The 144,179-nt window shown below is 34.5% G+C and overlaps 9 protein-coding genes and 1 long non-coding RNA gene across 16 annotated transcripts in view; 7 read left to right on the forward strand and 3 right to left on the reverse strand.

Moving 5' to 3' along the window:
• Positions 1-3,041, forward strand: part of LOC126768404 (odorant receptor 46a-like) — a 4,179-nt gene extending 1,138 nt beyond the window's left edge. Inside the window, exons 3-8 of the mRNA XM_050486433.1 lie at positions 39-243; positions 554-817; positions 1,376-1,475; positions 1,556-1,660; positions 2,746-2,901; positions 2,994-3,041. Of these exons, the coding sequence (XP_050342390.1) occupies positions 39-243; positions 554-817; positions 1,376-1,475; positions 1,556-1,660; positions 2,746-2,901; positions 2,994-3,041 (878 nt within the window). The remainder of the gene's footprint in view (positions 1-38; positions 244-553; positions 818-1,375; positions 1,476-1,555; positions 1,661-2,745; positions 2,902-2,993) is intronic.
• Positions 3,042-3,875: 834 nt separating this feature from the next.
• Positions 3,876-39,540, forward strand: LOC126768396 (putative protein kinase C delta type homolog). Of its 5 annotated transcripts, none has more exons than XM_050486423.1 (13): positions 3,876-4,160; positions 10,090-10,205; positions 11,921-12,122; positions 12,752-12,881; positions 27,132-27,242; positions 28,250-28,327; positions 31,254-31,390; positions 36,078-36,251; positions 36,546-36,700; positions 36,880-37,018; positions 37,163-37,351; positions 38,264-38,404; positions 38,958-39,540. In XM_050486423.1, exons 1-13 carry the CDS (start codon positions 4,068-4,070, stop codon positions 39,105-39,107), a joined length of 1,815 nt encoding a protein of 604 aa, XP_050342380.1. In that variant the 5' UTR covers positions 3,876-4,067; the 3' UTR covers positions 39,108-39,540. The 5 variants fall into 5 exon arrangements, with proteins under 5 accessions (XP_050342380.1, XP_050342381.1, XP_050342377.1 ...); XM_050486424.1 differs by lacking the exon at positions 3,876-4,160 and adding an exon at positions 6,676-6,862; XM_050486420.1 differs by lacking the exons at positions 3,876-4,160; positions 10,090-10,205; positions 11,921-12,122; positions 12,752-12,881 and adding an exon at positions 23,697-26,905.
• Positions 39,541-39,935: 395 nt separating this feature from the next.
• On the reverse strand, positions 39,936-44,758 carry LOC126768401 (uncharacterized). The gene is made up of 7 exons (XM_050486428.1): positions 44,432-44,758; positions 44,158-44,350; positions 43,966-44,049; positions 43,373-43,535; positions 41,590-41,882; positions 40,951-41,078; positions 39,936-40,184 (listed from the first exon to the last, which is right to left on the reverse strand). The coding sequence occupies exons 1-7, from the start codon at positions 44,585-44,587 to the stop codon at positions 39,993-39,995; spliced, it is 1,209 nt and encodes a 402-aa protein (XP_050342385.1). The 5' UTR covers positions 44,588-44,758; the 3' UTR covers positions 39,936-39,992.
• A 297-nt stretch (positions 44,759-45,055) lies between these two features.
• On the forward strand, positions 45,056-51,876 carry LOC126768403 (pre-mRNA-splicing factor ISY1 homolog). Its single transcript, XM_050486432.1, has 7 exons — positions 45,056-45,165; positions 45,352-45,374; positions 45,752-45,915; positions 49,266-49,469; positions 50,322-50,471; positions 51,511-51,602; positions 51,677-51,876. Exons 1-7 carry the CDS (start codon positions 45,163-45,165, stop codon positions 51,839-51,841), a joined length of 801 nt encoding a protein of 266 aa, XP_050342389.1. The 5' UTR covers positions 45,056-45,162; the 3' UTR covers positions 51,842-51,876.
• LOC126768398 (uncharacterized) lies at positions 45,987-48,567 on the forward strand. The gene is made up of 2 exons (XM_050486426.1): positions 45,987-47,479; positions 47,922-48,567. Exons 1-2 carry the CDS (start codon positions 46,111-46,113, stop codon positions 48,521-48,523), a joined length of 1,971 nt encoding a protein of 656 aa, XP_050342383.1. The 5' UTR covers positions 45,987-46,110; the 3' UTR covers positions 48,524-48,567.
• Positions 51,877-51,961: 85 nt separating the features above from the next.
• On the reverse strand, positions 51,962-74,005 carry LOC126768397 (cyclin-G-associated kinase). Its single transcript, XM_050486425.1, has 19 exons — positions 73,722-74,005; positions 72,815-73,219; positions 72,108-72,205; positions 71,498-71,723; positions 70,192-70,347; positions 61,519-61,747; positions 61,154-61,271; positions 60,782-61,000; positions 60,032-60,195; positions 59,590-59,673; positions 58,981-59,086; positions 58,415-58,572; positions 57,694-57,902; positions 56,344-56,654; positions 55,985-56,147; positions 55,551-55,782; positions 55,014-55,209; positions 54,421-54,582; positions 51,962-54,048 (listed from the first exon to the last, which is right to left on the reverse strand). The coding sequence occupies exons 1-19, from the start codon at positions 73,852-73,854 to the stop codon at positions 53,938-53,940; spliced, it is 3,480 nt and encodes a 1,159-aa protein (XP_050342382.1). The 5' UTR covers positions 73,855-74,005; the 3' UTR covers positions 51,962-53,937.
• A 1,207-nt stretch (positions 74,006-75,212) lies between these two features.
• LOC126768402 (E3 ubiquitin-protein ligase NRDP1) lies at positions 75,213-79,706 on the forward strand. Of its 2 annotated transcripts, none has more exons than XM_050486429.1 (7): positions 75,213-75,504; positions 75,578-75,720; positions 76,094-76,176; positions 77,721-77,926; positions 78,120-78,278; positions 78,703-78,833; positions 78,966-79,706. In XM_050486429.1, the coding sequence occupies exons 1-7, from the start codon at positions 75,415-75,417 to the stop codon at positions 79,102-79,104; spliced, it is 951 nt and encodes a 316-aa protein (XP_050342386.1). In that variant the 5' UTR covers positions 75,213-75,414; the 3' UTR covers positions 79,105-79,706. The 2 variants fall into 2 exon arrangements, with proteins under 2 accessions (XP_050342386.1, XP_050342387.1); XM_050486430.1 differs by having other exon boundaries at positions 75,214-75,504; positions 78,120-78,275.
• Positions 79,707-80,077: 371 nt separating this feature from the next.
• On the forward strand, positions 80,078-103,391 carry LOC126768465 (proteasome-associated protein ECM29 homolog). The gene is made up of 37 exons (XM_050486588.1): positions 80,078-80,198; positions 80,275-80,393; positions 80,545-80,673; positions 81,386-81,504; positions 81,577-81,702; positions 81,895-82,006; positions 82,704-82,843; positions 83,365-83,461; positions 83,957-84,046; positions 84,780-84,865; positions 85,116-85,228; positions 85,630-85,785; positions 86,363-86,510; positions 87,064-87,180; positions 87,782-88,079; positions 88,688-88,862; positions 89,166-89,543; positions 89,829-90,175; positions 90,435-90,542; positions 90,618-90,731; positions 91,205-91,319; positions 91,430-91,613; positions 94,492-94,610; positions 94,855-95,024; positions 95,596-95,702; positions 95,809-95,938; positions 96,197-96,318; positions 97,446-97,665; positions 97,914-98,168; positions 98,340-98,529; positions 98,742-98,884; positions 101,151-101,302; positions 101,516-101,705; positions 102,005-102,143; positions 102,235-102,462; positions 102,757-102,828; positions 103,187-103,391. Exons 1-37 carry the CDS (start codon positions 80,147-80,149, stop codon positions 103,312-103,314), a joined length of 5,688 nt encoding a protein of 1,895 aa, XP_050342545.1. The 5' UTR covers positions 80,078-80,146; the 3' UTR covers positions 103,315-103,391.
• Positions 103,392-104,101: 710 nt separating this feature from the next.
• LOC126768591 (uncharacterized) lies at positions 104,102-104,738 on the forward strand. Its single transcript, XR_007669245.1, has 2 exons — positions 104,102-104,345; positions 104,630-104,738. It is a non-coding gene; the product is annotated as an uncharacterized LOC126768591 (long non-coding RNA).
• Positions 104,739-104,953: 215 nt separating this feature from the next.
• Positions 104,954-115,201, reverse strand: LOC126768480 (LMBR1 domain-containing protein 2 homolog). 2 transcript variants are annotated; one of them, XM_050486621.1, is made up of 10 exons: positions 114,790-115,201; positions 114,242-114,423; positions 113,286-113,664; positions 112,571-112,741; positions 111,822-111,999; positions 110,068-110,249; positions 109,334-109,573; positions 108,910-109,111; positions 107,887-107,988; positions 104,954-107,391 (listed from the first exon to the last, which is right to left on the reverse strand). In XM_050486621.1, exons 1-10 carry the CDS (start codon positions 114,961-114,963, stop codon positions 107,165-107,167), a joined length of 2,037 nt encoding a protein of 678 aa, XP_050342578.1. In that variant the 5' UTR covers positions 114,964-115,201; the 3' UTR covers positions 104,954-107,164. The 2 variants fall into 2 exon arrangements, with proteins under 2 accessions (XP_050342578.1, XP_050342576.1); XM_050486619.1 differs by having other exon boundaries at positions 104,954-107,424.
• Positions 115,202-144,179: the final 28,978 nt, after the last annotated feature.

The following is a 144,179-nucleotide window of genomic DNA, read 5'->3' on the forward strand; positions in this document are numbered from 1 at the left end:
CAATACTCACTCTTCTACTGTATCACTGTTTGTTACAGACTCGCTGTTTGCGCCAAAAAACGCTTACCACGAAGATATAATGCGATCAAATGCATCATCAATGTCTCGCCTTTTAATGACCTATCATACTGCAATTTTCATATGTAGCGCTCTCTTTATAGGCTATCCAATCATAGATAAAGCTTTAGGTAATGAAGTTTACCTTACTGGATATTTTCCGTTCGATACAAACGTCTCACCAAGGTAAGTATATATATCTTTGTTGAAGTTATTTTCATTTAAAATACGAAGGTTTGGAAGACGTGCCAATAAGAAGTTACCTAATGATTCACCGACAACCATTGGAATATTAGATTTATGTCTGTAATTATACCCACCCTTAAACCCTATAAACAAGAACCCATTTTGATGTTTTTTAGAACGGTACAGTAGTAGTATTAGTAGTAGTTTTAAATCTCAACAGTTTTCGAAGTCATTATGAACACAAAAATTAAAGATTAAATTTTATGAACAGGTACTTTCCAAGAAAATAATAGTTACATTTAATTTTCAGGTTTGAGATAGCTGTTACATATTTGGGCATACTCATATCATTACAAGCTTACGGACATGTAACGATGGACTGTACAATTGTTGCATTTTATGCTTTTGCTAAAATTCAGCTACAAATCTTAAGATATAATTTAAAACATCTTGCCGACGAATTTCAACACAAAGGAGCTATCTTTAAAAGTTTTGCCGATGACGATTCTGAATTCAGACAAATTTTCCACAATAAATTTGTCCACTGTATAAAACATTATGAACGTATCGTATGGTAATCCTATTTATCTATTATATTTTATGAAAACTATATACGATTTGACATCACACTACATTTATATAGATTGAGAATTGCGACTAGTGATGGCCCAATAAGTAATTATGATAGGAAATTGGCACCTAAAGTCTCGGGCAAATCGGACTGTTAGTGTGAGGTATCCTTGCCACTATACCAAACTTTGATATTGGTTGCATGTTGTCGATTTGGTCATGATTATATCATTATTATCATGTTTGTTATAAATAAATTATGACAAGCTTTTACGTACAAAAAACCCTATTTATGCTGTAGATATTGAGGTTTTCCTGTACTGTAAAAATTCATACTAACCGTAAAAATGCATTGTCATCGAAAGTTTCATCTTTCACGATTAAAGCTAAACAAACATTTAGCTTTAATCTTGCAAGCAAACTTTACATAAAAGCTTGTAAACATCTGATTATACCATAAGGCATTCTAATATTCCATATAGTAAATATGTTTTAAAAGTGCTAATGCGTTCGATATTGAGGGTATGTGAATTTCGTTTTTTATTGTTTAGTTTTTTTGTAGGTATGTTAATGAAATCGAATTTATATTCAGTGAAGCAATGATCGTCCAGTTTTTCATAGTAGCCTGGGTCATTTGCATGACTCTTTATAAGATAGTTGGAGTAAGTATAAAGAATCTAATTGTATATTTTTGAAAATAAACGCCAAAAGCATTAATTATTCTATGTTAATTTTCTTTTAGCTTCCATTATTTTCGGCAGAATTCGTTTCAATGGCTATGTACCTTGGTTGCATGCTGGCGCAGCTTTTTATTTACTGTTATTATGGAACACATCTTAGAGTTGAAGTAGGTACATTATTATTCCTAATGATAAGTTGAAAAAGTTATAGGCTTTCACAGGCTTCCTTACGAAAACGAAGTCACGTTGCTACATCGTGAGCTCGTGATACACATGCGCCGGAATTTCATCTAACACTTACCATTTTTTTCAAGTTGTTTTTTTTTAGCATTGAGGGCGATCTTTTTATTATATCCACGGATTAAAGTCAGTTTTCATGTTTTTAAATTAAGATTAATTATCATTTAGGTGAAACACCTCGAAGTGTTCTTAATATGCCTCCACCGTCTCTATAGAATTGATACCGTTTGAATGTACCCGTTATTGTGTAAAATTGAAGTTAAAATATTATCTTTAATAAATAATAATATTTAATATCTACAACATTTTTCTTAAGCAAGTTTTAGACGATTCGCTTATATTTCAATATTTGGAATCAACATAAAAATACATAAGAGAATAGGAAACGGTGAGTTCAACTTATCCCTAGTAGGCTAAATCCATACGTCGTCTCTATGAGGGGTAGAATCTCTATGTGTTTAATAGAAGAAAATGGGAATAAAAAACAACGACGCATATTACAATATAGAATATTTATTATACAGATGAGATCAATAAAGGAAAAAAAAGAAAAACCACACAAGATTTTTTTTTCTTTTATGCTCCTCTCTTTTCAAAGCTGAGGTTAGAGGGCACCCTGAGCTCCGGGCCCTGGTGCACTGCACCACTTGGCCCTACGATAACTACGCCACTGTTTGGAATAAATGTCCCTAACACGATCATCAACGTAATGAAGAAACAGATTTGACGGTAATATAAGTGTGTTGATTTTTACGGTAATATAAGTGTGTTGATTTTGACGGTAATATAAGTGTGTTGATTTTGACGGTAATGTAAGTGTGTTGATTTTGACGGTAATGTAAGTGTCGCTTAATATCATTACTATTTTATAAATAATACTTATAAGCGGATAGATAACACTAAAACACCTTATTTATATGTATATACCTTTATTTATATGTAAGCAATAATTTTCTTTTCATAATTAACATATTGTTAGTAGTACTAGCTATAATTTATTTTATTATTTTAGAGTGAATTGGTGAACGAGTCAATCTATCAATCGGATTGGTTGGCCTTCTCTCCTGGTTTCCGTCGTCGCCTGCTTGTGATGATGGAAAGTTGCAAACGTATGATTGAGCCTCGAATAGCCCGCGTGATTCCTTTATCTGTGGATACTTATATTTCTGTAAGAAAAAAATATTTTCATGTAAATACTCGTAGTTATTTATATCAACGAAATTTATAAATCTATTTATTGAAGGTATATTTTCTTTACAGGTCTTAAGGTCCTCCTACGCACTCTTTACGATTCTTAATCGTAAATAATAGTCTAATATTAATTGTTTTAAAATATAAAATAAAGTAGAAAGGTCTATATTATATTTGTTTTTTTTTTCTCTTCAATATTTCTTTAGCTTTTTTGTACATCATTGTAATCAATGTTAGTAGGTTCGTATATTTTAAATGTTTTATAAAAAATGTTTAAATAAAAAATGCCTCTTTTTTATTTTACGTGTCTACTAGTTAGCTTGATGTTAGAATTTCTTCCCATTTAAATACATCATTTATTTTAATTCGTTCCTTGATAGTAATAATATTATTAAAATAAGTATATGAAATGTTTAATAAGAAAATGTTTTATATACTTATTTTATATTTTTCTTGTCTCCGTAAAATCTAGATCAACATAAATTAGCATTTAAAAACAAGAAATTCACAGCTAATTAGGTATAAATTACTTTGTATAGTTATGTTTTTAATAATTATACTTCTCGTACTGTGTAAAGCTTGTTATGAATAGGCAGATGTTAGATACCTATATTATATTTTTTATTTTGTTTCAATTCTTGTTTATCGAAATAACTTTCGATAAGCTTAAAATGTATGTATATATTGTTTTTCCTCGATTATTCTGTTGTTAAGAAATTCCGACAACAGTTGTCTATTGCCGGAATCCGAAAATAATAAAGATATTCAACGCGCTATAAATAGCTTCTCTATCATTTATTTGCCGCAACATTCTCATATAGTTGTAATTATTTTAAGAGTGGCATTTTTGTGTATCGCTTAAATCGCGTTGGACGAAGGCGGGCGGAGGCGGTTGACTCACGGACTCCGGTAGACAATCCAGGAACCCGCCTCTTCAGTGCTCCGTACGTCGTAAGTGCCGAAAGTCGTGTAAAAAGTTGTATCCGGCCGCGAATAGCGCGCGTGGAATTTCGTTTATAAATACGCGATTGCGGGTGGTACGGTCAGGCGAAGCAGCGTGTTTTTCGCTTGTCGCCTGTTGGAGGCGGCGCGGCGTGCGTCGGGTGCGCGTGCAGAGTCCACGACGACGATGCGCTCACGGCGATGATATTCACCGGCGGGGGGGCGCGTCGACGCACCTCGCCCGCGCCGCCGCGCACGCGCCCTCCCGCTTACCAGCGTCTATATGCTGAAAACGTAAGTATTATTAAATCTTTAACATTAGGTAACAAAACTGACAGTTTATCGTAGAAAAAATCCGTTTCAAAGTTTCGAACTAGAGTTATGTTTGATCTTCCTTCACGAACCGATTAATTTCGTGGCAAAACAAACGAAGGAGCGTATTGTACCGTTGAGTAATGTCATGCGTCTGCGTTGTAACTACAAGTGTGAGCTTAAAAGCTTTTGCCCTGGTTTACTTTTATTGCTCTTTATAAAAACAATTGGTTTTCCGTGGTTATATTTGTTTATTATTTGTAACAAAATTTTATAATACTGTATTCAACTTTGTGATAGTAAATTGGTATTAATATATGTTTCTTCTCAATTAATCATTCTTCAAAAATGAGTTATTTGTGATGAATGAAATGAAGATGACGAATAAGTACACGCGCTCACACACGTACAATCTTATATTTTTCTTTAATATATTTAATTAGTCATAACATGATTTATATTGTGTAATTTTATATCTATTATCTTGTATTTACAAAAAATAAATGTAACGCTGTTGATTACGAAATAAATAACCACAGTTGTAAAATGAAAGGTTTTTATAGAGACAATGACAAACGTTAGGTAAAACGTATATAAATAAATTTAAACTTGTAACATCGTTGATTTTAGCTACTTATTTATAGGTTTATAAGGCTGTAGGTCACTGGGCCACGGTTCCAAATGCCTCAGATTGCACGTAACGTTGCCGTTGATTCTGCACGTAAGCTGTTGATCGGCTATAAGAGTGTACCTGGGTACACTTTAGTATTTTCTACGCAGAAGACTAGTCGTCTTTGATATTTAATCGCCGTGGCCGAAATTCGACGTAACAAAGGGTTAATTACTTTTTCAAACGGAATAAACGGTACCTAGCAGACAAGTACCCACACAAGTGCCTATATACAGGACGAAATATATGTATTGCTTTAATGAAAACACAAATTGCAAAGAAAAAAAAGAACTTCCAAGTTGTATACCTATTTGATTTTTTTAAGATATGGGTTCGTTTTTTACGTTATTTGTGAACGAGTGAATGAACCGAATGTACCCACTGCCCAAAACTTCCTTGTAACCAAGTAAAAGATTATCAATTTTGTTTTGAACTCGCTCTTAAACAAAAACATTATCTTGAGCAAGAAAATGGCCGAGCTCACATTGCACTACAACCACAGTTATTTAAGTATGTTCATGAATTTGGCGTACAAATGTAAACCTGAATGAATAAGAATTAATCTGCTTATTTCCAATTTACATGACAATTATTAACGATATAAATCAATGGAAATCGATTACAGATATCATGTCATCTGGTAAACTGGAATGGTTCAGGAGAATTGGGTAAGAATCAAGGTTGAATGGCGTAGTATCGAAGAGTAAATGCACGGTTATAAATAGAGAGAACTAATGCGTTAAACGTTTGATGGAATCGTTGAATGTATTGTAAATTCTCGTAGTAGAACCGTCCGCACAATAAAATATAACGTATAGTTGGATTTTCATTATTAAAATCCTTATAAAGCAAATAAGAAGTTGATCATATAGCAGCATCTAAGTAATTTTATTACAAATCTAGAAATGCCCATAATAATTGGTATTTGTTTTCTTAAATTAAAATTAACTGATATATGCACTTCATTTGTGTTTTATATAAAATGATACCAAAATGCTATTAAAATAGTTGTATATTCATTAAAGCATATACCGAATTTCGAAATAGCCCTCATACCTTGTTCTGATTTTGATCCTTAGTTACAAATAGAAAATAGATTAAATTTCGAAGTAGGTATATTTTGATTTATTTTATATACATCATCCATCTTTACCTTTTTTCTTACTACGAAATAACATTGAACTTAGTAATATTTATTAATTAAAATTTAAGCGCTTTTACAATGTTTACAAATTATAAAATTGTGTACTAGTTTCGCGACTTTGACCATATTTGTATGGCAGTTGTTTATTACCTTATGTTTCTTTCTTTACCTTGGAAATATATAGGAATGAAAAAATTGTCGATGTAGGGGAGAGGGGGGCAAGATGGGGTACTTAACGTTTGAACCTCAGCGAAACTAATATTTTGGTGTTTATATTATCATTTTAATTTTAATAATCATCTTTTGTATTCTGTCTTCCTTGATTCAATGTAAACAGATGATTCACTGTTTACAGTTGAGTAAATAGGATGTGAAAGCCTAACAAACATCAAAATTAACACAATATTAGTTACGATGCTAAGGGTATAATATATACTATATATCAATATATGTTTATGGAACATATCAAATTTATCAATAGACGTTATAATAATCACTAAAGAAATACTTTACGTGAATGAATAGTTTTTGATTGATTCACGTATCGCAATGACGCGGCCTCGTCAGATACGAGTATGTCAAACAAATTCACAATATTAGCCATTCGTTCACACCATTTCAGCAGCAATCGGATTCATGCCAGAGAATTCATATGAGACCTTGAGGATGCGACGTTTTCTTAGCGAATACCGACGTATCTAGTAGCGTGATAGCGTCCCTTCAATTGTAAGGGCGCCATATTGGTGTAAACAAAATGTAAATAAACAAATAAGATCATTAAGTAGGTAGTTGGGGTACGCTTCTGGCGTTCGAGTTGGCGATGTACCGACAATTAACTTCAACGGAAGTGGGATGTCTCGTTTGTTTCGGGTATGTTGTCTATTTTTGTTTGTTTGATTGCTAATTTTTATTAATTTTAGTTTGTTGTACGGGGAAGATCTTCAAGAATCGAGTTATTATAGTTATTATTTTTATATAAATATATGTTTTATTTATATATAAAGAAAATATATTCGATTAAAAATAAGCAGACAACCAGAATAAAACATATTTAACAGGATTCGAAATCACAATTTTTTTGTGTTAGAAATTGGGAAGAACGGACAAATACGAGACTTGTGCCTATAATTGAGCTGGCTCATGTATCCTTTAAAGCAGAACCGAGCAATACAACAACTGCTATGTAGCGTTAGAATAATTTATGAATGACGGCGGCTTAGATAAGTCTGCCTAATATTTTGTAACCTAAAAAAGACTGGTCTACTGGTAAAGTTTATTTATATTTTATTCTACCGCTTCATTAAAGCCGAACCACAGATCATATATAGTATACCGTACCATAACAGCCTATGAATGTCCCACTGCTAGGCTAAAGGCCTCCTCTCCCTTTTTGAGGAGAAGGTTTGGAGCTTATTCCACCACGCTGCTCCAATGCGGGTTGGTGGAATATACATGTGGCAGAATTTCAGTAAATTAGACACATGCAGGTTTCCTCGCGATGTTTTCCTTTACCGTAAAGCACGAGATGAATTATAATCACAAATTAAGCACATGAAAAGTTAGTTGTACTTGCCCGGGTTTGAACCCACGATTATCGGTTAAGATTTACGCGTTCTTACCACTGGGACATCTCGGTTATATAGTATACTGGTATATATTTTAATCATCACCATTCCATCATATGTAAAACAGATCTTTCGGTATATAAAGAAACACCACCATTTGTCAGAAATAAAAACAATGTAAGAATCTTTCTAAATTCATATACATGGATGTAGTTTGAGAAATGGGTATACCCCATTTCTCTATAATACAGCCCAAGAGGCTGTTAATGTACAAGATCAATTTACAAAACAAATTACAAAATTATTTTAAGCTTCAGCTGTTTCAGTAGTAGTAGGTTTATCAACAAACGTAATACATGTAAAAAGTAGTCGCCAAAGTATTTTCAGGCCGCTCAAAAATATTCCCAATGTTTGTTTAAAAACTTTGTAAATATTGTAATACAATAATAATAGCTGCTTATGCTATTATGGCTGACTAAGTGCTTACTGAAAAATTTTAAGCAGCTTAAAATTGTTTTTTGGAATAATTCATTTAATATATATTTATATTATAATTTTGTATGTTATAAAAATGTCTGTACATTAATATATTATTACACAAATCAAGGGAGGGTGTTTAGTTCTCTTATGAGTTATATTTTAAAGCCACTTTATTTTAATTATACTATACATTATAATTAAAATAAAGTGGCATAAAATCAGCATCTAAAATGGAACTGTCTCCCTAACTTTATTAAAAAGCACTCTAATTCAATATACAATAAAACTATTAGTTAACAATAATTTATAAGGTGGTAGAGCTTTTGAGCCTGGCGAGTTGAATAGGTACCACTTTTCGTCAGATATTCTACAGCTAAACAGCAATATTTAGTGTAACTACAGGCACAGTAACAGACTGTTAATATCCCACTGCTAGGCTAAGGCCTCCTCTCCCTTTTGAGGAGAAGGTTTGGATCTTATTCCACAATGCTGCTCTAATGCGGCTTGGTAGTATACACATGTAGCAGAATTTCAATGAAATTAGACACATGCAGGTTTCCTCACGATGTTTTCCTTCACCGTCAACCAAGAGATACATTATAAACAAAAATTAAGCACATGAAAATTCAGTGGTGCTTGCCCGGGTTTGAGCCCACGATCATCGGTTAAGATTCACGCGTTCTAACCACAAGACCATCTCGGCTTTTTTCAGGCACAAGGGACATTTAAATGTATTAACAATTTGTAATCCGCACTTGTAACGAGAAATACGCATTGTTATCGCTATTGATTTAATTTCGGATTTAGCGTATACTTCAATTACAATAAAATATGGTTACTGTGTCTTATCTATGAGTTATGCTTGCACAAACTGTCGTGAGTCTTATTGTCTTGGCAACGTTCACTTGGAAAGCGCCCAGACCGACAATTTCCTCTACGCCGTTAACGTGTATGTTAAAAAAATGTGTAACGTATTATATATCCTATGTCAATAATAAAACTTAACATTATTAATATAATATGAACTATTGAAAGCCATAAAAGAATACATAGAATTTCCGTAACAACCTGTGAATGTCCCACTGCTGGGCTAAAGGCCTTCTCTTCCCTTTTGAGGAGAAGGTTTGGATCTTATTCCACCAAGCTGCTCCAGTGCGGGTTGGTGAAATAAGCATGTGGCAGAATTTCAGCGAAATTATACACATGCAGGTTTCCTCACGATGTTTCCCTTCATCGTAAAGCACGAGATGAATTATAATGACAAATTAAGCACATAAAAATTCAGTGGTGCTTGCCCGGGTTTGAACCCACGATCATCGGTTAAGATTTACGCGTTCTTACCACTGGGCCATCTCGGCTCTTAGCTTACGAGTTTTATAATGAAGGATGACATAATTGTGTAATGTTACTATAATCTATTCAATTATATTCCCATTCAAAAAAGTACGCTCCATGGCCACGTCTTGTTAGGAATATGTCAAATCAGTAAAAAGTAATAAATTGTTTTTGGTTTCATCTTGATATCTTTGATTAGTTTTTTAATCAGTTAGTACTTAGACTATTGACCTATTTTTGTACTAACAACATTTATCATCTTTTGAAAAAGTTTAATCAAATTAAATGTTAGTTTATTTTGAAACACTAAAGTTGCTGCATATTATAAACACTTAGACAACGGATTTGAGCAATCCAAAGGGAATGTTCATTTAATATACTTTTGAAGCGTAGGATCAGAAAATAATAATAAAAAAGCTAATTTTTTTGATTAATTAGTAATTTTTTTTTTCGGGACTCCGATTTTATTAATATATCCCACAAAATACATTCTTAGTCCTCCTTATTTACATAAAATTTCGTCTTATATGTGAGGTAACAAACACGAGGTCGTGTTGTTGCAGACGACAATATGTTCTGGCGATAAGAACATCTCTCTGAAATAGTACATCGATTAAGTGTTATTAAAATCAGTCGATAATAGTATTTTATCTTGCAAGATTTTTTTTTATTTCTATACATATTAATATAATGAGTTTAGTTATCTTACGGTTTCAGTGGTTGCCAGGCGGAGGCGGCGGGCGCGGTTGCGAGCGAGGTGTCGGCGAACCAGAGGTGCGCCGCTCCCGCGCTAAGCGCATCACGCAGCGGCGCGGAGCCATCAAACACCATAAGTAAGCCTATTAATTTCACTCATTATTTATTATATTAATTTGATAGTCGAAAACATTATTTTACGCACATACGATTCAACTTCTCATATATAAGAACAATGTTATTTGGTCCTTACACGTAAATCGCTTTATTTATAGCGTATGTATCGGTATGGTATGCAAATTATATATAATAATAAACTAAAATTGTATTGTCTAATGCCTTAAATTCTTAGCCATAGCAAAACATCTGTTAGTCGGCTCATAACCATTTCACTGTCCCGTGAGTCATTATGGCGTCTTTTGTAAGGACAGAGAAGTTGTTAAGATATGGTTGCCTAGAGCCAGAATGGCAAATTAGCTGGCAGAGTAGACCTAATTATGCTCTGCTGGAATTACGCTGGAGATTTACCATCTGCGCAGGACTCATCACCCTTTTTTCCCCCTCATATAATTCGATGGGATGGGATATACGACCGGAAAGAGTCCAGGCGCATAACCGGCTTTATATTAGCAATGCCGATTTTCAGATTCCGGTTTGCTACTGAGAATTTATAGACAGAAAATCTCAATACCAATTGGTCTGACCGGAAGCTTGTACTCCGGACCTCAAGATCTTGTCGCTTATAAGCCCGCTATTACACCCACAAGGCTGTCTTATTCATATTGTTTTAGTAGGTAGTTGCGAAGTGATAAAACAGTGTGTAGTCGAACTTCAATGAAAATGTTATCATAACAACACCATTCATAATTGTTCTCTTGGTACTTAGAACTAGGAAAATGATCGGTTTAAGAATAGCCATGTTGATTTTGGCAATCTCATCCGTCAATTAGCGTGTCACGTCTGGTATGCACGCCAATCATTTGTCTCGTAAATTAACTCATTGTATGAATTAAAAGCAAATAAATCGGTGTCGATTGTAACAAGTGATTACCAATGTTAATTATCGTTTTCAAAAAAAATTTTTTTTTTCAATTTTTCAGAAACCTGACTCAAATTCTACCGTTTTATATATTTAACTCATAACGGACAATGTTATTTTTTAAATAAAATATTTTTCGATAAAACTCGCGCGTAACTATTATTATCATTCATGATATTATGCCAGAAACCAACATGCAACTTTCAAAACAACTGTACAAAGTTTCAATGATGAACGATACTTGAACGCATAAAAAATGAACGAAAAAAATAAATGTAAATAAGATTAACGCCGAAAGCTCTGCACAACACGAGTATTATATTATATTATTAAAGTGACCCGTATGTGAATTGCCGAATAAATGAATACAGAGCAAACCAAATCAACGTATCAGTAAAACACAGTAACTTTTACTTTTACAAGAATCATTTTCATAACGCGGTTAGATCGCGGCAAATAGCTTCAAACATAAATTACGCTGTATTTATTTTTTTACCAGTGTGGGTGTCTAATTTTATAGAATTTCAATTGAAATGTTTTCTTATTCGTAGAAGCTTAACGCAAAGTTGGAATAACAATTTTATATAAATATTATTTTTGAAGTAGAACTTCTCCGACACGATGAGAATATAATTTTAAATCGAATTTGATTGCAACGTTTTCATAAGTAGCTTTGAGTGATAATTTTCTGACGCGAATGTTTGTCGGTACTTCTGTCACGTTACTCGCACTTCATTTTTCCCCAAGAGATTTAAAAGTTAAAACACATGATGTAGTTGAAAATATTAACCTGTTTTTAAAATTACTTTTCAGAATCCACGAAGTTAACGGACATCGCTTCGTGGCAAAATTTTTCCGGCAGCCAACATTTTGTGCGTTCTGCAAAGAATTTCTTTGGGGATTCGGCAAGCAGGGTTACCGTTGCATTGTATGCCAGACTGCTGTCCACAAACGCTGTCATAACAAGCTGTTGGGAAAATGTCCTGGGTCAACTGCCTATTCAGATGCCACAGTGGTAAGAATAATGCAATAGCCTGACCACATTGAAATATTAGATCACATAGTTTTTACTGACAAAATGTAAAATTTATTACACCTTTTGTAAAAAACATTATTATGATACAATTTTGATAACCAAGCATGTGTCGAGTTTTACTTGAAAATCCCGATATATAGTTTCGTACTATTAAATGTAGCATAAGTCTCAGCACTTGCTAATACATAATACTAACTATTTGTTTATTTATTTATTTATTTAAAAACTTTTTTGCCTACCATATTGTGTAGTATGACAAAAGGCGGACTTAATGCCTAAAGGCATTCTCTACCAGTCAACCTTTAGGCTAAGCAGATATTCGTGAAGGCGGTAATTAATAATCAAAATACTAACTTTTATAAGGTGTGAGAAGAAAATTATGATAACTGTGTAATTTATAGTATTAAAAAAGATAATGTTTTGCTTATTATTCATAATTCATTTCATTTTTCATAATATCTTGAGTGGACTATATATATATATATATATATATATATATCGCCTTACCTCGATAAAGGATATTGACAAGCGGTTATTTTACATCTTTATCTCTTGGCTTTGGTGGCTATAATTTGTCTTTATAAATTCTCATAATATCTTTGTTACAGTACTTGAGAGAGCGATTCAAAGTGGACGTGCCTCATCGATTTCGTCCGCATCAATTTATGTCGCCGACTTTTTGCGATCACTGCGGTGCACTCCTTTACGGATTTTTCAAACAAGGACTGAAGTGTGAAGGTAAATTATATTTTTATTGTCTCGTTTAAAAAAAAATCATATATTTCGTAAGATAACACAGTAGTCACAAGACCCGACAGCACCTCTATTTAATATTTAGGCGTAGAACGTACACAATTGATCGATCTAATCTTTAGTAAAATTATTATAGTATTTAGCATTTCTAGTTATATTTAACCATTTGATTGATTAAAATTTGTTAGCGTTTAAAAACTCAAATAATAGCGTCCCTTTTAATTTGTTTTGTCATAAAGATAGTATGTTAATGTATTTGTGCGTATTTGTATATAAAATATATTGTAAGTATATGTATATATATTAAATTATTAAATCATATTTAACAGCGTAACTTCTTATTTTTTCGATATAATGTTTATAACAATAATAACATTCATTATTTCTTTAACCATGCAAATGCGGCAAGTAACACATTATTTATGAGCCTATTTGTGTTTATTGACTAACATATATTAAACTACTTACTTAAATTTGTTTCTTGCAAAGGAATGTTACATATTTCCTTTGCTAAAAGTGATATCAATATACAAGAGCGCCTTGAAAAAGTTTTCAAGATAATTTTTTGGAGCACCATAACTAAATAGCGATAATTTGGTTATCAATGACTATATGTATGAAATTAAACGACTTACTTTAAGAAACGCTTACAAGTAATAATTATGTACATATAGTGTAGAAAAAATACTAGTAATAATTACAACACTACTGCCGATAAAAAACCGAAAGAATATGTACCTTATTTAAAAACATAATATAACATATAATAATAATAACATTAGTGTAATATTTTTTAAATACAAAAAATATATACAAATATGACTATAATTTAATTTAATTAATAATGATGTTATATAAAACTTCTACGTATAATTATTTATTCCGTAGCTCTAAGCTACGAAGGCTACGAGATATGAATATCAAAATGAAAATATTTTTTTAACTTTCTCGTAATTATAGTAGTACTTAAGCAAGACTTAAGCGCAATACACACCAAAGCCGCCGACCCGTCGATACCACCCGGCGGTCTATATGAAAACAATCATGTGGCAACAATAGCTTAGCTGCTTACTGCCCGCCGTCATGTTGGCGGCATGTCGGCGGTTTGCGTACGCAAGCATTTAGTTGCTCGGCGGCTCTCAAGCTGAAGTGAAGTGCAATTTTTTTTTGCGGCATGGAGTGAGACGACGGTGAAACGTTAACCAATCTTTATCATATGGATGATTTATTGTGGAATCCTAAACAGTAATCATAAAGTCTGCCTAAACGTTTTGACACATTGAATGAAATGGAAAACCAGTTTAAGATAAATGTTACAGAAATAGAAAGACTATTTTTTAAACAATTCTGGGTTATCAATCAAATCAATCAACAGCCAATCGTTGTCCACTGCTGAACATAGGCCTCTCCCAAGGTGCGCCAAAGCTCCCTGTCCTCCGCCTTCCGCATCCAGTTGGTGCCCGCCACCTTCTTAAGGTCGTCGGTCCACCTGGCTGGAGGGCGCCCTACGCTGCGCTTGCCGATTCGCGGTCTCCACTCTAGGACTCGTCTGCTCCAACGGCCATCGGTCCTACGACATACGTGACCAGCCCACTGCCACTTCAGCCTGCTGATTTTGCAAGCTATGTCGGTGACTCCGGTTCTTTTCCGGATAATCTCATTTCTGATCTTATCCTTCAAAGATACTCCGAGCATAGCTCGCTCCATAGCACGCTGAGCGACTTTGAATTTGTGGACTAGTCCCGCAGTTAGTGTCCACGTTTCGGCACCGTATGTCATGGCAGGTAAGACGCATTGGTTGAAGACTTTCGTCTTCAAACATTGCGGTATAGACGACTTGAGGACTTGACGAAGGTTGCCAAATGCTGCCCATCCCAAGCGAATTCTTCGATCGGCTTCCTTCTCGAAGTTGTTCCTACCGACTTGTATTATCTGTCCTAGGTAGGTATATTCACTAACAACTTCGAGAGGTTTCCCCTCGACGTATATCGGTCCCGGCACGACATGCCTATTGAACATGACCTTGGTCTTGTCCAAGTTCATACCGAGACCGACACGCCGGGAAGACTCGCCTAGGCTACGCAGCATTTCGGTGAGTTGTTCCAGCGACTCTGCTATGATGACGATATCGTCGGCAAATCGAAGGTGTGAGATGTACTCGCCGTTTACATTGACTCCATACCTAGTCCAATCCAGCGTTTTGAAAACGTCTTCCAACGCGTTGGTGAACAGTTTCGGGGATATTACATCCCCCTGTCTCACCCCTCTGCGCAGTTGGATCGCCTTCGTCTTACAGTCCTGGATGTGGACAGTCATTGTAGCGGCGTTGTACAGACATCTCAGTACCTCGATATATCTCCAATCGATATGACATCTCTGCAATGAGTCGAGCACTGCCCAGGTTTCGATGGAGTCGAAGGCTTTCTCGTAGTCCACATACGCCATACACAGCGGCTGATTGTACTCTTCGGTCTTCTGCACAATCTGCCGAACAGTATGGATGTGGTCCACGGTGCTGTAGCCTGATCGAAAGCCGGCTTGCTCTGGGGGCTGGAACTCGTCAAGTCGTCTGGTGAGACGGTTCGTGACGACTCTTGAGAACAGCTTATACACGTGACTCAGGAGGGAGATTGGTCTGTAGTTTTTCAAGAGGGTTTTATCACCTTTCTTGAAAAACAGTACCACCTCACTCCCGCTCCAAGTTTCCGGGGTCTTGCCATGTTGGATGACGGAATTAAAGAGGCTTGCTAGCTCTTTCAGGACCGGGGTCCCGCCTGCCTTAAGCAACTCTGTTGTGATTCCGTCATCTCCCGGAGCTTTGTTGTTTTTAAGCTGTTCTAGAGCCGCCCTAATCTCTCCTTGGTCAACGACCGGGAGCTCCTCGGAGTAATGGCGCATAAGAGGGGCGCGCTGGTCATCAATACTGATTCCCACGGGTTTATCCGATCTTGAAGAGAACAACTGCCCATAAAACCTCTCTACTTCTCCGACAATCTCAGGCCTAGAGGTAACGACCCCACCATTTTCAGTTTTAAGTTTTGTCAGACGCGGCCTCCCAAACTTGCGAGCGAACACTTTCGATCCCCGATTTTGCTCAATCGCAGCCTTGATGGCACGGGTATTGGAGCGTCGGAGATCGCGTCGCGTCAGCGTTTTTATTGTTCGGTTTAAGGCCTTATCTGACAAAAACGATGGTAGTTCTCGTCGTTTTCTCATGAGCTCGAGTGTCTCAGCAGAGAGTTTTGGTGCGTTGTCTCTTCTCTGTGGCGGAAAACACTTGCGGGATGTGTTTTGCAGTATTTTGACCAGCGTGTCGGTTCTCTCATCAATGTTGCTTATGGTTTCCAACGCGGTGAATTGATTTTGAAGTTCCATTTGGAACTTTTCGGAGCCTTGAGCAGCTTGGAGCATGGTTGGTCGGAGAGTAGACCTCATCATTCTCGATCTTTCGGCTTTTAAGTTGATATTTAGAGTGCCTCGAACCAAGCGGTGATCACTTCCGGTATTAAACCTGTTGATCACTGAAACATCTCTAAATATGTGCCTTTTATTCGAAATGATAAAGTCTATCTCGTTCCTTGTCACGTTATCGGGGCTTCGCCAAGTCCACCTCCTCTGAGGCTTCTTTTGAAAGAAAGAATTCATCAAAAAAAGCCCCTGCGCTTCGAGAAAGTTTACCAGCATTTGCCCCCTGTGATTTCTGCAGCCCAAGCCGTAAGGTCCGACTTTCGATTCACCGCTATCTTGTACTCCCACTTTAGCATTAAAGTCTCCCATAACAACATTGTAGTGGGCCTTCGAGGTGTCGTTGAGGGCCTTTGCGATGTCCTCGTACATCGCTTCGACCACATCATCAGAGTATGTCGAAGTTGGCGCATATACCTGTACGACCTTCAGGGAGTACCTGTCGGAAAGTTTTAGGACAAGGTACGCTACCCGGTTCGACACACTACTGATTTCCACAATGCTGCTAATGAGATCCTTTTTGACTAGAAAACCGACACCACCCTGGGAGAGGTTATCACCTTCGCGGAAGTAGAGTAAGTTACCGGACTCTAGAGTTATCGTGTCCTCCCCCTGTCTTCGGACTTCAGATAACCCCAGTATATGCCAGTTTATATGACTTAACTCTACTTCTAATTCGGCGAGGTGATGGTCCAGCCTCATCGAGCGTCCATTATACGTTGCCATGTTCAGTCGTTTTATACGGTAGCCTGCCGTGAACCGGTGATTCTTAGCACCCCCTGCCCTGCCGATACCGCGACCGCTACCTTGGTCGGGCCTAGCGGGCTTGCCGGTAACTGGGGGCCTTTTTTTGGGCGCATCTGCCATTAATGGAGGGGTTTGCCCATACTCGCCGCGCTGGGCAGACGTGTTGGCGAGCGCAGTAGGGGGGGTAAGATGTTTATGGGAGGGGGGACGCTGCTGCCCATCCCCCCTTTTCCCCGTCCCTCAGTCGCCTCTTACGACACCCACGGGATGAGATTGGGGGAGTACTATTCTAAGCCGGTACTCCACGGCACTCTAAGCCGGTACTCCACGGCACGACATTCTGGGTTATGTTCATAAATAATAATAATATAAATTTCCTGGGACATTTTTCACACACAGCCATCTGATCCCAAATTAAGCTTGCACAGAGCTTGTACTATGGAAACCAGACAACTGATATACTACATATACTATTTTTCTTTTGTAAATACATACCTATATAGATAATTACACCCAGGCTCAGGACAAACAGACATGTTCATGCAAACAAATATCTGTCCTGGGTGGGAATCGAACCCACAACCTTCGGCTTGAAAGGCAAGTATCCACCAACCACGCCATCCGGCACGTCAAATGTTTTAGAATGTACGGATTCTGTACCACTAAGTCATCTGCCTTCAAATCTCTTGAATTTTTACTATTACCGGAGTATCAAATGCGACTCAATAAACTAGGTCTTATCCAACAGGTTCATTCCTTTTGGATTCAGCGATAATAATTCCACAAGCTGCCGCATATTGTTTGTATTCTACCGCAAAACAGCAGTAATTGTTATTCTTGTGTTCCGGTTTGAAAGGTGAGTGAAGCAGTGTAATTACAGGCACAAGGGACATAACATCTTAGTTCCCGAGGTTGGTGGCGCATTGGTGACGTAAGCGATGGTTAACATTTGTTACAATGCCAATGTCAATGGGTGTTGGTGACCATTTACTATCAGGTGGCCCATATGCTCGTCTGCCAACCTATACTATAAAAAAAAACTATTTACTGGATGTAAAGTAATATAAGTTTAATACTTTGATAAATATTGGAGTACGAAATAATCTATTAAGATTAAGGGCCTTTCTGTTTTAACTTACGTCTTTCGCTGAGTACAATTAAGACATGGATTTAATATAATATCAAGCAATTTTAAATATTTATTTATAAAAACTTTACATATATCCTTACAGGACAAGATTCGATAATGCAGCACGTTTAATAATATGAATTGTTTATATATACAAGATATAATTCTCCAATCGTTTACGGTAATTTATTTAGAGTTAATAGTAAAATCATTTATTGATAATTTAACAAATTCAAACACATTATTGGTTTCAGTAATTAAAAACATAAATGGAGGAAGTTGTCATGAAACAATTAGATGATAGGCAGATAAAGATTAGGCTCTCATAATTGAACAGACAGATAAGGGTTAAAAGTATGAAATAAAACATAATGAAGTAGAAAAACCTTAGTAGTAGTTTATGTAAAGACCAACTGCTCCAGTTAGTAGAAATCCGAATTAAACGGTTCGCCCCGTATGTCGTAGCGTGATTTTATAGTCTTTTTTTTATTGGACTGCTAGATTCTGAGATTAGCTAGAACAAAAATGCAAATAAACTTTTTATCTGTATACAAATTTGTGAACTGGTTTCGATTGTTATTTATTATTCATTTATATTACTTTCAAATACGCACACTAGTAAGCTAGTTAATAACTTTTTGTCACGTTAAAATACAAACACTTCGTTATATTTAGTTTAAAAAAGAATACAGGACTATAGTAATTACAATATTTTTATTTTATATTTATAACCCATGTCGTACTCGACTATGAATGATAAAATCGTCAATAAAATTACACGTGTCGGATAATTTTCCGCCTAATGTGAATCCATTAACCAACACTGGAGAAGCGAGGTGGAATAAACTTAATCTATACTAAACCTTTTCCTAAAGAGGAGAGGAATTTGTTGTCAGTGGGACATTTACTGGCTGGTATTTTACTTTTATAATTTTGATTGAAAGATAAGATATAAATCTTAGACTTTATTCAGGTGATCAATCCTGGAAAAGAGGTCAAGGCGGATTGAGTATATTAAAGTACTTGAATATATATATTTTTATATACAATACATACAAATATTATTTATTAAAGTATTCTTACATTCTATAATTATATTTATATTTTTTTATGTTACGGTGGAACTTTGGTTGATATTGTATTATTTAATATTTTTTTATTTAATAATACATTAGCTACAAGAAAAGTGTAGGGCGGAACATACCCCCCTAGTCATTGCATTTGTAGACCTAAACTAGGCTTTTGTCTCCGTGAGCAGAGAGGGGTTGTACTCGGTTCTTGTCAGAATTGGATGCCCCCCAAAACTCCTAAGGATAGTGCAATCGTTCCACGAAGGTATGGAAGTCACCGTCCTGCACAATGGCAACACATCCACGCCATTCGACGTACGCCGTGGTGTTCGTCAAGGTTGTGCACTGGCCCCCACCTTGTTCGGAATATTCTTCTCGGTGCTTCTGAAGGTTGCTTTTGGAGATGAACAGTGAGGCGACCACTTACACACACGAACCGATCATCTCAATGCTCAAGTCCAAACACCACAGGGAGGACCTATTTGTAGATAGTCTCCTCTTCGCTGACGACGCTGCCTTCGTTGCTCATGACCAAGCTCAACTCCAGAGTCTAATGGACAAATTTGCAGAAGCGTGCGACCTCTTTTCAATGTCCATAAACTGCAAGAAGACCGTTATTTTAGCGCAAGGATGTTTAGAGCAACCAGTCATCTTGCTTAACGGCGCATCTTTACAGGTGGTTAACAAATTTTGCTACCTTGGGTCGCATTTGTCGAGCAATCTCTCACTTGATGCAGAGATCGACTTCCACATCGGCAAAGCAGCCTCTACGTTCGGGAGGCTCTGTACAAGGGCTTGGGATAACAGACGCCTTACGTTAAAAACGAAAATGCTTGTTTACCAATCATGTGTCCTAAGCACACTCTTGTATGGAGCAGAAACGTAGACAACGTACGCAAAACAAGAACGCCGACTAAACACATTTCACTCGCGCTGTCTTCGGAACATTCTGAGCATCGCATGGCAGGATCGCGTGACAAACGAGTCTGTTCTAGGTGAGGCACAGCTGCCTAGCAATGATGCTAGGCATGGATGGCCATGAGGCCATTCTTAAAAAAAAAAACAGTTACGGTGACTGGGACACGTGCATCGAATGGAGCAGACTCGTCTTCCAAGGCAAATACTACTGGGAGAGGTTGCGGATGCAAAAAGGCCTGTTGGGCGGCCTATGCTCCGTTACAAAGATTGCGTTGATATGGTTGCGTTTAACATCCTTAGCAATCGATGGGAAGAACTGGCTGGGGACCGTGCCAAGTGGCGACGCCTTATTTACGAAGGCCAATCAAAGCATGACAATGACTGTTTTGAATTGCTAAAAGAAAAACGCACTAGGCGTCATGAGCGGGCTTCAAACCCCTGCCCATCTGGGGCGTGTACACTTGTCGGGATTGCGACCGAAGCATTGGTCTCGCATTGGTCTCTTCAGTCATGAACGCAAGTGCCTTCGCGATGCTGCTTAAATCATCTGTCAAAGATGCAGAGGCCTAATATTTTTTTATCTATTTAGCCATCCAACAATTAACAAAAGATAGTTTATTATCTACTTGAGTATTATATAATATGTAACTAAGACCAAGATAGGATTACACAATTAGATTAAATATATATTGAATTTCTAACTAGAAGAATATTTAATGAATGTAATATAAATAATTGTTACTGATCGTGTGATGTTTGAATATCCCTTAAAACCATGAAATTAAAAAATATTACGAGTCACATCTATATTATCAATAGTAAAAATATATTTTAATAAGTTTTTTTCCTGAATTAAAAAGTTTGTATTAATCCTTAGTCAAAGTTTGACATAAATAATATTTTCAAAATCAAAACGAAATATTTAAAACGAAATAAAAGATGGTTAAACTTGACAAAGGTATTTAAGGGATGGTTAATATTATTTTTTTACGGACTTGACTGCCTTGTTGGTCTAATGACTAGATGTAAGATCGCAGACTCCTTGGTTCAAATCCCAGGTTGGGCCAATAAAAATTTATTGTGTTGTATGATTAGTGGCGGTGGTGACCACTAAGGCCTCTGCCTCGAATTTTGCGGGCAGCGGGGCGGCGGTGGCGGCGGCGCGGCAGCGGGGCGGGCAACGCATACCTGTTCTCCAAACTAGCGGGCAGATCGCGCGGCACTATAGCGGTGTAGTGTTGTGTTCGTGGTTGTGTTGTCGAGATATTTGTTTTTATTCGCGAACGAAATGTCTGAAAAACGGCGATATCTTTTTGATTCAAATTTATTCCTAACGCTCGATTTATTGTGGGCAAAAGAAGAAGTGGATCCCTACTATAGGGCAAGGAAAATAAATGGCGAGTTTTATCGAAATTATGAAGAACAGAGACAAAATCCCGACAAATTCTACGACTAATAATTGGTTAATTATTCTTCTATTTTTATGGTTCACATCTTTGCTGTTCCATATACCCATATGGAACCTCCTAAAGTCCTCTCAAAGATTGCCGAAATAATTAGCTCTTGCACGTCCGAAGACATTTTGATACGTCACAAAAAAAATGTACAACACTATACCTACAATGCAGACGCGCAACGCGGGCGGCTCCGCTCGTTGCCCGCCCCCGCGCCGCTCTTGCACCGCTGTATTCGAGGGCCGGTCCATTTGATTATACGCGTAAGATCCTGCCGCTCCCGCGCCGCCGCCGCCGCCGCCCCGCTGCCCGCGAGATTCGAGGCAGAGGCCTAACTATCAGATAGATCGATTTGCACGTCCGCCTACCAATTTCATTAAAAAAAACAATAGTATGGGCAAATGACAAGGTTCAATATTAAATTCCTTTAACATCCGATTGAGTTGATACTTTGTACCAGCAAAGTACAATATGTGTCACGCTAGAGGTACAGTATTGTTGTTTCCAACAAAATAAAGAAGCATGCAGGGCATTATTATAAGATTTGTATCCAACCGACGCGTATCCGACTTTCGTGATGATTTTGTTCTTCCCTCCTCTCTTAGTTTCTAGATATTATTATTGTTGATGCTAGTCATAGATTACTATTTAAAAATATATTGTTCAGGATAGTCAATGTAAAAAAAGCGTCTGTTAATGTCCAACTGCTGGGTTAAGATTACTCTCGTTATGAGGAGTTTCCACTACGGTGCTCCAATGTGGTTTGGAGGATACACATGTGGCAAATGTTCGTCCGACACGTGCAGATGTCCTCACGAGGTTTTATTATTTCGCCGTCTTCGAACAACCGAGCTATTTCGAATCTCATTCAGGATAGTGAACGAGGCTATCAAACTTAAGTTTGCATGATTCAAGTTCTCTTGATAGCCTCGTTAGTCTTGTGGTTAGTTGGTACGTCTGTCCTTGTCATCGGTTGTGCTGTTCGAGTTAAAAAGAGATTGAGGGAATAGAAATTATTCGCAGTTGGCTAGTCTCCACTGAAAAGGTCATCAATCGAACCAGTCGAAATCGATTAAGAGGACGTTATATGACTTTATACATATATTGGGAATTTTATATAAAAAATATTTATATTATAAATTGTATAAAACAAGATACTTATTATAGTTTATATAAAGATCAATTTTAGATTTATAGAAACATTAATATTTTTTCGGCAAGTCTAATTTGACGAAGAATAATTTAATTAAGCATTTTATATGAGGATTGAAGGAGTTTTTATAATTAGCCGACATGATGGAATAAGACCAGTGGATGGAATACTCGTATCTCAACCGAAGGACAACGCTTCAAACGCGAGTTCAAGCCCGGGCAAATACCTCTGAGTATGTTCTTGCTTTGTGTTGATAATTCATCTCGTGCTCGGCGGTGAAGGAAAACTCCGTAAGAAAAACTGATGAAAAAAAGGTGGTGTGTGAAATTCTACCACATTTATCATATATAATCATTCAACTTTCTTGTTTTTTTACTTTTGTTTAATTTTAACAGTAGTGTCTGTGATTAAAATCTTGCTCCTAAATGTATAAGCAAATTCATCCAGTTGATAGGATTAAACGATACATAATTTTGGCGATGATGATAATACAGTTAGTATAAATTCTATTTGTTTTAGTATTTTGATTAAATAAAATCTTGCATTTAATTATTTTTTAATTAATATTTTTTTATTAAATTTAAAGTCCAACGTAGCATAGCTTTTAGAAAATAATATTCATAGACACAACATAAAACATTTTAAAACAGAACTAGGTACATCGTCTAAATATAATGATTTCGTATGATGATTTATTTTCGTCATTCAGTGCTAGAATCGAGCCAACAAGTGCATTAAGTTGTTTACGGATATATTATTTTAAAATTCTAATTTGACTATATTTATTTAAAATTTTATTAAAATTTCCTTGTGAAGGCTTCGTAAAAACTATTATTGTCAATGATACGTCACCAATCAATCAACCGGCTAGTTAGGCGGGCGGGATAGTGGGCGGAGCACACACCTGCGTTAGAGCGACCTTCCCAGTCAGTCTGCGTCGCGCGCTTGCCCGACATCGTTGTTGGGTAAATATCGCGCGCAAGAACACTATCGCGTTATTATGCCTCTGTTTTCGGACCATATTAGCAACATGTATTACAGTGGAACACCGTCGTATACTAGTTCGACATATAACTACAGTAGTTCAGTGTCACCATATGGATCGTCTTATAGTGCATCTTACTTAAATCCAGGGGGTAATTATAGTTCTCATTCATCTTTGGGAGGGTACTCTCGAACCCCTTTGACATCGCGATGGTTAACAAGTGGAGGTAGGGTCTATTCGCCAATATTAAGTACAATTTCTGAAAAAGGAACTTCAAGTCCAGTGAGAATAAACAGTCCCAGAAGGATACCTATTACTAGTCGAACCTATATACCATCAACATATACACCTCGACCTATTAATATAAATACAGCTGATATTGATGTTTCAAGAGATAAATATCGAAGTAAATTATCAGATTCGAATTCCACTCCACTTACCGGATTACCACCTAGGCGTAGTAGCCCAATCGTAGAAAGAGATAATGGGCATGATAAACCTGATACTGGCATTGACTCTTCACCTGGATCCCATCGTAGTACCATTAAAAGAGATCGAACGGTAGTTAGACTTCATACTATAAAACGAAAAGAAAGAGATTCGCCACGTAAGTCCTATGAAGATTCAAGGTGTATAAACGATGATTGTGAAAAGCAATCAGAACAAGTAAAATGGAGAGAAAAGTTAGCTAGTGACTTAGCATATAAATCACCGAAGGAAAAGAAATCTTTGGGAGCTAAATTAGTAGAAAAGTTTACGCTTAAAGATAAAGATGACAGTGAATTCATCAACATAACAAAAAGAACTCCTCCAAGACAAATAGATAAAGAAATATTATCTGAATCTCAAATACCGAACGAAACAATAGCTTCAAATAAATCTTTAGGTAGACGTTGTTCTATGGAACTTTTAGCCGAACAAGCTTCCTTACTAGATTCCCTAATAAGGAGAGAGAATTTAAGTACTGTGCCTTTAGATTTAAGTAAAATTGGCTCTGAAAGTTTGCTTAACTTTAAAGATACTGAACTAGAAAGTAACAAAAAAAGAAAATTATCAGATCAAGAAAATCCCTTAACAACTACAAAATCAGACCATTCTCTACATGCTCGTCTTTCAACTGTAGGTTTGAAAGACCCAAAACATGGAAAAAGACGAAGCTTAAGAAAGTCTTCATCGGGTGGCAGTATCTGCAAATTAGATCGTATAACAGAACTACCTCAAAATACAACCAGTATGGATACATCCATATCTTCTATACCAGAAACAAAAGAAACAAATAAAATTTGTAAAAAGGAAACAAATAAACATTCAAAACTTAAAATTAAAACAAAAATAACATCTACAGTAGAAGTAACAACACCACCGAGCCCATTAAAATTTATTGTAGAACAAGTAACCGTCGAAGAAAAACCTGTACCATATAAAAAGGGTATAATTTTCAGTAGCACAGTAGATGAGGAACCAACGGCCAACAAAGTAGTTAATTTAGAAGTACATAGAAAAAGCATAAAATTAAAGACAAAACAAAAACCAGAGGTAAACCAAAACAATAGTAAAGAAATAATTTCAAAGACTGAAAAAATTGGTCATAGGAAAAGCTTTAAGTCAAAAAAAATTGTTGAAAATTATGACATTAATTCTCCAGAGCCTGACGATGGGAACTTTTGGGATAAAATCGGTAAAAGGGAAACAATATACTTAATTAGTAGAAAACAAAACATTGACGAAGCCAAAGAAAAATCAAAACGTTTATATTGGTTTCCGGAAAATGAAGAATCTGATATAGATGGTATAAATTATAAAGAATCCATTAACTTGGAAAAAAATACTATTGAAAATAATGAAGATGTAAAAGAGACAATTATAAGCACCAACGAAGTTTTGAATTTAGTGCCAATATTGGAAGAAAAACAAGTTAAAACTTCTATCGATAATAAACAAAGTAATGAAACAAATACTGATAAAGAAATAAAAGCAAAAAAGTCTTTATGTAGTGAGGATAAAAATTGTAAAGTTAATGATAATTATAACAACAAAGTTTCAAACTTAACCGATTCAAATTATAAGACTCTTTCTTTAGAAAAAAATACGGAAATTTTACCAATTTCAGAAATAAAAGACTCTTCACCGGAATGTTTAATTTATTTACCGAAAGATAAATTAAATAAAAAAAGTAAAGAAGAAATTAAATTATTAACGAAAATTGATAAAAATAAAATGGAAGAGAGAAATACAGACATACAAAGTAAAAATGTGGCTTTAACAACAGATACAATTGCTAATGCAAGTAAAAATTTAATCGAGACTACTTCTTTATATGAACATAACGTCTCAAATGATATTGTTAATCCAATAAATACAGAGGTAGATCAAATGAGTCTATTAAACAAAAATTTAGTAAAAATATGCACAGAATCAAACGTAACTGAACATGAAAAGCTTATAACAGTTGATTGTGAGATAAAAGAAAATAAACCAGGAGAAACTAAATGCGAAGAAATAATAACAAAAGTTGACTCTGGAACTAAAGACGTAAATGAAATTATTTCGGAAGAGACGCGTATAAGTGAAAAATTAGCTAAAAGTATTGAAAACGATGGATTAAATTCCTTAGCAGTAAAGTCATCATCTTTAAGCAATGATAATAGTGCTGATAGTGTAAACATTCCAACGGATAATTGCAAATATAAATCTTCAATTTCGAAATCGATTGAAAAAAATACAAACGATGAAACAAAAAAAATGGATACAAAACCAGATAGAGAAGAACTTCCTTCTTCGAGTTCCGCTTTGTCTGTTGCGAGACCTGTAAAAAAAGAAAAAGCACCGATAGTTCTTATAGCTACGCCTAGACCGCTGCAAAAAAAGAAACCTCACGTTATTAATTCATCCTCATCTTCTGAATCGTCTGATGATGAAACATCTGATGATGAGAATGATGATGATGAATCTGAATCCAGTGAAGCGTCTGCTGAATTTTTCGAATGCGAAAACAATCCTGATGGAAGAACTTCAACTGGATCTAATGATTCCGGCTTTGATTCATCGGTTCCTACATCTCCTTCAGGATTTCTATGTACAAAAAAAGGTAAAACCACTGAGAAAAAATATGAACATATATTGTGTGTATATCTATCAAAATTACTAATTTGTAATATTATATAGTATTTGTATGTGTATAATACACAAATATTGTTATTTTTTTTTTGGGCATGAAGGCATTGCATGGCTTAAGCACACTAATGATAATAAAGAAAAAAAATGAGTCGAATCATTTATAAGGGCCAAGCAAAGGTATTATGAATTTGTTATAGACTGCGATGTTAATTGTCATCGAAAGTGTGAAAAATTGACGGCGAATTTATGTGGAGTTAACCAGCGGCTTTTAGTTGAAGCATTGGCATCACGTACTTCATCAAAAAGAGGTAGGTTTTCAAAATCATATGCTATAAATCATTTATCTTAATCGCAATATTTAATGACAGTAAAGTATTAATTGTAGATAAAAAGAAAATGTATTACGTTTCTGCAAAAAGTTTATTTGTTTATGTTATGGCGGCGTAGGTGCATCACGAAAGTATTATGAATCAGTCACGTTAGCAAAAAAATAAAACCATGTTCCAATAATATTTTCAAAATTTACATAAATAAAATAATAAATAATTTGCACAATAGTAACATGGAATACCTAATTATATAAGTTGGTATAAATATCGTCATGAAATATGTAGGGACTAAATATTATCGTTATTATTATTAAAATTATTATGTGTATAAAAAATCGCACACTTGGTTTACGAGAAGACGTAAAGTCAATAATACCTGAGTACTTGAGTTCCTGTGGTGCGAAAGATACGATGATCGGCGATTTATTTGGCGGGCCTTCAAAACGTCACGTATTTTTATCCGTCCAGACCGCCCGCTTGTTTGTTGGCGTAACTCGTTAGTTGTATTGTTTTAGGGTGTTTTAACGAATTTATAATTATTTGATGAATTACAAACTTAATTATTAAAAAAAATAAAGAAACTACCACATAAAACTTTCTTATTGTGCTTGAGATCGTATTTTGTAAAAAACATTTTCTTAAATAAACAAACATTCAAACATTGGCAATCTCATTTCAAGCTCACCTATTTGAAAAAAGATATCTTCTCCGTTTATTCCATGTAACTTTCCTGTTAAATATTTTAATATTTTCTTATTATTCTAACTTACCTAATGGGTTTTTAAGTAATTGTACTGGGCACTGTGGTCTAAAAGTTGTATAATCTGGTATTTTTCTTTATATTTATAGTTTAGTTAAATTATCAACACAACAAAAAGATTTTAGTAAAACGGGATGTAAATATTGTACCGAAGCTTTAATGAGTTTCATTACATTCAAACTTCTAGGAAAATTAGGGCGGAGTGTTTTATCATATTTATATGCAGGTGGAGACAACCCCAGCACCTCGACTGGATCTACAGCTTCTCAAACATATACCCACGATGTCTTAGAACAAGAGTTGGGTAAGAAAACATATATAAACTCGTTAAAACTAAATACAGTATTAAGCCTTTTATTTGTTTCTATATTTCTTCTATCAAATACTTTTCCTTTGCTTTGCCTGCCGTGTATTAACTTATTTGTATATAATTATCTTGTATGTACATTCTATTCATATTATTTTATTCATCCATTTATATTATAACCATATTTATAATATTTGATAATGGTGAGTATCTGTTTTATATATGATTCGTCAGATTTATTTTTGTTCTATTGAACAAACTCCTCAATGATCTCTATTTCGGAGTGAACTTTTGTTCGGGAACTGGAAGGTAATAAATAAAGGCTTCTTGACACAATTGGCAAAAAGCAAATTGAATTTCGAAACTTTCTAAATATATCCAAACTGAAAACGTCAGGACTTTCTCTCTTGCTCTTCAAATCGTATTAGAATCCGCATTCCAAAGAAGATAAAATCGGGTTTTAATTTAAAAATACACATACACGCACACAGGGTTATAAGACAAATACTATATTTCTTGAAAAACATTTTATTATTACGGGAACATTGAGATGCATAAAAAAATATCTGGCAGTCATAGGGATTACCGATAGAAGTGAAAACTTGAATATAGTTAAATATATTTGTCCAATTTCCACATCTATTGGCACTCCAAGTAATAATTCATTTATTAATTCAATTTATTTACTCATATTCAAATAATTGTTAATTGGAATTTGGAGTGTACTAAATAGGGTTTAAGAGCTTTTATTTCAATTGCCGCTTCTCAATTTGAAGTATTTATAACCATGTGTGCTTGCAATTTGTGTATATATAAATATATCCACAATCACTTTAATGAAGATCAACAATCGAAATAAGCCATTTTGATACTGTTCATATATTTATTATTTCGGGTATGATTTTTATTAGTTCAATAAGTTAAATTTTAATTTAGAGAAGTAATGCGTGTGGTCGTTTTATTCAAAGATTTTTGTCTTGTTCACTTCTATGGTATGTACAGAAGGTTTAAATGGTATATATGTATCTCTGCCCATTATAACAATTACTAAAAATTTGATCATTATTTTCGTTATTCTCGTATATATACATAAGTGATATCATACAAACAACAAGTGTTACATAGAATGTTTGTCAAAATAAGGCCAAACTTTAAATTCCTTGAAATGGAATAAAGGCTTATTGCGGGGCCAAATAACTGTCAGGCTTGTCAGTCATAGTTGAAAGACGTGACATTACCGTATAATTCGTGTCCAAAACAAAAACTGATAAACAAACCTGTTTTCCGTTTCATTTTGTTACTGAAAGCTTAATAGAGGATAAATAAAGCGAAATTTATTTATACTATCACTTAAAAAACAAACAAAGATCGGATATATTTATAGTGGCAAGTCGTGCATTCTATTACATAATAAATATATTATTTAATATGGTATTTAGTAAAAATATAATTTATAAATTATTTTCATCAGTTTCTAGTAATAAAAATGTGAAGATAGATTAAATACTGTTTCTTACTGAAGTAGAGTTCTGACTGACATAGTTAAAAAAACGTTATTGTAACGATATAACTAAAAGTAAATTATTGAAAAAAATCAATAACAATTATGATTATTTCTCGTGTATTTGCAAACAAGCTATGATTATAAAAATAAAACTATGTTGTCTTTATTCATTTAAATAAATAAATATTTAACAATGTAGAGTCGTTGCGTCTATCTAATGCAGTTGAATGCAGTAGAAATAAAACGGTGTAATGTTGTTTTATTTGCCATAATTATTCAATTGAGACATTGAGTTAATGCATTGCCAGAACAACTAATTGTATTAATTAATACGATTTGCTTCTGGCTAATATAGTCTGTATTATATTTAACATGTGTACCAACTATTAGTCCTTAATTCTATATTTAAAAGTTAGTTTAAGGTATGAATTGGAAAAAAAAAGAAAAAAAACAAGACAATATTTGAATTATCTGAAAAAAAAGGTATTACCTAAAACTAACGATAAGCTAGACTTACAATTAAATCATAGTGAGTTAAGTTAACCTAAGTAGATTAGGTTTAATATTAACTACACAGTAGAACCAAAATCCATGAATTTAAATGATAATAATCTTCGATTACATAGATTATATATATGTAAGTTTACATTTTCTGATGTAAATTATTATTGCACTTTCAAATTGTTTTATCGATTTTATATATAAAACGTGCAATAATTTTTCGGCGATTTTATAAAGTAAATTACCTATCGCTTATCATAAATTTTCAATATTTAGTATCGACCTTGATATTGCTGCGTGCAGAATATTTTTAGAGCGCACGTGATTTTTCTAACACTATGAAAGTATTTTGTCTTACTTATAAATATTGTGAAATTGTTGATACTACTATATTTTTATTAGAAACATACATTCATCTGCCTAATTAAAAAAAAAAACGGGCTATTTTATTTGCTTACTAGACATAACAATACCTAGTTCAATTAGATTTTTGAAAATATGATTTAAATGTAATTTAACGTGTTGAATTTCGACTTTGCATACGATTTGTTAAAATAAGGCAACTTGTGATAAGTACTTGTAAATTAAAAATATGCATATGACGTAAACAATCAAAACAAATTATTTTATAATCTTTATAAATCCGCAATACATGAAAATGCGCCAGAAGTATGTGTGTGTATGTATCTACATATATATACAATTTTTTTAATAACTAAGAGAATTCGGAAGTTCTCATACATCGTAACACCTCCTAAAACAGCATGTTTTAAAATTATATTGTATAGGAGATAATTTTAAAAATCACAATATATTTTTATCTGTTAACTAATTTTGTTATGAACTAGTTTTAGTTTAGTTTTTCTATATATTCAAATATAACGTTTAATACAATGAATTGTTTTTAACCTTTTCCAGAACATTCGAAGGCATACGAACTCTTCAGAAAAACTGGACGATTTACACCTCCCGCAAGATTCATTCCACGATTCAGAAAATATACGATTGAGGATTTTCAGTTTATAAAAGTCTTAGGCAAAGGAAGCTTTGGCAAGGTGAGTGTTATCTTTAGACAAATTAAACGTTAAGAATAGTAAAACTATATCATAATATAAATACTGTTTTGTTTCGAAACATAACTTAGATTTAAATTTTCAAAACATCTGTTAAATAAAATCCATATACAACAGAACAAAATCATTTCAAAATAGATTTTTTTTTTTCTTTTGCAAGCATATTTTTTATGTTTGAAATTAAATTTTGCTGGTCAAGTTACTTGAATTATGTGTGAATAATTTTCACTATGTATTTATACCGATATCGCTCTTATTTACCAGTGATGTCATTACTGTTTAATTTTTATTTAGAAGAAGGGTAATTATATACGCTGACAGTAAGCGGTCTGGGGTGGATGACTGACCATAGGGTTGCCTGTTTGCTAGTCTGCTTTCCTAAATTATTTATAAAAAATTAAATGAATTGTGAAACTAGCGTATCATCGTAAGTCGGTTTTTAACATTTTACGGTCGAGTCGAGCATCGATAGAATAGCTTTGATTGCCAATGTTGTTTCAAAATCAAATTTTATTAATACAGTATTGTATCTTACTATACAGATGAAATAGATTAAATTACAATAAAATAAGTAAAAAAACATTTTTAACGACACAATTTCAAAATTGCCATTTTAAGTTTTAATATATTTTATTATGTTTTTATAACATTCAAAAATTGTAACTGTAAGGCTTTCAACACTTGTCTTTTTATAATAAAAATATACTGTTACTATATAACATAAATGTGTAAAAAAGGGGCGGATGTATTTTACTATATCAATGTATTATTTTCTGCCGTTGACCCAATTGTCAATAGTGTGGAGTGCCAGAGAATCGACAAATGCTAGAGCTAAATTTGGCTTACTATGTTTACAAAGGTATTCATAAATATTAGGCCTTTGATTTGAAATTATCGTTTTATTTTTTCTTAATAATAATTTCAACGAAAACAACTTTTTATATAAATGAAGTCTTCACCGTCTAGCGCGTCTTTCATATGCGGATATTTATTTAGGGAACTTATATCGTGCGTAGAAATAATACTACTCAATATGATTATTTTTATTTAACTGCTCATGGTAATATGTGTGGGTCAAATCTTGTAACTTAATTTCATAAACCAGTTCCACCTAATCAGTAGATATAATCTTTAGTGTTGGTGACAATATATTCTAGTATAGGTATTAAGTAATATAGTCTGTACAAAATGGCCGTTATGGTCGATTCTTTATTAAAATGTATTTTTTTATAAAACACTGATCGATAAACTAAATTCTCACTTTTTATAAATATTAGAATATTCTTATTAAAGTATAACTCACTGACGCGTTAGAATTATATAATCAGGAGAAACTATAATTAAAGCTTACAATAACGGATTATACGCAGTTCGTACAATAAGTCAATGCGCAGTTTGTCACAATAGTTTATCAAATGTCTTTCAGAACGTAAACATGCCTCACACTTATCGGTCTCGCGTCTGTGCTGCCGGTTCTAAATCGTTTTGTTGTAGGCGAAAGCTACTTATTTCTTGGCAAATTCCCTAATCTTATTTTTTTAATATTATTTTTAGAATGACAAGTTCGCGTATATATTTTGCAATTTTATTGACCATATTCAAGGTTCATTGAAAAACGTATTTCAAAATCTTTGATGATCTATCAAGAAATTGGTTTATCTTTATACCTATATATAAGGTAGACGTTTGTCTTTTAAGCGTAAATCCATTTTGTAATTGAAATAGTAACATTTTTTTTTATTTTGGCGCACTGGTTGAATTCATCATGGCCAAGATTAAAATAGAACGTGTTTTTAATTTAGGTATAGGTAACAAAGAAGCGACACAAAGTTTTCAGTATTTTACATCATAAATACTTTACTGTTTTTTTTACATACAAAACAATGTATTTCTATGTACAGTAACAGCCTGTAAATGTCCCACTGCTGGGCTAAGGCCTCCTCTCCCTTTTTGAGGAGAAGGTTTGGAGCTTATTCCACCACGCTGCTCCAATGCGGGTTGGTGGAATACACATGTGGCAGAATTTCGATGAAATTAGACACATGCAGGTTTCCTCACGATGTTTTCCTTCACCGAAAAGCACGAGATGAATTATAACAGAAATTAAGCACATGAAAATTCAGAGGTGCTTGCCCGGGTTTGAACCCACGTTCATCGGTTAAGATTCACGCGTTCTTACCACTGGGCCATCTCGACTTTTTCTATGTAGACATATCATTATTTATAACAATAGTACAATATTTACCTGGTTATTATTACTAGATTATATTTTATTTCACCTATTTATATATTTAAATCTTGCATGCAAGCATTCGATGGAGCTGAAAATATATTATTATTTATCGCTTTAGTAGAGATTATACAAAAGTTTTTTTTTTTGAAAAGGGTTTTTATAGGAATCTGTTTTCAATTGGGCTTAATTAAACGATTTCAGAAATGTAAAATAAATAAAGAGTCGTGTTGCAAACATAATTATGATCACACTGACGTTTTTGTCAATAATTGTTTCAACGTTACGAAATTCAAAACGCATAAAAGTAAATATATCTGCCCCACAAACAAAAATATAAAAAAACGAAAGTGGGTTACTAGGAAATGTTTTGTTATGCAACTCTTAAAAACCGTATAATTTTATTTAAAATATATTTTCATCTATGTTCCGTTTTAGTCACAATTTTTTTTTTACCAACAAAAAACATAGTTTCAATTTTTTTACTCGTATAATATCACTGGATTAAAAAAAAAATACAAACTGATGACATTAAACAAGGTATCTCTTATGTAAACAATTTAACAACTACATCTCGCATTAATTCGTTTTATATTTATAACGTGACGAAAGCATAACTAATTTATGTCGAGAAACAATTTAAATTGCATGTAAACTATTTCATAATAGTGGCGACATTAGACGAGGTGTAGGTAGAAAAGTGTCAGTCATAGTAATTCTTCTTATTAAATGTGGTTTTTCCTCCTCTCGGTCGATTTATTTTACTATATTACAAATACGATACAGCTAATTTAATAATCTTGGATGAGTTCTGTTTTTAAAAAGACAAAATTATTTTCTTAATTGTGGTCGATTCAAAAGAGCGAATGACAAATATATCGTTAACATATGACGCTTATGTCTCGGCAGCATGGAAATGTCAAATTATATTTATATCAACATGTTGAGTACGATGAACCTTCCGAAGAACAGTTACAGTAGGCACTTTGGCACCGTAACGAAAATTTTCACTGGGTTTGATATTTATCAGAATATGCTATTTAGGATACGATACTTTTGTTTATTAAATACAACAATATTTAGATGACTAATCGTATACATTACTAGTGACATAATTCGATGGTTATTTATTTCAGTTTGTAATTTAATTAGTTAATTTTTAGTTACGGTAAAGAGTTGAGACTAAATAGCCGATTTAAAACTGTCAATTATTCAGTCATTTGTAAATAATAATAATATCCTGGGACATTTTTGACACACGGCCATCTGATCTCAAATTAAGCTTGTACAAAGCTTGTGCTATGGAAACCAGGCAGCTAATATACTACATATACTACTTTTCTTTTGTAAATACATACTTATATAGATAACTACACCCAGACTCGGGACAACCATACATGTTCATGCACACAAATGTCTGTCCAGGGTGGGAATCGAACCGACAACCTTCGGCGTGAAAGGCAAGTATCTTCCAACCACGCCAACCGGCTCGTCATAATAATGAACAGGATAAGCATGTATTATCAAAGTCAGCGTCATACTCGTGTGTCTTTGTGTTCTGTATCAATTATTATATGGAGCGAAATCTGGCAGAAAATAATGGCAGCTTGCCACCTGCATTTCTCCTTTACCTGCCCTGCAAGTATTACTACATACACGGTCTATTCTCGGTTTTGACATCACTGTCCACATTCGTATGAAACGTCAAAGACCACGTGTCAATGGCCTCGGCCTCGTGTCTATTTGTAATCGATAACATACCCTTAGAATTACTATATGGATTTATAATTATATTCGAATTACTCACACCTGCTGCAATAAGACAATACAAAAATCATTGTCATAATTCCTCTTACAGCGTAGGTACATATTGTATGTATTGTAAGTGACAGGGTATTTAAATATGAGTTTAAAAATGGAATAAAGACTATAATTCGTTCATAGCTCAATTAAAATATCAATTAAAACCAGAACCACTCTTTACATCTTATAAAAGTAAATAAAAAAATAACAATTTATTAGACAATTTTAACAGTTAAAATAATTAGAGTAATCCTAGGTGTTCATCTCGTTAGGCACATGCTTAGAGACGAGGTAGTCGTTTTCTAGATCGTCTTCCCGGTCTCTCGGCGCATGGCCCAATTGCCTTTGACGATGGGCCAAATTACGGAGAAAGCGCTAATTTATTAGGATTAAAATGAAAACCTCGTACACGTTGCACGCTTGTCAAATATTTCTTGCTCGATAAATCAAAAGTGTTATAATGTTTTATGGATAAACATCAAAACGTTCTCGTTAATTACGACATTAAATATCAATTTGAAGAGCTTTTATGAATTTTAATGATATATGTAATTAATAACTTGTAGCCTGTAACTATGTCTTGTAGTATTTTATTAATAAAATAGTATTTACATTGAGATCTTTAAAACATTCCAGGTTATGCTAGCGGAGTTGAGAGACACGGAGTACTATTACGCTGTTAAATGTTTAAAGAAAGATGTCGTTTTAGAGGATGATGACGTAGAATGCACGCTGATCGAAAGAAAAGTCCTCGCACTTGGTACAAACCATCCTTACCTCTGCCATTTGTTCGCGACTTTCCAAACAGACGTGAGTATTTATTACATACATGACGCGCATTTAATTAACCAGTTATTTATACTGCAGCATATAAGCAATAAACCTATTTATAAATCATGTCATTTTTTCAAAATCATTTAATGATCTCTAGTCTTTAATACAGATAAACGCAATTATGTATACGCTAATAGGTGTACATTTGTTTTGAGGTTTTTAGAAGCATTACTTTGCACTTGAAGTTTTAAAAATATTTCGAAGAAATAAAGTAGACTACATCGATTTCAATAAAACGATGCGTGGGTGAAATGGTTATTACTTTTCTAGTCTCATCTGTTCTTCGTAATGGAGTACTTGAACGGCGGTGACCTAATGTTTCACATTCAACAAAGCGGCCGCTTTCCGGAAGCGCGAGCGCGGTTTTATGCGGCCGAAATCGTGTCGGGACTTAAATTTCTTCATAAAAGAGGAATTGTTTACAGGTAGGAATTTTAAAATACGGTTTAATTCGGTCACTGGTTTCATTTGCCGCCATCGTTGAAATGTGTTGTAAAGTTTTATTGCGTTTTTAGGGCTCCTTGGATGTGCCCATAAGATGAATGATTTATAATTGGCTATGTTTAAATCATATGGTATATAATCGATACATATATTTGTGCAGAGATTTGAAATTGGATAACATTTTGCTGGACTTCGACGGTCACGTGCGGATAGCAGACTTCGGCATGTGCAAGTTACAGATATATCTGGACAAGACAGCGGACACGTTTTGCGGCACACCGGACTACATGGCACCTGAAGTATTTATACTTTATTTAAAACCTCATTTGTTTTACCTTATTTTATTTATTTGTGTTCGTAGTGTATTTTCCTCTTTCATTCGTCTTACTCTAGCATTCTTGATTCCCTTACACGATCTTTTCATGATTATATATTTTTTTCAGATTATTAAAGGTCTAAAATACAGTCAAACTGTTGATTGGTGGTCATTTGGCGTATTATTATATGAAATGTTGATCGGCCAGAGTCCATTCAGTGGTTGTGATGAAGACGAGCTCTTCTGGTCAATATGTAACGAAATGCCCTCGTACCCGCGATTCCTGTCGTCAGAGGCTCTTAGTATATTAACAAGGGTATGTAAACATTAAAAAATAAAACTGAAAAACTTTTCTTAAAATATATCTGCTATCCAAACTGCAATAAATTTTTATTCTGAAATATTTATTTTACGAGAATATGTTTCAAGCATTTACGACCATTTAGGTAAATTAGGATGCGTCTATAAAATGACATGGATTTCAATAAATCCATATCATATTGAATGATATTTTCTTGGTGGTATCAGTATGGTATCGCCAATGTCTATGGGCGGTGGTGAGTACTTATCATCATTTGCCCGTCCTACCTATTTCTTAATAAAAAATATATCGTGAGCATCTTTTCGATAAGTCTCATATTTTCATAGATTACGCGTACTAAACAACTGCACTTAAATTTAATTTTAAGTTTTTTATTCTTACCTCAAAAATAACAATTATAAATATTGTACGATAACTATACAACATTATATGGACAACAATACTGCTTCTATGCTCATAGTGTCAATCGTATCCGTACCTTAAGTTTTTTTATTTATTATTTATTTTATAAAGTTTTTACCGGGGTTGTCTGATATAAATAGACAGCTTCTACAGTAACAGTAACAGCCTGTAAATGTCCCACTGCTGGGATAAGGCCTCCTCACCCTTTTTGAGGAGAAGGTTTAGAGCTTATTCCACCAACCACCTTCATTCACACCTGCTCCAATGCGAGTTGGTGGAATACACATGTGGCAGAATTTCGATGAAATTAGACACATGCAGGTTTCCTCACGATGTTTTCCTTCACCGAAAAGCACGAGATGAATTATACACAGAAATTAAGCGCATGAAAATTCAGAGGTGTTTGCCCGGGTTTAAACCCACATTTATCGGTTAAGATTCATGCGTTCTTACCACTGGGCCATCTGGACTTATACAACTTCTACAAGTATTGTATTTTCGTAGCTTTTGGACAAAGACGCACGCACGCGGTTGGGGGGCGCGGAGTGTATGCACGGCGACATCAGGGACCAGGACTTCTTCCATCCCGTACAATGGGATCGGCTCGAGAGACGCGAACTAGACGCGCCCTTCAAACCACGAGTGGTGAGATTTCATCTGTTCTTATAGCAATTATTTTGGGATAAGTTTGTGTTGTTTACTTACAAATATTGCCGTAAAATCAAAAACAACTTTTTAGATTTAAGATTAAAAAAGTTAAAATGTATTAAAGAATAACAGACTCACTGACATATCAGCGCACAACCCAAAGCGCTCATCACTGATACACGTTTGGCTTACGAAAAATAATTTAGTTGTAAATGTTTCAATTAGAATGAATTGATTCGGCGAGCCGGATGGCGTGGTTGGTAGAACTTCTTAGATTCCCACCCAGAACAGACATTTGTGTGCATAAACATGTCCGTTTGTCCTGAGTCTGGGTGTAATTATCTATATAAGTATGTATTTACAAAAGAAAAGTAGTATATGTAGCATATCAGTGGTCTGGTTTCCATAGTACAAACTTTGCTAAATTTGGGATCACATCGATGTGAATAATGTCCCAGGATGTTATTTATATTATTATAATTTAAAGTAATTTTATATTCGTTTGAAAAACAGAAATATTGACATTAAAAATCAAAAACAATTGTTACAGAGACATCCAATGGATACCCAATACTTCGATCGGGCTTTCACGGGCGAGCGGCCGCGGCTCACTGCTGTCGAGCCTCAGGTCCTCAAATCGATGGACCAGGAACCGTTCAGAGGATTCTCGTACACAAATCCCAACGCTACAGACCGCTAAAATACACCTTCCAGTTAAGCAATAAGGTTTAAATTACAATTACACTATGCCATGTGATTATGGGGAAAGTGAATTAAGCAATTTAAAGGACAATCATCACAAGACAATGGTTAAAGTAAATTGCAGTTACTTGCCAACCATCCTTTGGTAATTTTTTTATCAAATCGAGTGAGATTAAAAAAAAAAAAATTTTTTAAGCATTGAAAAGTTTTATTTATAACAAAATGATTATGTAATATAAAAATTGTACATATCAATTAGGCGGAGTAGTATCGTGTCTGGTACACAAATTGTATTCGATGAATGTATCACGATGTTGTATTCATATTTTATATATAATAGTTTACACCGAAGTGGTTTTTATAATTTAAGTAGATTTTCATCATATTATAACGAATGTAACAATATTTAGATAATAAATGATATAAAGTTATATCTTTCTTTATTTGTTCTTATTTACAATTATTTTCATTGGATATTCTTATAAAAAATATAATATTATGCCATTTTATGTTTGTACGATGAAAAGAACATATTGAAGTGCATTCACCGGAAGTAGATTTGGACATTATAAAATACTTGCTTACTTAATATTCCGCTAAATAATAATTGCTCCAGAATTTCTATATGTAAGCAATTACAATATGAAAAAAATACAAAAAAAATATTTTACTTTAATAAAAAATTTGAACAATTAATGTTTAAATAATAATAACCACAATAAAAACAATATGATAAGAATAATAAAAAAAAAAACCTACTATTATTCGTTTTTATTATTGCTTTTTTTTCTTAAACATTACCACCTTTGCTTCAAAATTATTAAATATATATATATATATATATATATATATATATATATATTAGACAAAAAACAATAGTATGTCATTTGTCGTATATCAAAAGCTCGTAGATGTCACTCTCAGTGGTTACGAAGAGATGGTGGGCATTTTCGTCTTCATACACGTCCAATGCGGTGATTTTGTTTATCGAAGTTTCTGAGTAGTTTTGTAAGTAGAATCGTAGCTCTGGCGACGTTAATTTTTTGATCAAATTACTCGTAAGGAAAATTTCGATCTGAATAAATAATAATAAACGATTTAAGTTTTCGTAAAGTTATTTTATATGATAATAACCTATTTCTTTTTAAAATCCGTTGATTATCCTTATTTATTCTTGCTCGCTTGTATTATTTTTGTTCAATTTGTTTGATGTGAGTATTCAAAGAGAGTGTCGGATTCAAAGAGTGTCGGCAGATTGTGCAGAACCGAAACAAGCTGACAAGGTTTATTAAGAATAAAAATAAATTTGAATATTTTTGATGGAATGAATAACATAAAAAAAACTGTTAAATAAAATATTTAATCTGTTAGCAGTCCGTTATTAAGTTATAATTTAAAAGTTAAGGAGATCGCCACGTACTTCCTACTGATTTTATCAATATAGCCGTAGACGAAAAATGTTTATAGACCTAAATTATTAAGACAATACACAGTAAAAAATTTATTATTTAAAAAGAGATAAGAGCTTATTCCACCATGCCGCTCGAATGCGGATTGGAGGATATTCATGCGACAAAATTTTCAACGAGTACATGCACGTTTCCTCGCAATTCCTTCATCGCTGAGCATAAGATGAATTATAAACATGAATTGATCACATGATAATTCAGCGTTGCTTGCCCGGGTTTGAACCCACAATCTGCGATTAAGATTCAGGTGTTCTTGCCACTGGGCCGTCACGGCTCTTCATATACAGTAACAGCTCATCAATATGTCACAGCGGGACAAAAGCACTAAAGGTGAAACATTTTAGAGATCGATTATTAGATTGCCGTCCAAACCTTGCCATCTTCGTATCCCAGTACCAAGACGGGCCCATGTTCCATCACACACGTGAGCCCTGGACAAGCAGCTACTATTTGATCTCCACGGTTTTGCGAGTGGATTTGGAACTCTTTTTCAGCAGACACTTATTGAAGGAAATATTTTTATATATGTAATTGCAGTCATTTATATACATAATAACAAATATTTATTGCACATTTGTAAAAGTCGCGTATACTTGATCCTGTGCTTTCGCTTGTGCAGTAATGGCAATTATTGGATGGAGTAAAATAAAAACTATGCGTACGTCATTTTTATGTATACTAGGTGAGGTAGAGCTTTGTGCAATCTCATCTGGGTAGGTACTATCCACTCATCAGACTAACGCAAAACAGCAGTATTTAGTATTGCTGTGTTCCGATTTAAAAGGTGAGTGAGCTAGTGTAACTATGGGTACGAGAGACATAACATCTTAGTTCCAGAGTTTGGTGGCGTATTGGCGATGTAAGGGATGTTTAATATTTCTTACAACAATAATGTATATAGGCGGTGGTGACCACTAACCATTTTATCATGCTTCTAATATATAAATACATTCGACTGAATAGCAAAGCCCTTTCATCAAGTAAAAAATGCCAGAATGAAGACAAACTCACCCGCACAGAGCGCACTAAAGGTCCCAAACATGTATGGCTTCGTATCCAGGTAATACATGGGAATATCCAACTCAAAAACTTTCTCAATCTTTTTGCAAGCCATATCGACGTGAAGAACATCTCCTCTCTTTAGTAAAACATAAACTTCCTCCTGGTGTATGTGCAGACCACATATGGAATCTCTATTGCCATAATATTTTGCCATAACTTTAACATCCCATTCACATTTATCAGCTTTGTATACCCACAAAACATTTTTTATATCAATAACATAGCAACAATTTGAATACACCCTGAAAAGCAATTATTTATTATTCCAACCACAAGAGGAGTAAACCCAAATAAACAACTTTGACACCGAAATCATTGGTCACCGATATCAAAAGATATCGCATCACTGGTCGAGATATATATTAGTCTATGATATTCACTATGGATTCGCCAAAAAATGGCGTTTTAAATGTCCGCTAAGTTGTAAGCGGAACTTCGAAAGTTAAATTAATGTGGTTATAACTAGTTAAGTGGAATAGTGTTGTATTATAAATGAAAGTAAAATATTAAGAACCGTTAAAAGTGCATAATACAGCAGAACAATTAGAAAATCGCATGTTATTTTGGTAAATCGACGGTTTGTTTACCTTTACTCCTACTCCTATTGGAATAGGGTTGGTTGGAAACATAAGGTTGGTTTGTAACGGTTTTTTTCACGACTACGACGACAATAAGTACTTAATAGAGAGTAAACTGAACGTCGAATACTATAGTACTAATTAGATGATAACAGTTAGTTGAAGTCTTGAGGTTGCAAAAGAAAATACATAAAAAGCATGATGACGATGAAAGATGCAGTTCTAAAATCTACATGCTCTTGCATATATCGAAATATGACACGAAAATTAAGATTATAAATCTTTGGACGAAGGGCGTTAGAATTTATAAAGCGAAACTAATAATCTGTGGCACGTTCGGAGACCATTGGATGGATTATCCAATTTAGACCTGGCGACTACCTTATTTAGATATTTTATATATTGTCCAGATGATGCAATAACTAAAACGTTAATAAATTAGAAGAAAACGTGAATGAATAATATCACTTTTTGCGTCAAGTTATCCACATTTAAATAACTTCTATTCAATTACACGGCCTTCCTTTACAAATCTTATATGTATATTTCTAATGACTGCCTCGTTGGTCTAGTGGCTTGATGTAAGGCCGCAGACCCGGAGGTCCTGGGTTGATTTCCCGGTCGTCGGGCCAATAAAAAAGTTATTGGGTTTTCCTGTCAGAAAATTCTCAGTAGCATCCCGGAGTCTGTAATTTGGAAGTGTGTACACACCCGTGCCTCGGTAAGTATGTAAAGCCGTTGGTCCTGCGCCTGAACTCTTTCCGGTTGTGTCGGATTGCCGTCCCATTGGATTATAAGCGTTAGGGAATAGAGAGTGCACCTGTGTTTGCGCACACACTTGTGCACTATATCTCCTGCGTAGTTGGCTAATCTCTCTTGAAATTGGCCGCCGTGGCCGAAATCGGTCTGGAGGACATTATATTACTAATATTATAAAAGAGAAAGTGAGTTTGTTTGTTACGCTTACAAGTCTTAACTTCTCACCCTATCATTATAAAATTTTGCATACACTTTGTCAGGGGTACAGAAAGGAATACTTTTTTTTTCATGTAATGGAAACCTTTAAAAACATAGGGTAACCTAACACTGAAGCTGCGAACAGTAACTAATGATTAATATTTTTGAAAATGCATAAATGTTATCATACAACTTACTTGAATGAACTTATATCATAAAGAATTGCTTTTCTTACTTGAGTACAATCACAGTTTTTATGATGTAATTTATTTATAAGGGTGAGCACATTGTACCCAATCACACCATCCTTTGGTAGACTCAATTTAACACTTAATGAACTATTTTCATCATATTCAAGACCTTAAACATAAATTTATATTAAAATATAATGATTAATTATATAGAATATGAGATTGTGGAATAAAAGATTTAAAGGTTGCAAATTGTATATTTGAAAATGGTAAGAACAACTGAGTTTTCCATGTAATCAAATTAAAATACTTTTCAGGCATTAAGGAATAAGCTCCAAGCCGTCTCCTCCAAAAGGGAGACCTTAACTCAGCAGAGGGACATTCACAGGCTGTTAAATGAAACAGGCTTATTCTTTATCAAGACTTTGATTATTATTTATCTAGACTAAATAAAGATTGGGGACAAGTCATTTATCCAACAGCAGAAAATTATCAAGCTATTTCCTTACTCTATTATGAATGAAAATAAATACATTTTACATACATTTATTTATAGTTAAGTTATAGTTTTCTTAATTGGTTTTTATTCTTTAACTTACATGTTGTGTTTATATTTTTCATAAGTATAAAATTTTCTAGAGCAAAATACTTGACAGCCTCATTTGTCACAATTATAAGATTATCTAAAATGAATAAACACTTTACATCAATAAAATAAATATATTATATGAAGTATTATTTATGTAATGAATATATAAAGCTTGTTTATTGTTTAAATATTTTATTATTACCCTTATAAACACAAACACTTCTAATAAGTTCAAATGTATAATGATGGCGGCAACAGACAGCTGCATTTTTAACATTATACCATCGCTGAGCACTTTGAATTATATCTCTACAGCCTAATGTAGATTTTTCAAAAAAAGACAAGCCTTTATTATCAATTCCATATTCTATCAACTTGTCCCAGATATTAAAATGCTATAGAAAATAAATTTTGTCAATGACACATTTTAATTCGATAGTCTTGTTTTGTATTAATAACTAGTAATACAGCCTTACTTGACAATAATATTCAACAACGTCGAGCCAATATTTATTGACAAACATAGAGTTTAACAAAGATTTAAAATCCAATTTCCTGAATATTACTAGTAAAATATCGGCTGGACAGTTCGCCCAATAAGATATGTGTTTACTTGAATTCACTAAAGGCATGATTAATAAGCTAGAACAAATATTATATTCTCAAAAATTGTACTGTAATCAGGATAATTGTTTTTAATTTTGAGGACACAAATTATATTAGCTACACTATGCGAGTATGCATTTGTTTATTTTTAGAATAAGAAAAGAAAACAACAGAATAATAACAACACTGACAGCAGGTGCCGTCTGTCAAGTGTCACACACAGTCATAACTACAGTCATAACTCATATTTAACAGTATTTCAATGTTAAAAATATCGTCAGTGTAACATCATGATAATTGTATTGACTGCAAAACTATTCATCAAAATCCCTTACAACAACAAAGCATAAATATTACTCATGAATAAGATTAACCTGACAGTTGTCGTCAGTTTGATTGGATGAAAACAGCCGTATGACGAAATGCTTTTGCCTTTCTGAATTCCGAAAATCTTATGAAAACATTTGTCACATGTCAGCATTGACACTTTTAAAGTGTCATATTGTCAATGTCAAAGCAAGCCTTAGGAGAGCATTGTTTGGAAAATATAACTTTCTTGTAACTATAAATTGTAATTATTAGTTAAGAACAATAAGTTAACATGGTAAGTAAAAGAATTGTATTAACTCTAAATAATAGTATTGAAACAATAATATCTTCTTGAATTCAGTTTTATTTACACGCAATAATGTGTTTTTTAAAGAGTTTAACTATTTATAGTTGCGTTTTGTTGTTTTTGTATCTAATAAAAACGATAGTTATATATTATAATATTGTTATTTCATTACAGGCAAGGAATGCAGAAAAAGCTATGTAAGTTCATAAATTAATAGTTACCAAATGCAAATTATCCCAAATATTATCTAAAATTTTCTATTTGTGCCAAACATTTATTCAATGATTCAATGTAATCCTTTAATTGGATGGTGTTTAATGAAAGAAAATATTATTTATTTTTTCACCTCAAACAAGCATCAAGCTTCAACTTAGCAAAGTATTCAAAACTTCTGATTTATATTAAACTTTACAAAAAGCCACAAATAATTTTTAATGTATCATTTGTTCATAATTAATTTACTAGAACTAGTCAAATTAATTCTAAGTTTAAATTTACTCATCAATATATGCTAATAAGCTTAAGGCTTTTAAAAAGCGGAAACTATCGAAGCACAAGTTTTGTATTTTTAAAGGACGACATTGGCGCGTTGGCGCGCTGCACAAGTACAAGAAGCAGGCGGGCAAAGAGAGCGTCGCCCTTACCTTGCATCTGAGTGTAATGATCTACCACAAGCAGAGAAATGGAGACTTCAAATTGTCAGAGAAATTGCAAAAAAAGTTGCACAAATTCAAAATGGTAAGTTACATTATAAAGCCATAATGCAAATTAATTTAACAGGCATATTATATGAATTAAAAAAAAAAACATTATTCAAATGTATAAAAATCTATTAGGCTATGGTGGTAATAACACATCATAAAAACATTACAAAATTATGTAAAGTCGTAATATTTTCTACTATCAAGATCCAGATTATTCAAAAAAATCGGTATGGCTGAAGAACAAGTGAATGAAGCAAAGTCATCATATTCTCAGTCTCCAAGAGAACCGAGCATCAGATCAAGAAATGATTTTGAACCCCCTATTACACCTGTCATGCCTATAGAAAAGGTTCAGTCGCCTAAAGAACAATCATCTATTGCCAGTACTCTTCGTACATTACCAATCGCTACTATACCTGCGTCGTCCATTAAAGGTTCAGTTCAATTGTCACTAAAAAGTCAAAGAAGTAACAAAAATGAATCATTGGAACCGGTACAAGTGGAAAATAAAAGTTTAAGTCTAAGAGAAGATTTTAAAAACAAAAACGAAGAGAACTTGAGAGAGGATTCATTATCTAGTCCTAATGGTCGGAATAATAATAATAAAATAATAACAAAATCGCCTGAAGAACCTACGGAAAATACGGAAAGCTTACACGACACACCTGTTTACAGCAATATAAATAAAATATCAAACATGAGTAAAATACTAACAGATGAAGCCAATGCCTTGCGGGAATCGATAAAAAGCTTGTCTGAAGGTATCGTTCGCACAAAACAAGAATTAAAAAGTCAAAAAGAAGATGTTAATTTTCCGTATCACCTTTTTTTAATTGAAATCATAATTAACAAAATTAATATGAAATGTGAATGCTTTGAGTTAGATTACAATAACTTGATTATTGCAGCGACATTTTTAGGAAAACCACCGATAACCCTCTATGATTCTTCATATGGAAAAATTGATGATTTTTCCGATATTAATGTTGGGAAATCAGCCTTATTCGCCATGACATATGATAAGATATGTAGCATTCAAGATTTCGTCATTAATTTGACATTAACTAAACAACCACCTTGTTCAAATTGTGTTTCGAAAATTGCCGAAACGAAAATAGATTATACAAAAGAGTTCATAGAGCTACGAGAGGAACTCTGCAAGAAGTGGACCAAGGAGCAACCAAACGACAATATAATGTGTACAACGTCGACTCCACTAAACAGGAATATGTATTATCTGTCTTGTGGCGATAGCGGTCACAGCGATTCTATAGGTATTATTGAGTTAGCAACTCGGATGTCATTCCTTGGGAAAGAAATCACTACAGCGTTTTGCGCTTCCTCAAAACCCAAATGTACCTCAGTTTTGACGAAAGAAGACAATGGAATGTCAATGTACTCGTGTCAAAATGTTGAAATGGATGGACAGGGTAAAATCTTATTAGATGAAAATACTCTGACGAGAAAGGAAACACCGAAAAGTACTCACACGGCGTCAGCGAGAGGTTGTGAAAGTCCGCTATCTCAATTATCAAGCAGACAAGGATCCGCTAAACAATATTTAAACAAGAATGACTACATTCATAGATATCAACAAGGTATTGTATTTATAATTACCGTTCTTTTATTTACTTGTCGTATTATTTCTGCCAAGTAATACTGAAGTTAGGAAACTTGAAGTTAGGAAGTTGGCAGTGTTACACTCCCGTGCCTCGAAAAGTACATAAAGCACTTGATCTCTCTCCGGTTAAGTCGGATTGCCCGATAATCTGATGGGATTTATATGAGTATAGACAGTGCCAGGCCCGGAATTAGAGCTCCAGGCACTTTGAAGGCCCCCTCTATTCCGAAGCGGTTAGAGCAAAGTTATAATATTATTTTTGGCTGGATGCCTAGGCTTGTAGGTCTAGGCTGAATTCGGGGCTGTGTAGGGCATTTTGTGCGCACAAACTTACACACTGTAGTATCCATTGCGGCAGCCAAAAATCAATTAATTTATGGTACGAAAATTAATCAAAAAAATAAAATTATAATTTTCAGATGATTTGGCAAAATATGATGAAATATTTACAAAAATGAATACAAATGAGTTAAAAATTCGAGTCCCGAAAACGACTAAAATAGAGAGGATGGGTAAATATGATAGAATACAAGAGCTATGTTCATGCGAAGAGACACCTTATAATACCGGTGATCAAATACAATTTGGCTTACCCAGAGAGTTGAGCTATCCAGATAAGAGTCCAAATACGTATTCAACAAATTTGAAATACACGTATAAGGGTTATGACAACAGAGACAGAAAAATAATAAATGTCACTCCATCCAACTGCCCCGTCCCAATTAATATGGAAAAGAAAGTTCACCCACAACAAGATGTTTTTATATTAAAAATAGGCAAGAAACTAGAAACGCGCGATAAAAAAACTGATCTCGAAATAGAACTCGTAACTCCAAAGGCTCCAAGCGATAAACGGATAATTGATAACAATCACATTTCTCAGCAATGCAGTTCTAGTACATTAAAAGACAAATCTAAATCCGACACGAAGAAGGAAAAGAAAGCGAAGAAAAGCAAATCTAATTTAACAAATAAAAAAGGCAAAACCAAAAGTGGGACCAAGTCAAAAAAGAATAAATAATAGAAACAAGATACTCAATATAAAAAAACAAACTAATAAATATTCATTCATTTTCGTTCATGTTTTATTTGAACTTAAAATAATATGATGGAATTTGTTTAATGTAATTAGCTACCTAAGTTTAATTTATTTTAAGAAGACATAATATCATAGGATAAGAAATATATATATATATAAACTTTTTTTATTTATTAAGGTAGACGTGCAATGGTTCTTGATGGTGAGTGGAAATCGCCCATAGACTTTGCATTGAAAAAATATTAACATCTAAATGCTGCTTATTGCGTCCTGTAATGAAAGGTTATCTAATAATCCTTTAAACCCAAATCAGCATTACAACGTGCTGCAAAATGCTGTTCCGGTTTGGTGGTAAGGTAAATGGCGAGTGGTACTGGCTGACCAGTGGATTTGCAAAAATCAGTAAAAGTTTATTTTTATTCTACCGCTAAATAGCAATACTTAGTATTTTTGTATTCCGATTTGAAGAATCAGTGAGCCAGTGTAACTACAGGCACAAGGGACATAACATCTTAGTTCATAAGGGTCGTAGCGCATTGACGATGTATCACGTAAGGAATAATTAATATTTCTTATGGCGCCAAGGTCTATAGGGAGCGGTGAACACTTTTATCAGCCCGTACGCCTATAAATTAAAAAAACACATGTATATCCGTTGTTAGACTTATTAAAATACATCAATAAACGTCCTCTATATATTTCAAACGCTTGTTTGATGTTTTAGCTGGTCTTGGTGAGTTTCGTATTCGAGACTTAAACGATGAGATCAATAAACTGATGCGGGAGAAACGTCACTGGGAAGTACAAATAAAATCGCTCGGCGGGCCCGATCACGCTCGCGTCGGACCAAGGATGTTGGATCAAGACGGAAAAGAAGTGCCGGGAAACAGGGGATATAAATATTTCGGAGCCGCTAAAGACTTACCAGGTACATATTACATTTATTTACTAAGCTTTGTCAGTTATATATACTTATATCTTAAGCCTATTCCAATTGAAGGTGTAGAGATAAACAAACCTTAGATTTACATATTCCATGCGATTTGCTGCTAGCTCTCCTATATTGTACACCACAAACAGTTCTTGATTAATATATTTTTATTTATAATACAACAATAAATGTTAAGAAGCCGAGATGGCCCTGTGTTAAGAACGCGTGAATCTTAACCGATGATCGTGAGTTCAAACCCGGGCAAGCACCACTGAATTTTCATGTGCTTAATTTGTGTTTATAATTCTTCTCGTGCTTTACGGTGAAGGAAAACATCGTGAGGAAACCTGCATGTGTCTAATTTCACTGAAATTCTGCCACATGTGAATTCTACCAACCCGCATTGGAGCAGCGTGGTGGAATAAGCTCCAAACCTTCTCCTCAAAAAGAGGAGAGGAGGCCTTTAGCCCAGCAGTGGGACATTCACAGGCTGTTACGGACGGAAAATTATAATACAACACTATTCAATTTAAATACTTACATCTACATTAAAGTTACTATCAAAGTTTCGATAACAACTTCGCCGACGTTCGATATCCCAATTTTTTCATAAAGTTCTCAAGAAAATCATATTTTATTCAAGATCTCAACTAATGACATTGCGTCTATGTCGTTTATTTGTCTTTACTCCTATTCCAATAGTACGTCCAATAGGATACATATATATAGACAAAGACAAAATATTTTAGTACCGTTTTCTTCTGTTAGTTTTAGTGTTTTCAATTTAAAAAAAAATAGTTAATTATAATACATGTATTTTAGGCACTAATTTTGATGTTCTGTATATAGGTGTCCGTGAGCTGTTCGAGCAGGAGCCCCCCGCGGCGCCGCGACGGACTCGCGCCGACCTCATGCGTGACGTCGACGCGGATTACTACGGGTACAGAGACGACGACGACGGACTGCTGCTGCCGTTAGAACAGGAAGCAGAGAAAGAAGGTATGTTGTCTCTTTCAAGTAGACGCTGACACTAAGTGAATATGCATCTACTAAGCAAGCACTAGTCCCTGCCATCATGTATGATTATGCTATCGTAAACTTATAGTAACGTAACAGCCTGTTAATGTCCCACTGCTGGGCTAAGGCCTCCTCTACCTTTTGAGAAGGTTTGGATCTTATTCCACCAAGCTGCTCCAATGCGGTTTGGTAGAATACACATGTGCAGAATTTTAATGAAATTAGATATATGCAGGTTTCCTCACGATGTTTTCCTTTACTGTCAAGCACGAGATGAAATATAAACACAAATTAAGCACATGAAAATTCAGTGGATTTGAACCCACGATCATCGGTTAAGATTCACGCGTTCTAACCACTAGGCCATCTCGGCAACTTATAATGAATAAATATATATACATATAAACTACTCCTTACACCGACATTACGCAGATAATCGTGGATAGATGGATGGATCCTTGTGATTACACTGGAATACCGATTTTTGGTAGTTTTATGGATGAGTTAGGATAAATCATACTTTGGATTTACCTAAAACTTTAAAATAATGTCGTAATAAGTTATCACGTATAAACTGGCGATTTGGGAAGCTATATCATCGCTTATACATAAATAATTAACTTTGATTAATTGAAACCCACAACAAATATGGTGTAAAATTGCCCTAAAAATAAATTATGTAATAAAAAGTTTGAATGTTAAACTTCACAACCAACCATACTTAGGGAATAAAACTTTACACAACTATTATTATTAGTAGTACAGTTATAAAATATAGATAATAATGAAATAATCTAATTTCACTGAAATTCTGCCACAAGTGTACTCCATCAACCTGCATTGGAGCAGAGTGGTGGAATAAGCTCCAAACTGTCTCCTAAAAAAGGAAAGGAGGCCTTAGCTCAGCCGTGGGACATGCGTAGGCTGTTATTTTGTGAAGCATGTTAATAGAAGGACCATTGAAATGATTGAATGCAACTTGAGTAGTATAAAATAATCATTATAAATTTTGATCTTCTAGCAATAGAGAAAGCGGTTGATGAATGGAAAAGAAACAAAGAAGAAAATAGAGACCAGGAGACGACGGAAGAAGAAAATATTTACCCAGAAGACGTATGTACTAACTTATAATTTTGTAATAAATTAATATTAAATTTATAATTAATGTTTTTCATTAACTATTCTAGCCTGATGACAAGAGGATAGAAGACGAAGAAAATGAAAAACCAATGGAGACATCGCATGTGGCTGTCCCATCTCAGAAAGATGTAGAAGAAGCATTATTAAGAAGGAAAAAACAGGAACTTTTAGAAAAATATGGTTGTCTTGATGTAAAAATGGAAGAGAGCTAACGTAAGAATAAATTTATTTATAGGATATTTGTAACTAAAAATGCATTATTATTTTATATTTCCTATTCTCCTCTAGGATAAGTATAAACTTGGAATATTTAAAAAAAATATAGGTTTTATTTACGTATGCTATATTTATTATTCTTGAACAATTTTATTATTGACCAGACATTTTATTATATATTCAAAATTAAGCAAAATATACAAAGAATAAAAAAAAATGTAAACGGGCTTAATATTAGTTTATTTCTAGGCCCTAGCAAGCTTCTATAAAAATTATCTAGGAACAATCGCTAGCTAAACGAAATTAAGTCCATCAAGTATTAAATTAAATTAATTACATTTCCAGAAGGTTGTTAATAACATTTATTTAATTAGAACCCAGAATGTAAGGAATGTACAAACGCAAAACCTATTAAAACAATACATCAAACACCCATCTCTTGAAGCTTATATTATAAACTGAAAACGAATTTAACACTAGTATAGTGTAGCATGAAATAATTATTAATGATCATTGAGAATTTGATATACTCCATTTGTCTGCATTCAGTTTTAAATATACTTATAAAAAACTAACTGAATATTTAAATATTGAAGCCTAAAAACAAATTTAATTTTTATTAACTGGGTAAGTACTATCTCAGACTTTGTCTGTATACAAATTAATAAGTAAATATTCTTAAATATATGTATCATATTGACATTCATTACGAATATTTTTTTAATTGCCAAATAGCCAAATTAAACATTTATAATCATATATCTTACACTGAGTCATTATAATAATGTATAAAACAACTTTAATAAAAAAAAAAGGTAATGAAAGAAAAAAATAATAAGCTTTATAATACAACTCCACCAATTGAACTAATGGGATATAAATAAGATCTTTAATGAAGATGATTGTTTTGATATTTTATCAAGTCGAGTATTACCTTGTCAGAAAGAACACTAATTGAAAATCATGCTTGCAAATTAGTCCGGTGCTCATACAAGTTGTTTATATTCTCTCATTTATACATAATATAAAAATAAATAAATAATATTATTCAAGACAGACACCCGCTAACATGATATAATGACATCTACATATTATGTGCACCAATTGAATATGTTCATTCTTAAAATTAACATTATTATTTTGGGGCATGTGTTTTCAATTTATATAATACACACATTTCATACATATGAGTCTCTGTATGTATTCATATGAAGTAGTCTTATAACGTACATAATAAAGCTGCTCTTTGTATTTACTAATAAGAGAATAGGATTTGCATTAACACAAATTGTAATGTATATGGTAAAAACATTTGAGTAACAAGAAACACCCAATATTATTAGTTGAAACCGCGTTGTTATCTGCATATAATATATGGTATTTATAAAGTATTTTTTATAATTTTAGTTTGAATAAAACAAATACATTTAGAAAAATATTATATGGCACATAAAGTAAAATAATTATAATTTGTTGTTGCATTTACTTATATAAGGATTACGGTGTTTAACTATATGGACAGGACTACCACGAGACAATGCTATTCTCCACTAGGGCTCCATAGGGCTCCACTTCCACTAATCAGTATTGGTAACCTTAGGTAAACCGTTATTATTTTAATATCGCGGCAAATAACAAAAAATTATATAACACATTTTGTAAAAATTGATTTTTCTATAAAAAAAAAGTATAGTATCAGGAAATTAACAGCTTTTATATATTTTCCTATTCAGTTATTATTAGTCAGCCTATATATAATTCAGGGATATATATGAGACTATATTTCAATTAATAAATAGTAATTTGAATTGAATTTTTCACACTTATAAAAGATAAAGTGAAAATTTTCATCTACCAACTGTTTAATATTTAACTAGTTGAAGGATAAGCTAAACAAGCATGCTTATATTTAGACACTGTTTACCGCGTTTTTTTCCATCGAACTTTATTATTAAACACGCATTGATCTATTCTCCTATGTAAATATATTTGAACGAAGAAATAATATACGCAGCGGTTATGTTGAAGGCATTTGGACCTATCTATTTTGTCTAATACTAGAGGATCGGCTGCTGTTGGTTATCACGTTACATTAAGATTGGAATAAGTTTTGTTGCTTCGCGTCGCTTTCAAAATCGCTCCAGGCGTTGTTTAGCTCCATAAATATCATTTTCGCTAAATTCTCGTTCGCCGTACCCATTTGCTGAAAACATTAAGTTTTATGATTTTGTAATTATACTTTTATAAATCTTATTATGGCTGTCAATTGGCTCTATAGAAATAAGATTGTTTCTTAATTATAAAAATAAAGCCGTTTGAAACTCAAACTCTTGATATATAGAAATGGGGATTGTACAATAATATTCTATACAAATGCATAAACTTAGCAGAGACATTCTATCAGCTAACTGATTATTATGAAATTAAAGATGATAATTGGTACATGTTTCTATTAGCCATACAATTGTTATATATTTACAAAGCAGTCTGTGGCTCACTGCTGTTTAAAGTTACTTCTATTAAGGGCAAGTTTTGGAGGTTACACCTATTTTATATAATATGTTCCCAAAAGTACCTTATCGGGATGCACGGCGAGACAGGCCTTACGGTAGTGGCGCTTGACGTCCGCGGGCGACACGAGCTGCGCCATGTCCACGCGCGCCCAGCGACACTCCGCCCACACCACGCCGTGCAGCGAGCACAGCAGGGCGCGGATGTTGGCCTTCTTGCCCTCCGTCTGGCGACATACGGAGCGGTTACACTTGCGACCCGCGACAGATAAACTTTTATGTATAAGTTAAATGGATGAATGTCATTTCTTTTTGTATTATACGTAGGCGGACGGGCAAATGGACCACCTGATGTTAAGTTGTCACTACAGCCCATACACATTGGCGAGTTAAGAAGTATTACCCATTCCTTACATCGCCAATGGGCCACCAACCTTGGGAACGAAGATGTTATGTCACTTCTGCCAATAGTTACACTGGCCTACTCATACTTCAAACCGGAACGCAACGATACCTATGTATAGCTGTTTAGCGACATAATATCTGATGAGTGGGTTGTACCTACCCAGACGGGCTTGCACAAAGCCCTACAACCTAGAAACAATATTATGATTTATTTTTTATAAACTATTAATATTACATCTACATCAATACATACCCATTCGTGTATTTTTAATTTGTCAGGGTCCATCTCTTTAACCATTTCCTCTTTCCGCATGGCATTCATCGTCTTAGGGCCAGTCTCACGCTTGGCGAAGTCGTACCCTTGGCTTCCTAATAAATCGCCGAACACATCACCAGTCTTCTTAGTTTTTTCCTCGGTTGGAGGTTTTGTTGTCTCAAAGTGAGTACGACTGAAAGACAAAGCTAATTTAAAACGGGTCGGATTAAATCATATAGAACCTCTGTAGAATTAAATATTTGATTCATCGTCATCCCTTCGTCGTTCACTGTTGGACACAGGCCTCTCCAATAGCACGTCACTGAGCTCAATCTTCAGCTCTCAGTCTCGATTCGCTGTCAGCCACTTTGCGTATTTGATTACATTTAATAAATACATACTTGGCATAATTTTTAATTTTACCGCTTTATAAACAAGGTATTACATATGTAATGTTTTATATAAAATTGACATGATTAGTCTGAAATATCAGTTCTAGATGAGTTAAATCTATTTTTTATACTACACCTGTACCTGTAATCGGGTTGGTGCGCCGGCGACCTGGCGGGCGTGTGCGGCTGGTGCGCGGGCGTGTGCGCGGGGGACGCCCGGGGAGTCACCATGGGGGTGACCATGGGGGTCACGAGGGGCGTGGTCATGGGCGTGACGGTAGGAGCAGATCCTGGTAAACCCGCTCCTAGCATGCCAAGATCCGCAAACGGGTCGCGTTTCCCAGGGCCTTGTTCAGCGTTACTTTGTTGACGCGCTAAATAAGCATAATTATAAACAATGAATAATCTTGTATAATTGAAATGATTGATTACTCATATTTGAAAATATTTGAGATAAAAGTCAATCTTAAACCGTTGCTCTTTCATCTATTGAAATGAAACATAGCAATACAATAAATACATATTAGCGAATGAATAAATATACAAAGGCAGTATAGAAAATGTAAAAATAATGACCGTCATCTTTAACCGGCAGTGGCGTTAGCAGTGGCTCCTGCTTTGGCAGCGGGTCGTTGAGACCGAACGGGTCGAAATTGTCGGTCGCGTTCACGTTCACGCTGGCAGCGGTGGTCGTCGACGGTGGGGGGAGATCGCCGAATATTGATTCCGATACGAATGGCTGAAACGAACCTAGGTTAAGCGAAAACAGTCTGTACCTAATCTGAATGCGTTTTCTTGAACGAGCAATGTATGCCTAGCATCATTTTTACTGCATTTTTGCTATTTTTTAATTCTGTTTTTTTAAGTATTCGACCAAACAATAAAATATCTCCAATAATAGTAACAGAAATGATCTCTTAGACTGCAAAATTCACCTGCGGATTTTCGGTGACTTGACTGCTCAGGAAGTCCCCGAACGACTCATCGGCGGGCTTCTCCAACATGCCGAAGAAGTCGAACGAGTCCCCGCTCTTCAATTTCTCAGTCTTGGGTTCATCAACTTTTTGTTCCGGCGCGGCCTTGTTCGCAATGTTCAGGAAGTCCGCGGCGTGCGCGGGCGGCACGGGCGCGGGGGGCGGCGGGCGGTGCGGCGCGGGGGGCGGCGGGCGGTGCGGCGCGGGGGGCGGCGGGCGGTGCGGCGCGGGGGGGCGCCTCTCCGCCTCGCGGGCCGGGAACTCGGCCGTCACTAATGACCGATTTACTGGCTATTAAACCTTTAGTTGTCTAATTTAATAACGTAAATATATAAAAATATTATGCAATTTAATCAACGTAAAATAAAAAAAAATATATTTTTTTAAAACATGCACTACATTGAAATCATATAAAGGTGTGTTTTGAAGTTGATAAATATATTTTTTCAAAGGAAAATTGTGATATGACATGATGACAAAAGTGTGAAGCATTACATTATAAATTGTTAGTAAATAAATAAGTTTAAAAACAGCTACACAAATGCTAAACACGTCTACACCACATCAATAACATACTTGTCGGTATGGCCGATGGGTTTCTTCGGAGATTAGCTGCGTTAATGTACACATAATAAATTTAAAATACTTAAATACATATAATAGTTTCACGTCGTTTAAAATAATAAATGTGTTTCACATAAAAAAAGCCGAGATGGCCCAGTGGTAAGAACGCGTGAATCTTAACCGATGATTGTGGGTTCGAACCAGGTTTGAAGCAAACTGAATTTTGATGTTCTTAATTTGTTATTATAATTCATCTCGTGGTTGACGGTGAAGGAAAACATCGTGAGGAAACCTGCATGTGTCGAATTTCACTGAAAATCTGCCACATGTGTATTCCACCAAGCCGCATTGGAGCAGCGTGGTGGAATAAGCTCCAAACCTTCTCCTCAAAAAGGGAGAGGAGGCCTTAGCCCAGCAGTGGGACATTCACAGGCTGTTACTGTACTATACATTATTTCTACGTGTTGCCCGTTCACTTCGAGATGGCCGTTAACCTCCACCCGCGCTTCCCCGCACCGCGCTCGAGGCGCGTTTAGTACAGATAGCAACGCTTGCACGTAACGCGAGTATATAACTACTAATGCGCCACCAACCTTGGGAACTAAGATTTTATGTCCCTTGTACCTGTAATTACACTGGCTCACTCACCCTTCAAACCGGAACACAACAATATCAGGTACTGCTGATTTGCGGTATAATATCTGATAAGTGGGTGACATTAAGATAATAGTGTACTATCGGACTCACCGAAGTTGTCTATGGTCTCGTCTCTCTCCAGCGTGGTTGAGAATAGTACATCCGGTGTCCTGACGGGGTAGGAGTGGTCCTCCTCCCAGATGTCACTGCGAGGCTTGCGTCGCTCCCCGTTCTGCACCACGAGGCTGATGACCACCGACACGTTGGACGAGAAGTGCTCGTTCACTGGACCCGAATCGTCTATTCCGTCGATTTCTGATCTAGAAGTTTAAATGTTTATCATTAGTCCTTTGTATTAAATTTTTACAAATCGAAAACTAGATTTTTTTTACAATATTATAAATGTTCTCCAAGACATAATATTCTAATTAAACATCAGGCGAATATCTCAGGCGAAAATCTATGTAAAAGACTAAATATTGTTTTTCATGTCAGTTCTTGTAGACAGAATCTACAGTCCGACCCAGTGATACCTTTACAATTAATTTAATCTTGTTAAATATGTAATCAATATGTTTGTGACAGCCTATTTGAATAAATTATATTTGAAGTTTGATTTTTTAAAGCTCCAACTTCCCTTTTTAAGAGTAAGAGAGAGTAGTTTATGTTCTGATAATATCAACTCCTACAGAATCACGTAATTTAAAGTATATTCGGCAGTCACCGTTACGATTGCCGTCTAATCAATCACCCTCTCTATGTTGGCCCAGCAGATTAACTCTATATAATAATATCGAAAGTTTGTACAGTTTGAAAGGGTGGGTGACGGTACCTGGTGAACTTGATGACGTGCTGGTCGTAGTCGAGGAAGCCCGTGTGGAAGGCCACGGACAGCACGGGCACGCGCTGCAGGCGGCCGAGCTGCTGGCGCAGGTGGAACACGCTCACCGTCACGTCGCCCACCACCGTGCTGTCCAGCGGCAGCGTCACCTACATACCGGATACCTTGTACTACCTCCTCTATTATTTATTTTTACTTTAATTTCAACAAAAACGACCCATCCTAGATTTTTATCTTAGTATTATATATAACGAAATACAATATGAATATTGTTTTATACACTCTCCCGCTCTTATTAACGGTGATCACATAGGAATTCAGTTTGTTAAGTTAAAATATATTATTTTTCGTTATGTCTGTTGATGTCGTACTCGTGTGCGCATGACTCTGGACTCACACGCATAAGTATGATAATTAATAATAATAAAAAGACAGTGAACTCTTGAATTTAAAATTTTGTGTTAATACGTAACGAAAATATTTAAGCAATAATTTATTTTTATTTATTTATTTGTATTAACAATTCAGTATATACAATATAATTAAAAAAACCTTACCTTCCCTTCGGTCATCATAAATAGATGCATACTTTCATAATTTCTCAATGGAGGTGAGACCAATCTGTCTTCGTTGTATACTTCAAAAAATGGCCGACAACCGTCCCTGAAAAAAAAAAAGTGTGTTACATATATAATTTCTTTACTTTGATCGTTGAGTTTTAATGATTATGATGTCCTCTTGAGTAGTCTGGACTGGCTGACTGGGCGATAAGCCACGTCGGCCATTGTTAAGAGAAAGTAGTGAGCACGCAAACACAGGAACACATCTTATCCCCTAACTTTCACACTCCGATGGGACGGATTATTGAAACCGTATTTCCCCGACGAGACCGGAGAATAGTGCGAACTTACGTGTTTTCCGAGACACGGAAGTGTAAACAGCTATTGAGAATTTTTCCACAAAAACCCCATAAAAAAAAACACATTGAATGATCTGCGACCTATCTCATAATCATCAAGATCTAGAAAATTCATAATGTTTTTGGTTAATTTTTCTCAATCGAATTTTCATTATAAACCGGTGATAGCTCAGCTTAAAACCGATTTAGAAGATCTTGCATAAGCTTACTCTAAGTTTGTTTCATGTTATAATAAATCAGTAGTAACCTTGCTTTCGTGAACAGCGGAACAGGCTGTATCGTGAGCGACACCAGCGACACGGGCCTGAAATGCGGTAGTATTGGCTCAGGTCTGGAAAAAGAAAACATTTTTATTATATGTAAAATTAAAATAGTACCAGAAACATAATATTAACAACGCATAAATTATCACCCCCATATATACATCCCTTAAATTCTTTACATTAAATAATTATTTTAAAAGAAAATGGAAGTATTATTTGTTTATAAATACAATGAAATATTTTGAACGAATTAGTTGATCAATTATTAGTTAGACCCATATCACCTCAATACACGAACTTGTACAAATTACTGCTAATACATATTAAGTGGATATTTAAAATCTAAGTATATTCATACTATAATACAGTTACAAGTATTCCTTAATTAAGTAAGAGGCGTAATAGTAAATAAAAAATACTACGTACCTTATTATATTATTCAGGTAGTACAAATACCGCAGCTGGCTCGGGGGGAGGTTGATAGGCGTACGCTTCACTGCGAATATTTGCAGAGCGTCTTCCGGGACCGACACCAGCCTCGAGTACATCAAGAGCCCGCAGAGCAGCAAGCACGATCTAGATTTACCATCCTAGAATATAATTTGATTTTATTCAACATATCTCATCTCAAAAATCCAGACTATAAAAAAAGAATATTATAAAATAGTTCCGACTGGAGGACATAATTGGAGGGATATAATTGTAAGGAATGTTAGTATTTTTTTGTATGCTGAGCTATCAGCCAAGAATCCACACTTTTTTCATGTCTCAAAGATTGAAACGTGTGGATTGGGTGGAATTTGGCTGAGCGTGTGTATTGCGATGGTGCACAAACTGTGAGCTTGGGACAAGCGCTTGCGAGGCTTCGATACATATTATTAACACTTTCTATCTCTGGTATTAAGATTGTGTCCGCCTCATTGGTCTAGTGGCCGCAAACTCAAATCTCAGATCGGGCCGATAGTAAGCTAGTGGCATACTCTGTCGAAAATTCTCAGTAGCAGCCCGGAGTCCGGAAGTTGGAAGCGAGTACACTCCCGTACCTCGGAAAGCACGTGGAGCCGCCAATACGTCCTTGCGCATTCGGCTAATCTCTCTCGAGATCGGCCGCCGCGGCTGAAATCGGTCTGGAGGACATTACTACTAGAACATATGTAACGTGTGGCCGCCGCGCACCTGGCAGGCGATGACGAGCGCGGCGCGGTCGTCCTGCGCGAGGTAGCGGTACATGCGCTGCAGCAGCGCGTACGTGGGCGCCAGCAGCGGCGCGCGCAGCTCGTCCGCCGCCCACAGCGACGCGTCCGCCACCAGCTGGCGCCGCGGGAAGCGCGCGCGCGCCTCCTGCGGCGCGAACACGCAGTACTTGCCGCCCGGGTGGTGGCTCTCGAGGTACAGCTGCCGGCCAATGCGATATTTTGTATGAAAATTTCGCTAAAACGTATTATTAATGTGGAAGATTTTGTCTATATATAATGTGTCTATTTAAGTAGACACAACAGTGATAAAGACAGAGATATGAATATATATAATTGAAACTTTAATACATACCCTTACGTCTTCGATGTGATTAGTCTTATATGCACTCTCCAATAATTCTGACGGGTATGACATAACTATAACGCGGCTCGTTATATAGCTTATGTCGAGGTCCGCTCGCGCTATTGACCTAGGAAATCGTAGCACAGCTTTACATATATATTTATTGAAAGAATATTAACTTCAAAAATTAAAATACCTTCAACGTTTTTTACTACTGTTGTTATGATGTTACAAAACAAGTTTACCCTTTTAGTTTTTTTTAATGTAACTCAAATTAATAAAATAATAATTATATTAAACTTGATAATATAACGAGATCCAAAGAATTACTGCATACTACATATGATGATAAATATGAATTGTCTTAAACTTACTGCTGGACAGTCTGCATAACTTTGGACGAGGTATCCTTTAAATTTTTCAAAAAACTTCCAGCACCATCCTTAATAGATGAAAAGAGACCGCCAGAAGTGGGCGGTGCTTGAGGCAGCGGCGCGTGGTAGTGCGGAGCTGCGGGCGGGCGCGCGGGCGGCGGGGGGCGAGTGGGCTCTGGTGGGCGCGGATTTACTGGCTCTTGGCTCTTAGGCACCGGATCAGTGGTCGCTGCAAAATGAAAAAAAATCTTTTGGCGCGCTGTCATCCGAAAATGTAGTTATGTAATATTTTTCATTACCTTCTTTTTAATTTAGGTATTTTTTTTCTATATTGTGACATAAAACGATAAAATGATTTATTTATATTTTTCTTAAAATAAAAACAAAATCACAATTTGAAAATTAGAAGTGATAAATATTTGGTCTATTGAGTCCAATGTTTTAAAATGAGTCTGTTAACATAAAAACACATTTTCTTTTTTTAACTCTATATTTATTTCTAACTTTAAATAAATCTATACAATTTTACATTATTTTTTTTCACTTACGTTCTAATAGTAACAAAAATATTGTAGCGTTTTACTTAAATAATATATGTTGGGTAAATATTGCATTAAATTTATTTAATGTGATGAAATATTAAACATACAATATTTGTATATCAAACCGCAGTTTCAATTCAAAAAACAAAATTTATATTTTTTTAAAGATTTTTTAATCTATTTTAGATTCAGTTTTTTATATTTAGAAATACACGTAAACACTTTTCTCATTTTCCTCATACATCGTAGCTTTTTATAAAACTAAAATGTTTTTTCAATGCGTTTATTATGCGCAAAATATTCTGCCAATGTCACGTATGATGGATAACGTCATATTCCTTAAAACAGTATTGTATTATGTGGACCGTGATTTGCAGAAATATTCTAACACACAAAAAAAATACTTAAGAAACAAAGCTTATAGAAGCAAAGTTATTAAGACATAAAAGAAAAATCTATTTTTAAAATGACGATGATCCTGTTACATAATGTTTTTATTATTATAGATATTAATTATTTCAAATTATATTTTTATTAAATTATTTTAAAGACATTCGTTAACATTGTCACAAATATTAATACAAAACGGTTACCTCTTTTGAATCCAACTAAATATTATTACTATTTCTCTGGGTTGGAACATTTCTACATAACACGTTCCATTTAGCAATTATGATACAATTAATGTGATATCAAGAATAAAATTCTAAATTCAAAAAGCATATTACCGTAGTGTAATAATACTAGTAAATGTTCAACCCGGCCGGCGGCCGCTTGATAGAGAAGCGATAAGAAACAAACGAAAGAGATGGAAAGCGATACGAAGGAAAGGACTCCCTTCCCGTATCGTCCGCGGTACTTCCCCTACGCGCCTAGATATATACTGTCACATAGGGATGTCAGTGCGGTATGCACCAATAGCGTAATTGTAACTAACAACATATTCAATATATACAAATTAACTAACTTTGTTGTTTGCACATGTATATCGTTGAATGTTTATCCATGTTTATGTACTAAAGATAAAATAATAAGCAAGACTGTTTTTTTCTACAATAAATATTTTGCATTAATCGAATGGCAACATTTAGTGTAACGACCGTCGAGTTGATTCAATATTAGTATTATTACATTATGATATTACATAAGATTTTATAAAAGACAAGCTCAATATTAAACTATGAATATAAAAATACAAAAATATGTTTTAATTACAAATTGTTATATGTAATCATGCTTTGCAGTTACGAAGTTACATTGTTAATTTATTTTTGAGGAATACTTTCGAGCTCTAAAATATTCTTTAAAAAAAAAAAATTAAAATTTTTTTTATATGGTTTTATAAATTGATAGATGAAATAAGTATATTGTAATAAATGCTTACTTCCCTTAACTTAAACGTCTGCCAATCGGTTCGCATATTTAATAGAATATATAAATGTGTTCACGATTTTCCCCTTACAGAACCCTTTCAGATAGACACTACCATCTTTTTTCTTTTTCAAAAGAATTTCTTTAAAATTTACCGTAAATATTTTCTTTTTTCAAATTATAAACCAACTTTAGCGAATTTGCGAAAGGTTTTATTAATATTATTAATGGCTGTTCGAATACGGACAGATTAACAAATATGTAGTATAATTTGAGCAGAATTAAAAAAATAATGCTCTCATTGACTCTTGTATTATTAATTTGAATTAGTCTGTCTGCTCTCAATTCCTTCGATTCTTATAGAATTATTTTATGAATACTGCTAATTCACCTGTTATGACCATTTGTTATTTTAATTTATATAATACATTTAAAATAAATTGCTAGCAAAAAACGAAATTATTTCATTAAAATACGGTAACTAATAACTATCAAAACTCCTTAATGGACTTATGTAGAATATAGTACATTTGTCTAACAAAAACAAAAAAAAAATACTATTTTTATTACTGATTAATAGCTTATTTAGTAAAAATCTTTGGAAATACAAAAGAGGACAAAACGTATTCACAGATAAGGTCAAATACATCACAACGTTATGATAAATAAAAAAGTTTTTATATGTTGCACAGCAAAACCTTCTTTATCACAAATACTTATTATTATAGTGAAATATGTTTTCAACACAATTTCGAATTTACTTTTATAATAAAAATAAATAAATAAAAATACTTGTGATTTACAAAAATAATTAACACTTATTTGGAATTTATTAAAAAACTAATATTTTTCATTAAATTTCTCAACAATATATATATATATTTTTTTTGTCTTTTTATTGGAATGTTAAAAACATTCTTACGTTAATACTTTAATACTACATTTGCCTAGTTAATTATATATTTTATTATTGTCTAAGACCTAAGTCTATAGGATTTCCATAAAAGCATTCTGATCAAATAATATTAAAATTACCTTAAAATAAAAAAAATATATATTATTTATATATTTTTGAAAAGCTTTCAAAAAGGAAGTCATTTCATTAACAAATTAAAATTTAATCGAACTAATCAAAATTTTATAACAAAAAAAAACTTAAGCATTAAATAAAGTATCTCATAAAAGCGCCGCACCGCAAAAAATACATTTAGTATCGTGTTAAATTAAGATAAATTGCTATTCATTCCGAAAATAGGAACCGTTCAATTGTTAAACGTGAACTTTCACTAACGCCTATATCAATTGAAATTAATAACACAGATAAATATAACGACGACATGATCGTTTCTTTATTACCAAACTAGCTTAGAAAAGATCTTGATTCACATTAAAAATATGTTATGGGAGATAAGGGTTGTTATCAACTATTGAAAATCTTTTGTTTTTCACAAACAAATATTATAGTATAAGTGCTTTTATATAGTTTAATATAAAATTTGTGAATTTCATATGCTTGTTATAGCGTTCAGATTTGGGTATAATTGAAGTGTACTCATTCGAAATAGTTTTAAAAAGTTTCTGTTAAAGCGTAACGTCAAATGTTACATTACATGTTTGGCACGAGTTCAGGGTATAGGCAGCGCGGCGCAATATCGTAATTGAATACTAATAAAAAAAACAATACTCATCGTTGCGAGCATATCCATTATCTCTAGCAAGCTTTCAAGATGCGAGCGGAGTCCAAGTATTCATGCGCCACGTGTCATTTAAACGAGAAAACAATCGGGCATCCGAAAAAGTTGAAAACACCTAAAATGAAAAAGAAAACGTGATATGCATGGAGACAGAACGAGGCCTCGTCTAAGTCACATGCCTTTTAATCCAAGTTATTAAATCAAGTACCAAACTATAACTCGAAATATTGAAAAATAACAATTGATTATTAATTTCTGCAAGTTTTAATAATGTCATGAACAAAGGCATGAGACTCATTTTTGACTATAAAGAAAAACATGCAATGAATTAGCTCATACTAACAAAACAAATAAGCTTCGACTAATAAATAATTACATGCAAATCATATACAGTATAAATACGATAAGAGAATTTCTTTACTTTGGATAAATATTATAAAGATGGTACATACGATCTCTACTGTGTTTGTGATATTGAGCTTTTGTGAACCGTTCATTGATCTAATGCAGATAACTTTGAAATAAAGAGTTTTCCTGATAATGTTTATAAAATTATTTCATTTCTATGTCCTTTAATGTAATGCCCAATTTTGTAGAAGTATATATAGAAAAGAAATACAAGCAGGTTCATATCACCAACACCAATATTAATAATAATTGCTGGAATTGTACCCGTTTCGTTAGGCCTACGTTATCCTGAGCGTTTTATGTTATAAATGATTATCTATATCTTACGTTTTTCCTATTTAAATATAAATATAAACACGATTTGAGAAAAACAGAGACATAATTTCCGAGAACAATTAGTTTTCCATTTCTCCAAATTTTTACATAACACGTAAAAGAGATTTTATGAAAATGACCCTATAAAAATCTGTGTGCCGCTAAAATTCTTTTCTAAATTACGCGGAGTTAAATGTTCTTCACATTTAACTCTGCGTAATTTAGTATCTATCTATCTTATAAATAGAAAGTGTGTCTTACAATTTCGAAAACTTTACAATTCTCTTTAATACATATATATTTTTTCGTACTCACTTCATGTATTATCTTTTCTTCGTTTTAAGGTCTATTACTATTAGAAGTACGTTACCATGATGACCACGAGTCGCTTGTATTGCGTATAACCTTAGAGTTTGAGCTTTAGGAACCTACAGTTATTACCGTTACCAAGTAAGGCTATTTTGGATGGATATGAACTTGTGATGCCAATTGTCGAAATAGTTTCTAAAAATTGTCAATATGTAGGCATTCGAGTTCAGGTTCATATATATATAGAATTTTGAATGTAACCCTGTTGTAAGCTAAAAAAGTCTTTTGTTTTACACGACAAGTTAGTATTCTTAGAGAAAAGAATTATTAGAGTAGGAGGACCGTGAAAGCGTAGAGTCGGTTAACCGCAAAGTGAAAACACGCAAGTGAAAAGCGTTCTTCCTCGAAGTAGCACGCGAAAGCACAGTGGTAGAAAGAAGTCAGGTCAAGTCAAAAGTAGCCGAGTGAGATCAAATGCTGGGGGTAGAAATTACTTTCTCCCGTAATCGGAAAGTAGGAATGGTTTACTCGGTTAATCTAACGTTGAGGATGCACAAAAGTGTAGTGAAGCGACCCGATAGCGAAGGTATGTTTAAGTCCTGGTATTCGTTTGTTTTTCCAGAAGAGTACTGGTGAAAGACTCCACTTTGTGGTTTGAAACTCTCCTGGCTTTAGAGAAACAACTGGTAGTTAAAAGTGTACCCTTCCTCTCCTACAAGGAGATGCCTGAGGGTGACCCCGTGTTATTTTAAGTAACCTTATTGATAATGTACGTCGCGTTGGCGACACGATTGTAATACGCTAGCAATCTCATTCCGTCATAGCGTTTTAGGGTTCCGTTGTTTTTTTAGTAAAAACCAAGGTCTGGTGTGTCGTGGAAAATCATGCTTGAGCCAGAAGACGAATACGATGAAGAAGACATTCATCATTTTCCAATAACGTATTTTAAGAATGGTTTAGTGGAAGTAAGAGGTAAAAGAGGTGTCCTGAAGAGCAGATAACGTCTAAACTAGTCCTATCGTCTGATAAAACCAACACTCGACAATATTAATGTCTAATCATTAAGTAGATAATATTGAACTGATAAAACTGTGCATAATATTGAATCGAGTGTCAGTTATGCAGTAATCAGTGAATAAACCACTTTGTGAGCACCCGCTATATTCATCGGGGCACGGACATAAACCAATTAGAAACTATCAGAATATCTGAATTTTAATAACGAACCAAAGCTATATCAACCTGTTATTAATTAGCACTATTATTATTATCATTCTCGTGAAAAGTTTCTATTAACTTGGACATTTATTATAGTGTTACCAATGACAATATAAAAATAAAATGTGTCAACATTCATAATATCGAAAAAATAATTATTACCATTATTTATAGCATACCTTTAAGTATTACATATTTTGAAATCATCTAGAAACAGACAATTGTTTTAAAAAATTCAAATAAACAAATGCACAATACATGGCGAAGAAGCGTAAAGTCACAAGATAGATTTATTAAACATTAGGATATTTTTATAATAATTTCATAATCTTAATTGCTTATGAGACTTTGGTTGTTGAATATTTTCCGATAAAACGCAAATCCGGTAGAGGTCGACGAAACATTAAGGGTTGGTCCGCAATATACAACATCAAACCAAGCGCGTGAAAGCGCGTATCAAACCCGGAAGGAAAAATCTACGATCGATTTTTCATACCATTTTTCGTCGATCAATTCAATTCCATTGACATATATATGTTACTCATCTTATACTCAACGGTAAAAGACATCGCAAAGAAATCGGCACCAATTAGATCATAATGTCCCAAATGTCCACCAAACCAAAAGTTCCAAACGATTTTCACTCACTTACAATGTGACTTTATGAAACAAATGAAGCATTCACCAAACTTAAATCTGCAAAATCCATTTGTATTACATCACATTATAAATATAAGAAAGTTTTCAGGCATTTAAGCGGCTAGCGGCAGATATGAAACCGTCACACTTAGTGAGTTAAGGAATTGTCAGCCGTTCGTTCTCTAACTCGTCGTATATTACAAGTCGATTGAATCTGGCAACATTCTTCATAACAGATAATAAATGTTAACGTATTCGATATTAAATTCTCATATTAATACTATCTTTTTATTACTCTCTAAAAACATCTAAGTACGAGAGAGAACCAATTTTTTTTTTGAACAATATAACTTTAACCAGCATATGAATTTCATTGTAAATAATGTAAGTTATTAAATGATAGTTAAAACAATACAATTACGTACAAATAATCACCAATTAAAGTTATGTGCTATCTGATAAAGTATATAAAATTAGTAAGCGTTTATTACAAATAAATGTTAAATATGGTATGGTTAGTGTAGCGGCTGTTTTATAATTTTAAGTGAATTTACCCGTGTTATGTTATCCACGAAATCCCTTCGAAAGTATTCCTCCATTAAAGTAACTGCATCAACTGTTTATAAATAAATAAAAACAAACCAATAATGATGATAATATATCCATTTATTTCCCTTTAACTAACATAATCATATAAATAAACAGAAAAAATATCCTTGAATTATTTTGGCAATATTTTTTAATATGATGTCGCCATTAAATAAACGCTTGAGCGGTTTCAAAAGTATAACATGTACATTTATTACAAATTTATACTTTCCATTAACATATGATATATAATATTAATTTTATCACTGATTTTTATATTTCATATTGTCCTGGGAATTCATAAATCCATGATTTATGTCACCAATTTGTACAATTTTTTTTTTAAATATCTTAGAATTATATTTTAAGCCTTCGGCTAATTAAAATACACCAATGTAATGTGAATGGCCGTTACTAAAGATTTAAACAGTGCTGGAACCCAAGCCACCGAATATGTTAGTGCAGACTATAGTCTTCTTAATGGATTCCCAGATGTTAGTTGAAATTTATGAAAAAATTATAATGTATTATATTTATCCTAAATTCAATTATAATGAACTTTAGACACAAATATAAATCGATGATAGTAATTAATGCAAGTGTCATCACTATGTAGGAATGTCTCGTCTACCTTCAACCATATGCATGTTTATTACATAGTTAATGTACACCTAATTATATAAACAATACATTATGCGTGTAAAAATATATTATCGTGATTATTCTATGGGGTTTCATGATTTTTATGATATAATCATATATCTTAAGCCTAGAGGAATGTACATGACTTCGTTAAAATTTAATAAAACAGTGCATGTAAATATAGTGAACTAATCTTAAATTATTATAAAGTGCACACACTTCATAAATGTGTACCATATTTTTGGTAATAAAACTATATTATTTATAATATAATTTATAATGAATCATCGCTTTATATATGGAGGTAATTTTAAATACCTATAGAATCATATATTTAATTTTATTTATAGACCAGGCATACCTGGTACATAATATAAAGCTTAGGTTTTCTCTAATTAAACCATGACTATAATTTATAAATCGGGACTAGTAATATTGATTCGATTGAACCTAATTTAGACCATAAAGTATTTAGCGTCGCTCAAGCAATATAATCATTGAATATTTACTGAAAAACAGCATCCGCTTTAATATATTATAAATAAAGAAACATGAAAAGTCAAATAAATGCTATACTACCTTCGATAGGCCAATTATTCAATACATCTTACCTTTGACGATGTTCGTTTTGGCGGTAACCGACATTGGAATGTTTAATCACATTTGCCGTTAATTAACTAATAAAATCAGAAGGAAACAAATTTATGAAAAAAAAAAAAAAAAAAAATTTGAGTGTAAAAAGTCAAAGAATACTTGACCATTTTATAGCTCGAGTTGTAAAGGCAACAGAACACAATAATGGACCGGTAGGTATGGACAGCTGGTCGAGGGAATCGGTTACAATTTCGAACGGTTAAGGCGCTCCGGTTATCACAAGTATCGACGAGCCGCGACGCGTACGCGTGCTTACGATATGGTAGTGTAATATTTACTTGACTTCTTATTACCTGGCGAGCTAGTGGCCACAGATTGTTCAACTTTTTTACGCTCAAATTTGAGTGGTTGCTTCAGATTGACGTTGTTGGACTCAGCTATCGCCGCCAGCCGCTCCAGGACACTGCTTATTGACAAGCGCTCTTCGGGGTTCACCGCCAGGCAGCCATCTGTGGACGAGTACAATTATATAACGTGATACCTACGCCATCGCTTCAAAAACAAAACCTGTTCCATAACGTAGTCTACTAATGTCGAGTTTTTGTATACTAACTTATTATTTAGTTACATTTAAATTGTCCTATATTCAAATTAAAATCTTCAAGATTGTATACCTAGTTCTTAAATAAATTAATTCTATAAATTTAAATATAATCATAAAATCCTACGCTTTAAATTGATGACGATAATTTTGTTCATGTTCAATGACAGTTTATAAAATTAAAACGCGTGCAGTATTCAGCCTTGAATGTCATCCCTAATAAAACGAAATAAACTTTTCTTTAAAAAAATAACTAATTTCATATCTACTGTGTTAATATTTTATTTTTATTCTGTTATTATCTACTGCATATATTAATTTCACCCATAACATCACATTAATCAGTTGAACATGTGAACGCTGTGGAATAACATCAAGTACCAAACCATTATCTTATTAACTTCACCGAATAAATCGTTAAAACCAAATAATCAGTAGTGGTCAATTCGTCCTACCCTAGCACAAGGTTGGACCACTCACGGAGAATAATATATCAAAGTTTAACAACTAATTAAAAATGTAAAGAATTAAATTTGAATTTAAAAGCTACAAGCATTTTGAATCTAGTTGCAATATTTTTAATTTTTTTCTCTTTGTGGTATAATGCAAATAAATGATTATTATACAATAAAGTATAAAGTAAAGTAATTAAAACTAATGTTACTTTTTTTATGAATAGTAACAAATATTATATAAGAACCAATAACTAACCAATAACTAATAAAATCGACATTTTATCAAAAATATTATATTTATTATTATTATGTAATATTGCAGTGTATACATTTTGGCTCAGGAATGCTAGGGAGCAGAAGCAAACTGAAAGAGAATCGCATACATATGTACATACATATAATGGAAGCTATTTATAGATAAAGCATTGCATTTTGTTTAAAACATCTTAATGGTTAAAGTTCACAGAATGGTGGATTTTAATGCCCTACTCTGCCAGCATCGTTTATCAGAATAGAGTTGAATAAAGTAAAATCCTTTTTATTGCATTAGCTCGCAATGAATATTTAAGAGTAAAAAGCATCATTACATAATAAAATACTCACTTATTACTTCATGAAAGCATTTGTATCGTTGATCATTGGGGCTTATATTATAGTTTCCATTTAAGATGGCCAATTTAGCTGAATCTTCAAATGGATGCTGCATGTAGCATAATGTGTACAGGATACATCCTAGAGCCCATATATCCACAGCATGATCTATTTTACGATTATCCCATGTATCAAGCATTTCAGGGGCTCGGTACATTGGTGTAGTGAATTGGGCCAACTGAAAAATGTTTATGATTTATAATAGAATATAGATATAAGCAATATCTAATACATTATACTATATCCAGTGGGACAAACTTAAAAATTTTACATGTTTTATCCACAATACACAGAACAATAGTTTTAAAAATAATTAAATAAAAAAAAATGATTTCATACACACAATCACACATAAATAATTGACTTAATGTATGTAATTAGAAAAGTATTTTGACAATTGAGTATTTTTGAATACTAGGCTAGACAAAATATACATATATATATATATATATATATATATATATATATATATATATATATATATATATATATATATATATATATATATATATATATATATATATATATATACATATATATATATATATATAATAAAACTTACATTTTCTTCTAACATATTTCTCTGGTTTGCACTCCAAGAAGGATTTGGAGCAAAAATATCAGTAGTTGCAGAACCAAAGTCACATAGTTTAATTGTACCTGAAAAGTCATAAAGTTTAATAAGGAACCATATACAACTAATTATAAAACTTATATAACAAATTATGAAAAACAAGAAAAATGAAGTCTTCAAACCAACAATTTAACAAAAGTCAGATACAAATTCCAAAACCAAAAACAACACAACGGTGGGCTAAAACATGGTAATGGCAAACAATAATTTGCCTTAAATAAATATTTGCCATGAGCAATCAAACTCACTATCACTAGAACAGAACCAGCTGTAGCTATCAGTTATGTATTATTATATTACACGATAGGCGAGATGGCCCAGTGGTGAGAACATGTTAATCTTGACCAATGATTGTAGGTTCAAACCCGGGCAAGCACCACTGAATTTTCATGTGCTTAATTTGTGATTATAATTCATCTCGTGCTATACAGTGAAGATAAACATAGTGAGAAAACCGACACGTGTCTAGTTTCACTGAAATTCTACCACATGTTTATTCCACCAACCCTCATTGGACCAGCTTGGTGGGATAATCTCCATACTTTCTCCTCAAAAATGGAGAAGAGGCCTTAGCCCAGCAGTGGGACATTCACAGGCTATTACTGTACTATACTGTATATTACATGATATCATACCTTCATTAGAAATTAAGAAATTTTCTAGTTTTAGATCACGATGTGCAATAGGGGGCACTTGCGCATGCATGTGCTGCACAGCTTTACAAGTTTGATAAAATACCCTCAGAATTGTTGGTAGTGGAAAAGCTTGCCCTCTATTCTGTAAAGCCTCCATTAAACTTCCTCCACTACAGAGATCGGTTAATAACAAATATTCACCCATGCCATGGGTAGTCTTCGCCTTATCAATAAATGAAGCAGCTACATATTTAATTACATTGGGATGTCCGGATAGTTTCTTTAATATACTAATCTCTTGTATAATATTCTTATTGGCTTGTTCATCAGCAGCCATTAGCCTTTTTAAAGCATATTCCGTACCGGAAGATACATCTTGAGCAACAAATACAAATGCAAAACCACCTGTAAAAATTGATTTATTATGTGATTTTTAATGAAAATAATTATTAAAAAATATAATTTTATAGCATAATCTGTATTATTTTTGGATCCAAGCCAACTTATGTCATAAGTTACAAAAACTGCAAAAAAAAAAAACCAGATAACATTTATTACATTGTAAGTTTTAGGACATGCTGGTTACTCAAGAAATCATTATAATTTTTTTGCAAAATATTTGCTTATTTACGGCCTTAACTATTTTTTATCATTTTAATTTAATAAGAATAACACTTTTATTAAACAATAGACGTAAAAATTTAATATTAGTTTTTTTATTATTCTTTGTTCTAATTTGTAATAAGAACAAATAAATAAATTATGACGGGAAGTATTATAATTGTTGAACAATGAATTCTAACGCCCCCAATCCACTTTTATAGAATGCAGTGACCCAATGCTGCTTAATAAGAAATCTTTCTTGAGTTAAGCCTATTTTAAGTAAACTTCATATTATGGTATTTACCTTCTGCAATAACTTTTTTCACTCTTAATTTCATGTTACCTATCTCAACAAATTGCCCAACAAAATCATTATCACTGCCACAGTTGGCACCTGCAGAGCTGAAGTACCCCATTGCAGACTTGAAAACACTCATGTTGATTAATGTTTTATGTTAACTTATTTCAAAAATCACAAAATAAATAGACACATATTAATTGATTCTAAATCTTGGATACATTTTTAATCATAAACGGCCAGGCGAGAACAGAGAAAAAGGTAATTCGTAGAATGGCAGATTGGTTTCGTAAAGTGGCAGAATTAAATGTTACCATATATTAAACTATTAAAAATGAAATTATTTGTAAAATACATATGATCTAAGAGGTAACTAAAGTGAAAGAAAATGTAGGTACATAATTATTATTTATAAAATATGTATCAAGCAAAATAGTTTTATTTTAAAGTCATTTTTCTGTATTAGGTACCTACTTATAAATATTCTTATCTATGCTTATATAGTGATGTTCAGTTTCTATCGAAAAAAATCGATTCAGAAATCAGATGAAGCATAATCAATAGAAACTTAACAATAAATAAAGAAATATCACAAAAAGTTTATTTTTTATTATTACTGGTGTTAGGGCTTTGAGCAAGCTCGTCTGGGTAGGTATCACCCACTCATCAGATATTCTATCGCAAAACAGCAGTACTTGATATTGTTGTATTCCGGTTTGAAGGGTGAGTGAGCCAGTGTAATTACAGGCACAAGGGACATAACATCTTAGTTCCCAAGGTTGGTGACGCGTTGGCTATGTAAGCGATGGTTGACATTTTTTACAATGCCAATGTCTAAGGGCGTTGATGACCACTTACCATCAGGTGGCCCATATGCTTGTCCGCCATCCTATTCCATAAAAAAAAAAGTTTAAATATTGGTTAAAACTTTTATGAGTTTTTTTTGTAAGTTGTGCTTTACTTTTTAAATAGAGGTTTGTAAGGAATCAATAAAACGTAACTTTAAACTATATTGACAGATTTATACTAAGAATATTCTGTATTATTGATGGTATCCTTTAGAGAAGTATTATATATATACTATAGTGAATTAAGGAACCCGTTTAGAGTTGAGACCGACTTTGGCCACAGTAGCTACTTTTTACTGAGATTGAGAACTCTCCAACTACACAAAAAATATTATAATACACACGTGTATGGTCTCACATAAGCTGATAAGATAACAATTCGACCAGACCTTAGACGGACAACATTTCAGACGCAGATATGAAAAATTATATTAGTTAAGAATTAATTAAGAGTAATAGCATAAATAAAATAAATACACTGTACTGTGGTACATAGGAGAAATGGTACATCAGGGAAAATAGATTTAGTTGTTATATATAAATATATCTTAATATAATTATATTAAAATGTGAAAATAACGGTTTTTGTCAGTTAAATTATTGATATATAAGAAGTTGCTGTTCAACCCTAGTTGCACGATACTGTATTTCCGTACTCTGCTGCTTGTTGTTTAGTTAGATAGTTATTGTTATTGATATTCACTTGGATTTGGATGACACAAATCTGTTGACTGAGTGTTGTGTGACATATTAGAATAAAAAAAGTATTTGATATATTATATCAAGATTATTATTATTATTTTTATATACAAAGATAACTAGGCTAATGTTTATGAGCCCTAAAATTAAGAATGGGCTTTGATATCAAAAGATTTCAAGGTGACGTCGACGAAGAACTTATATGTCCCATTTGTTCTGGAGTTTTAGAAGACCCTTTACAGGTTTAACTACTTTTATAGAAACGGTGACGAAGGAATACGCGAATATTAACTTAAGATTTGTCTTATTTTGTAGGCACCAACTTGTGAACATGCATTTTGCCGTGCATGCATAACAGAATGGATCAATCGCCAGCCGACTTGTCCAGTGGACCGACAGGCGGTGACCGCATGCCAGCTGCGACCTGTTCCAAGAATACTACGCAACTTACTTTCGAGGTGAATTATTTTACAAATGTGATGCTATAACACGAAAGTACTCAATAACTTGTTTAAATTTCAGGTTATGTTTTGTTCTTTAAGACTTATGTATTTTATAGTTAGCATAAATTTACAAAGGTGATTATAAATCTTAGAAAAATGTCCAGTCTCAATTTTATTGATATCACATCAAAACAACCTTTTACTAGTATTTTATTAAGTAGTAAGTCCATCAACAAACATAGTTTTGCATATATTCAAATTAAAATAATGCATGTCATAAGATACTTTATTATGCACTATAGGTGGAACAAACAAAATTGTTCGAAATAATTATAGCCAGTGCCAGTTTTGTATTGATTGTGTTGTAATCATATAAATATGTTTTCAGACTTTGTACAGGCTGTGATAATGCACCTCATGGATGTAATGTGGTGCTTAAACTTGACTCTTTAGCTTCACATTTAGTTGAATGTAAGTATATTCATTATTAATACATTTAATATTCAGGCTATATATTTGTGCTTATTAATTATGGTATTAAAGTAAAAGTAAAATTTTATGTATTCTGTTTGTGAGCATCAGTCTTATTAGAGTATTCCTATTGAATTGTGCAAATCTTTCTACTGCCTGTCAAAATTTCAGTTGTTACTTCCATGTTACCAAGTTATAAGTAGTAAAAACATGTTGAAGTCCAGCCTTCACAGCCTTTGGTTTCATTTTTCTACCAATTGTCTGTTCATCTCAACTGTTCAACTCTGTTAATGGTATTTCATCTATTCAAAGATTTAGAAAACATGAATATTTTTTTAATCTGAGTGTTTACCTTTTTTAAATCTATTTAAATAGTTTAATAATCTTACTAGTTATGTAAATTTCTTTCATTGACACAACACTTATATAGTGCTATTTATATACTGTCACTATGTGTTACTTTATATTAGTAGTGAAAGGTTTAGTTACTCTTTAATGTTTCTCATTAATATATTCGATTTTGCAAGATTATTTTTAAAAGAATCTCAATATATCTACTTTTCCATCCCATTACTTAATTTTGTTAGTCTTTGTTAATACTTAAAGTGGGAATGACAACAGCATAGGGTGCAAAATCTAATATGAAACTTTCAATTTTAGCATGTGTATTTCTATTTCTACTACAGTGCAACCTTGATATAACAAAACTGAAACTTGTATGTTTACTTACTGATTTATTATTTCTCTCACCATTGTAACTCCAAAGTAACAACAGTGACAAACAGAAGTGTTTACATTATTTATGACAGCAATGATTGTTTTACGAAAAATTTAATGTGTCTACAACCTGTTGAGACATGAATTATTTAGGAATTGAGCGTAAATGCATGATTTGAAACATTATGTAAAAGTTATAAGTTGACAAAATTCATTAAATAGAGGTAACTAATACTTACTATTTATATTCTGTAATGGATGAAAATTCGTTATAAAGAGGTTTCTGACAAGTGTATTTGTAATGGACAGATATATATTTCGTATTGTTTCTTACTGGCAGTTCTAGGGGATTTCAAAGAATTTGTTAAATAGCGGAAACGGTTATATTGAGGCTCGTTATATTAAGGTTGCACTGTATAATGTTTCTAAACAAACCAATGGATTTAGCTGCATAACTCAAAGGCTTTGTCAAGAGAAAAAATTACTGCTTTTATTTAGTATGCAAAGCAATTGAAATTGACAAACATAAAATTTGTCGAATTGCAGTGTAGTTACAAAGACCGATTGAGTCAATTTAAATTACACCCAAGGGTGTAATGACCGGCACATGGGACATATCTTAAATCTCAAGGTTGCCTGTGAGAGACAGTAAATAATTATAGCTTTTTAGTGTGCCAAATGTGTATGGGCACAGCCTAGAGGTCACACCAGTGTAAATTATTTGCTAGATCGCTTTTCTCTTATGAATAAAAAACCCCTTAGTTTATTAAAATAAAGAAGGTTTCAATTAAATGCTTAACATACTTTAAAATGTCATGTTTTTGCAGGTGAATTCAATCCTAAAAGGCCAATGCCATGCGAGGCAGGATGTGGTCTGGTTATACCAAAAGATGAACTTGGAGAACATAATTGTGTTCGTGAATTGAGAGCACTTATAGCTACACAACAAGGAAAGCTTACTGATTTCCAGCAGGAACTCGCTGAACAACGACTTATTATTAATGAACACAAGCGTGAATTGGCTCTTCTTAAAGTTAGTTTTGGAATGACATTTTAAATTTTTTCTTACTATTGCTGCTTCAAGTAAAACGTATTATGAAAATATTAGATTTCTAAGTAAATCTAGGGAAAATTATAATCATTTTTATATTGCGTAATATCATATTGGATATATTTTAATTTATTTAAAAAATATATTTATACTGACTTTTTTAAAACCATTCTAGGAGTTCATGCGAGCCATGCGCGTATCAAATCCCACTATGCGAGCGTTGGCAGATCAGATGGAACGTGAAGAGGTGATACGTTGGGCCAACTCTTTGGCTCGCGCGCGTGTTACGCGTTGGGGTGGCATGATCTCTACACCGGATGACGTCCTGCAGGTGGTAATAATCACAACAGCGTAGCTGCGCACAAACCGCTTGCGTGGCATGTGTGAAGCTATGCTATGCAACATGGTTATATAATTTACATAATATTATAGAGCTTAAGGTCTTGGTGTGATGAATGTATGTGATGAATGAAAGTTGATGAAAATGTCTATAAAGCTTTGGAAATCATGAATAGAAAACAAAAGTGATTGATGTGCAAATTATTTCATATACTATATAGTAACATAGAATGAATTTGCATTTTTTATAAACATAGATTTATCCAATATCAATCATAACTTAATTTAGAATCTTAACCTTTGACAATATTCATCTCAATGAAATGAATAATTTATCCTTATATGGAAGAAATGCAATAGCATGTACACAAAATATCATTTACATATTTAATATGGCCTAAGTATAATTTATTTACTAGGTGATGATCAAGCGAAGTTTATCTGAGTCAGGCTGTCCTCCTCACATTATTGATGATCTTATGGAGAACTGCCATGAAAGACGGTGGCCACCTGGCCTATCTTCCTTAGAAACGAGGCAAAATAATAGAAGGTTAGTTGCACAATTTAACTCCGCATAATATGCGGATTAAATGTTAAATTGGGCACCCAAACACATTTTATTATAAGTTATTGAAATATTAATTTTATTCTTTGGTATTCACAGTAAAATTTCTTTTCACAGATTATATGAGAAATATGTATGTAAAAGAGTACCAGGAAAACAAGCTGTGCTGGTATTGCAATGTGACAACACTCATGTTGATGAACACATGATGGTGGAACCTGGGCTTGTCATGATATTTGCGCATGGTATAGAGTAAAGTGAAAATAAGACTCAAAATTCTCTAAAAGTTTAGGCAACTACATATATTTGATGATTAAAAGCAAACAACAGCTTTAAATTCATCATAATAATTATCAAATATTCGAAGTAACAGTGTTGATAGGTAAGAATATTATTTGATACCAATGTGCTAAAGTACAATAATTAGAACATTTGTTTGATATTCTACAAAATGAAGTGTGAAGGTATTTGTATGATATATTATTTTAAATTGGATAGCTAAACATTCCTAAAGTACTCTTAAATGTAATGTGACTTTGGAGCTATATCTTTATTGTTATAGAATATTAGAAAATATATTTTCAAGGACAGGTCTTAATACTGTTTTAGATTAGTGATCGAGTGCTGTGTTATGTTAGTACTATAAAATGTACTTGTGTCGCTCTTTGTATTGTAAAAGTAATTAGTTTTTACACCTTATGTTAATATTGATGTTTTTGTTTAAATTAAATTTAAAAAATCTGTATAATGTGATATTGTTAGGACCTAAAATTATTTTATCATCTTATTTCCCAGTTTTGTTAAGGCCAAATTTTTAATATATTTTAAGTCGATTCAGAATAAACTTGTAACAATTTTCGTTTTTTTTTATTTGTCTGTCATTTTAGACTTTATTTCGCAATAAGGCAAGTCGCTTTGTTTTTTTTTATACATATTTTTAAATAATAGAATAAATACATTTTACGTTGACAATAAATCTGTTTTAAATTGTTATAACGTGTCGTAATTTAATAGTATGATTCCTGTTTTATTTTCAAACGCAATATAAAATCTTATCCAATGACTTGGCTGTATGGCTAATGCCTTTGCTTATTCGAGGAGGAAATAATTGTGTAGTTAGACGATGCGTAGACAGAACAGAAACTGACAGACATATGTCTACGAGACGATGTCAGTGTCAACTGTCAGAGTTAAATGTCAAGCGATATTTTGTATGTCATTCTATTTCGTTTGTCGGCTAAGGCGCTTTGAACAAATACAAAATATTAAAGAATAAATTATATTGCTAATGTTCAATTATGTCTGAAATGGATATATCCGAGAGCAATAATGAATGCTCGAATGATTCTCGTAAATTAACATTTCTACTTAATAGTGAAATAAAAGTTTATAAAAAGATGAATTATATTTAAACTATTTATTCCAGTTCTCTTGGATCGAGTGTTTCTGCGACTTGGGAATGCTAATACTGACGAACAGCTGGAGAGTTGCTTAAACAGATTTCTTCCTCCTGTTATATTGAAACTTTCGTCTCCTCACGAGCAGGTTTGTTAGTCAAATATTTTCTATAACGGTCTAATTTATTTAATTTTTCTAAGGTCTTATAAAAAGTTTTAATACTATAACATTTTACATTTAGATATTTTTTTTTGTTTAATTATTAATTATAATTATATATTATTGGTTTTATTATCAGATACGTACTAAAGTGATGGAATTGTTGATTCATGTAAACAAGAGGGTTAAATGTCGAAATGAAGTGCAACTCCCGGTTGAGACTCTACTCCAGCTTTACAGGGACCCAACCGCCAATAGTTTTATTATTGTAAGTATATTTTCAATTTAAATGTAATCAATATTCTCAGGCTATATCTCCACTAAATGATAAAATATGCGCAGTCACTAATCATTGAGATGTAATTAATAAGAATTACCTGGAGTTCTTAAAGTAATATTTTTTTTTTTTTTTTATAGAATAGGAAGGTGGATAAGCATATGGGCCACCTGATGGTAAGTGGTCACCAAACGCCCTTAGACATTGGCATTCTAAGAAATGTCAACCATCGCTTATAGCCAATGCGCCACCAACCTTGGGAACTAAGATTTTATGTCCCTTGTGCCTGTAATTACACTGGCTCACTCACCCTTCAAACCGGAACACAACAATATCAAGTATTGCTGTTTTGCGGTAGAATATCTGATGAGTGGGTGGTACCTACCCAGACGAGCTTGCACAAAGCCCTACCACCAGTAAATATATTATATATATATTCCGTAAACGGTTACTTTTTAAACAATTTTAAATATTTTTTAAAGAATTGTTAAGAAAATAAGTTGAAATATATTAATGTTCATATATGGATATAGTTTTGGAACATTTAATTTGAATATAATGATATGCGTATTACATATACACAATTATTCATATTAAATCACTGAATTTAAAACATAAATGAATACAATTAAATAAAATATTTTTGTTGTCACTGTAAAAACATGTTTTGGCTAATTTGTATAATATAGACGATTTTTTTTAGAATTTTTCTATAATCTACATAACGATGGGTTTTCCACGACTACCTAAAGATAAACAACTGAGTTTAACACCGTCCTTACTCGAGGCAATTGAGAACAAACCAGCGGCTCACCAAGATAGGTTGGAATTGTGTATTTTTTTGTATTGTTTTTTTTTCTATATTTTTTAATGACTTACATTTTTTACTTACAGTATTTTAATGTTGGTGATGCCATTGTTAGGAAATATAAAGGAAACGGATCTTAATTTCAAAGAGAAGTCTAAATTGTCAATCTTGATCTTAAAATTTTCAACTGATATTCTTTTGTTGCCTTATAGGTAAGTACTGACATCAGAATTTATAATATATTACAAAATTGAGTTTTTTTTTTAAATATTATCATTGAGTATAAATTAAAATGTCTATGGGTTGTGTTGACCACTTACCATCAGGTGGCCCATTTACCTGTCCATCCCGTCTTATCTTTAGTTTACAAAAGTATATATATTCAAAAGCATTTTTATTTCTAGAGCATTGCCCAATCCTGGTGAGAGTGACTTTCAAGTGCCACCAGGAATGAGTCTCAAGTCATATAAGAGACTCGTTGAAAAGAATCAAATTAACCCCAATCAACTAGAAGAGGTATTTTTAATTAAATCTATCACATTAATAATAATACTTAATGGGTGCACAACAGTATCAGCCTGTTAATGTCCCACTGCTGAACTAAGACTTCCTCTCCCTTTTGAGGAGAAGATAGCTTATTTTAAGTGCTTGCCGGGGTTTGAACCCACAATCATCGGTTAAGATTCACGCGTTCTAACCACTAGGCCATCTCGACCTATTTTTAGGTGCACAACACTTTCATTAAAAGGTGGTGACTGATCTGTATTATTTCATTATGTAACGTTACCATTTGTAAAGTCGAAGGGAGGTGATTGCACTCGTACATTCACAAATTCACATGTGTTTTTTTTTTTAAATAAATATATACTCGTTGGTATAGTGGCTCTAGCTATAAGACTGCAGTTACCGAAGTCTTGAGTTCAAACTCCAAAACGGGCCATTAATAAGTTATTCGGTTTTCATGTAGATTATCGGAAAGCACGTAAAAGTTTTGCACCAGAACTCTTTCCGGTCGTGTCGATTTGCCGTCCTATCGGATTATGGGAGGGGCGGAATAGAGAGGCATCTGAGTTTGTGCACAAACTTGTGCACTATAATATGTTCTGCGCAAATGGTTAATCTCTCTTAAGATCGGTTGCCATGTCTGACATCGCCCATTACATCATAGTTTGTGGTAATTTTTAATATTAAGTACATATCTCATTTATTTCAGATGAAACTGTCAATTGTGAATTTCATAAGTAAAGACGTATTCAACATGAACGATATACTTGTACCGCTTATCGTCGCTGCAGCCGATTCTCGCTTCAGTGTCGCGAACCACGCCAATAGTCCTCTCATTCGTGTAAACAGGTATAAATTATTATTAAATCTCCAAGTAATTATCTTACCCTATTCCAATCGGGGTAAAGATAGACAAACCTTAGAATTTCATATTCCATAGCTCTGCTACATTATGCACCATAAACAGTTCATGATTAATATATCTTAATTAATATAATTCACTATTCCACTTAGCTACTACTATATCCAGTTTAATTTTACTTCCAAAGTTTCGATAACAACTTCGCCGATATTGAAAACGATATTTTTGCGCGAATCCATAATGTGTATCATAGACTATACAAGATCTCGACCAATGATATCGCGACAGTTCAATGTCAAGGTTATTTATTTGTGTGTGTGTGTGCGTGTGTGTGGTTGAAATAGGCTACAGTGTTTACGATGTTTGATTGCTTGTCAAGAGGATATTGATTTAGAAAAATCTTAAAAGAATAATAAGTAGCCGACTTGCTGATTGATATATTTATTTATTTAAAAAAGTAGAAGAAATGTTACATAGTGTTACTCAATATAATATTGTTAACTTGCAGTTCCGTCGACTGGTCGTTGCCTTCGGTGGTGGGACCGTTGTACTCCCTGTACTTGGGTACGTGGGGAGGAATGAAAGTACCCCCAGATGACCGCAAGGTATGTATTTATTTTTCTTTGTAACCGTAACAGTCTGTGAATGTCCCACTGCTGGGCTAAAGGCCTCCTCTCCTCTTTTTGAGGAGAAGGTTTGGAGCTTATCCCACCACGCTGCTCCAATGCGGGTTGGTGGAATACACATGTGGCAGAATTTCAGTGAAATTAGACACATGCAGGTTTCCTCACGATGTTTTCCTTCACCGTAAAGCACGAGATGAATTATAATCACAAATTAAGCACATGAAAATTCAGTGGTGCTTGCCCGGGTTTGAACCCACGATCATCGGATTAGATTCACATGTTCTTACCACTGGGCCATCTCGGCTTTGTTTCTTTGTAATTCAATTTTAATCTCTAATTTACTCTATCTATTGTAATACTTTTTACTTTGATGCCAATACTGATATTATTAGAAATGTTTTATTTAATAGGTTAATTAAAAATTGTTATTTATTGTGTAATATTGTAAGGTGTTGTTTTTGCTATTTTTTTTAGGTTCCAGCCTGCACGAGACTGCGTCTTAAATTGATTCAATATTTGAATAAGGCAACTGGCGCCGCTGTTATGTTTCCTCACTGTGTGCAAGTTAGTATAATTCAATATCGTGTATTGTCCCTTAGCTGAGATCGCACAGTACAATACATAAATTTTAACCGAAGATTGCGTATTCAAGCTCGAAGTACATTCCCTGGCAAATACTGCTGAATTTCCATGTTCTTTATTTATGTTTATAATTCATCTCGTGCTCGGCGGTGTAAGAAAACATCGTGAGGAAACCTGAAGGATCAGCTGCATGGGTATCGATCCATTCACATTGGTGCAGTGAGAAAAATAATACCTCCTCTTATCACTGTCTTGATATATTTTTTGACGAGCCGGTTGGCGTGGTTGGTAGATACTTTTCACGCCGAAGGTTGTGGGTTCGATTCCCACCCAGGACAGACATTTGTGTGCATGAACATGTCTGTTTGTCCTGAGTCTGGGTGTAATTATCTATATAAGTATGTATTTACAAAAGAAAAGTAGTATATGTAGTATATCATTTGTCTGGTTTCCATAGCACAAGCTCTGTACAAGCTTAATTTGGGATCAGATGGCCGTGTGTGAAAAATGTCCCAGGATATTATTATTATTATTTTTTTTTTTAATTAAAAAAAACACACTTCTACAAATACTGACACACTGTTACACGAATACTGACACGCCCCCGTATGTGCACACGTACACGCACATATAAACATAAAATATACACAGGCACACACAAAACAAGCGTTAAATTATAAAAATAAATTACTAATATATTGTTCTTTTTTTGCAGGTCGTATTCTCATCCTTATTTGACCCGAACACTAATACCCGTCTTCGCAATATGGCGCTGATGTTTCTGCTAAATGTGATCAATAAGTTAGTTTTTTTTAAGTCAAATTTATATTTATTTTAGTGCACTATTTTTATTTAATAACGAAAAATTTTCTTTATATATTATTATATAGTACAAGCTCTCTCTGCTTAATTTGGTATCAGATTGGATTGGTATTGGACGTGTGTGTGTTTTATAGCCTTATGGAAGTGCATATTTAGTGGAATACAAATTCACTCAAAGTTGCCTTTTATTATGTTAATGAATAAAATAAATATATTTGTTTTTAATTAGCGGTGACGAAGTTCAAATGAAAAAAGTATCCACGGTATTCCTTCAAGGGTTACTGAAGTTAATAAGATCCGACGAACACGTGGAACACCAGCCGAAAGCGTATATGTGCTTAGGTATGAATCATTTATTAAGTTATTAGTATGACTCATGTAACTTTTAATTTAAATAAAACTGCCTATTCATAACATTAAAAAAATAAGTAAATATTGTTACTTGGTTACTTAGTTTAACTTTATTTGAAAGATTAGTACGCTTTCATTAGCTACTTAACTTTTCATTTCAACGATTAGTTTTTGTATACGAAATTTTAATAGAAATGTACTGGGAATAAAAAATGGGACCTCAGACTAAAAACCTCTAATTATTGATGTAAAACTGAATTGATTGATCGCGATGAATTTAAAAATCGAATTTGTATATAACCGTTTATGTAAAAAGTTTCTGAAGCAAGAAGTTTTCGTATGTGAGATGCGTTCGCATTTGTTTTTTCTCATTTAACTCTTTCGTACCACAGGCAGATTGGCGATGAAATGTCCAAGCAGTTTTAACAATCAGTTCTCGTTATTCGAGGAGCTCGTTAAGAAGATTCCGGATGCTGTCCCGGAAATGAGAACCGCCCTTCGGGATGCCTTGTTAGAGATGGCCATTGCGTATAAGATTAACACTGAGGGTTTGTATTTATACGCTTCAAAATGTCACTGTGCTTTATTCACCAATAATTTATACTAGAAATTCATTAAAATTTGGTAGAGTTTTGAGAAATTTAAATATTCGCATATTATGTTATGATTTTGATAAATATTGAAAGAATTTATGATTAAAATATTACTCCATAAAATTATTTAAGAGAAATTTCCGTTATGAGCAAGATACCTGAACAGGAAGGGGATACTAAATGCTAATGGGACTGTGAACCGATGATTGCGCTTTTTAATGTCGTTGTTATCAATAATAAGTTTAGTTTGCGTCTAAAATATATTTAATTATAATTCATCTCGTGCTTGACGGTGAAGGAAAACATCGTAAGGAAACCTACATGTGTCTAATTTCATTGAAATTCTACCACATGTGTATTCTAGCAACCCGCATTGGAGCAGCGTGGTGGAATAAGCTCTAAACTTTCTCCCCAAAAAGGGAGAGGAGGCCTTGGCCCAGGGACATTAACAGGCTGTTACTGTACTGTACTGTGTCTAAAATATTTATGTTTTAATTGTTGTGAATAAATATTTTTTTAAAAACGTCAACAGATAAATCAGAACCGATGGATACTACGGAAATAGCGAGTACTTCCCAACGCGACAACGTGGACGTAGAGGAGAATTCGGAAAGCAAGAAATCCAAGCTCAGTCCGTTAGATGAGCCACAAGCCCTTGCTCTATTTGCACTTCTGGACCAGTGAGTAACATTACGATACACATGAGATAGACCCGCAAATTTTCTATAACACAAACACAGCCACACATACACACACACACATAGACACACAGGCACACACACGCATACACAATCATATATATATATCAGCGATTATATTTATAATTTTCTGATTACAATTCGTAATTTTAACACATATTACATGAAAATAAAAAACCGTATCGTCATGTGAGTTACATGACGATACGGTTTTCATATTTCCAATTTGATATTAGAAATAAAAAAAGTAAAAGGTATATTATGATCTGACTGATGCGTGCCTAAGATTATCATGTGTTCAGTGCTCTCTTTGTAAATTCAATTATTTCGTAAATGCGATGCCTAATAAGATGTCAAATATACCTTATGTTTACTATATTTAAAATTTTATTATTAATAGTTTTTTTGTTATGTCTTTAAATTTTTCTCGGTTTGATCAATTTCTAAATGCGTTTTCCTCTCCGTTATTTTTTGTTTTGATAACCTTTAAATTATACTTAAATTGTTGTTTACGATGTAATATTTTATATTTCAGCTACATGCACAGCGAGGATTCAATGATCCGGTACGTTGCTATGAGATATTCAGCGACTGTCTTTCCTCAAGATTATATTCCATCGAGATACCTTCTACTCCTGGCCAGCGGAGACAGGTATATCTAACATACTAATGTGTCTTTAAATTAATACAATCTTTCCGATTTATGGGTTAATTCTCTATTACCATATACTATGTACTAAAAATATAATATACCAATTTTTACTGTAGGCCATACATGTATGTTAATTTCAATTAATATCCATATAACGAATATAAAGATTTATTACTCAATTACGCTCAACAATTTTCATTTTTTTTTAAACAGCGAAGTCACTGTTTTCCATCTAGACTTCTATTTTGAATGAAGTTTTTATTCGCCATTTAAAACAGACTAAAATACATACGTGAATTGAAAGATTTACTTAAAAAAAATTTATATGACGAGTCGGTTGGCGTGGTTGGTAGATACTTTTCACGCCGAAGGTTGTGGGTTCGATTCCCACCCAGGACAGACATTTGTGTGCATGAAAATGTCTGTTTATCCTGAGTCTGGGTGTAATTTTCTATATAAGTATGTATTTACAAAAGAAAAGTAGTATATGTAGTATATCAGTTGTCTGGTTTCCATAGCACAAGCTCTGTACAAGCTTAATTTGGGATCAGATGGCCGTGTGTGAAAAATGTCCCAGGATATTATTATTATTATTTTCCAGTCAAGACGACGTGTCGACCGAGGCGTTGAAATATCTTTATGGTACATCACGACTGAACGAAATAGAGGACGTCGTTAACAACGTCTCAGTGAAAGAGACGAATGTAGCGAGTATAGACGAGGACGTCCCTAAGAAAGACAAGGATAGGAAAGAAGTTCAGTTCAAAGTACCGAATTTTAAGGATGTCGTAAATTACATATGGGATCAGATGCAGAAAAGAAAGAAAGGTTCAAATGCTAAACATAGATTCGTTATTAGCAATCAGGTGTTGCAATTTCATCCGCAAACATACCAAGAGGTTGGTACTTACAGTGCTATTCACATATATATATAAAATTGATATACTGTTAAATTATATCCGTAAGCTTCTACTCAAAGGTTATAAAGTAGTAGCCGGAAAATATCACGCTAGGACAAGGTCTTTTTTCCTGTTATAAAGTTATGTGGTGCAGCTTTACTTCGTTGCATGGTTTTTAAATTGTGTCATACATGTCGAATTAAAGCTGATTCATATGTAGCTTATCAAACCGAACTGGTGGTAGAGCTTTGTGCAAGCTCGTCTGGGTAGGTACCACACACTCATCAGATATTCTACCGCAAAACAGCAGTATTTGGCATTGTTGTGTTCCCGTTTGAAGGTTGAGTGAGCCAGTGTAATTACAGGCACAAGGGACATAACATCTTAGTTTCCAAGATTGGTGGCGCATTGGTGATGTAAGCGATGGTTAACATTTCTTACAATGCCAATGTCTATAGGCGTTGGTGACTACTTACCATCAGGTGGCCCATATGCTCGTCCGCCTTCTTATTCTGTATAAAAAAAGAACCAAATAGGAGATGAATTATATACATAATTAAAATGTAATGCCATTTCAGTACATTATATATGTTTTTTGTTTTTTAAAGATCTTAAGGTACCTGAAAATGTGTTTAAACCGCGACGCTAACCTAAAGGATTGCTCCAATCATCCCAACGCTACTTCGCCGATTCTCGCTAAATATTTCCAAGAGAACTTGCTTGAAACGGAATCACTTGACAGATACCTGACTATGATCACTTCCCTCTTAAATGCTAGTCCAGGTAATATAATTTTCTTTTTTGTTCATTCTAAGATATTTCATTTACTATTAAATGTATATATTTCTTATTGTAATATGTCATTTTTGAAATATTAAATTATTTTTATTTATAACAACAAAATATATTTAAACGTTACCTTCATTTGGTTGCCCTTATCCTTTTACTTGGAGAAGGGGCCGATAAGTGGTTGCTTACGTAGAACAGCCAAGCCTTGGTTTTTTTTTAAATTTTGAATTAATTTTTTTTAAATATTATAAAAATTATCAATGTCAGTATAATTTTAAACGAATGTAAAACTTGTAGGTGTCATGGCACTAACCTGCTTCTTGGATATTGTGGGATGTGTGCCAAAGAAGATGTCAGAGAAATATACGAATATTTTGCCCTTCCTGAAGAACCTCTTCACGACAAGCACTAAGGAGGACATTCGAGAAAACGCAGCAGCTATCTACGCCATAATCACAGTACATACGAATACAAAGGCAGCCATAGAAAGCGAGATCAAGGAGTTTGTAACGCAAAGTCAGAAAAATAAGAATTTGGAATCTCAATGTGGTTATTTAATCGCATTCACGTACTTGTGTGAGAGATGTATAGTGTTGTCAAAGAAGGGAAATTTCGGCGGCAAGGGATTCAATCCGAGTAACTGGGAACCATATAAGGAAGGCGCTAAATGCTTAGGTAAGAAGTACTCGTATAAAATATTGTCTATAAATGTATTACAGTAAATTTGTTTTAATGTAAGCCTATAAAATTGAGAGAAACTGCTCGTTCAGGATTACTGTTAGCTGGTATTTTGGTTATTATTTAGTTATAATTCCATTAGACTACCTCGTTGATCATTATAGCTAATTTGTATTGTATATCATGAGGTTTCGCTTTCGAATACTGGGTCGGACAAATAAAAGTTAATACTCATAAATAAAAAAATAAAATATGTCACAATAATTTAATTTTTTTTTTCAGTAAATTTCCTATCCAGTCCTCAAACACTTCTAGTAAGTACATCGTGCACTGCGATATCTATATTGGTCCGCTGCAGTGCTTTACCTCTCCCCAACATTTCGTCGAAGCAAGAATCTCTCCTACAATCGGATAATCCGTTTAAAATTGACCGAAGTAATACAACAATGCTCGACGATGAAGTAACAAAGTTCTCAGCGGCCGACAGACTGTTCAGGATCGTTGAGAACGCGAAATTACCTTCGAAAGTCAAAGAGAGATCACTCTCTTCACTTGGATTGATGTGCTGCGGCGAGAGGTTACCGTTCGCAAAACAAATTGTTCAAGGATTTTTGCAAATGGCCAAAGATGTGAGTATTATTTGACGTTCCTTATTGTGTATTGCCAGTGCTGAAGTGATATTGAAGATTTTACTTATTTTGATGATGTTTTTCAAATTCAGCCGCTTAGCGGTCAAATCAAATGTATTTTATTAAAGTGAGCTTTGCAACAAAGCGTTTTTGAGAAGAAACTCTCGTAGTTGCTTGTATAAAATAAATCAGTTTTACTATGTGGTTAGTAATAAAAAAAAATACAGATCAATCGTGAAAATTTTTAACCATATTTCAGAGTAAGGAATTCGAAATACATCTACAAATAGGCGAATCGTTAGTATTATGCGTCGAAGGCGTTAACTCAAACGAGAATAGAGATCTGTGGACCGAATTGCCAAAAGAGGTAATATATTATTCATTATGTTTTATAATTATTTAAGTATTTATGAAAGTGATCTTAATTTTTATTTTCGTATAGGGTGAAGCAAAAATTAAAGATTTTGATGCGTTGAAAGAGAATGATGAGCTTTTGAAGTGGTTGCTCCTCGAATTGTTCACTATTGGCAGGCAACCGCATCCGCATTCCAGACAGGTAAGTCGAACACAAAATATTTATTTAAATTAGAAGTATTACAATCGTAAATAGACTTGAGTAGGACCTGGTAGAAGATCAGTGTTTTTTTGGCAAGTTTAGTATGTCTGTGTTGTTTGCTTGTGGTGATTGCTTTTATCTAAAGTGAGTTAAGTAGAGTAAAGTAATAATAATCTTGGTTTTTGAACAAAACTACCAGTTTGGGCTACATATATTATTAGTAAAGATGGTATTTACCCAAAATGGAACTTTTCTCGTCGCTCAAATTGATTTAAATACATATATAAAGTCTGCCATTATCGCGGATGTTCATGATGTGATGTTGTTACTGAGCTTATAAAATTTGTATGCTGGATTTAAAAATGTTCATGGTGGGAGCTTTATGAACTAAAAGTAAATATTGAAAAGGTAATTTGACCCACCTTTTTTGTATGCCATCGAATTGCCATAAACCTGCTATTTAATTGTTGTAGGCAACCAGCATTTGGTTACTGGCTCTGTTGAAGAGTTGTCCCGAGCGAGAGCCCATAAAGAATTCTTTACAAAAAATGCAGGAGATTTTCATGGATTTCCTATCAGAGAACAGCGGTAAGGCGTTAGATTTAATAAAATATTGTGAACCGTTTTTTTTTATACAGAAAAAAGAAAGTTTGAATATGGAATATGTTTTAATTTTTTTAAATAATATAATGTTACAGATATAGTCCAAGATGTTGCGAGCAAAGGTCTGAGTCTCGTCTACCAGAATTCGGATGAAACTCAAAAGAAAGCGCTAGTTGCAGAAATCATAGACCAGCTCACCAGTGGTAAAAGAGCTGTCTCGCAGGTCACAGAGGACACAAAGTTATTTGAAGAAGGACAATTAGGGAAAGCTCCCACTGGGTATTGAATTCATTAATATAATATATATTATATAAAGCTATCTGTCCTTTATATTATATGCTAACTACGATGCTATCAATGACGCTTTGGCTCAAGTGGATTGGTATGATATACTTCATGAATGTGAAATTTCTCATGCAGTTGACACATTCTATAATGTTATCAATTCGATAATTTCTAATCATGTCGGCGTCAAAGTTATTAAGTATGTCGAAAACTACCCGTGTAGGTACTCGAGGGCCTTGATAAAAATCATTTCAGAAAAATTGAAATATCATCGAAAATGGAAGATATATAAAAGGTTAGCTGACTGCGACTCATTTAGTATATTAAGAGACCGCCAAAAATTAGAGCAAATCAGATGTTATGATTATTATATTTATAAAGCTGAGTTAAAAATACGCAGTAATAGTAATGTTTTTTTGGTCATTTGTAGAATCTAAGAAATCATCTTTTGGTCCACCCAATAATATATTTTTAATGAATCGTACTGCTTGCGAGGGGAGAGATGTATGCTCACTTTTTAATGATTATTTTCAATCCGTTTATGAAAAGCCAGCCGCCTCTCGAACACTTAAATGTTCTTCTGGTAGCAATAGTAATTTGGATATTGGAAATATAGAACTGTCTGTAGCCACTGTTGAAAAGTATCTGCAAAGGTTGGATCTTAATAAAGGATATATATGATGAAATCCCACCTATATTTCTGAAACTTTGTTACAGATCATTGCTTATCCAATTTTTATTCTGTTTAAAAAATCACTACGTAGCGGTGAAATTCCGGAAATATGGAAGAGATCATACGTTATTCCCATCTATAAATCTGGAGATAAACATAACGTTCAGAACTATAGGCCAATATCCAAATTGTGCACAATTGCAAAATTGTTTGAGAAAATTACCTATGACAGCATCTTTCCCTTCGTGAGGGGTACATTGATTGATGAACAACATGGTTTTGTGAATAGCAGATCTACTGAGACAAATGTATGTGAGTTGACACATCATGTTGCCATGGCTATGGATAGGGGCTATCAGGTTGACTTTGTGTATACTGACTACTCTAAGGCTTTTGACAAAATATCTCATACAATCTTATTGCATAAACTAGAGCAAGTTGGTATACATGGCGACCTGCTTCGTTGGTTGTCCTCATACCTTCGCAACAGAAGTCAAGCGGTGACGATCAAGGGCTTTTGTTCCTCTTTTGTTCCAGTTTCTTCTGGTGTACCTCAGGGCTCTCACCTCGGTCCGTTATTGTTTAATATTTTTGTAAATGATATTCATAAAATTTTTGATCATACATCTATACTGTTGTATGCCGATGATATGAAAATCTTTAAAGTTATTGCTAATCCTTCAGATTGCAGCCTTTTGCAAAATGATCTACATAAGTTGTGTAACTATTGTAACGAAAACTCACTGAACTTAAATATTAAGAAATGTTGCATTATTTCTTTTACACGTAAGTCAAATCCAATAACTTTTAATTATAAACTGAATAATGATAATATTACCCGAGTAACTGAGGTGAGAGACTTGGGGATATACCTAGACAGCAAATTAACATTTAAATTCCATATAGGTTATATAGTTGCCAAGGCATTTCGAATGCTTGGCTTTATACTCAGGGTTAGTAAAGATTTTAAAAATTACACAACCTTTGTCCTTTTATATAATTGCTTTGTCCGTTCATTGCTGGAATATGGTTCTGTAGTCTGGAATCCACAATATAAAACATATTGATACAATAGAAAAAATTCAACATAAATTTGTTAAATATCTTAATTCTAAATGTTTCACTCTGAATCGTAATCCACCTAAAATGATTTCCTTACTGGATCGTCGTACAATGCGAGATCAAAGTTTTTTATTTAAAATAATTCATAACTTGAATGATAGTCCATATCTTTTAAGCAAAATTTACTTTAGATGTAAAAAAGTGAACACACGCAATAGTGCTTTATTCCACTTACCCTCCACTCGAACCAATTATGCTCAAAATGAATTTATATATCGTTCTTGTAAGAGCTACAATAGGAAGTTTATTGACTTGGACATGTTTTCCTGTACGCTCAATATATTTAAAAAAAGAGTTTGTGTGCATTTATTAACTTAGTCAATGTTTTTATTTTATCTATTTAATTTTTATTATATATTATTGTTTTGCTGTTGTTAACTGTTTAAATCTTCATAATCATTATTTATAATTTACAAAATTGCTTGTTTACTGTCATACATGAATTAGTTTTAAGTGGAAACTTGATTGGTGTGTGAACGAGTTAATTTGTTGTGTGTAAATGTGGTGTATACTGTGTGTTTCCCAAATATAATAAAAAATAAAATAAAATATATAAAGGAGACAGTATTTTTTTAAACACACACTGTCGTCTGTTCTTAAGTTAGGAAAAATAATGATATAACGGTAACAACAGACTAAAATAAATGTAAAATATACGTAATACATACTTATATACGTAATACTCGGGGCTGGAATCGAAATCGCAACTCCGGAGTTTAAAGCAGGGTCAATGCTAACCGCGCCAACGGGCTAGTCAATTATTGAACCTTATTAAAATAAAAAAACCCACATTATATAATTAGTCTGTTTTAAAAAGTAGTATTAGTAGTTTGAACAATGTTATGCGACATTTGAAGAAATGCATACAAAAAAAGATTGTTCGTGCAGTATTCAGTACGAGCGAGTAATATATTTTAGCTCGATATATGTGATGACAACATCTTTGTTCATCACCTTATTGTTAAAAAGATTGACACAAAGTGAACTCCTTTTAAATAACGAAATCTAAAAGTTTCGTATGGCTAGTTCAGTAATATTATGACTATAAATTGATTTCTATTTTTTTGTATTTTTTAGTGGAAATCTGTCGACGTACAAAGAAATCTGTTCGCTCGCTTCGGATTTGAATCAGCCAGATCTTCTTTACAAATTCATGCATTTGGCTCATCACAATTCAGTATGGAACTCAAAAAGGGGTAACGTATAATATTACTTACATGATTTCTAAGGGAATAAGAAATCGGGGAACTAGATAGCAAGCTTAACTTTTGTTATAATGTTTTTTTTTTTAATATAAAAGGCTTCCTTCCTTTTGTACTTTGAATTAAAATCAGATACGATGGGAGATCAGGTGCAGAAATGCTTTCCTCGGTACGGGCGAATAAGTCCGCGCCGCCGCTGAGAGCGTCGGCCAGGGAGTGAGTGTGCGTGTGTGCGCAGGCGCGGCGTTCGGGTTCCAGTCGATCGCGGCGCAGGCGGGCGCGTCGCTGGGCGCGCACGCGGCGCGCATCGTGCCGCGCCTGTACCGGTACCGCTTCGACCCCACGCCGCGCATCCAGGCCTCCATGGCCGCCATCTGGCACGCGCTCGTGCCCGACACGCAGCGCACCGTGAGCTATACCCCTCCCCCGACACGCCGGCACGCAGCCATTCCGGTGACAAGAGACGAAGAAGATTAATAATAATAGTGCAAATAAAATATAATCTAGTATTCGTTACTTTACGAAAAAAAATCTTTCTTAAGAAACTCGGTTGTTAGTTTTTGGAAGTAATTCAAGTCGAAGTTCATTGATTACTTCTTGTCTTGCAATCGGATTGGACTTTAGATGATTGGATCGTTTTGCTAGTTTGATTTCGCATCATATAACTACGTTTTATTAATAATAGTTAGAAAGTTAACATTTAAGTGACTTTATAGTTAGAAATTGACTTCTTATGTAATGATTATTATTGATAAGAGACATTAACTGTGGTACAAGTATTACTTCCTAATTTCCTTCCTCCCACGGGATTTTAGTGGTCCGTACATGCTATTTGATATACCACTTAAATACAATCATATTATTGGCACAGCCCATAAATATTTAAAAACTCGACTCGGATGATTAAATATTTTGATTAAAAATATTATTTACGCGTTTTTCTTTTCAAAGTTCATTAATTAAACGAGATACTTTATAGGTACACAAGTATCACAAGGAGATCCTGAGCGACCTGGTGACCAACCTCACGTCGAACCAGTGGCGCGTGAGGATGTCGTGTTGCAACGCACTCTCTGATCTATTGAGGTCAGCGACTGAAAAATTATTTTAATCAAAATCAATTTTAACCGATTCAGTAATTGTAAAAGTGTATTTTGAGTGATGGTATATTTTAGTTTGAATGTGGTCACAGAGGCGCGCAGAGCCTGCAGGCGTCGCTGCCGCAGCTGGCGAGTGTGTGGACGCAGCTGTTCCGCGTGATGGACGACGTGCACGAGGGCACGCGCCTCGCCGCCGCCGCCGCCGCCAGCGTGCTGTCCAAGGTCGGGCCCGCACACTGAAGTAGAGAATGAATGGATGAATGAAGATTTTTATGTCAGCCTATAAGAGTGGCCCATATTGTTACATAAGTTATAATATATAGTATAAAAATACAGGTTACAAAGTTATAAAAATATATTATTTCTTTTAATAAATTAAACTAAAAAAGTAAGAGAAATAAAAAAATATATGGGACACAAAATTGACATGAAAGAAAGTGCGTGCGTTCAATTGAAAATAATAAATATGTTTGTCCGCAGTTATGTATTCAAGCGTCAGATGTGAACCAGGGTAAGGACGGCAAGGAGATAGTGTCGGTTATATTGCCCGTGCTACTGGACACAGGAATCACGAACCTCGTTCAAGAGGTCAGGAGTGTTAGGTGAGTACTACTTGTGGACTTGTAACTTGGATCTGCTATGTTCATTAATATAAAATAGCGCCCTTTAATCATGAAGATTACAGTATTTAACTTGTGTACGTATTTATTTCATTGCATTGCGTAATGTTTTGTAATAAATTGACTGTGTTCTTAAAACATTTTAACTTGTTTTTTATTAAAAAATTCACAGCAATAAAGTAATCTTCGTAATTTGTAATGAATTAATAAAAACTCTTTAAACATATTAAATGCATAAATAACCCGACCGGCGATCATTTCTTATCGATGTAATCTATTTATTCCCGTTTTTTAAAATCCGGCTCGAAGGACCATATGATGTATGCAATAAAGTTCACTTTGTTAACGATGTTTGAATTAAACGATGCGTGTGATTATTATTAATTTTATTTTGTAACTGTTTAAATGATTGATATTTCACGCTATTGTAGTGAGCGACGCGAAACCAGTCTTTAGTAACATTTTTAACTCGATAGTCTTTTTAATCATTAGTCCAATGCTCGCGTTCATGTTCGTTTTCATAATAAGTAAAGATTTTTTTTTTCATTTGGGCTCGCGATAAGACTACTTTTTTTTTTTTTTTATAGAATAGGAAGGTGGACGAGCATATGGGCCAGCTGATGGTAAGTGGTCACCAAACGCCCTTAGACATTGGCATTGTAAGAAATGTCAACCATCGCTTATAGCCAATGCGCCACCAACCTTGGGAACTAAGATTTTATGTCCCTTGTGCCTGTAATTACACTGGCTCACTCACCCTTCAAACCGGAACACAACAATATCAAGTATTGCTGTTTTGCGGTAGAATATCTGATGAGTGGGTGGTACCTACCCAGACGAGCTTGCACAAAGCCCTACCACCAGTAAAACTACTTACGACACTGAATTTTCCAAGGAAAAAGCTACTACGATGAAAAGCGATCTTGTCAAGATAATCTTAAGGCGAATGTTATTTTGGTGTTAATACCTTGCTAACAAGGTGAAATCAAACTGAAGTTCTGTATTATACATGCTTTAAATTACAGTTCTATTTACTCTTTATTAGTTTACTTTTGCAAACTATTCGCGTATGACCGCAAAGTCAAACATTAAAGTACAATATATCGCAGCTTACAAACGGTGTCGAAGCTGGTGACGGCGGCGGGCAGCAGCCTGGCGCCGTTTTTGCCGCGACTGGTACCGGCGCTGGCCGGCGCGGCGGGCGAGCTGGAGTCCGCCAAGCTGTCCTACCTCAGCACGGCGCTGGCCGACAGCGGCTCGCGCGAGATGCTGGACGACATGCGCGCCAACGCCGCCCGCCACCACTACACCACCGACACCATCGTTAAGGTCGGACACGAACTCTGTCCACATATATTTTCCATACACTAAGTATGGATAACAGTTAAGTTTTAGTAAGAATGATAAAAAAATGTAGACGTATAATTTCTTTATTTGTGATAAATGCTATCAGCGGAGACAGGCAAATTAAACTAAGAACAAATAACAATTATTAATAAAAACGATTATAGGATAACATAAAAACAAACGACCGTAAGAAAAAAAAACTATTTTTCTCTATTTCTTTATATTTACAGTGTATGCCGTATATAAACATAGAAATCTTGAAGGAGATGTTACCGAAAATACTAGAACTATTAAAGTCTCCTCAACTAGGCACGAGAGTGTCGTGCGCACATTTCCTGGTGCTGGCCGCGCACTACCTGAGGACGGACCTCGAGCCCGTGGCAGGGAAAATCATGACCAGTCTATTGAACGGAATCTTCGATAGAAACGCAACCATTAGAAAAAATTATGCCGAAGCTTTGGGACAAGTATCCGCTTATGCGAAGGTAAATAATTGTTGCTTGTTTTTAAACATGTCTTTTATCTTATGAAAACTAAAACTTTTGTGCACATTATTTGAAGATTGTTTTTTTGTCATGCTAATATAATTCATTAAGCATCTTGAGTAACATAACATAACCACTAATGTAGACTAAGATATGTTTCAAATGTTGCAGCCTCAATCCATAGAGAAATTAATGAAAAAATTGGTAAATCTATTCGAAACAAAGGAGGACGAAGCGTCGAGATCCGCCATCGCGCTCACTCTGAAGTCTGTGGCGAAAGCTAAGATAGAACACATAAAAGATAACGAGGAGATTTTGGCGCCCGTTGTCTTCTTAGCGATGCACGCTCCCAAAGACGGTGGTGAGTTTTAAAATACATTAAATAAAACAAATTGCGAATGAGTGAATGAAATATATCGTCACTGGAAAGGAAATAACTTTAAATCGCCATTCGGCCGAAATAAGTTACAAACATATCGATATTGTTTTTTTTTGCGGCGACCTATGTCTGATCTCAGGGCAACGTATCTTAAGAACTCAATAACGTCAGATAATGGGATACCACTGCCACAGAGTCGTCGTCGGCGGAGACGTTCGAGGAGCTGTGGTCCGACATGAGCCCGTCGCGCGCCGCGGGCGTGCGCCGACACCTGCCCGCGCTGCGCCGCGCCCTCGAGCGCGCGCTCGCCGCGCCCGCCTGGAGCGACAAGATACAGGTGAGCGCCCACGGCACGCGGCACGGAGCTGCCGGCGGGGAGTCTGGGCGGACATAGTCCGTCGTGCGCCGACACCTGCCCGCGCTGCGCCGCGCCCGCCTGGAGCGACAAGATACAGGTGAGCGCCCACGGCACGCGGCACGGAGCTGCCGGCGGGGAGTCTGGGCGGACATAGTCCGTCGTGCGCCGACACCTGCCCGCGCTGCGCCGCGCCCGCCTGGAGCGACAAGATACAGGTGAGCGCCCACGGCACGCGGCACGGAGCTGCCGGCGGGGAGTCTGGGCGGACATAGTCCGTCGTGCGCCGACACCTGCCCGCGCTCGCCGCGCCCGCCTGGAGCGACAAGATACAGGTGAGCGCCCACGGCACGCGGCACGGAGCTGCCGGCGGGGAGTCTGGGCGGACATAGTCCGTCGTGCGCCGACACCTGCCCGCGCTGCGCCGCGCCCGCCTGGAGCGACAAGATACAGGTGAGCGCCCACGGCACGCGGCACGGAGCTGCCGGCGGGGAGTCTGGGCGGACATAGTCCGTCGTGCGCCGACACCTGCCCGCGCTCGCCGCGCCCGCCTGGAGCGACAAGATACAGGTGAGCGCCCACGGCACGCGGCACGGAGCTGCCGGCGGGGAGTCTGGGCGGACATAGTCCGTCGTGCGCCGACACCTGCCCGCGCTGCGCCGCGCCCTCGAGCGCGCGCTCGCCGCGCCCGCCTGGAGCGACAAGATACAGGTGAGCGCCCACGGCACGCGGCACGGAGCTGCCGGCGGGGAGTCTGGGCGGACATAGTCCGTCGTGCGCCGACACCTGCCCGCGCTGCGCCGCGCCCGCCTGGAGCGACAAGATACAGGTGAGCGCCCACGGCACGCGGCACGGCGCTGCCGGCGGGGAGTCTGGGCGGACATAGTCCGTCGTGCGCCGACACCTGCCCGCGCTGCGCCGCGCCCGCCTGGAGCGACAAGATACAGGTGAGCGCCCACGGCACGCGGCACGGAGCTGCCGGCGGGGAGTCTGGGCGGACATAGTCCGTCGTGCGCCGACACCTGCCCGCGCTCGCCGCGCCCGCCTGGAGCGACAAGATACAGGTGAGCGCCCACGGCACGCGGCACGGAGCTGCCGGCGGGGAGTCTGGGCGGACATAGTCCGTCGTGCGCCGACACCTGCCCGCGCTGCGCCGCGCCCTCGAGCGCGCGCTCGCCGCGCCCGCCTGGAGCGACAAGATACAGGTGAGCGCCCACGGCACGCGGCACGGAGCTGCCGGCGGGGAGTCTGGGCGGACATAGTCCGTCGTGCGCCGACACCTGCCCGCGCTGCGCCGCGCCCGCCTGGAGCGACAAGATACAGGTGAGCGCCCACGGCACGCGGCACGGAGCTGCCGGCGGGGAGTCTGGGCGGACATAGTCCGTCGTGCGCCGACACCTGCCCGCGCTGCGCCGCGCCCTCGAGCGCGCGCTCGCCGCGCCCGCCTGGAGCGACAAGATACAGGTGAGCGCCCACGGCACGCGGCACGGAGCTGCCGGCGGGGAGTCTGGGCGGACATAGTCCGTCGTGCGCCGACACCTGCCCGCGCTGCGCCGCGCCCTCGAGCGCGCGCTCGCCGCGCCCGCCTGGAGCGACAAGATACAGGTGAGCGCCCACGGCACGCGGCACGGAGCTGCCGGCGGGGAGTCTGGGCGGACATGAGTCCGTCGTGCGTCAAGATATAAGGACGGGACTTAGACACAATAAAACATCTGTAATGATGATCGAATACTGAGTATATTTAGTCCATTACACATTATTGTAAGCACGCACCCAAGCATACATATCTACTACATCACAAAGATACAGGCGAGCTACGCTCACGACTCACAGCACGGAGGTGACGGCTCGGCGTTAGGGTCAGCCGAAATAACGATCAATACTACTACTACATGACATAGAGTCACGTCACAATGGGTCCGCAGCGCCTAACAAGAACAATACAATATTCTTCTAACCATTCAATACCGACGAAAAAAAAAACACGTTTGTTGTTTCACTGAATTCAATTATAACACAAACCGTTAATTAATTCCCCACTCTACAATTCTACTGATTGAAATTTATTAATTGACGTATTTTCGGTATTCATTATATCCGTAACAGCCTGTGAATGTCCCACTGCTGGGTTAAAGGTCTCCTCATCTTTTTTAAGGAGAAGGTTTGGAGCTTATTCCATTCTATCTTTTCATTATATCACTGGTGTCATATTAGTACGATTATATAAATCTGTATTTATATCTTTTAGGCGGCTAAAGCAATATCTACAATATGCAAGGAGCTGTCCGGCGACCTAGGGGAAGAGAGGGAGCCGTTTATTCGTTCCGTTCTCGCTGCAATCCAAGGAAAGACGTTCGACGGCAAATATCACCTTTTAGAAGCGTTAGCAGACCTTTGCGCGTGAGTTGTTTTCATTAGATCATTATAGATTTATTGTAAAATTATCCAGGTATTGTCGTTCTTGAGCCTCAATTACCTACGAATTAATTTATCAATTCAAGTTATTATTATTGTAAATTAAACTTAAAAGACAATCTCAATGTTTAGATTAAGATTTAGCATCTTTTTTAATTAAGTAAGAAAATGGTCAATCATCGTTTTAAACGTGTGCAGGGTGTCGGGCGGCGCGGCGCCGGCGGGCGCGCTGGGCACGGCGTGCGTGGAGGCGCTGGTGGCGGAGAGCCGCAAGCGCTCGGCCGCGCACCGCCGACACGCGCTGGCCGCGCTGGCGCGCACGCTGCCGCACGCGCCGCCGCACAGCTTCCACCAGCTCTACGACATCGTCAAGCTCATCCTCTCCAAGGTGCGAGCATTCATACCTGTGTGCTTCCCGGCCTCGTGCACGATCGTTATCTTTGACGTGTGCGTTATCGGTCTTGTGTAATCGATTAATGACTGTTTTATTTAATTTAAGTGTATTTGTATATATTTGTGTGTTTGGATGTGAATTTATTATACATACATTTAAAATAAATACATCAATCATTTATTTGTTACAAGTAGTGTAACGGCTTATGTCAACGGGATTTTTCTTTTTGTTACTTGGTCACTTTGGTAGTAGTCAAGTTTCATTATAAGTTAAATTTAGATGATTGTTTTTAGGATGAACACTCGTTGGATAAAGAGTCGGACGAAGAGGGTAATGAAGGACTGAAAAAGAGACGAGAAGAACTAACGGCTTTGAAGGAAGCCGCTTATGATTTATTAGGAAAGGCTTGGCCGAAAGATCCACAAACGCAAGGTGAATGAATTAATCAAAAATGATAATTACAATAAAAATCGTCGTATAAACTTTTATTACCAAAAATAAGCAAATTTTATATAAATTTCAGAAAAGTATCAAGATTTATTCTTTGAGCATTGTTCAAAATCTTACCCAACGAGCACTCGGTCCACGCAACTAGCGATGTTAGCGTCCATCGCGAGCGTGGTGGAGCGACTCGCGATATTGAGCGCTGCGGGCGAACCGATGGAGACGGACAACGTGTCCTTGTCCAACCGGGATAAAGCAATCAGCGCTGTTACCGATCATGTTGCTAACATTATAGAGTATACACTTAGTAAGTAATATTTTAATTATCAATTTTTATTATTTCATGTTTAAATAACGTGAATTATCAGTATTATATATATATATTTAAGTAATTTTATCTTGCTTTAAAATTTACTGTATGAATATTACCTTTTACTGCATCAAATCATATGTTTGTATAAGCAGCTTAGCTGAGGCTACGTTCTTTTCACAAAATTGTCAGAATAACATTGTTAAATCTTTTTCAATTGCTTTGTACCCTAATTTTGTCTTTTTTTTTGGTGAATAAAGTTCCTTATTATTATTATTTTTCATTTTTCAGAGAATAACAATCAAGTGCGACATAGAAGAGATGCACTTAATTTAATGGAAATATTAATAAAACAATTACAAGGTATTGTAAACTCCTCAAACGTTTGAATATTATTATTTGGATGTCCAGAATGTTCCTGCTAAATAACTTTTGGTTGGATGTATTTTCTAAATTAATTATTATATTTCATGATACTAAACATTTACTTTAAAATTGTACCAATTCCGTAATTTAATAACATTCATTTGAGTCTAAGCTTGTTGAATTCTCAAAATTACAAATAATTTTTTCGATACTAAAATTTTATATTTATATAAAAAATTAGTTGTATAGTGCTTAAAGCTTAATGAAAATTGGGACGAACTTTCCTGCTGTCTTATAATATACTTTATTGTATTGCCGACATCATATTGTTAATGTTTATTTTCTTTTCCTGCAGAACTTAAAAAGACAGACGAATTAAATCAGTTAAAGGCCATTTACCAAACCTACGCTCAAGATTTATCAAAGGAGTCTTCACACGAACTGCGAACCAAAGTAGATAATATAAAAGTTTACTTTAAATAGATAAATGATATCAGTCACTTGTGTTCTTTATACCAGACTGACATGAAGTGTAATAATCTATCTTATAATAAATGGTTTTCCCAGATAATGTTTTGTTTTAATTAATTTAACGTAATCATTATGATTCCGTAATTACTTTTTGTGTTATATCTACTTGCGACGATATATTTAAATAATTATGACATTAAATTGATAAAATTTCGTTGGTCGAGATCATTAGAGGTAAATAATCTATGATTTTCATTATATTGGCGAAGTGTTTAAAAAGTTCGAAATTTGAAGTGGATATAAGTAGTCAAGTGGAATAGTGTTGCATTATAAATTAAGATACATTAATCAGGAACTGTTTATGGTGCATAATATAACAGAACTATTAGAAAATCGCATGGAATATGTAAAATTTTATAGTTTTATCTATTACTCCATATTTGTTATTGTTTTTGACATCCCAAAACTTCATAAATGTCCAGAAAAAAAGGATAAACACTTTTACGTGCATAAAAAACCGTGAACGTGAATTTTGGCACGAAATATTGTGACGATATTTTTTTTGCCATTTAATAAACTAAACGTACATATATCTACTGCTCATGAGTCTCCGGTACACGCTAATTTTAATGAATAAGTACGATGTACAGGTATATCCAAGGTCAACGACCTATATTTTGTTATTTTTATGCATCAGTCGATAAGTGGACATCGCATAATGGCAAAAAAATATATAATTGCAAATGAGAAAATATGGAATTAAACTGAAGCATATTTAAAAAAAAAACAAACATTTCAGTTTATCACATATATTTAATGCATCGCATTTTATTAATGGAATGGAACAAACAATAAAATAATTCATTATAATATTAAATTGACAATTGCAAACATGACTACAGTGTATTTACAGAAACTTAAACTAGTAAACGGACACATTATTTATGTTTATGGTAAATAACTATTTATACACATTTGATCACTTCAATGTTGTTTTTGACTTACTATGAATATTATTCTGATAGCATCATATATGGTACCAAGTGTGCTACCAGCGTGTCCTTCGTTATTTTAGTCATTTAGCGCGAAGGCAGCCTGACAGCCTCGACAAGCTTATGGTACTTGGCAAAGTAGAGTGAAAACGACCAAGTGGTCGCTGCCCCACACGATGGTTGGACCAAGTTACCAACCTCACTGGTCTCCAAGTGACCACAGGCTTGAGGAAAGCTGAGGACAGGAAGGACTGGAGAAAATTCACAGAGATCGTGACCCAGACCCTAGATCAGAGTGGACACGACCTTCAGCAATGAAGTAAACGATCGAGAAGAAGTGTTGTATGGTACATTACACAGATATTTTATGTAATGCCAAACTATCCAACTAGACATCAATGCGAGATATAAATACTAAGAATTAGTGCTACCTATTGTTTGTTATTTGTCCAATAAAAAATATGAATGATCCAAGAACGCCAAAGGAAGATGGCGGTCAAGAGTTTTAGAAAATTAAAATTATTAACACCGATATAATATTATGACAAAGAAATGCAATACTGTAAGATTTTTCATGCAATAAAAATTATAATACAAATCGTTAAAATTTTTCATATAAATATCTTGGATATTCTTACCGTTTCAATCAAAACACAATATAACAAGTAAATATTGATTTAATATGTTAACTTATTTATTTAAAGAAAATAGTTTGCGGCTTATAACCTCGTCTATTCATTGATTCATGACCTGCATTGGAGGAGCATGGTGGAATATGCTCCAAACCTTCTCAAGAGGAGAATAGGCATTTCTCAGCTGTGCGGCATTTACATATTTATTATTTATTAAAAAGAAATGCTGCATGTAATATAGTTGTAGCTTTATTTACTTTGAAATTCATTTAATGTCTGCCGTTACTAATATATTTTATGTTATTATTAAAAATTATAATACGCGAATAATATATTATAAATCCCATTTATATCTGCGTATATAATTTGATAACATCTCATAAAAAAAAAAAAAACTAAAATCAACCAATTAATAAATTATTTGCAAGATGATTGTATGGCTATATAATATTAGTAACTTATGTAAATAAAGCTTAAATTATTCATTAAATAACAAAAAAAAAAATATAAATCAAAATTATTTTTGTACAAAAAAAAATCACTAGTCTTATAAATAAGCTCGCACGGAATATTACTACATTTTATGTGACAATACATTTAAACATTACATCTAGTATGTGAAGGGTTCGTGAAGATATACATACAAATTGTGACCTTTTAAAAATTGTAACAAGTATTTATTTATATACTAGAAGAAATATTTGAATTGCAAACATAGAAAACTGGTATATTGAACAAAACAAAAAAAAAATACGAATGATTAAAATATAATACTAATATTGTAAAAATATACGCCAATATGTCTAAATTAAAATTCAATTTCTCCGTAGTCAAAATTATATATAATAATAATAAAAAACAAAATTTTCATATGACACTAGCTGCTCGTCATAACTTTCTACGTTTGAAATAAGAAACCCAAACGCAGTGACATCTACCGGCTCCAATCTAAATCATCCAGGGACTGCACGCGAACACAATATTATTGTAAAATTCCTTTTAACTGAGGATGTTACCTAATCGGTTATAGTACTTCTCTATGTATTTCAATTATATATTTATTATTATTTACTATTTTCATATTGTTCAGCTGAAAATTTATATATTTGCTATTATTATTTTAGCTACAAATTATTTACAAACTTATACGATAACAATAAGCTATCAATTGACAGTTTCCCATAATTACAAAAATTTGGGTTTAGATATTCTAATATTTAAGAAAAGTGTCAATATACAATTAAAGTTGTACCCGTTTTTAGTAAAAATACACATCTATACTGATTTATACTTAACTACAAAAGAAATATACGTAAAAATTATACCAATAGATGCAGTATATGATATTATAGCTGTGCAGTTTTAACGTTTTTCAATTTAGACTATTGACGTGGCCAGTGTGAATTTCATGTTCTTGTATTAATTAAGATACATATCAAACGGTCACTGCATTACGACGTTATTTTTTTCATAAACTTTTGTCAATATATTTGAAACGTTTATAAAAATGTACAAATTTCGATCACCAGAGTCCAGATTTCGTATAATCGTTATAAATATCAACCTTTTTTAGCGTCACAATGTTGTAAATTAAAGAAATTACAATCTTAGTATTTTATAATATAAATTAATAATTCGAATATATATTTTTTCTTACTTACTCATTACGTATATCATGACATATATTAGGCCAGATAAATATTTGAAAACAAAATAATACATAAGCATCTCAACGCGTCTATATACATTTACTTCCGAGTAAGTATACCTTCACAAAACGACAGAGTACCGTTCGCTTTGCGTTCAGAGTATTAAAAGTATATCGTAAACAGCATTAACGTAACGTGCGAAGCGTGAGCAGTTTGCATTAAATAGATATATTCTAGTAACGTACGGTCATCAGAAAAAATATGTTTATAAGTTATCCGTAAAAATCTCAGTAAATGTATGGATAAAGAAACAATTTTTCATTTATTTATTTAGACGTTAAATGTATATTAAAAGGAGGCCGAGTCTTACTGTTCCTTTTCCAGAAATCGTTTTCAAATAAAGGATTACATTTATCTTTAGTAACAGATTACAACTACTTTACTTCTAGTAACGAGTGAGACCCTATACGCCGTTTTTATGTAGTTTTGATAAGGGGAAGTTGGACATTATCATACATTTTTGTGGTTAAACTGCCCCTTATTTTGTCACACTCGACTAGATCGGTTCGAGTCCAGCTGCACCCGTGGGCTACACGTCGTCGAACAGCCCGCGCGGCGGCATGGTCATCTTGTCGCGGCGCCGGTCCGGTCCGGTCCGCACGGCCGGCAGCGCGCTCTCGCCGAAGCGCTGCTCGAGCTCGTCCTCGATGGTGACGTCAGCGGGCTCGGTGCGCTGGTAGCCGGTGACGTCACTGCTGTAGGGCAGGTCGGCGCGCTGGTATCGCTGGCTCTCGGGACTCGGCGTGACGTAGTAATCTGAGTCGACGTCGTTGAGCAGCCCGGTGCGGGCTGGAACGTGACCGACGTGCACAATAACTGATTGCATTATCTGTGCTATTTAGTGACATGTGTTAGTTACGTGTAGTAATAACTGTTCAATTATTGGAATGTTAGTGTTTCTGCAATTTATGTAGGTGATATTGTATGTGTGTGGATATTTTAAATCATCTTAATTTGAATAAACCGAGACAGTATGGGGAATACTATTAAAAGATACAGAATGAATCTTCTGAAAAATACCTCATAATTTTCATACAAATTTAAGTTATTTTGTTTTTTTGGTAGTTGTGAACAAAAATTCATAAATTTAAGATATTTTTAATAACATTTTTGAAATTTAAATCAGTTTTTTTTTAACATCTCTAGTATTTGAAGAAAAAAATGTGAACGGCAGACATATGCTACTCCTGTCCCGAGTTTTGATTTTATCAATAAAATATCCCATATGTATAACAAACGTGGGCGTATTACCTCCATCTTGGTTGTCCCTGGTGGCTCTGTAGTTGGAGAAGCGGTCGTTGTACTCTCGGCGACGTGCTATCGATTCTTCAGCCCGTTGACGTTTGCGTTTTTCTGTAACAACATTTTACAGTAACAGCCTGTTAATTTCCCACTGCTGGGCTAAGGCCTCCTCTCCCTTTTGAGGAGAAGGTTTGGAGCTTATTCCACCACGCTGCTCCAATGCGGGTATACACATGTGGCAGAATTTCAATGAAATTAGACACATGCAGGTTTCCTCACGATGTTTTCCTTCACCGTCAAGCACGAGATGAATTATAAACACAAATTAAGCACATGAAAATTCAGTGGTGCTTGCCCGGGTTTGAACACTAGGCCATCTCGGCACAAATATCTGTCCTGGGTGGGAATCGAACCTTCGGCGTGAAAGGCAACCGGCTCGTCAAAAAATAATTACGTAAAAATAACAATATTCCCACAATTGGACCTAAAATTTAAGTATTCATAAAATAATGTTTTTTTTTTTTAAGAATGCAAACGTTCGCCATTCGCTAGATAAGCCACTGTAAGTAGTTTTAACAACTGATTTTTCGCTCAAAACATCACCACCCATGGGAACTAAGATTACTGGTGGTAGGGCTTTGTGCAAGCTCGTCTGGGTAGGTACCACCCACTCATCAGATATTCTACCGCAAAACAGCAATACTTGATATTGTTGTGTTCCGGTTTGAAGGGTGAGTGAGCCAGTGTAATTACAGGCACAAGGGACATAAAATCTTAGTTCCCAAGGTTGGTGGCGCATTGGATATGTAAGCGATGGTTGACATTTCTTACAATGCTAATGTCTAAGAGCGTTGGTGACCACTTACCATCAGGTGGCCCATATGCTCGTCCGCCTTCCTATTCTATAAAAAATCCTTAGTGCCTGTTATTGCACCGAATCACTCACCCTTCAAACGAACTACAGCTATATACAGTATTAAATTTAGCAGGACTATAATTGATGAAACGATAATAAAGTTGAAACAAAATAACCTCGCTTAACTATCTCCCTCCCTTCATCTACGAGGTCGCTAGTGAGCTCGTCGTCGCCCACGAACTGCTGGAAGCCGCACAGCGACAGCAGCCGACTGCCCAGCGAGAGGTAGGTGGCCAGGCACAGCAGAACCACTAGCATCGGGAAATATATGTTGAATCCTTCCGCGATGATACCTAACACGTCCATGTGACCCATTATCTGTAAATAATATGACATTAGCAGCTAAAAATAAAAATTGTATTGAAAGTTGGCAGGCTGGTAAAAAAGCCACCTGATGGTAAGTGGTCACATACAATAGAACATCAAAATCGGCGTAGCCGTTCAAGAGTTTAGTGACACACATAGTGACTGATACACACATATACAAAAATAATATACATATATATAAAAGTAAATAAATAATACTATAATTTTACACACCTGGGTGTAATACGTCTCCATGACCCTCTCTTTAATAACGTGTGAGTCCATGTGCACCAAGCTGAGGAAGTTGAGACACATGGCGGGCGTCAGCCGGCAGACCATCATGCCGGAGAAGATGAGGCTGTACTCGTTGGTCTGGTGGTGGGGGGCGAGGTAGTACAGGTTCAGCAGGCGGATCTTCAGCACCGTCGAGTAAGCGCAGTAGAACATGTACCCGATGGTCAGAGTCGATATAATCTAGAAAATATTATTATTATTAATATCCAATAAGCTCATTGTCTTATTGGTTTCCGTGCCTCAAAGACATTTGCCGTCCAATCAGATATCAGTGACGAAATAGACTTATGTTAAATTGTCCTTGCAAATACAGTTATGCAATATAAGATCTCTTGAGCCAACTATCCTATAAGGATTTTTTTTTTTATATAAAATAGGAAGGCGGACGAGCATATGGGCCACCTGATGATAAGTGGTCACCAACGCCCATAGACATTGGCATTGTAAGAAATGGTAACCATCGCTTACATCACCAATGCGCCACCAACCTTGGGAACTAAAATGTTATGTCCCTTGTGCCTGTAATTACACTGGCTCACTCACCCATCAAACCGGAACACAAAAATAACAAGTACTGCTGTTTTGAGGTAGAATATCTGATGAGTGGGTGATATCAAGTAAAAAAAACGTATATTCTGATTATTTTAATTAAATGAACTTAAAAATTAACTTACCACAATAGCAGCAAAATTGTAGTGTTTATTTGCAGTAATTACTATATTAGCAAATATGGACAGCACGGGCTTCTTGCTGAAGAACGTGACCTCGGACCACACGACGGCCACCGACATGATGCACGTTACAACTGCCATTGTTTTCAGAAAATATTGCTTGAAGAAACACTCCCAGTACCATTCTAGAACAATTATATGAAATAGATTATTTATAAATATATATGTTTTTTTGTAAAGCCGTGATGGCCCAGTGGTAAAAACGCGTGAATCTTAACCGATGATCCTGAGTTCAAACCTGGGCAAGCACCAAGTCACAATTTTGCCACATGTGTATTCTATCAACCCGAATTAGAGTAGCGTGGTGGAATAAGCTCCAAGCCTTCTCCTCAAAAAGGGAGAAGCGGCTTTCGCCCAGCAGAGGGGCATTCACAGGCTGTTACTGTACTGTATATTTTTTTATTTATGAAATAGGTAGGCGGACGGTCAGATGGGCCACCTGATGGGGACGTGGGGAACGGTTAATATTTCTTACAGCGCAAATATGGCCGGTGGTTACCACTTACCATCAGGTGGTCCATTTGCTCGTTTATAACATAAAAACTTTCAATTTAAAATGACTACATATTGGGGTACGATATTAAATACATGATAAATACGCTTGATCCGCAGCAGTGTGCGTGAGAAACAAACACAAACATATCACTGCATTGACTTATCACATGATTTGACCTTAGCTATAGAGAGTAAAATTTACAACTATTAAATATATAAAAGTTTAAATAAATATCTGTATATATTTATTTGGTTTTAAAATGCATGTAATAATTTCTTGGTAATCTTGATATATAAGTAAAAATATATTAATAGCCTATATTTAATTGGAAAAAAAGTATAGAATAAAATTAAACAATGAAGTTTCAGCTGAAGGATAAGACTAAGGTTTATTTTATGTATGTTATATTTTATATTTTTGATATATATGCTAAGATAAGAATGTAGCTGAGCCATAAAATATTAAAATATTATAAAAAAAGGCATCCAAATCTAATAAAAGACAATAAATATTATTTATACCACGTAATAAGTACTAATACTTTAAAATATTTATATACTTTATTCCAATTGAAGAAGATAGATAAACAAACCTTAGATCTACATACTCCATGCGATTTACTAAAAGCTCTGCTTTATTTTAGAGCAGGTTGGCGTGGTTGGTAGAACACTTGCCTTTCACGCCGAAGGTTGTGGGTTCGATTCCCACCCAGGACAGACATTTGTGTGCATGAACATGTCTGTTTGTCCTGAGTCTGGATGTAATTTTCTATATAAGTATGTATTTACAAAAGAAAAGTAGTATATGTAGTATATCAGTTGTCTGGTTTCCATAGCACAAGCTCTGTACAAGCTTAATTTGGGATCAGATGGCCGTGTGTGAAAAATGCCCCAGGATATTATTATTATATTATTATTATTATATTGAACACACTAAACTACTCATAAATTTTTTCGCGAATCCATAGTGAATATCATATGACTATATATATATATATATATATAAGTATGCAAGATTTCGACCAATGATATCGCGACAGTTCAACGTCAAAGGCATTTATTTATTTGTTTTTACTCCTCCTGTCGTTGCTTTATTGTATATCGAATAATAATTTAACTTCATGCTGCTTACTTCGAAATATTTTCGCTAAGAAGCGAATCTTATATGAAGCATTTTAAAAATATATAAAATCTAGAATCACCTATAATAGGCGGATAGAGCAGACGCTGTATCCTGGGTCTCGGCGTGTGGAAGGTGTGCTGGAAGCGCTGGTCGGGCGAGCGGCAGTTGGACGAAACGTCCTCCAGGTGAAATATCCGCTCCAGCATAATACCCCACTGCGTCTCCGTGCGTTGCAGAACGTGTAGAAACTTAATAGTCTACAAACAACGACAGTATGTTAAATTTTTTAATTGATTTTCATTTTCATTTCCATTAGTGATTTTTGTGTACTTTTGATAGTTCGTCATAATTATTTATAACCATAATGTTTTTTAATCATTTATTACTATGATAAGATATATTATAGAGACAAACAAACCAGGTAAACATATTTTTCATTGGATATATTATTTTAGCTTATTAGTAAAACCAATACTAAAAAAAATAATTTGATTTAGTTTTTTTTTACACAGGACTTTGTCTAAGGAATAAACAAATGTCATTTTAACTGAATTCGATCACGGCACCGTTCTCAGAGAAGCTCTTCAGCACAGGAAATATATAAAAAGTGCACAAGTGCACACAGGAGATTTAACACAACTGCAAACTAACAACATCATGCAATAACTTTTACTAGCCTAGGATTCGAATTCGGTAACAAGAGATCTATACCGTTACAAACTACTATGCCACTAGGTAAATAATATATACTAGGTAATAATTTTAGCCCGTCTAGGTAGGTACCAACCACAATATACATATATGAATGTTAAAGTCGATTTAACTTACTTTCTTATGCAAGTTGACAAGTGACTTGAGCGAAGGCGGCGTAGGTCTTTCAGGCGGCGCTCGAGAGTTAAGCTTGTCACGTAATTGGACGGGCAACTTCTGTACTATCGTCTCTACATGCCGGTGGAGGGGGTGTCCGGGCCCGACTGCTGCTGTGACGGAGCTTAGGCTCTATAAAATTCAAGTCAATTAGTCTACCGATGAATAGCAATACTTTTTTTTTTTTTTTATAGAATAGGAAGGCGGACGAGCATATGGGCCACCTGATGGTAAGTGGTCACCAACGCTCTTAGACATTGGCATTGTAAGAAATGTCAACCATCGCTTACATATCCAATGCGCCACCAACCTTGGGAACTAAGATTTTATGTCCCTTGTGCCTGTAATTACACTGGCTCACTCACCCTTCAAACCGGAACACAACAATATCAAGTACTGCTGTTTTGCGGTAGAATATCTGATGAGTGGGTGGTACCTACCCAGACGACTTGTGTTGTTTTCGGTTTGAAATTAATTTAAACGATTGACTGGCTGAAATATAGGTTTGTAACATAACCATTTTCCCAACTACTGGCTGCTTCTGAAACTACTATTTCATATAAAACTCAATAATGGATTTGAACCAATGGGACAAGACCTGCAGCGTTACAAGCTAATTACTAGACCAATAGGACAATATGATAGATTAACAGTAGTTTGAATTTATAATAATTACCTCTAAAATTGCATCAACAGTTTCTTCTGCTTCACATTTATCGGTACTCAACTTAGCTATCTTAAAGTATGTGTAATTTAAAGTATAATTCTTCTTCGAGTTATTCCATAAGTTTCTCGGCACTTCAACGAGGGAATAGCCAAGAAGTAGAATTAGGAGAAATAATCCCCAGGTATTGCTAGCTGAAGACGCTATAGCTTTGATCTTCGGTCCATCCAAATATACTCCTGGTTTCAAAGCTATATATATGAGCAGTATACCACATATGAATAAGTATGAACCGTAGTATATAGCATTGTCGACCAATGCGGATTTAAGTTTGCCCTTCACAGTAAAGTCACCGGCCTTACTGTACGACTGCATCATAGGCATGATAAGCCTGTAATAAAGTGATAAAATTAGTTATGAAGCCCAGATAAGACAAAATTCAATTCAGTTTGAATGGTAGGTAGAGTAAAAACAATGTGACTCAAAAATGCTCCCAATGCTGAAAAAAACGAGCTATGCTTTTGATAATTAATTAACCCTAACCCTGTTTCACTTCATGTTGATTGGATTATAAGTGCTAGACTATTTTTCTTTAACACAAGAAATAAATGAGTAGCATGGTCAGCACATAAAAAATACATTTGTGCTTGGATTGATGTTGTTTTCAATCAAAGGAGTAGAGATAAACAAACCTTAGGTTTACATATTCCATGCGATGTGCTAATAGCTATGCTATTAAGCACTACAAACTTAGAACTTAATTATTACAAATTAAGAACTTAATTATTATATTTTTATTCAAAATATGAAACCTGCATGAGTTAGATAAAAACATTCTACAACATTAAGCAGCGTGGAGTAAGTTCGAAATATTCTCTAGAAAGAAGAGCGGTGGTCATAGCCCAGAAGTGGGACATTTAGGCTGCTAATTTTACCTACTAAATACAAATGTTAAAAAAATATTTTACCATGTCAAACATTGCGAGGTCCAGTAAACTATTCGCCACAGATTGGGAAATACAGAATCTGGTACAAAGCTCCATGGTTCTTGACAATGTTTCTCTGGTGGTGCTGCTGTACTTGGGATACTAATTTCAGGTGTTGCAGTGGTTGTATGGGTCGAGTTATCTAGGCATTGCCGATAAAATGTCTGAAATATCATAGAAGCATATATTTTTAAATATATTAGTCAACAAATTTAGATTTGTTTAATTGTTTTTATAGGTTTAAGGGATATAGGACCATTGATACATAGGTGGTGTATACAAGCAGTGTTATTGTCTGTGGGAGAAGAGCTTTTTGAGGGTAGTACCACCTTTCCTAGCCTCTTCTGTTTTCATATAAATTTGCACCTCTGTTGTTTAAATTCATTTGAAATTGTTTGTTATTGTTTAGGATATCTCGTTATGTCAATGACATTACTATAAACTTTATACTACTATAAGCTTTATCTTTTTAGAGCTTTGAAATTAATTTAACAGTTATGTTTTGAATAAGCTATTATTTAAATACTCACCGATGATACATCCAGAGGTAAGATAAACATAATAACAAATGAGAAGTACCATGCTATTAAAACGGACACAGTTACTAATATGTGATTTCTATAGCAGTCACCATATCTGTATAAAAGTGTAGCAGCTAATATAAACGCCGATATAATTTCAATCACAAACAAAGTATAAGCCATTTTACTTAAATTGTTTAAATTTTATTAAAAAAAAATAAGACACATATGTTAGTTCTTCTTAGCTAGTTTTTGTTTTTCTTTCCACACTTGCACAGCTTCGTGTTGTAATTGTTCAAAACGAACTTGCGTTGGAGATTTTAATGGTAAAAGTATAGGCTTTTCAATCTCATAGTCGGAAGGGCATTCTTCATAAAATAAAATACCCTTGTCTGGTAATATCGGATCAAAGTCGATAATATTTTCTTCTTTCTCTACAACTTCAGACATTTTTGATAAAAAGTATCTGTTGTGACATTTTTGACAACACTCTCTAATAAACTTAGTGGTTAATGTTTTGTAGGTGCCAACAATTTTCAAGGGTATGTACTATTTTTAATTTTTTAATAATAATTAATTTCTTAGATTATCACGTTTCTAAACAAATCAATTTATACGTAAAGAGACAGATTATAAAGTATTGACATTTGACAGATGACACGAATGTATTGTAGTATTTTTAAGTAGCGTTCAAAAGTATCGTTAAAAAAGAGAGGATGTCAATATAATAAAATATTTATTTTTATAGTTATTATTAAAACTATTATTAATTATTATAGTGATTATGTACTCTTTTGTTATGAGTTTTATTTAGTTTTTGACAATAATATTTTTTTTTTACTTTCATATGAATAATTGTTTTTAAAAATGAGTTTCATTAGTTGTACCAACGCTTTATAGCACGGGGTAATTTGTGAAGGTATATTAAATTAAAATACTTATAATTAGACATAAAAATTTATATGTATTTACCCAATGGATAGAAACACGTTTTTGGCTCCTGTTGTAAAACCATAAACCATTGCTCCCCAAAATAGTTATTCAATCTATGCAAATGACTCACAGGAGTAATAAGATCGTAAAGTGTATTCAGCTTTCCAGTTTCCACTTATTCAGAATTCCACCGAATAATTGCTCTCATCCACTCATCCAGACCACTCAATCAATAATTATATTTAACCATTCAAGTATCCACCAAACTATCTAAAGGTGGATTTTATATAATATCAAATATATTTAATGAAAGGCAATATTAAAAAAATACAAAAACAATTACTTAACAACAATTCAATAATGAAATATTTATTACATATAATAAATCAATAGAAATCCTGTGTGTGTCTGTACATTAAATAAATTTGTCAAAAGACGAGAGTAAGCTAAAAAAAGAGTAGCAGAACACAAAAATGTTTTTTTTAATATATCGTATTAAAACCGAATTTTACGCGGATAAAGTTGAGGACACTAGCTAAATGCAGTAGTGACCACTTACTATCAGAATACCGATTTACCAGTCCACCTACCTACCTATTAAAAAAAAACACGTCATCTCATTCATCGCCTAAATATAGTAAGTAATTATTAAGTAATAGAACGTTCTACACCTCTTTTTTGTACAATATAATCATTTTCTTTTTTTTTTTTTTTTTTTTTTTTTTTCAGCCTTTTGCCGTCCACTGCTGGACGAAAGCCTCCCCCATAGAACGCCAACCATCCCGATCTTGGGCAGTCCGCATCCATCCCGAACCTGCCACCTTTTTTAAATCGTCGGCCCATCTTGTCACAGGGCGTCCTACACTACGTTTGCCTAAGCGTGGTCTCCACTCTAACACGTGTCGGCTCCATCGGCCATCAATGCGCCTGGAGACATGACCAGCCCACTTCCACTTCAGCGAGCTAATTCTAAGCGCGATGTCGGTGACTTTAGTTCTCTGGCGAATGTCCTCATTTCGGATTCTATCTGCCAGAGAAACCCCAAGCATCGCGCGTTCCATTGCTCGCTGAGCGACCCTAAATTAGTGGACCAGTCCTACGGTAAGTGTCCACGTTTCGGCACCGTAAGTCATTAGAGGTAGGACGCACTGATTAAAGACCCTGGTCTTAAGCGACTGTGGGATCGACGATTCAACAATATGACGTAACCTCCCGAATGCCGCCCAGCCCAAACGTATTCTTCTTTTAGCCTCCTTCTCAAAGTTGTGCCGGCCAAGTTGTATAGTTTGGCCCAGGTAGATATATTCCTGCACAACTTCAAGTGGAGAGCCATTTACGACCACTGGTCTCGGGGATACATGACGGTTTGCCATAATTTTGGTCTTTTCAATGTTCATCCCGAGACCTACTTGTCTTGAAGAATCGCTCAGGCTGTTTAGCATCTCTTCCAAATCCTGCAGAGTCTCCGCCATGATGACAATGTCGTCGGCAAATCGCAGATGTGTAATGTGTTGGCCATTTATATTAATGCCGCGTCCGTTCCAATCGAGCGTCTTGAAGACGTCCTCCAATGCATTGGTAAAGAGTTTCGGTGATATTACATCTCCCTGTCTTACCCCGCGATGCAATTGGATTGGTCTTGTGCTCTGATCTTGTACTTGGACGGTCATGGTTGCGGCTTCGTACAAACACTTTACCACCTGGACATACCGACAGTCAATTAGGCATCACTGCATGGATTCCAGAACAGCCCAGGTCTCGATGGTATCGAAGGCTTTTTCGTAGTCCACAAACGCTAGGCATAGAGGCTGATTATATTCCTCGGTCTTCTGTATTATTTGCCTTAGTGTGTGTATGTGGTCTACGGTACTGAAGCCTTTTCGAAACCCAGCCTGCTCCACGGGTTGGAAGTCATCGAATTTTCGGGTAAGACGATTCGTGATTACCCTCGAAAACAATTTGTAAACATGGCTTAAAAGTGAAATGGGGCGGTAGTTTTTCAGAAGAGCTTTATCACCCTTCTTGAAAAACAGCACCACCACACTTCTGCTCCATGTCTTCGGTGTTATACCATTGTGGAGGACGGAATTAAAGATGTTAGCCAGCTCTCTCAGAACTGGTGTGCCTCCTGCTTTGAGAAGCTCTGAGGTAATTCCGTCATCTCCTGGAGCCTTTTTGTTTCCAAGTTGCCCGAGAGCAATCCTAATCTCGCCCAAATCGATGTCGGGAAGATCGTCTGATAGATGGCGTGTTAGTCTGGCTCGTGGGTCATCCGCACTGTGGGACTCAGGTGGAGGTACTCGTGATGAGTATAAATCGCCATAGTACTTTTCGACTTCAGCTAGAATCTCTGGTTTTGAGGTGACGCTTGTATGGTTCTGAGTTTTGTCAGGTGACAACAGGAGGTATGTGACTTTGCAAAAACCTTTGAGCCCCTATTGAGTGCCATAGCATCTTCAATATTCCGGGTATTCGCTCGTCTTGTGTCACGCCTTATTAGTTTTTTAACCTTCCTGTTAAGTGCCTGACACTCAGATGGCGTCATGTTCTGCTGTTCTCGTCTCCTCGTCATCTCGTTCAGAGTTTCGCCTGAGAGCTTCGACTTACGTCCATTGCTCTTTTGTCGAAAGTAATTCTGGCCTACCTCGCGGATGACACGCACCAGACCATTGGTGGCGTCGTCAATGCCCTGCCTGGTTTCCAACATGGCAAATCGGTTCTGTAGTTCCAGCTGGAAGCTTTCGCAACCAGCTTCGACCTGAGGCAGAGTTGGTCTAAGAGTCGACTTCATTAACCGCGATCGTTCTATTTTAGTGTTAATATTCAGGGTGCCTCTTACCAGGCGGTGATCACTTCCAGTGTTTACCCTGTTGATCACGGAGACATCCCTAAATATTTGGCGCTTATTGGATAAAATGAAGTCGATCTCATTCATCGCTATGTTATCGGGGCTTCGCCAGGTCCACTTCCTTTGGGGCTTTTTCTGGAAAAATGAATTCATCAGAAATAATCGCTGAGCCTCGAGGAAGTTTACCAGCATTTGTCCCCGATGATTTCTGCACCCATAGCCGAATTTTCCTACCCTCGATTCACCATCTTCTTGTACTCCCACTTTGGCATTGAAGTCACCCATAACAATTGTGTAGAAGGTATTGGTACGAGACATAGCTTTCACTATGTTTTCGTACATGGCTTCGACCTCTTCGTCAGTGTATGTAGACGTTGGGGCATACACTTGTATAACCTTCAAGGCATACCTCTCGGTTATCTTTAAGACAAGGTATGCCACCCTCGCCGACACACTGCCAACCTCCACGACATTGCATCTGAGTGACTTGTGGATCAAAAAGCCGACGCCACCTTGGGATGGTTGGTGTCCTTCTCGGAAGTAGAGTAAGTGACCGGCATCTAGTGTCATCGTGTCCTCGCCCTGTCTTCGGACTTCTGATAGACCTACTATATCCCAGTTAATACGACTTAACTCTACTTCCAATTCTGTCAGATGTTCGTCCAGCCGCAGAGAGCGTCCATTATACGTGGCCAGAAACAGTCGCCGTTTGTGGTACCCTGCCGTAGCCCGGGGATTCTTAGCACCCCCCATCGCACCGTTACCATGGCCGGTACCGTGGCCAGGAATAGTGTGATTACCGGGAATTGGGGGCCGTGAATTTTTGTCGTCGCTCATAGGGGGGTTTTTGCCTTAGTCACCACGCTTGGCAGGCGGGTTGGTGACCGCAGTGGCTGGACATCTTTCACTAATAGCGCTGCTGCCCGCTATCAGGATTTGCATTTTCGGATTCCAGCATTTGTGTGGTTATACCGCCACGATTTCGGTCGCCAGAGCCTCGTTCGTTGATTAGCAGGATGTACCACGAGCAGGTGAGGTTGACGGTAGAGAGCCTAGGTTGTTATCAGCTCCCCTTAAATCCTAATATAATCATATACAATATAATCATATAGTAAGCTATTTACTTACTGGTGGTAGAGCTTTGTGCAATCTCGTCTGGGTAGGTATTACCCACTCATCAGATATTCTACCGCAAAACAGCAGTACTTGGTATTGTTGTGTTCCGGTTTGAAGGGTGAGTGAGCCAGTGTAATTACAGACACAAGGGACATAATATCTTAGTTCCCAAGGTTGATGGCGCATTGGTGATGTAAGCGATGGTTAACATTTCTTATAATGCCAATGTCTATGGGCGTTGGTGACCACTTACCATCAGGTGGCCCATATGCTCGTCCGCCTTCCTATTCTATAAAAAAAAAATTTAATAATTCAAATTTTAATATTTCTTCTTGCTTAGGCGTAATTTTAAAGTGTTATTAAGTCGCTACTTGCATTAAGTAGAAACATTAAAGCGACGTATAATCGCTTAATTACGTTCTCCAAAAGCCACCAGCTGCGTGCAAAATGGCGTTAAAGTTAGTTAGCTCAGAAATTGAACAGTAAAATAGTGTCTTTTCCGCTCTAATACTGGCTCAAAATATTATTTACTTTTAATTTTATATCTTTATGATTTTCACACTGCTTGTTAAAGAAAAATTAATCATTTAGAAATTTTGTCAAGTAAAAAATTCAACAACATCAAATTCTGTAAGTAACTTAAAGCATAGGTAAGTACATTTTCAATAGACATTTATAAATAAGTATATTTTAATTATCTTAGATGAATTAATTTAACTTAAACGAAAATTCCAAGCAATTATAAAATCAATAGTGACTATTATAAAATAATTACTTAGAAAATTTCTCTGCGACTTATATATATACCTAAATATAAAAACAGAAGGCTGTTTGCGGATTCCGTGATATAGAATAAATAGAAAATCTTTACATTTTTCGGGGAAAAATCGTATGAAAACGGTCAAAAGTTTAATTCCAAATATCGTATTTGGAATCGTTATTGTTTTCGAACAAATAGGTCGATTTTCATACGAACAAAACGGATGTCAGATATAAACATAAAGACATGTATATGTGTACTGAAAAAGGTTTTTTCGTTATTTTTTAGCATTATTGCTCTTGTTTGTAAGTCCTAAGGATTTAATAAACATACTGATTATTCGACAACATATTATAATCTTAAATTAGAATAGAATATGAAATGATAACATACTGAAGCGCACAAGTGTGTGCAAGTGCACTCTTTATTCCTCACTCTCATAATCAGATGGGAAGGCAATCCGACACGACTGAAAAGAGTTCAGGCACGGCTACTAGACCAACGATCCAATCACAGCCAAGTGATGATGGCATATGAGGTATGTGTGGTATATTTCGACATCCAGTCCAGACAAGCTGTATTTGTCTGTTCCCAAATTATTTATTTTGTTATTGGTTGTTTGACCCTGTTATGTCATCTAAACCTATACAATAGAAATGATATGATAATGATAACCGAAAAAGTATTTATGCCATATGATAAAAAATAGTTAGCTATATCTCTCGACAAATTAAGGTCACATCACTTACTGAATTTAGATTTGATTGCTCAAGCCGCCCGGTTATACTCAGCGGTATTCGAGGCAATCAAGATTTACGAACTATTCCAGTGACAAAATGTAACATTGAACGTTCGTTTAGTATGGAATCGGTCAGGTATCAACGTTGCGAGGCTCATCAGTCTATTCTGCTTATGTTTTCAGTGTAAGATTTTTAGTCACAGTGTTTTTAATGATACATTTACCTATTTCTTAGTGACTTGACCTAGTTTTCATAATCTTCATGTTGTACAAATAAGTATCATAATTCTTAACAATCAAAAAATTAACACCATATGTAATTCTTACATTATTTAAATTTTAAATAAATTATTTTCCCTAAGCTGTGTATTATTTCAATGTGCAATAACGTATACGCCCTATAATTTCGTTTCGCTCTCATTCGTTTCATTGATCACCTTGTTTAGCAATGTGGTGAATTTATTGCTATCGGCTGAATTAATATGGCAGTTTTATTGGCTCTGAGGGTTTGTTATGGATGAAAAGCGGTTAAATGTTGAAATTGTTCCTCACATAGTTTAGGATAAACAATATTTATGTTATTTTCAACCGACTGCATAAATATGAGGTGGTATATTTATATTTTTTATAACTCGGTTACAGTTGGATTTGGATGTTTATAACTTAATATTTTCGAGGCTGGCGGTCCCATTCATATTTCTTGGACGTACAAGGAAAAACTATTTGTTGATGAATAAACCCATCATTATTTCTCAATAGTCGATGCTAAAAACATTAATATTTTTACTCTACTAAGAGCACATAAACGTAACGAACATACTCACCCATTTCGCATTTATAATATTAGTAAGAATATCAGCATGATATCATACCTGTCACCCTTCACACTAAACACTGCAATACATTTAATCGGCGTTAAGCGATTGAATAATTAATTAATGGATATAGCGCACTCAGGCAGGCTTACCGTCGGTTTTACTCGAAGTTTGTTCAATCAGTATGAGTATATCAATATTTTATATAATATAAATGCGTTTAAGTACATTAATTAAAATAGTAAATTACTATGTTGTAGATGTCGTGTCGTAAAACTTATGTAATATATGCTTTGTTTGTTCAATTTTAATACAAGTACAATCTATTCCTATAATAAAACAAATAATATTACATTAGGTATAAATTCACAACTTTAGTTATCTTTTTATTGGAAAAACTCAATATACTTAGTAAAGAACAATGGTACCTTCGTCAAACATTCCATTCTATACGCGTCAAATATTGTTATTTTTGTCTTTCAAGGGAAGACTGAAATAATAACTGAGGCAAATTGTATAAAAAAACTGGTCAAGTGCGTGTCGAACTCGTTGAAAGTGTTTCGTACTGGTTATTACGAGAGAAAAATACATTACATTTCAAATATAGATAAAATAACCACGTACCACAAATAATACTAACATAAAGATGTAAATTTTTTTTTTATTTTTTTAAAGGAATTCCATTTAGTGGCCTTGTTCAAGCCTGTCTGGGTATGTACCACCCAGATATATTACCGCGAAACAGATATACTTAGTATTATTGCAAACACAAAGCAGCGTTTATATGTTGATGTTGGTAGCGCTTTAATTTTAGTCTTTTGAAATATGTATTTTTTTGTAAGATCGTATTTCTGAATAAAGTTTTGATAGCAAAGAGGAAAGATCTTCGATTTATATTTTATTAATTTTAAATTTAATTTGTTCGTAGTTTTCACATGGTATTGTGTTTCTCTTTTAGTTTAAATCCCATATTTACCCTTAAAAATATAATAAGTCTGCTTATGCCATACACTTAGATTAGATTAGAGTAGGTAACTCTTTATGAGGTCCATATATGTTCAGACAAAATAGGCTGTGGCGCAGACACGAGAATGATCATAAGTGATAAGGCGAGGAAGTGTTTTTCCATCAAATGTATGAAACTCTAAAAAGCTACCACTTTCCTGTCACTTTTGCTGATACACGTAATCAATATATTAATAAGTAAACATTGTATCTTCTATTATTTTTGAACAAAATAGAAGTTGGGTTATCTAATATTGTTTTCGTTTGTGACATAAATTCAGTGCAATACCATTATTTCATACAACAATGACCGTTAATTTTATTCATTTGGAAAAACGGGTGCTGCGATAACACTCTTTCAATTTGAACATATTTTAATAAATTATTTAAATACTATATTAAAATGGCTACATTATTAATGGACAATTTAAACATACAGCATATTTATTGAAGTGAATACATTATACAGACAGTTGGTTATTTTAATAAAACGAGAAATTTCTAAGAATGGCTATGTATAACATATACATAGCCATTCTTAGAAATTGTTATTTAAATAACATGAATTTATATATTATTAGAAAATTCTAATATTAAACATTTTCCACGAATAATTGTTTATTTTTCGTTTTCTGTTTGACTTGTCCATTACTAAAAATGTCGATAGCTAATCGTACTTCTAAAAAATAAATATTAATAAAACATTCATATATATTTGTCTTAAGGTACTCGGCCAAAACGGATAAATGGAATCTAAGGAAAGGTTTCAGTGGGGAACTGGATTTTTGGAATGATCATAAAATGTCTCGGGTGATTCTGAAAATCTTCCTTAGATTCAAATTATCCGGTCCTTTGCAGTAATTCTAGAATTTTCGTAATGATTATTTGTCCGATTAGCCTACGACATATACAAGAGATAGCTCAGTCAAGATAACAAGACGATTTAAAAAAAATGGTTCGAATCTGCGCTGGAAAGTAATTTTTCATGTACATCATTTGTATTTACTATTTATATTTTCGGGTCAATTACATAAAACATCAACGAGAAAGCGCTAAATGAACGAGACTCGCTCATTGTATTTTATAATATTTTAATTTTGGTTACGTTAGGTTTAAGTTTGTTGTCGTCACGGTAGCATGCGCAAGCAATCCCGTGGCGCTTCTCGTTAAGACACTCGGCGCCTTGGGCACGGCGAGCTCCACATGCCCCCCCTCACTGTTCCCGTGGGAGAATCGCGTAATGCGTTTTTCCAGCATAAAAAAAAGATTTACGTTAATTCTTCGACATTTTTATTTTTCTTTTATCTATTCATAGTTTTTGCTTTTTATCCATTAAAATCTATTTAATGCTCTTTAAATAAAAAATGATAACGTAAATTACTCGTGTAAATAAGGTCTATTTTTTTCATAAAAATACTCAAGGCGAAAATTGTACAATGTAAATTTCTGTACATTAGAGGTTAACTTAATTAAGAAGTAAGCCAGATTTGTCCTCTTAATTTATTCACTCTCCTTTATAACGCAGCACTTTTATAAGGAAAATTTTTGTTCTAATTTTCGTTCTTATGTTGTTTATGATGAAAATAAAAAAAAATCAGGCACAAAGGAAGGCAAGGACGTCACAATAAACTTTGTATACACATTTACGGGATCAAGTGATTTTTTTTAGTTAATTTTATCTTCCGTTTAATGTTGAATAACTAGTGGTTAATAAATTTGGTCTTGTATTGTATATAGGAAGTTGTAGAAAGAAAGAAAACATTATAAAGACAAAAGATTTGTTTATTAGTAATCGATAGACTCTGAAGCTACTAAACCGATTTAAATAATACTATCACCATTAGAGTGAAGTAAAATAGGTATTTTAAATTCAGTAATAATAAGATTTCGGACTGAGGTAATAATGGTATTTGTAAAACAAGTCAAAAGAAAAAATCGACACCGAGTTGTTTTATTTGCACGCGCTATTATTAGAAACAAGAATACCCAAGCGTTAAAATGACAAGATGGCAGATTTTGAAGGATTTACGCCCCCCTAAATTTTGCCGTCATAGGCTCGGGACTCATAGGCCTATAGGGATATCCGTTCCTGATAATATAAAACATATATATATATATACAGAGCCATAAAATATCAATACATATTATACAAATAGAAGCTCAAAAATGCACCGTTGACGCAAACGTCTGTAAAGAAATAAATAAGCATATAATTGCAAATAAATTGATCAGTTTTATAAATTATAATTATTATCAATGTTTATTCCACATTTCCATTTTGATATCGATGATTATAGATGCTGTAAAGTTTTACCGTAATTTTGTCGGAATAATATTCGAACACAGAACGAAATTGCGTGAATCGAATAACGACTTAACAATTTTATTACTTTTTTATGCGAGTTATTTTTTTGTTAAAACGGAAAAGTTTTACAAATATTATCTTTATTGTGTTTATCTACCTATGTTACGTGGAGCTAGTATATGAAGATCGCTGAGGTTGCATTCAGAATGTACTGTTAAATATATTAAATTAGGGTATGGCTGATGCAACATTGCGTCACCCGAGGATGCTTCATTAAGTAATTAAAATTAAATTAATTACTAGATTTATTTTCAATCGAGGAAATAGTATTAATTAATAATTATAAGTTTCAATTACGATCTCTATTTTAATAAATTAATTGAAGTAAAATAGTTTGTTTCGTCCGGCTACTGCAAACGTAACTTCTATACAAAAACAAGAATAAGAATTTTACTTTATATGCGTGTCTTTCAATATAAGCTTTGTATGTAGAACTATGTTATTCTACCATGTCTACGCGTACTTGAAGCCAGGACGTGCAGCTAGTATTGACGGCCTCACAGGAGGCGCCCTTAGGACATGCGTATTCTTAGCGCTTAAGTGAGCTCCCAACATACGGCTATCTTAAGACTCCCACCCGATGATGCTGTCGAGGCCAATTGGGCCGGCAACAGGTCCATACGAAAAAAAAGGAAAATTCTAGTATTCATTCGTGCATCAGTATCAATGTTTAGACGTATTTAAGTGTGTCAATTAAACTCAAATTAAACAAATTACTTGTTTGTTGAAAGCGAAAATGGGATCCGCAACATGAGAGAGTATTTACACTTTCCGTTATTACAGACAGTCTTAAAGCCAATGATAATATTATAGGTACCAGTACTTGATGATCAAGAATAACGAATATGACGTCAGAGAAAGTATTATTTGTGAAATATTATTCACACGTATTTTAAACTTATGAAAATTTGTTTCCTAAGGCAATATTTGATATATTTCAACTGCTATCTATGTAATACGTAAATAAATAATAGTCAACAAATAGCTAAAAAAACCAGCGTTGATTAAAACAAATTAAATGTTTGCCATGCCGACCCTTAGCAACATTATTTAACTCAAAATTCATTAGCAACGTTGTTGCTATTGCTGAACTTTATATAAAAATATAATGGCTTATATTTGAGATAATATGTAGTCTATATCTTGCTAAAATTTAATGGTTGTTTGATAAATATTTTATTCCAAAATGAATAAAAACCGACATTAAAAATTAGCCTTAATGTACGCTCCAAATATAAATAACAACGAAACTGAGCTCTTTGGAATTTAAATACAAAATTTTTAGTTATACCCGATCATGCATAAGAAATATAAATATACCAACAGAGGAATCAGTTGAAAATATACATTAATGCTCTTTATTAACGAATATTACATTATTAAAAAAAAAAAAACATCATCCAAGTTTTATACTATATTGTTGGAGTTAAAGGATTACTTTTAAAAACTAAATAATAATAACAATCATATGAGTACATTATTACTTTTGTTCTAGAAACTAAAATTATAAAACTGGCGACAAAAATTCGCGCCATGCCACGTTTTATTAAAATTGTAATAATAAAAACTATAACTCTCTAAAGATAAATTATGCAAGCTCTTGGTAAGTCATTTAAATTTTCATTAAAATGAAATTCTCAACTGTATCCATATTCATAACAGTGACCTTTCAAGGGTCAATCGTTTATTATAATTTATAATATGCTTATGTTATCCTTACCTAATTAGCGTTTCATTTGTACTTGACTAAAGTATTCTCGTTAAATTCAAATTGAAATTAATTTATTCAATGTGGAGGCACTTATCTTGTTTCGCTCAATTAACTATTTCGACTCTTTCCAAAAATAATATAATCCACAATATTGTAAAAAATATATTTTATATAAATAACTGTCAAAATGAGTTGTTCATTTGTTGTATAATATCAAAGATGGCAATGAAATCATTGTGATCTTGTTACATAAGGCGATTGCTGTTACGGAAAAGGAGATCCATTTTTTAAATTGTTAAATATATTAAAATTAAAATTCGAATTCATTTATTCAATGTAGAAGCCGTACACTCATTGATAGTAAATGAATAAAATACCACTGGTTCCTAAAAAAAGTACCTTGATCTTTCCTTTGATCAATTATATAATTTTGTACAATTTTTCATATGATAAACAAATAATCAGGCCATCGTTTCTTTCCTTAGGTGCGTTATCATCTATGGACTATGTTTTCCGTAACATATATGTAGGCATATACAGGTTTAGATGATATAAAGAAAACATTTGGTTTGTGGATTCGATGTGTTTGTATTAGGACCTCAGGGAACGTTACAACCTTTGTACAAAAGTTTATCTTACCAAAAACGGGAATATAGTATTATTCAACTATTGTAGATTAAACACCCTATTCAAATAATGACTGTGGTCTTTAGAAATTCGATTATTATTAAATATGATATATAAATATGGTAATTGTATACTTTAACTTGTAAGTGTATTCAAGCATCTTATCTTAAGTGAATCTCTCTTCATTAAGCTTTGTACAAATAAGAGAAAATAAATTTACTTCAGTTAAATAAATGGCCTGTCTGATTCAGGTGAGTCGACAACAGTCTTATATAATAGTACACTTTCATATTTATAAAATAAAGAGTAAGTAGATGAAAGCTGTATTGAAATATTTAGAAAATACTGCCTTATTTTTATTAGGACGGGCAGATAGGCCACCTAATGGTAAGTGGTCTCGACCGTCCAAAGACATTGGCACTGAAAGAAATATTAACCATTCTTTGCATCACCATTGCTCCTCAACCTTGGGAACCAAGATATTATGTCGTTTATGAATTTAGTTGCTAAATATTGCTGTTTGGTGGTAGCATATGCGATGAGTGGGTGGTACTATCTGCCTACTGAGATGAGCTTATAAATGCTGTCTCATTTCAAATTTAAAATCGACAATGACATAAAGATAAATCTGTTTTTAAATAGACACTCGCTAAACAATGTTAATTTATAAATAAAGCCTAATGTAAAATAAAATGAATTGAAATTCTTCTAGAATATTCTATTCTTTCTTCTATTTTTGTAATTTATATTGTGCTACTAAATATGCGATGAAGTTAAATTGTCATTCATGTCGCGTGTTGCGTTGAAAAAGTACATCGTAAAAAACCTTAAAAGTTTCAAGTAAATTGTGAAATATGTAGATCTGGCGTTCCGGAGTAAAGTAATTTGGTGACTAAAGTTTTATTTTGTCAAGCAATAGACTAGGTAATTTTCCAATATTGATAAGTTACTTATTATTTTACAGCTATCCGCCTCTAACTTCGCTCTATAAATAAGATTTTGTTAGTCCTGTATTTTCGTTATTACTCGTGAACTATGAATTTAGTTTAGTTACAGGATGGATGTGGGCTGTCCAAGATTGGGACGGTGGCTGTCAGAGCGTCACGGTAGCACGTCACGCAAGCGATCTCGTGGTAGATCTCTGATTTTCTAGTGGGTATCCGATGTTCGCGTTGCACTCGGGGTCTGGGACATTGGCTAGCCCCACATACCCCCCTCACTGTTTCCGTTGACGAAACGCGTAATGCGTTCTTCCAGCTAAAAAAAAAGATAGGGATGGTTGGCTTTCCATAGGGGAAGGTTTCGTTCAGCAGTGGACTGTGATAAGCTGAAAAAAAAAGTGAATTTAATCTCAAATTTCTCATTTTCACTCTAAGATTGCTGCCAATTACATTGCAATATATGTAATTATAGAAATATCATCCAAAATAATTAACTTCTTTACTGTGAACGCTTTAGTAGTAATTACGGATAAAAATATTATTATTCTACTTAATATTATTAATTTGAAAGTGTGTGGTTATTTTCTAAATAAAATTAATTCAAAATCCTTCATTCAATACAGAAACAATACACTTACTTATTGATTGTCAAAATAGAAACTACTACCGGTGCGGAAAATAAATACTCTGTTTTGAGAAGAACCGGCTAAATAATCGCGGCGGGTTAACACACAAAAACGGCAAACGTATTTGGGTGAAGTTTAGAATAGAGATAGCTTACATGTCGGCGAAGGTAGCAAGTTTCTTTATAGGTGAATTATTGTACAAAATATGGAACGTGCATTTGTAAATATGAGAATGAAAGAATGAAATGATAATGATAATAACTAAGCACAGCGCCTTGGATTATTACAAAGATTATCTCAAATGAACAGACGGATTCAAACTGGTGAAATTTAATGTTTTTGATGTCACGGACAGAAAACGTAATTTCGGAACTCTTTCAACGAAATTGCGGGAAAACTTGTAGGTCGCGGGAAAGTGAAAATTGAATCAAGCTCTACGGAGAAAATTGTCTGCAACGAAGACAGCTGTAATTTGTTTTGCCTCTAAATGTTTTGCAATTCACATCTGGGCCTTTTTTATTGATAATTTTCTGAATGTCTTAAGACTGATTAGTCTTAGATGTTCAAAAAATCATATTATTATAATAAATGATAAATATTATATGTGTGTATGTAGCGTGTCAATAACGCAATGGTTTATGGGCAGCCTAACGATATAGAAGTCGCAGGTTTGATCCTGACCCCTCGGTTATTGTCGTCGCCACTCCCGGCAAAAGCTTTACGCTTAATTGGAGGGAGAGATAGGAATATTAGTAATTCCTTAAAATATATATTCTTTTACCAACCTGTCCAGGCTCGCCTATTTTTTTTATCTACTGCCTACCCCTACTCATCATTATTTACTGCCGAACATCTATAACTATTTATGTGTATATATTTTAAGGTTTAGTGAGCCAGTGTAATGACTTGGATAGCAGATCCCAGTGTCAGAATTGGTTAATGTTTCTTAGTGCTAAGTCTGGGTGAATTTGACCATTTACAATTAGGTGGCTCATTTGTCGTGGTAAAAATAACAAAATATTACCAATGAATTTTAATTTTAATTTTTTTATTTAAGAGAAATTGTAAACACATGGTGCTCGCCCGGATTTTATCTCGCGCGTTCAATCCATCGGGCCATCTTGGTTCTAGTTATACATTATCAAGTGACTGTACAATATGGGCCGGCTTATAACTATTCACAACGTTCAGAGTGGAAAATATATTGGAAAACCACAACGTTGTGGCTTCTTTTTGCATGCACCGTTCGTGTTACTCTATTGAAATAATTTCGCTATGTTTATATGTTTGTAGAAACTCTTATTTTCTTTAATTATAGTTATTTATAATCCCATATCTTTAATATTAGTTTTATTGTGTTTTATAGAGATTATTTAAGGACAATCAATAAATTTGATTTTTAATTTTAATAGTCATTGGTCCATAGCAGGCGATAACGTCATCGGCAACCTGTTCGGTATTTAGACCTAGGTGTAAGTAAATCGGATTTAAAATAGTGATTTAGAAACTAGTAGTAAGTGTAGCATTTAAATGAAATTTAATAAAAAAATGATGAGCATCACACAAAAGAAAACAGATAAGATATGAGAAAGAGCATCACTGCCGGGCAAAGATTTAGTCTCACGCTGCTTTACACCGGTTATTGGATACAAATATACCATATGCAGAGTTTTTCCCGAGAGTTGAAGTCTCACGATGTTTCTTTCTCGACAGAGCACAAGATTAATTATGAACACAAATTATGCAAATGAAAATCCAGTGGTGCTTGCCCGAGCTTAAGCGATCTTCGGATAAAATTCAAGTGTTCTAGCCACTAAGCAATTTCGGCTCTTCTGTGATGGCGTTTACAAATATGGAAATTTAGTAAATACTTTACTTTTTTTAGCTGCTTATTAAGTTTGTAAACATTATATACAGCTGGCAATATCAAGGTTAAATCATCTTTTTTTTTAAATGCGTCTAAAATATTTAAACTTCTTAACTCGCTGTCGGCTTACAAGGTCGAACATTCTTTATATACTTTTTTTTAAGTTTTTTTAAGCATTTTGATTCTGAACAATGAAAAACATCTCTAGAAACTAGTTCAGCAATGTAGAAAGGTTTGAATATTTTTGCAAGTTGTTTTAAGTTTTTTACTGTTGGTAAGTCAAAGCTTTCAAACCGAAGCTACAACATTTAAAATATTTATTTATATATTCTTCTACTGTAAAAGGTAAAATGAAAATAAAAAAAAATACAAAGGATGACGTTTTATCTTTTATCTGTGCTTCTATAATTACATTTATATAATAATTAAATATTACTGTAATAATCATTTTCCATATCGTCATCATCACAGTCTATATTTCACTATTTGACAGCAATTGTGATTCTACGACTAAAATATGAACAAGCTTAAATGTTCACACATGGATATGAATGTAATGTTTGATTAAAAAAACAACTTATTACGTAGCAATTTTATTTTACCATAGATTTGATAACGTATGTTATTGTGTCAATTTTAGTTTTTCTTTTACCAAACATATCATAGATTAATACGAGACTTTTTAATAACATATTTGTTATTCACACATAAAAAACATTAAATATTCTCATTACATCTGACTTATTTCATAGGCGATAGTGGTCCATATAGGGAGTCCATATAGACTGGATATGGCAAGCATTTAGGAAATAGATACGTGGCAGAGATTGGATCATGATGGAAGCTGTGGCTGGAGCTAAGAGTGCTAAGAGTGCGAAGAACTTATACGCAAAAGATAATTTAATATATAGTGTGTTGCTATGTACCTAAAAAAGAATCAGTAAGTGAGTATATAAAAAAAATATATACAAAAATCTAGTTTCTAAATAAAATCGATTCTATATACCCTAATTTATTTACTTACGGCCTTACTTATGAACGTTGTTTAACGTTGGGTGATTAGTTAAATAATGCTGTGTCTTCTTCTTTCCAATGCCAAATCAATAATGACAGAAAGAGCGAGCGTTTAACTAAACATCAGCTAAGTAATACTTATAAGTAAGGGCGTTTGTAATAATAATAAACTAAAAGATAGCAATCAAATAAGTGTAATATGTATTGCTGTGTTCAATGACGAATGAGTGAGCTAGCAATATAACGGCGATATATCATCTTAGATTGGGAATCTGTTCAATAACAACGCAAGGAACATTATAAGGAACATAACAAAAATATATAAAATGCTTTATTTATCAATGATTTTATTATTCTAAAGAATAATTGAATTATAAATACTAAAACAGTTTGGTGTTAGTATTACTTGGAGTTCTATTAGACTTTAATGCAGGATAAAAAAATAATTAGATTGTATTTAATCAACGCACATATATAATTTAATTGAATTTATTTTAATAACATGACAATTCACGAGTGCTTACAAGAGTCTACTAAACAAACAATATTAAACAAATAAAAAAAAACTACGGGCAAAACATAGGATAGGTAATAATATTCAGCCGTCAAAGCATTGGTATCATGACAGCTTCAAATCTGACGGAGATATTGAAAATTCACAATGCGGCTATACTGACACCTCATTTGCGTATCACAATGAAATGAATACGACAGTGATGGAAATCGTCGAATGGGAATAAGATCTTCTATTGTAGTTTATACTTTTATTCCGTCAATAGAATGTGGATAAAACAAAACAAAGGACGGCTCTCGTAAATTGAATGGCTTTGTCAAAGCTATGTTGTCGGAGATTTATATGTATTTTGTATAAAGTTATTTTGAAATTTTATTACTTATTGATCGAATAGCAATATAATATTACCTGTAAATATACTGTTCTTTTCTGTAGAATCTACATTCCGAGCCGGTAGCTATATAATATTGAATAATTAATATTTTAACGTGCTTGTAAGAGCTTTACTTACCGTTTTTGAATGAAGTATTTATTAATTTGTTTTGATATACATATATATATTTTTTATAACAACTATTACTACATTTTAATACCATTATTTTTTTATAACTGGCAACAAAGTAAATAGTATAAAAACTTCGATAAAATATATACACAATATAATTATGTAGTAACATTTATTCTTAATAATCGACCAAACAGTGTCCAAGAATGTAAGTAAAAGTAGTTGGTATTGTTGTGTTCCGGTTTGAAGAGTGAGTGAGCCAGTGTAGTTACAAGCACAAGGGACATAACATCCTAGTTACTAAGTTTGGTGGCGCAATGGCGATGTAAGCGACGGTTAATATTTCTTACAATGCCAATGTCTATGGGCGGTGGTGATCACTCACCATTAGGTGGCCCATTTGCTCGACCGGTTACCTATTCCATACAAAAAGTTTGAGAATAATATCTTAAGAACATACTAACCTCGATTTATATACATTATACAATTATATATTTCGTAGATAAACTGCAATTAAACGTTTCAACACGGACCATCTCAAAATGCGCATTAGAGCGTTCTCCAAAAGGAAGAGAACTTGCATTTTAAACCGACGTACTTCAACAAAATGACTTTTAGACTATTGTGAAATAAAAATATAACTTTTGTTATCTCACTGCGGGGCTTTCAAGAAACTAAATGCAGTCATCTTAAAACTGGAATTATTTTTATCTTTACCATACATTGTATAATATTATATAATTTCAATTTTTTGCATCAAAACAGGTTTTCTATAGATATACGTTACTGCTAGCTTTCTTTATTGTATTTTGTAAATTAATCAATGAAATTTTACAAAATGTAAGCAAAGCCTGCAACATGTGTCAACAAAATATCTCAATTATGTAATGCATAATATGATCAAGTCAAATGTATTTCGAGTTAGTTATCAACTCAAAATTTAGTGTATACTACAGTAACAGCCTGTTAATATCCCACTGCTGGGCTAAGGCCTCCTCTCCCTTTTGAGGAGAAGGTTTGGAGCTTATTCCACCACGCTGCTCCAATGCGGGTTGGTAGAATACACATGTGGCAGAATTTCAATGAAACACATGCAGGTTTCCTCACGATGTTTTCCTTCACCGTCAAGCACGAGATGAATTATAAACACAAATTAAGCACATGAAAATTCAGTGGTGCTTGCCCGGGTTTGAACTCACGATCATCGGTTAAGATTCACGCGTTCTAACCACTAGGCCATCTCGACTAGTGTATACTAAGTGTATATTAAATCTACAGATACATTTTCGAAATATAAAAAATATGTGAAAGTGGTGAAATATCCAATTAGAGTATTATGCATTTCATTTCTCATTCGACATAATCAGCTATAACCTTGAAAGCTATTTTTCATTTTCTTTCGCAGTCTGGCTTAGTTTGTTATTACACTTTAGGTATAGTAGTTTAGGTATAGAGTTTTTAGTTAAAATTATGACTTGGATTATATAAAATGTAACCGAAAACAATCTTTACTATTTAGATATTTTTGAAATGATCTTATAAAAAGTTTCATTATGATTTTATCAGATTCAAATCCAGGCATGGTTACGATATCCCTGGCACCTCATTTTGACCATTAAATTAAGAAATATGATCAAAAAAACTACGAATGGTAAGAATAAATTTCATCGATTTGAACCTTAGTTTTGGAGTTAGTAGAATTGTCGATAAAGGTGAAAACTGAACTTTTTTAAAAGCTTTATGTTTAACAATCAAAAATAAAGTTGTGCCTATCGTTGCTCATTCAAACTAAAAAAGAACTGCCGACTTCTAGTCGTCATTTTAAACTTTCCAGACATTTAGTTTTAGTGATTTTATTTGTAGACTTCAAAATTGTCGAGAACAGTTGCAGCGATTCGAAATTTAAACAAAAGAGTTGACAATATATTGCTATATTATTTATTTCTGATTTCAGAATGTATATTTCTATTTGGTTATTCATTATTCCATTTTTGATTTCATCTACAAGTAGAAAAAATGAAATGAAATGTCTAGTCTAGTCGGTTTGAAGGGTGAGTGAGCCAGTGTAATTACAGGCACAAGGGACATAAAATCTTAGTTCCCAAGGTTGGTGGCGCATTGGCTATGTAAGCGATGGTTGACATTTCTTACAATGCCAATGTCTAAGAGCGTTTGGTGACCACTTATCATCAGGTGGCCCATATGCTCGTCCGCCTTCCTATTCCTTGAAAAAAAAATAGAGTATTGTACTGTAATTTGCGATGCTTTCGATAATTGAACTGCGCATATTTTCAAACATTAATGAAAAACTGAAATTCATGCTTGTCATATCAATAGTCTAATTTTTAAGCCTCCGAAACTGCAAAGCGAAGCTACTTATATTATAATATTGTATACTAAATTCATCCTAGGAACGCGTTATAACTACTGTTGTAAGGTTCATGTATATGGGCTTAGTAGTTTTTTAAGTTAGTCATTCTTCGATGTATATGTACCTATATATATTGTTTAGACGTAGAACAAAGATTCATGAAATGTATATCATTTGGGGTATTCTTAGTAAGCCGCCGGGTCCTACATTTCCTTTTCTTCAAAAGTAATTTGAAGTTGTTAAAAAGTTGTTATCGTGTGCAAATATCATAAGCAGTGACTTATAATCGCAATATACAGCAATATTGCCTTTTGTCATTCTATTTATATATATTAATAAGAGGACTGGAAGTTACATTTACACTAAACTTGGATTTTATATGCTCTAGAACTTCTTAGGAGTGCGGAGTGTAACCATTTATAACCAATTTATGCATTATTATATATCTTATAATCTACCTTAACGCTACGATCTTATATTAAATTCTATACGTAACCTACAACTTCTCTTGTTCGACGTTTAAACGCCAGACACAGCGTCAGAGGGTGATACATATCTAAACAGCGAATGACGTCTCAATTACAACAATAGTCGAAATAGATAGACAGAAGATAAACAGTGCTCGCGTGTGGTGTTCATTTAAATTTTGACATTTTATATTAAATCTAGACATGGCGTTTATGCTGCAATGGAATTCGAAATAACTGGAGAGGGACCTAAAGCGTGTGGCAGCCGCCTACCACGTCTAACTGACTAATAGACCCTGAGATTAACTTGTTCGAACAGACAAATATAATAAATAAATTAGAATAAGTATTCATTTATTTATATTATATTGAATTATCATGAAGTTTCTTGCGTAGAAGTCAATTTAGGTGACTTAAGATTGTTTTACAGTACAGTACAGTAACAGCCTGTGAATGTCCCACTGCTGGGCTAAGGTCTCCTCTCCTTTTTGAGGAGACCGCTTGGAGCTTAATCCAGATTATCTTCCTATTATTAAAATGATTTTTCTCGAGTGTTCATATTTATTGTTCAGAAAATGTTAAGAGTTTTCAAGTGCTCTTTAAATATCTTCACCTTAAACGTTTAGTCGTTGAATTTTGCATAATTACATAAGATACTTGACCATGTTTAATGTTTTGAATTAAATATAATTTAAATATTTTGTTGATGTGAAATATCGAATGACGTTCTTTGAGGTTAAGTCCAACTCGTATACTGTGACGCAAACGGTATGACGTTTTCTTATGCTTCATGCCGACACTCCAAGATTTTGCGTGGGAGGCGCGTATATTAAGAACTTCGGTGCTATATTATGATAATGATTTTACTGGTAGTAGAGCTTTGTGCAAACTCGTCTGGGTAGGTACCACCCACTCATCAGATATTCTACCGCAAAACAGCAGTACTTGGTATTGTTTGTACCGGTTTGAAGGGTGAGTGAGCCAGTGTAATTACAGGCACAAGGGACATAAAATCTTAGTTCCCAAGGTTGGTGGCGCATTGGTGATGTAAGCGATGGTTAACATTTCTTACAATGTCAATGTCTATGGGCGGTGGTGACCACTTACCATCAGGTGGCCCATATGCTCGACCGCCTTCCTATTCTATAATGATAAGAAAATATATTTACCTTATAACGGAATTAATTTTATTGCATTTTTATATATTCCTTTGATCATAAATATTAATAACCACTGATTTCGATGTTTCACTTCTGCCAGTCTATGACGTCACGTGACGGCCACATTTTTTTTTTAAACAACGGCTTTAAATAAATTTGTACCAATATTTCAAAGTCCCTCAGAAAACATTGCCAAATGTATAATTCGATTTAAGTAGTGTTTTGAAAAGAAGAGAGATTGGTTCAGGAAACACATATGGCGATGATCCAAATTACTTTGGAGATAAAATCTCTCAGCGGGAATCGAGTTCGTTACTTACCTAAGTGCGGTATAAAAGTTATTACGTACGTAGAACGTTAGACGAACTCAGTTTGTTATTATTTAGATCGGATTTTAACGTTACATCTGATTTCAATAATTATGAACATAATATTTGTACAAGTTATACTGTCTGTGTGTGTGTGTGTGTGTGTGTCTGCTTGTATTTATTTTATTTGAATTTGAATAATAATATTTTAAACATTTTATAATCATACAATTTACTTAGTCTTAAACGCATTCTTTTTTTTTTTTTTTTATAGAATAGGAAGGCGGACGAGCATATGGGCCACCTGATGGTAAGTGGTCACCAACGCTCTTAGACATTGGCATTGTAAGAAATGTCAACCATCGCTTACATATCCAATGCGCCACCAACCTTGGGAACTAAGATTTTATGTCCCTTGTGCCTGTAATTACACTGGCTCACTCACCCTTCAAACCGGAACACAACAATATCAAGTATTGCTGTTTTGCGGTAGAATATCTGATGAGTGGGTGGTACCTACCCAGACGAGCTTGCACAAAGCCCTACCACCAGTGAATTCAATGGAATGAATTCGCATTCTGTCAATGTTTAAATTTTTTATGTAATTATTTAGCTTTTAAACGCAACCTCGTTGTACATCATCATACATATTTGGTAGTTCAAACTAAAAGACACTGTTGGTAGTTCTAATACAAAATAAATAAATAAACATTAACATTTGTAGTCGTAAAGGGTGTAGGAATATTGTTCTTCGAGTAGGTAACTCATACATAGAAAGTAATATTAAATTAGTGGTCTATTAGTGGGCTAATTTATAAGTCTGATCTCAAGGCCCTGGAACAGCCATGAGTGGGCCAGGAGCCAGGAGGAAGTTGGTAGTGTTTTACAACCGGACCTCGGAGTTAATGTTAAGAGAGGGTAGAACGCAAAATTGCTCTAAAATCAAATTAACAAAATAATTAATTTTCTATATGAAAAATGATTTACGTTTTGCGCTTCATAATTTTGTTAATAATTACGTAACTAAAATCAAACTTCCAGTGAAATCTTGACGTGAAGTAAACGTATATTTCTCGCTAAGACCGATATTGTTGCCTGTATTATTTACACGCCATGTAGTATAAACTATAAATAAACTCAAAGTTTACGATGCAATGAAACAAATAGTAGTTTCATTACAAAACATTTTATTGTCTCTATATTGTTTTATGTACTAAATAGAAATATTGTGTTACGATATTTTTATTTGAATAAATGCTTTTTTAATTTATAGTACTTTCTACTTAAAAAGCCGATATGGCCCTGTGGTAAGAACGCGTGAATCTTAGCCGATGATCGTGGGTTCAAACCCGGGCAAGCACCACTGATTTTTCATGTGCTTAATTTGTGATTATAATTCATCTCGTGCTTTACGGTGAAGGAAAACATCGTGAGGAAACCTGCATGTGTCTAATTTCACTGAAATTCTGCCACATGTGAATTCTACCAACCCGCATTGGAGCAGCGTGGTGGAATAAGCTTCTCCTCAAAAAGAGGAGACGAGGCCTTTAGCCCAGCAGTGGGACATTCACAGGCTGTTACGGTTACGGTACGGTACTTTCTACTACTAAGTGACAAGTGAAATTGTCTATGATTTCATGAAATTTGATAATTATACACGATTCGAATTATTTCAAAGAATTAATGAAAGTTCTTATTCGTATATGTGGGAATTGTTTTTTTTAAATATCTTCATTAATGATGAATGGTTAAGCTGATGTAGATTGATTACGAAACCTTTGACAAATAAAGGGAAAAAATGGCGCCCAAGTAGAGTGCCAAGTTTTGCGGCTGAAGCAGCGTTTTTTGTGAGAGCAAATCTGTGTGGAAAATCCGCATGTTATAATGACTTGTATATTTCACATTTTTAAATAACGTCACGTGATTAATCGGTACCCTGTGTGGCATTAATGGACTATGAAGGTTTTGCTTTTAAAAATTGTTAATGCATGCTTAATCAAGTCGACTAATTATTTTTCACGACAACCCAAAGTAACCATTAGTAAATTAATATAATAGAAATACATGTTAATTAATTATTGTATGGATTAAGCCTATGTTAGAATGAAATGAAAATTCTTTAAACGATATGATAATAATATTATAAGTATAACTCTAAGTGCAACGCTTCTTTGTGTAACGTTTGAGTGAAAACTTTCTGATGCACCTAATTACAATTTCTTCACGTGTTATGAGTTTCATATGCTATAGTATTATTAAATAATAATAATAATAATAAAATCATTTATTTCGACCAAACAGGGATCATAAATACAAATAAATAGTAAAAAGACAAAAATTACAATAATAATATTTTACATATTATAAATTAGATTAAATTAATTCGAATTAAATTATAATACCAAATTAAACTAAAATTATTTAAATCAAATCTAAATTAATTAAATCAAAATAAAATTTGAATTAAATCAACTTATCAAAAGAAGCCGAGATGGCCCTGTGGTAAGAACGCGTGAATCTTAACCGATGATCGTGGGTTCAAACCCGGGCAAGCACCACTGAATTTTCATGTGCTTAATTTGTGATTATAATTCATCTCGTGCTTTACGGTGAAGGAAAACATCGTGAGGAAACCTGCATGTATCTAATTTCACTGAAATTCTGCCACATGTGAATTCTACCAACCCGCATTGGAGCAGCGTGGTGGAATAAGCTCCAAACCTTCTCCTCAAAAAGAGGAGAGGAGGCCTTTAGCCCAGCAGTGGGATATTCACAGGCTGTTACGGTTACGGTTACGGTATCAAAAGAAATCAATCACATTAAATTCGAAAGCAAATATATAAAATAAATTTAGACTAAATCACAATAAATTTAATTAAATCAAAAATAAATTTAAGCTAAACAATGTCATGAATGTAATTATTGTCAATTCACACATTAATATTCATTATTAGTCAGTACATGAATAATATTGCAATAATTCAAGAACTGACAGTCAAATCTGCATGCGAACATTTTTAGGATGGTGTTGGAGCTGTCCCGAACCCTGCCCAAAAGAGATGTACATCGCTTACGCATGGTTGCATAAAACCAATCGATTCGCGAATCTGCGAACATCCCTGATGCACTACAGTACCGCGGCAGCCCCATCAGCACCCTAAACGCATTATTATACTGGACACGAAGTGCTTTGAACTGTTTCTGCGTACATGTTACCCACAGGCTGCACGTGTAAAATATTGTACAAAATACTTTGAATAAGGTGTTTTTGACAAAAGCTGAGCATCGCGCAAACCAGCGAGCAATCATATTGGCTCTGACAGACAAAGCCTTTCGTTCCCTCTCTATTTCCGTGTCGTCTTTCAAGTCAGAGGTCACTATATGTCCAAGATATTTGAATCGATGAACTCTACTTAATTCAACATTGTTTAATCGAATGGGTGGAACAGAGTCCGAACAACCCCGTCTCTTAGCCCGAAAGATCATGTATTCGCTTTTCTTCGTATTATATTGTAAGCCGTGTAATTATAATTATAATCTAAGCGAGAATTTTTCGCGTATCTCATATAAACCACAAGCAGATGCACTTAGCATCACCATGTCATCCGCATAGCAGATGTTATTAGCACACACTCCATCAATATGACATCCAACACGTGTTCCACTAAGCTCCTCAATCAATTCATTTATATACAAGTTGAAGAGCTTTGAAGAAGTCAGCGCACCCTGCCTTACCCCACACTCCAACCTGTATGGTTCTGACATCTCACTCGACCACCTGACAACGTTGACCTGATTAAGATACCAGTATTTGAAGATGTGTACTAATTCTTCAGGCATGGAAATGTTACTAAGTTTTTGCCATAGAATGTCATAACAAACCAGGTCAAACGCCCTCGAGAGGTCGAGGAAACAAGCATAAATTGGTGTATTTCGATCGGTATAGAACTTGACAGTCGGTTATAAGCTCAAAATAGCAGATTCAGTAGATAGCCCCGATTTAAAACAAAATTTAGCTTGATATTATTTTAGATTACTTTTACAGACATTCTCTTTAAAAAGTGGCGTTGAATTCCGTCTTGATTGCATTATTTATGCATGCTCCTAGGATCAAGTGTTTAAACGCAGCGATTTGCATTCACTATCAAAATACAATGAATATCTCAACTATATAATATTTAAATAATATATAAGTAACCTTATATATAAATCTTCTAATATGTCATTAAACACTTTCTAAATGACTGAGTCGATTTTGATAAATTTTAAAACAATAGAAAGATAAACCATAGAAACGGACAACACGTCAGTGGAGATTTGAAAATATTTCAATACTTGCATTTTTATATGTATCCTTGTTAGTTAAGTAATAGCCTGTAACCTTTATTTAAAACCAATAAAAAACTGTGGGTTCTGTGTCTGACTACATTAACAGCCTGTTAATGTACCACTGCTGGGCTAAGGCCTCCTCTCCCTTTTTGATGAGAAGGTTTAGAGCTTACTTCACCACGCTGCTCCTCTTTCGCCAACCCGCGTTGTTGGTAGAATACACATGTGACATAATTTCAATGACATTAGACACATGAAGGTTTCCTCACGATGTTTTCCTTCACCGTCAAGCACGAGATGAATTAAAATCACAAATTAAGCACATGAAAATTCAGTGATGCTTGCCCGGGTTTGAACCCACGATCATCGGTTAAGATTCACGCGTTCTAACCACTTGGCCATCTCGGCTATATGTCTGTGTCTGACTGTACAGTTTTAATCTAGCAACAATGAAAATGTTAGATTAGATCTTCTTCAGTTCACGGATTTTGTTTGTTCTGCTCAAGATTAATGATATCGCTAAAAATAGAATGCTTCGTCATTGTAACAAATTACTTCTTACAGACGCAACCCTTGACAGCGGAACAGTAAAATCTCTTTCTTCAAAGTGCATTGTGCAACTGTTTATTAGTTTACGTAATTGTAGTAAAATGTCATTTAACAAAATATTTAACTTGATAAAATAAATTAATTAAATTATTAATAGTAAAATACTTTTTTTTTAAATTTGTTAATATTTTTTAATTTATACAATAATATACTTTTTATACATGGTGGTAGGATTATGTACAAACCCGTCTGGGTAGGCACCACCTTACTTATCTTGTATTCTACGGCTAATCAACAGTACTTAGTATTTTTGTGTTCCGGTTTGAAGGGTGATTGAGTCAGTATAACTGCAGGCACAAGGGACTTAACATCTTAGTTCCCAAGGTTGGGGGCGCAATGGCGATGTAAGGAAGGTTAATATTTCTTAAAGTGCCAATGTCTACGAGAGATGGTAACCATTTGCTCGTCTGCCTACTTATTTTATATATTAAAAAAACATATTATACTACTTTTATATAAATTGTTTTCTTTTATTTTATGATTTCCCCACATAATAGTTACATTTATATGAGAACTATTTACATTGCTGACCTAAATAAATATATTGTTGTACAAATCAATATTAAAAATACTTGGGCACAATACAAATTTGGACCGCAAATAGTGATGGATGTCAGCGGCATTTCCCCGTTGAATCGCATTCGGATTCTCAAAACGAAAAATAAAGGAGGATAAAAAAACGGATTGCTTTATCTCGTAGAAATGATTTTGCACTATTATTCCAAGATACAATACACCTCCAAAAACTACACAAATATATAATTTGGAATTAGAGACGAATATTTTGTTCGCTTCAGCATTTCCCCCTCGCTCCGGCCCTTATCGTTTCGCTGACATGAGACAATGCCAATGAGTCAACGCATGTAGCGTCCCAAATTACAGTCCACTCCATTCTCAGGGAAACAATGACAATTCATCGTGTATTTTTCCCATCATTAAGTATAGGAACATCGATAGTGGGATAAGGCTTTCAATATATCATTAAGAACAGCGACGGAAAAGTCTACCTGAACTCCGTTTGAACTTCTAAGACCATAAAATTGTTAAAACGCTTATTGGTAAAAAAATTAAATGCTTCAATTTAGTTGTATAATTATTTATACACTTAGCCAAAATTTACATTTAATTTTGAAAATAATTTGAATTAAGTGTAATTTGATTATTATTTGATTTAATACTCTCGCACATTATGAATGCCAATTAGAAATTCCTATAGCCGGCTGCCTGAACCAACTGTGTTCAATTGAATTAATTAGCAATTGAATAAAGGTTATCAAAGCATCATAAGGTGCCGTGATGGCCAGATGGTTAGAACCAATGATTCCAATTCAAAATTCAACCTCGGAAAACCACTGAATTTTCATGACCTTAATTTATGTTTATAATTTATATCGTGCTTGGTGGTGACGGAAAACATCGTGAGGAAACGTGCCTGAGGCGGACGAAAACCTGCCACGTATTTAAGCCCGTATTGGAACAGCGTGGTGTAAAATAGGAGTGAAGGTCACCCAGCTGTGGACATTCACAGGTTGTTAAATTAAACACTTAATTTTATGAGTTTGTTTGACTTTTCAGGATTTAAGCAATTACTAATAGGATGGATGTGGAACTTACATATTATGAAGGGTTATAGATTCAGGATGGACATGGCTATTTTATACATAACATCCGGGTTAAGCAACAATTTTATTTTTATTTTGACACGGACGGAGGTAAGACGTATGTTTAGATTTTAGACGATATATGAGTGTTTATTTACGTATTAGAAA

This window comes from Nymphalis io, chromosome 5 (genome assembly GCF_905147045.1).
Source record: "Nymphalis io chromosome 5, ilAglIoxx1.1, whole genome shotgun sequence".
Lineage (NCBI taxonomy): Eukaryota > Metazoa > Arthropoda > Insecta > Lepidoptera > Nymphalidae > Nymphalis > Nymphalis io.

What these genes read in the sequence shown, in the direction of transcription:
- LOC126768396 (XM_050486420.1), top strand. Translation starts at nt 23,833, where the DNA reads ATGCCTCTGTTTTCGGACCATATTAGCAACATGTATTACAGTGGAACA. An exon ending in TGTCTTAGAACAAGAGTTGG is followed by an intron (nt 28,328 to 31,253) that starts GTAAGAAAACAT and finishes AACCTTTTCCAG; the next exon opens with AACATTCGAAGGCATACGAA. An exon ending in GCAAAGGAAGCTTTGGCAAG is followed by an intron (nt 31,391 to 36,077) that starts GTGAGTGTTATC and finishes AAAACATTCCAG; the next exon opens with GTTATGCTAGCGGAGTTGAG.
- LOC126768401 (XM_050486428.1), bottom strand. Translation starts at nt 44,587, where the DNA reads ATGCCTTTAGTGAATTCAAGTAAACACATATCTTATTGGGCGAACTGT. An exon ending in TTGTTGAATATTATTGTCAA is followed by an intron (nt 44,351 to 44,431) that starts GTAAGGCTGTAT and finishes TATTTTCTATAG; the next exon opens with CATTTTAATATCTGGGACAA. An exon ending in TATGATATAAGTTCATTCAA is followed by an intron (nt 41,883 to 43,372) that starts GTAAGTTGTATG and finishes ATTGCTTTTCAG; the next exon opens with GGTGTATTCAAATTGTTGCT.
- LOC126768403 (XM_050486432.1), top strand. An exon ending in AGTTGCACAAATTCAAAATG is followed by an intron (nt 45,916 to 49,265) that starts GTAAGTTACATT and finishes TTGATGTTTTAG; the next exon opens with CTGGTCTTGGTGAGTTTCGT. An exon ending in AGCCGCTAAAGACTTACCAG is followed by an intron (nt 49,470 to 50,321) that starts GTACATATTACA and finishes TTCTGTATATAG; the next exon opens with GTGTCCGTGAGCTGTTCGAG.
- LOC126768398 (XM_050486426.1), top strand. Translation starts at nt 46,111, where the DNA reads ATGGCTGAAGAACAAGTGAATGAAGCAAAGTCATCATATTCTCAGTCT. An exon ending in CATTCATAGATATCAACAAG is followed by an intron (nt 47,480 to 47,921) that starts GTATTGTATTTA and finishes TATAATTTTCAG; the next exon opens with ATGATTTGGCAAAATATGAT.
- LOC126768397 (XM_050486425.1), bottom strand. Translation starts at nt 73,854, where the DNA reads ATGAGTGTTTTCAAGTCTGCAATGGGGTACTTCAGCTCTGCAGGTGCC. An exon ending in GAAAAAAGTTATTGCAGAAG is followed by an intron (nt 73,220 to 73,721) that starts GTAAATACCATA and finishes CAATTTTTACAG; the next exon opens with GTGGTTTTGCATTTGTATTT. An exon ending in CGCTCGTCATCGCCTGCCAG is followed by an intron (nt 60,196 to 60,781) that starts GTGCGCGGCGGC and finishes ATTATATTCTAG; the next exon opens with GATGGTAAATCTAGATCGTG.
- LOC126768402 (XM_050486429.1), top strand. Translation starts at nt 75,415, where the DNA reads ATGGGCTTTGATATCAAAAGATTTCAAGGTGACGTCGACGAAGAACTT. An exon ending in TTTTAGAAGACCCTTTACAG is followed by an intron (nt 75,505 to 75,577) that starts GTTTAACTACTT and finishes CTTATTTTGTAG; the next exon opens with GCACCAACTTGTGAACATGC. An exon ending in GTGAATTGGCTCTTCTTAAA is followed by an intron (nt 77,927 to 78,119) that starts GTTAGTTTTGGA and finishes AAACCATTCTAG; the next exon opens with GAGTTCATGCGAGCCATGCG.
- LOC126768465 (XM_050486588.1), top strand. Translation starts at nt 80,147, where the DNA reads ATGTCTGAAATGGATATATCCGAGAGCAATAATGAATGCTCGAATGAT. An exon ending in ATCCGCAAACATACCAAGAG is followed by an intron (nt 88,080 to 88,687) that starts GTTGGTACTTAC and finishes TGTTTTTTAAAG; the next exon opens with ATCTTAAGGTACCTGAAAAT. An exon ending in CAAGAGGTCAGGAGTGTTAG is followed by an intron (nt 96,319 to 97,445) that starts GTGAGTACTACT and finishes AATATATCGCAG; the next exon opens with CTTACAAACGGTGTCGAAGC.
- LOC126768480 (XM_050486619.1), bottom strand. Translation starts at nt 114,963, where the DNA reads ATGGCTTATACTTTGTTTGTGATTGAAATTATATCGGCGTTTATATTA. An exon ending in TACCTCTGGATGTATCATCG is followed by an intron (nt 114,424 to 114,789) that starts GTGAGTATTTAA and finishes ATGATATTTCAG; the next exon opens with ACATTTTATCGGCAATGCCT. An exon ending in TTGTCAACTTGCATAAGAAA is followed by an intron (nt 112,000 to 112,570) that starts GTAAGTTAAATC and finishes CGTTGTTTGTAG; the next exon opens with ACTATTAAGTTTCTACACGT.